The sequence below is a fragment of the Chiloscyllium plagiosum genome, unplaced genomic scaffold, assembly GCF_037043375.1.
Source record: "Chiloscyllium plagiosum isolate Xiang-an unplaced genomic scaffold, Cpla_swu_hap1 HiC_scaffold_13, whole genome shotgun sequence".
NCBI lineage: Eukaryota > Metazoa > Chordata > Chondrichthyes > Orectolobiformes > Hemiscylliidae > Chiloscyllium > Chiloscyllium plagiosum.
The window spans coordinates 56,394,004-56,538,182 of record NW_028270151.1 but is presented as its reverse complement, the minus strand read 5'-3'; positions in this window follow the sequence as shown (position 1 = coordinate 56,538,182).

Genomic DNA, 144,179 nt, shown 5'->3' with positions numbered 1-144,179 from the left:
TCTTGCAGGTAACAAATTCCTTGTTATGGGAATGCAGACAAGATAGAAACAGGGATAGAAGGGAGGTGTGGGTTGAGTTGACGCTATATTGATCAAAGAATCAGGTATGGTCATGAGGAAGGATAATATCATGGAAGGGTCATTAAATGAGGTGATACAGAAACTATCAAAGACACAAAAGGGGCAGTTATGCTATTGGGTATACACTACAGGCCATCGAAGAATTAGGGAGATGTAGAATCATAGAGTCATAGAGATGTACAGCAGGAAACAGACCCTTCAGTCCAACTCGTCCACACTGACCAGATATCTCAAACTGATCTATTCCCACCTGCCAGCACCTGGCCCATATCCGTCCAAACCCTTCCTATTCATATCCCCATCCAGATGCTTTTTAAATGTTGCAATTGTACCAGCCTCCACCACTTCCTCTGGCAGCACATTCCATACATGTACCACCCTCTGCATGAAAAAGTTGTCCCTGAGGTCTCTTTTATATCTTTCCCCTTTGATATCTCTCATCCTAAACCTATGCCCTCTAGTTCTGGACTCCCCCACCCCAAGGAAAAGACTTTGTCTATTTATCCTATTCATGCACCTCATGATTATATATATCTCTATAAGGTCACCCCTCAGCCACCTATGCTCCAGGGAAAACAGCCCCAGCCTATTCAACCTCTCCCCATAGATCATATTCTCCAACCCTGGCAACATCCTTGTAAATCTTTTCTGAACCCTTTCAAGTTTCACAACAACCTTCTGATAGGAAGGAGACCACATAATATTCCAAAAGTGGCCAAGCCAATGTCATGTACAGCCGCAACATGACCTCCCAATTCCTGTACTCAATACTCTGACCAATAAAGGAAAACATACCAAACACCCACTTCACTATCCTAGCTACATACAACTCTACTTTCAAGGAGCTATGAACCTGCACTCCAAGGTCTCTTTGTTCAGCAACAATCCTTAGGACATTACCATTAAGTGTATAAGTCTTGCTGACATTTGCATTCTAAATTAAGCTCGATCTGCCACTTCTCAACCCATTGGCCCATCTGATCAAGATCCCGTTTTAAGCTGAGGTAACCTTTTTTGCTGTCCATTACACCTCCAATTTCCGTGTCATCTGCAAACTTACTAACTATATCTCTTATGCTCACATCCAAATCATTTATATAAATGACGAAAAGTAGTGGACCCAGCACCAATCCTTGTGGTCATAGTAGATCAAATATATAATCAAATTTCAAACAAGTGCAAGAATAACAAATCCATAATGAAAGGGGATTTTAACAATCTAAATATCAACTGGAATTGTTTCAGTGTGCGAGGCAGGGAGGAATGAAATTTCTATAATTTAATTCAAGATGAATTTTTTAAAATTAGTATAGTGAAAACCTAACAAGGGCTACTCACAAATGATTCCAGGCAGATGGGAAGCATATCCGTAGGGTAGCACTTCGGAGATAGTGACGATAGTTTAGTTAGATTTAGGATAGGTGTAGAAAATGATAAGGATGGTCCAGAAATGGAAGTTCTAAACTAAGGAAATCCCAACTTTATTAAGATAAGATATGATTTGGCCCACATGGACTGGAAGCAGATATCTACAGATAAAACGTTGACATAGGGTTATAGGACAAATGTGTCCACATAAGGACAAAGCGTTGTACCAAGACTGAAGAAATCTGGTTGTCAAGGGATGTAACATGATGATTAAGAAAGAAAGAGAAAGTTATGGCACATGCTATGGCTCAATACTGCAGAGTTCCGAGAGGAGTCTTAAAGAAGTTGCTGGGGCAGATTAAGAGGGAATTAGGAAATCCAAGAGAGGGTATGAGGTGCATGGATAGGAAAAACATGGCAATAGAATAATTAAGGCAAGAGTAGGACCAATTAAGGACCATAGATGTAATCTGTGTTTGGGCTGAGAAAACGTAGCTATAATCCTCAATGGAAAAGAATGATGCAGCTATAGATATCAGGGAGGAGAACTGTGAAATAGAAGAAATTAACAGAGACAGGGAGAGAGGAGGTACAAGGAGATTTATTAGCCTTAAAAGTGAAAAAATGCTGGCCTTGATGAGGTGTACTCAAATGTTTTGACGGGGAGGGCAAGGAGATGTTATCAGGGGCCTAACCAGTAATTTTCAAATCCTCTTTTGTTACAGGAGAGGTGTCAGATGGCTGAAGGAATGATAATATTGTCCCATTATTAAAAAAGAGAGGAAAGCTAGACCAGAAAATTACAGGCCAGTCAACCTAACCTTGGTTGTGGAAAAGTTATTAGGAATCATTTTGAGCGATAGAATATATCTACACTTGAGACATTGATTAATCAGAAATAGTCAGCATGGATTTGTTCAGGATAAGATATGCTTTTGATCATGTCTGTCATGGCAGACTGGTCAAGAAAGTATCTATAGATCCAAGACAAAGAGGCGCATTGGATCCCAAAATTGGCTGAGGGGCAGGAAGCAGTGGATGTTAGTCAAGGGTTTTTTTTTGTGACAGGAAATCTGTTTCCAATTTTATTCCATGGGGCTTAGTGTAGGTTCCCTGGCTATTGCCAGTACACATTAATGATGGGGACTTAAATGTAAGGAATATGATCAAAAAGATAGTGGATGACACAAAAATTGATGAAGTGGTAAATGGCAAAGGAGATAGCTGTAAACTGCAGGAGGATATCAAGGGATTAGTCAGGTGGGCAAGACAGTGGCAAATGGAAATCAATCTGAAAAGGTATCACATAATGTACCTGGGGAAGGCCAACAAGGCAGGAGATTGAATAATGAATAATCAGACCCTAGAAAGTACTGAGATCAGAGTACTGAGTAGATCCACAAACCTCTGCAGATAGCAGGGCAGGTAAGATAAGGCAAGTAGAATATCTATCCTGATTAGCCAAAGGAAAGTATACAAGAGTAGGGAAGTTATGTTGGAAATGTATAAAACACTGGTTAGGCCACCACTGGAGTACTGAATGTAGTTCTGGTCACCACATTCTGATTAGATAGATAGAATTTCAAGGGAGAGGGTGGAGAGAATATTTGTCAGGATACTGCCTAGACTGGAAGTTTTGAGCTTTGAGGAAAAATTACATCGGCCTGGGTTGTCTTCTTAAGGATCACAAATTTTGAGCGGGAACCTGATAGAACTAAGGAGGTTTTGTAGGGCATAGATAGCGTGGAAAGGAAAACACTTTTCCATTAGTAAAAGGGTCAATAACCAGGGGTTATGAATTTAATGTAAAACGCTGAATGTTGTTATGAATGTATAGAGGTACTGTACCTTTAAGAGAATTGAAAAACTAGCAAAGACTGCCTGACACAGCACAAAGTGTTCTGAACAAGGTAACAATGTAACACTTGGTCGAAACCAATAGTGCAGCTGCATTGCTATGGAACAAAAACATTCAAATTCAGCCAATCAGGGGCATAAATTATGCCCCAAGATAACAGAATCCAATCAAATTTGAACTTAGTATTTTGATAATTTTAAAACTAATGAAACGATCCAATGTTTTGGGGTATAAAACCAGCCATTTTGAACAGTTAGGGGAGAACTGCCAAAAGACCAACAAATGTGGGCTGCTAACTCAAAATCTCTCAGAAAGGTACCTGTCTGTGGAAGGGGTTTGCACAGCAGGACATCAACATCAACCTGGAGAGAATCTGCAGAGAAAAATCTACAAAGGAGAGTCGGCAAAGCTGACTGATTTTGAAACATGATTTTATTTTTTGTAAATCTTAATCGGGATTTTTAATTGGACTAGTATTGTATAGTGGGAGGTAAAAGATAGGTTTAAGAGAAAGGAGTTGTAAATAGTTGTTTTTAATAGTCTCTGTTGGAATTAAAGAATAAAGTTGTTAACTTTTTACTTTAAATGGTGACCTCTGGGATAGCGATTGACCTCTCGAATTTTAACAGATTATAACACGGGGTGAAACTTTTCTGTGTTGCTGGTTTAAATTAGCAGAGGGATTTACTCTGTTATATAACAATGTTATAAGGAGACTTGAGGAAACATTATTTCACCCAGAGAGTAATGGGCATGTAGAACTCTCTGCCTGCAAGAATAGCTGAACCAGAAACTCTTAGAACATTGAGGCAATACTTAGATATTCACTTGTGTTGCCATAGCCTTCAGGGCTACTGGCTGCAAACTAAAAAATGGGATTAGTATAATTAGATCTTTTTTGACTGGCAAAGACACGATGGGCCTCATGTTTCTGAGTCTACAGTAGAAGAGAGGAGAACAGAGCTGGCAGGTGATGAGAATGCTTGTGTTTCCTAAGCCATGCAGAGAAGCTGGTTCATTGCATCTTGCAGGTAACAGTGACAGCATGTCACTGTAAGTATGGGGGTTGATGGCATCTTCCTGGCTTATATTAAATTTATGACAGTAGACACTGAAAGTCCTAAAGTCAGTACCTTCACTGTTGTATTAACTGATCTCTGACAGGGCAGTAATAAGGAAATTAACAAGTGAATTCAGACAGAAATGTTAGCCATGGTTCTCTCTCCTTACTTCAATACCAGGATGCTGGGAGTGTAAATGTGCATATCCCAGATAAGGACCAGAGCAGGTTATTGCTGCCTGCAGCTGAGTAATCAGCTGGCACATGCTTTTGAGACTTTGTATTTGGCATCAGAACACAATAGATGCTGCACAGGTGTACACAGCGAGCAGTCTATAAGTGTAGTATTTAAGTTCAGCAATGGCAGCTAATTACCAGTGGCAGATTGGACACTTGGTATGTATAATACGTGTTGTTCTTTTCTGCTGAAGGGAAATTTAATGGGATGTGGAACAAGCAGCCAAGTGTATTGCACCAAGCTAAACTGGCAGATTCTGAGGGATTGATAGTGCAATAACGTGAGATGTTTGCAATTTTAACTGTGCAGGCCCAGTGAATGTGCAGTGGAATGTACATTCAGTTTATAACCGAACCCTCCCCCCACCCCACACTCATGACCCCATGCCTCCTCACTCTTGGCAGCATAAAGGGACGCTCATTCAAATTACAGATTTTTAAAAACATATTTCTGCTTTTGCAAAGCTTGTGGAAATATTATGGAGTGGTCTTGTTGAATTGGTACATTAATTCAGTGTTGGCAGAGGTTTTTGTTCACTTGCACATCACCAGTCGACAACAGGAGATTATTATAGCTGTAGTATCTCTGATCTGAAATGCAAATGAGAAGTAAAACAGTACCTACGGAAGAGGACGTTCCTTGCAGAGGGAAAAGGAAAATGAAGTCAACATCCAGCATAGGTTTTCAGAGAGTATTTTTCCTACATCTAACTATCCAAGGTGCAATGCTTGAGGTGCCTCAAATTCAACAAGGAGGTAATCACAATATTGTGCTACCTCCTTCCATAGATCATTGCAAGCTTCAGATGTGCTGAGAATCTCCATAAAGTTATATTAAAATCTGCACCCACACCTTTCCCCTCACCTCCATCCAAGTCCCCAAAGGATCCTTCCACATCTGACAGAGATTTTCTTGCCCTTCCAAACACCTCATCTACTGTGTCCGTTGTTCTCGATGTGGGTTCCTCTACATTAGGGAGTCAGGACATCAGCTCACGGAACATTTCAGGAAACATCTCTGGGACACACATACCAAACAACCCCACCACCTTTGGCCGACCACTTCAACTCCCCTTGGGACTGTCCAACCACATGGTATCAATGTTGACTTCACCAGTTTCCTCATCTACCCTCTCCCATCTCAACCCAGATCCCAACTCTCCACTGCCCTCTTGAACTGTCCCACCAGTCCATCTTCCTTCCAACCTATCTGCTCCACCCTCTCCTCTGACATATCACCATCACCACACCCCCACCTGCATCTATTGCCTTCCCAAGTACCTCATACCCACATCCCTGACATTTATGCCCAAAACATTGATTCTCCTGCTCCTCAGATACTGCCTGATCTGCTGCGCTTTTCCAGCACCAAACCTTTCAATATGAGTCTCTGTGGGCCTCCATGTCAATGCAGGGAGATACAAGAACCTAGGGAAGAATCATAGGGACTGCAATCCATTGATGTGTAGTTAGTGTGCAACCATGAAGAGATCCCAGTGTTGGTGAATGCCTTCTATCATGGTGGTAACCTTCATTGTATCATCTTGGGTCTGTCAGCCATTTTCATTACCATTAGGCCAACCAGAGCATGATTTCCCTCATCTGTCCAACATGGATCTATGTGAGGAAAACAAAAATATAATGCAAGATGTGCAGATACAAGAAATATCATGGCTCAGGTAATCAACATGTTGAAACAATGGGCTGAATCTTATGTTTTTTTTTGACTAAGTTTGGGTTGGGTTGCATTTGGGGAGAGATGCTCACTATGAGGCTAAGCAGGTTTTCTTCCCATATCAGACCAATCTCATCAAGTTAGTTGGTGTTTCAGCCCTTATAGCGGATATCATATCCCGGGTTCTGCCCATCCTACCACATGCTATTCCTGCAGCTCTTACCAGAGATCTTAGAATTGACCAGCATCCTTGGTACTAGTACCATATTTAGAAGGTAGTTGTGCACTCAGACAAACACTTTCAGTCTGGAACTGCCCTGTGCAATTACTGACATTTCACCCAGACATGGCAGACAAGAGGAAATCTGTGGCTCGCTTTGAGGGCATGGTCCTCCCAGGATTAGGTGTGGAGGTCATAACATCAGTCTATGCCACTCTGGACCAAGGTTGCCACCCAGGTTACAGCAGTCTCATTTGGAGGAATGCTCAGCAATGTAGGAAAAAGGTCAATATTCTTCTCCACTCCAGCAGAGTAAGTGCCACTATCTTCTCTCTGATACCTCACACTTACTGTCTGTGCTACTAGATCTACCTCACACCAAGCTAGATGCTCTACCAATTTCAGAAATGAATACAATAAATTCCCGACTCATCCTCATCCAATCCAGCCTGGACACCAGTAACCCTGTAAGCCCTCTGTGCAGCCTACCAATTGCTCCAGAAGCCATCCCACCTGCACAAACAGAAATAGCTGTTTCACCCAATTTTGTCTCCTGTAACATCTTCCTCTTTGTCTCATTCCATGAGTAAAACAGCCCAGAATAAGGCAGAAAGAGTCAAGATGGGTCAACTACACAATATTCAGCTCCTTATCATTTGTCCGAAGAGGATCCTGAGCAGGAACTAAGAGGTATAAGAGGCTGCTAATGACTTATTTTGCCAAGATATCTTGGGTGAGCTATCCCTATTGATTTGATTGAAGCCTGTTGACAACCATGACAAACTCCTTGGCTTTGCGTCTGTGCTAACTGACATAGCAAACTGACATAGCAATATGAAACAAATGCAGAGAATGATGGAGAAACTCAACAGGTCTGGCAGCATCTGTGGAGGGAGGGAAAGAGTTAGTTTTTCAAATGTTGTGTGACTCTTCTTCAGAATGGAAAGGTGTGTCAATATTTTTTAATAATTTTGACAGAAGCAGAGGAGGAGTAAGAGGACAGATGGTGTAGAGACCCAATGCAAGAGACAAAGGGAATGCTAATAGTGAAGAAAGAAAAACAAAGAGACGTAAGATGGGTGTCAATTAAGGTGTGAAAGAGAGAGGATTGGCCCTCTCTACTAAGTGTGAAGTAAACCAGATATTGTATAAACTCATCAAGACTGTGGGTGGAGGGGGTGGGTAGACACAATGAAACAAATGGAAAACTCATCGAACGTGGGCAGTTTCTGAAGTAATTGAATTCAACATTGGGACCTTAGGTTAGGTCCTCCTAATGGACCATTTTTTAGGCAGTGGGGCTGTTTCTGAGTAGATGGAAACCTAATGTGGAACTTAGGTTTAAGGTTAAAAGAAGTAGTAAATAAGTAGAAGTCAGACAAAGCATTCAATTGGATTGGAGGAGAGAGCAATACAAATGAAAGGCACTATCTAAATACACATGGCACTCATAAAAGAAGTTGATGACTTGGAAGTAAAAATTAAGATAAATGGGTATGATTTAATTACTGTCATGGAGACATGGCTACAATGTGACCAAGATTGAAAATCAAAGATATTTAGTGTTTAGGAGGAATAGGCATAAAAAAAAGTGAGGCTGCCCTCATTTATAATGGATGAAATCTGTAAATTAGTAAGAAAGGGAAGACGTAGAATTAGGTGAATTCGTTTAGATAGAGTTACGAAACAGTAAGGGGTAACCAATATTGATGGGGCTATTTCTAGCCAGCAAACTGTACTAGTAATCTTTGGCCTGGTATCAATCAGAACTGCATGTAACATGGATAATGGGTGACTTCAATTTACATTGAGTTTGGATTAAGCAAGTCAGAAGTAATGTTGTGGAAAATAAATTCCTGAAATTGTACAAGATGAGCTTCTGGAGCTTTACATTGAAGAACCAATTAAGGATCAAGTTGCTTTGGATCTAGCATTGAACTTTGGGAATAGACAATAGACAATAAGTGTAGGAGTAGGCCATTCTGCCCTTCGCACCAGCACCACCATTCATTATGATCATGGCTGATCATCCTCAATTAGGACAGAACTCCACTGGTCCTCACCTACCACCCCACCAACCTCCATATACATCGTATCATCCGTCGTCATTTCCGCCACCTCCAAACGGACCGCACCACCAGGGATATATTTCCCTCCCCTCCCCTATCAGCATTCCGAAAAGACCACTCCCTCTGTGACTCCCTCGTCAGGTCCACACCCCCCACCAACCCAACCTCCACTCCCGGCACCTTCCCCTGCAACCGCAAGAAATGCAAAACTTGCGCCCACACCTCTCCCCTTACTTCCCTCCAAGGCCCCAAGGGATCCTTCCCTATCCACCACAAATTCACCTGCACCTCCACGCACATCATTTATTACATCCGCTGCACCCGATGTGGCCTCCTCTATTTTGGCGAGACAGGCTGCCTACTTGCGGAACATTTCAGAGAACACCTCTGGGACACCCGGACCAACCAACCCAACCACCCTGTGGCTCAACACTTTAACTCCCCCTCCCACTCCACCAAGGACATGCAGGTCCTTGGACTCCTCCATCGCCAGACCATAGCATCACGACGGCTGGAGGAAGTGCTCCTCATCTTCCGCCTAAAAACCCTCCAACCACAAGGGATGAACTCAGATTTCTCCAGTTTCCTCATTTCCCCTTCCCCCACCTTGTCTCAGTCCCAACCCTCGAACTCAGCACCACCTTCCTAACCTGCAATCTTCTTCCTGACCTCTCCGCTCCCACCCCACTCCAGCCTATCACCCTCACCTTTATCTCCTTCCATCTATTGCATTTCCAACGCCCCTCCCCCAAGTCCCTCCTCCTACCTTTTATCTTAGCCTGCTTGGCACACTTTCCTCATTCCTGAAGAAGGGCTCATGCCCGAAACATCAATTCTCCTGCTCCTTGGATGCTGCCTGACCTGCTGCGCTTTTCCAGCAACACATTTTCAGCATCCTCAATCAGTTTCCTGTTCCTGCCTTATCCCCATAACCCTTGATTCCACTATCCTTAAGAGCTCTATCTAACTCTTTCTTGAAAGTATCCAGAGACTTGGCCTCCACAGCCTTCCGGGGCAGAGCATTCCATACACCCACCACTCTCTGGGTGAAGAAGTTTCTGCTCAACTCTGTTCTAAGTGGCCTACCCCTTATTTTTAAACTGTGTCCTCTGATTTGGGACTCACCCATCAGCTATTTAATAACCTTGCTGTTAAGGAGACTTTGGGAATTAAGTATGTTATGTGTTAAAAATTAACATTAAGTTTGAATGTGATATAGTTCATTCTAAAATTAGAGTCTTAAATCTGAAGAAAGGAAATTTATGTAAGTATAACAGACTAGTTGATTATGGTGAATTGGAAAAAAAAATTAAAGTATTTGACAGTAGACAGGTGATGGCTAATATTTAAAGAAATAATACAAGGTCTACATCAGAAATACAATTCTCAAAGGCACAAACTCTCATACGAAAAAGTAAACCAAATGTACTGAATGAAAGATGTTAAAGATTGCATTAGATCAATGGGAATGGCTTATAAGAAAGTCAGAAAAAAAAGATTAACCTAAAGATTGGGCAATTTAGGACTTAGCAATGTAGGGACAACAAAATGACTAAGGAAATGCAGGCAATAAAATACCTAGAGAAAGAGAATGCAAATTTTCAAGGAACATAAAGATAGACTGTAAAACCTTCACGTTCCATTTGAGCATAAGTTTGCTCACTGAGATCATAAAAACCCATTTGATTTAGACCATAGAATCTTGAAGCTTTAATCCTTCAGTGAATAACAGGGTTTTATGTTTCTTCAATTTTTAAAAAGAGGTACTGGTCTCAGCCACAATCATAATGAAGCTGGGGGCTTATCTGGGATTTGAAATCCACAAATTTATTTGGCTACTGGGTTTGCTTCTTTCGGCTAACAGGATTTCATGGTGAATTTTACGATTCTTTTTGGGAAACAGAAATATTTTGTCAGTTGCAGAGGCTTTTCTTGCGAGTGAAGATTTATAGCTGTGTGATTTGCATCAATTAACAGAAGTTAAGTTAATAGCATAACAGAAAAGCTGGAGATAGAATTAAAAGCAAGAGCAACAAGTGCAGAAATAATTCATGATAATATTCAGCCAACTTCATTGCCTCGTATCACCTGACTGCTCATTAGATATGCTTGTTTTCTGTTACCAGCATGCTGCTCCTTTTTTTTAGAAAATAAAAGTTTTCCTCCAACAGTCTATTTGTTCAAATACAGCCACTGGATCAGAGACATAGTCAGCTGTCAAATAAAATTCACATTACATTAGCAGTAAGTCAATAAGCAGGTTAAGCAGAAGGCGTATGACTTGTTGGACTGAAAAAAAAAGGAAGCAATTGAATTGGGTTTCTTCAGCTGAAATAATAGAGGACTGAATAATACAGGTCAAATGTTCACAGTAGGAAACATTTCTCGAAACAGTGTTAAAAACAATGGCTGTAGCAAAGTGGTTTTCCTGTGCTGTCATGTCATGCAGGCTCATTGTGTACACCAGCAGTGAGATAAAATGTACCATTTTGATGTAACTCAATGAAACTGCATGGTTTTCTCAAAAAGGTTTCAGTTTGATTTATAGACCTTATTTTATCTTTTAGTTTTGTATTGACGAAAATTTATCCACTTTTGATTAATCTTCCTGTGGGGTGTCAATTAAAAGTTCTAGTTTTTTTAAAATGTGTAAATTAAAACTTTCCCTCTCTGTGATGCTTGATGTGGAGGTTATGAAATTAGCTTATTTTAATGTCCCCATTCTTAACAGAATTAAAATATTTCAAAATATGCAGATAGTTCGGAACTCAGAGCTTTCAAGAAGGGCGAAAAACCATTGTCAGAGGACATAGGCCAGTGAAATGGGCAGACCAATACAGATTAACTGAATGCAGGGTTGTGTGAACTGGTACATTTTGGTTGAAAAAATGAAGAGAAGCAATATGAAGTAATGGCAGAAATCCAGGTGCCAGAGAGGGTCCAGGCCAGAAAGATCTGTGCTTTCCTGCACACATACTTTTGACAGTGGGAGAATAAGTTTACAAACCCTTCCAAAATGAAATAGAATCCTTAGCTTTTCAAATTGTACACCAGTAAGTGAGCTGTGCTAAATATTTGCACAGGCCGCAGGTGCAATATAGTATTCAATCCTGGTCACCCTACTTTTGGAAGAATGCCAAAGCTTTGGAGATCATGCAGAAGAAAGATATTAGAATGGTCGAAATAAGGAGGGCCAAGGACAAACTAGATACTGAATTCTACTGCTTAAACAGAGGATATTAAGAGACTTAATGGAAGCTTTCAAATTCATAAATGGTAAAAGTGGTAACATTTGATAAAGCAACTATGTAGAATTTTAATTCAATATTTTTAAGAAATAACAATGTAGAAAAATGCTCTGCACTTTTTTACTACAGAGCTCTTTTATATTTCTGCTCGTTTCTCTCCCTCAGAAATTTTGATTGACAAGCTCAAGAATTGTTCAGCTGGAATCCTGCAATACAAGGTTTCAGCTCAGGAAAACAAGTTTCCAACTAATCAACTTTTCCTTGTAAGACAGTGCCTTCATGCATGGTCTCAGTCTAGTGAACCTTCTCTGGGCTGCCTGAAATCCTTGTGTGCCTTTCCTTAAATGAGAAACCCAAAACTGGTCACAGTATTCTAGCTGTGGTCTGACTATTGTCTTGTATAGTTTTAACAAAATCTTACAAGTTTTATACTCCATTCCCTTTGAAATAAAGTTGAACATTTCATTTGCCTTGTGTTTCACCTGCTGAACGTGGATGCTAGATTTTTATGATTCATAGATGAGTGTTCAAATTCCTCCTTTCTCTTTTGAAATAATATTCGCCTCCACTATTCTTCCTACCAAAGCGCATAACCTCACATTTCTTCACATTATATTCCACCAGCTATCTTTTTTTTTGCCCACTTAATCTGTCGATATCCCTGTGTAGACTCATTGTGTCATTTGCACCATTTGCCGTCCCACAAATATTTGTGCCAGCTAATGTGAGAAACTTGAGTAATGGCTGAAAAGACTGGAAACAAAACATTCTCGCAAAGGTTAGACAGAGCAACTGGGATACTCCTACCATGGAACTATCAAAGGAAAATGATGGTGTAAGATTATGTGTGGATTATAAACAACCATAAATCAGATACAAGAATGTAATCCACCTGATAATTTACCAAACACCAGGGATTTGTTCACTCTGTTGTAAGGAGGTCAGATCTATTTTCAAAATTAGGACTGGCTAATAACTATCTGCAATTTGATGAGTTGACTATGAGCCAAAATCATATTTGGTGATTATAACCACATGGATCTATTTTAGTTTCCTCAACAGCCATTTAGTTGTTCTTCAACCCATGGAATTTTTCAAGAGGTAATGGACTGAATGTTTGAGAAATTCAGGAAGTAATGTATTATTTGTATGATATATCCAAATGATGACAAGCTGAAGAAGTTGCACCAACATTTGGAAAGGCATGGAGTTTGGGCCTGTGCAGTAGAATTGGAAATGTTTCAAACTTCTGTAGTATGTTTAGGCCACAACATAGATAAAGATAGATTACATCTTATTCAGAGTAAGGTTCAAACAATATGGACTCCACACAGTCAGAATATATCTGAGCTCAGATCTTGTTTGGGTCTAATGAATTATTATCATGAATCCATACCAAAGCAAATGACTTTGGCACAACAACTCCTAGGGATTTCCATATTGTCAAGCATGTATGACTATATTTACCCGATGATATGACTAAATTGGTGGTCAAACAGGTCCTGGATTTGGACATCAGGCCATTTTTAATCAGTAAAAATATGTTATCAGCTGATAAATTTTGAATCGTGTGGAGAGCTGGAGTTGAAATTCTGGAAAGATACAGTTACTATGATCAATTCTTGTCGATGAGTTTGGTACCCAGGGTTAGATAAGGACATAGACAGAATTAAACAGTGTAGAGTATGCCAAGCTTTGGAAAATAAACCACCATCTGTACCCTTGCAACCATGGAAATGGCCAACTGGAGAGTTACAAAAGCTGTACATTGATTGTACAGAATTTTAAGGGCAATTGTTATTGATTTTAAAGATATCAATACGAAATAAGTTGCACTGTTTCTGGTGACTCAGACAATAGAATACTGTATGCTCCAGCTCTACAGTTTTCAGATCGTAAAATTCGGCTACCATATTTCGTGTTTTTATCCATACTCTTGAAAAATGTCAATATTTCTGTAACAATCCTGGAAATCACGGGTGTATTCCCTCCTTTTGATTCGGTAGGCATCAAACGAGTTGGATCACAGGACTGCCCAAGCCATTACACAGGTAACAACCAGGTTTTCAGATGAGAAGAGTCCAAATACTCAACCATAATCTACAATATCTTACCAGTGTAGGGGTAACATATTTGCATGTATGGAAGATTGGCTAGCTAACAGCAAGCAGGAAATAAGCATAAATGGATCATTTTTTTGGTTGGCAATCTGACAAGTGGTGTCTGACAAGGGTCATACAATTTATACAAATAACTAAATGAAGGGAAGCAAGGTTTGATTGCTGTTGATGCAGATGAAACAAAGAAAGTGTGTTGTGAAAAAAACCAAAAGTAGGTTACAGAGGAATATGGATCGCTCATGTAACTGGACAAAGCTCGAGCAATTTCAGTGTAATGTGGGGAAATATGAAATTGCCAACATTGACATGAACAATAAAAATGAAATGTGTTCTCTCATGAGAAATTGCAGATTTTTAAGATGAAGAGGGACCTGGGTGTCCTAGTACATGAATCACAAATGTACAGTAAATCGTTAGTAAAGTTAATAAGATGTTATTGTTTATATGAAGGAAATTGAATGCAAAGGTAAAAAGGTTTTTCTTTAGTTTTGCAGGGCATTAGTGAGACCAAGGGGAAGTAGTGTCTTTGAATATTTTTAAGGCAGAGGTAAATAGGTTTCTGATGAATAGAAGGATCAATGGTTAACAGGAGTAGACAGGAATGTTGAGTAATTAGATCAGCTATGACATTCCTGATGAAGGGCTTATGCCCAAAACGTCGAATCTCCTGCTCCCCGGATGCCGCTTTTCCAGCACCACACTCTCGACAATGACATGCTCCTGCCCAGAATTCACCTCTACAGTCATGGTCCAAATGATAAGGGCCACAATGACTTTGACAGCCATAGGCAATGCTGTCCAAGTCCTGTGGTTCCTGTGGCTTTACTGAATGTGTTAGAGCTCATTACAATCTTGCTATCGAAATGAAGGCACATTGGTTAGGTTGAAATGGTTAACAATGTTCTCTGAAGACCTGTAAAAGTCCCTCCTCCACCACTTTCTCACTGTTGTTCCTGTGGTCTTCTGGCTTCTTTGCTGTTCTGCCTCCACCATTAAAGTTGGATCTAACAGATGTCAATAAAATAAACAGTCGCAAAGTTGAAAACTTACCAAATATTCGAAAAGCTTGATAATGTACATGCTGGAACTCTGAAATATAAACATTCAATGTTAGAAGTACTCAGTAGATCAGGCAGAATCTGCAGAGAGAGAAACAGAGTGAATATTTCAAGTCAATGCTACATCACCACAGCAAATATGTTCCTTAAGGTCTCCAGTCAGTGGTAGAAATTATAAGAAAGGACAAAGAAGTTGACTAGCAACCTAAAAAGACATACCTGCAACTCAACAGTGGAGGGCATCAATATTTGAATCAACACTCCTTCAAAGTCTTTCCTGACTGTTCATGCCATGATTGCTGGGCAGTTTTATCATATCATGATACAATTGGTGCAACCAGTACAGAATTGTGACTGTTAATCTGATAATTAGATTTTAGAATATGATTTAATGCCCTGAATGCTAAGGGGGCATCTAATTTGGAAGCAGTGCACTTCCAGCTTGGAATGGTGACTAGATATTGTCCATCATTATTGAGCCCTGAAATACTCCTTTCATACCCAAAATATAGGTCTAGTACAATCCCACTTTATGACTCATGAGGAAGATATGAACTATTATGAATACAATGTTCTATTAAAAAGGTTATTTATTAAACTATCTCTTTACTCAAAGTAAAATAGATCAAAAGAAAGGGTTATGTGATCTCTCACTACTAATGATCAAATGTATACTCAAGTGATTTAGTTGCCATGCGATAAGGATGCAGTTCATGACTTATTGAAATTCAAGTGTTAGCTTTCAACCTGGGTACAAGGGAAGGAGAAGCTGGCCTTGATCGGGACAAACCTACATTCAGTCAATAAATCATATTCAGAAACCTAGACCAGAGAGAGAAAGTGTGAAGGAGAGCAGTTGTTATGAACACCAAGGGAAAATGTTGTTTTCTGTTCGCCACCATATGCAACATGGGTGAAACCTACTTCTCTGGATGAAGAGATGGGACCCGTGCAAATTTAAAGACACTAGCAGATTTACCTAAAAGTGGCTTTAGTGATATTTGCTGCAAAATGATAGTTCAAGATTCTTAAAAAACTGAGGCAAATAGTTGTTGACATATCTTAAGATGTTAAAGCTCAGCAAAGTGGATTGAAGTGAGCCTCTAGGAAGCTGGGTAACTTTGGGTCTGGTTTCCGTAAAGATTACAATTCTGTGTTGTGATATATAAATGCTGTTTGGGGCTTTGGCCACTTTGAGAAATTTAGAGGTGCTTTTTTTTCTGTAGTTTAATGTGTTTCTTGCCTACCAACTCATGATTAGCTGATGTTGATTTTAGTTGTTTGTTACAGTAAAGGTCATAAAATGAGGAATTTTGCTATCCAGTCCTCTGAGTCCATCATTGTGAATTCAAATCTCTCTTTAAAAATTGCCTGTTTCTATAGGGATTGTAACAGCAGACGTGGTTTGACTCCTTGGCAGCAGTCTCTGCCACAGGCCATGACCTCCTCAGTCCATTTTTGTTCTTCCTTGATCTTATTTAAGAAAGCATATGAACTGTGCTTGTCACGGCCTGCAGTACTGCCTGCTATCAGGGAATTGAGATAAGTTGGATTACATATAAATTTCTCCCTCCTCTTAAATTAAATTTTATGCATTGAAAAGTGAAGAGAAAGAAACACTAGAATAATTCCAGAGCTTAGCACCCAGCTTTAAGAAGAATGTCTCAGAGTATTGAACTTGTTTTGGCTGAAATCAAGGAGATTGAGAAATGTGTGATCCAGGTGCTTAAAATGATTACTCTTGAGGATAATAATGTAGATGTAAGCGGCTTATCTAATTTAGACTGTGATTGTTATATTGGAAACCACTGGAAAAGAATATGCTGAGTCTTGGGCTAGAAATTTAGAATTCTCCCTTCCTTTATCTAAAAAGTACTGAATATTATAAAAATTATACTGCTGTGAGCAGCTCCTGCTTTGTCAACCATAAATTAAAAAGTTCAATCAATACTTGTTCATGAATGAAATTGAAGGTTATAAGTAGTGATGATGGAAATCTTTATAAAACTTTGCATCTTTTGTGCAATAGGTATCATGGATAAATCATCTGTGCAAATCAACTGGATAACAGGCAAGAGTCTAGGTTTCTAAATTGGCCTAATCTTCTCGAATATTTCATAACCTTCAGTGGTTGTGGAGAATTTGCTGAGAGCTAAATACTTCTCCAAAATTGTATTAGTTTCAAGATAAAGCCAAGCTAAGCTGTTAAAAAAGATTGAACTGATTGATTGATTGTTAGGTCAGATTGTTTTCTCTTGTTCCATAGTTTTATGTAATCCAAACAAAAAGCTTACCAGTAAGATTTTCATTAAAACCTTTCCTATATAAAATAAAATCCAGCCTTTTCAATAAATGTAGGAAATACTCAAAGGATGAATAGTTATATCACTATGGTGTTGAACCTTAGAAAACATAGAGTGGCTTTGAACTGGAGATTCACCAGAGCTAAAGGATCAAATTGTGAGAAAAGGTTGCATGGTGGAAGTTCCCTGCAAGTCCAGAAAGTTGTGGTGTGATCAAATTGAAGAGGTTTTTGCATTTCTAATAGGATTCAATAAGATACTCACAGACAGAATAGTCTAGAAATTAGTATGATTCCTCATTAGAAAAACTAAGCATAAGGCCCATCCAATATTCAAGATCCTGCATCATTTACATCACGGTAAGTTGCACATGTTCATGGATCATCTCTGGGTACACCACAACCCCTTGAATCTCAACCTATTGCTTTGACAACAGTGGCCTTCAGTTAGGTTGTGGAAATAGATTAGAAATGATTGAGTTGAAGGCTCGTGACCTGGGGAAGGCTATAAGAAGAGAAAGGTAAATAAATGGGTAGGAGGCAAATAGCTGGAAGAAAGGAGATGATAAATTAAGAGTTAAAGAAGTGACATTGCATGCAAGTAAAACATTTCGGACCTACAAGAAGGAGTAGAGGAAGTGATCAAGTAATTGCGAGAATGATAGTTAATAGCTGTTTAGTATCTCATGGTTTTAATATGCATCCAAGAGATCCAGTGATGCATCTTCCAGCTCCACATTCATATCTGTACTTTTTAACACATTACCATTTTGGTAGTGACCTGGGTTTTTTGCTGTGGGTTCTGTAAGGACTACTGGTTTGTTCTCCTCAGAAGGAAGAACGAGTGAAACTTGTGAATAATGCAAACTGATCTGACTTATCTTGTATTCCCCAAAACATGCTCCTGTATCAGTAATACACTCATTTCTAAGTATTATTGGTTATTTACTCTGGTCCTGCAAACTTAATTTTCTTGAAAGTAACGAACCTGTCATGGTTGCTTTAAGAGTTGGTCTATTTTGCAAATAGGCTTTGCATGTGCCTGTTTCAGGTCTGGTCACTGGTTGCCTCTTTTGATGCTTTTATTTCTGTGCTGAGTGCTGCATTTGCAGTGCATATACACACACAGATGGCTTGCCTGCCACATTTGATACTTTGGTTAATTGAATTTCTAGACCAGTCAAAGAATCAAGAATAATCTTAGAATTGGAACTAAACAATTTAGGAGTGAATTTAGAAAAACCTGCACACTAATTCCATGGTTGAGTTATTTTATTCAATTCTTTACATAAGCTTGTCATTTTTTGGGTTTGGCACTTTCATCTCTGATGTCAATGATTTGTTTTAATGAGGTAATGCCAACATCCTATAAATCACTTAATCTATAAATCCACAGAATGGATATTAGTTCCAAAGTGCTAACATTCCAACATGAAACATTCAAATCCCCCCAAAAATGTCAAGATTTTTAGTCTTAGTTTTTGAAATACTGTGCAGTAAATTGATATTCTGTAAGCTGTAGGCTGAAGATCATTAAAGTGCTAAATTCTGCAAATACCATAACTACAAGGAACTTGCAAATTGTAGCAGTTCTGAAACCCAATCATTGGTATGCTTTTCCAGGGACTCTTAAAATGTCAGGACAACCTATGCTTGTTTCTTCCCTTTTCTGGAATATCCTCATGTGCTCACTTTACTACTATCACAATCTGTATGAATAGAAAACTAACAAAACAGATCATCCACATCTATTGTATGAATTGAAAGCCAATATAATACACAATTTATGTGTATTGGACACCTGTATCCAGAACGTTGAATGTCTCCTCTCATTATCAAATTAAAATGGCACAGGTTATATTACAGTTGGCCATGGAGATTTTGCAGGCATTTGAACAGAGATTTACTGTCTGAGGATGTCTGTTTCAGTGTGGCATCCTTGCCAGGAGACCTGCAGCATCTATGAGCTGGGTATGCACAAAACAGTGAGGCTCCTTAACTAGTTGGATTGAAGAATCCCCATGATACATATGAGGAAAATTCTCTCTGTATGCTGCTTAAGAGCATCCAAAGTGACTGAGACAGGCTTTTAAGCTGAAACGGCATTTTACTTTGTGTTCGAAGAAAGATATCAGCTTGGTAGAAGAGTTGCAAGTTGAACTAGAAATAACCTCGAGAGGATCGTTCAGCAGTTGATATCATAAAAATTGGTAGTGCTCAGTATTGACACTGCAAGATATTTTGTTAAGATTTCAATCAAGCGCAGCCTGTCATTCACGACTGAACCAGCATAGGGAATTACTACAGGGAATGAACAAAACTGCAAGTAATGTGTTTCAACTTCATCATTTCCTTCCCATCTCAGACAAGATGTTTTACAATTCAGTTCAGAGCAGACAGGCAGAGAACAGGAGAATAACACTCAGATCTTCACAAGCATGTCACCTCACCTGTGCAACTTTTGGCCAGTGTATCAATGTGAGATATTTATTTCAGACACATGGAACTATGGGACGCAGACCTTCAATCACACGGCATCAACATTGACTTCAATAGTTTCCCCTCCCTCCATTTCATCCCAGATCCAACCCACCAACTTGACACTGTCCTCTTGACCTGTCCTTCCTGTCCATTTGCTTTCCCATCTATCTGCTTCACCTCCCTCATCAACCTATCGCTATTACCACCTATCACCTTCCCAGCTACCGCTCCCCTCAGGCCCGCCCCACCTCCCTATTTATTTCTCAGTCCTTTTCCTCCTCCTGATGAAGGGCTTATGCCCGAGAGGTCCACTCCACTACTCCTGAGAAGCTGCCTGACCTACTGTGCTTTTCAGACCAGTCCAGCAAACTGACATGCACTTGCTTCACCACTAATGCACAATGGCAACAGTATACCGTTGACAAGATTCTCTGTAGCATGCACCAAGGATCCTTCTAGAGTGTCATCCAAACCCTCAGCGTCTACACCAAAAATAGAAGGGCAGATTCATGGGAACACTGTGACCTCTGAGTTCCCTCTAAGCCATGTATCAATGTGGAATTGTATTACTGTTCCTGTATTATCAGTGGATCAAAACCATTGAATTTCCTTTTTTTTAATGGAAACCATACAATGTGGAATCAGGCCATTCAGCCCATTGAGTCTACACCAGCCCTCTGAAGGAAATCCCACCCAACTCCACCCTCCTACTCTATCCCTGTAACCCTGCACTTCCCATGGCTAATCCAATGGTGATTCCTGAAGAAGGGCTCATGCCCGAAACGTCGATTCTCCTGCTCCTTGGATGCTGCCTGACCTGCTGCGCTTTTCGAGCAACACATTTTCAGCCCATGGCTAATCCACCCAACTTACACATTGCTGGACACTATGGGTAATTTAGCATGGCCAATCTACCAAGCCTGCACATCTTTGTATGTGGGAGGAAACTAGAGCACCCAGCAGAAATCCACACAGATACGGGGAGAATGTGCAAACTCTACACAGACAGTTGGGCGAGGGTAGAATCAAACGCAGGTCCCTGGTGCGTGAGGCAGCAGTGATAACCATGTAGGCGCTGTGCCACCCTAACTGCAATTGTGGATGTATCTACATCAGATGGAAACCCTCTGCTGATGACCATATACTATTCTCCCTCAGCTGATGAACCAGTACTCCTCCATGCTGAACAACACTTGGAGAAAGTACTGAGGGTGACAAAGGTGCAAAATATATTCTTGATGGGGGAATTTAATGTCCACCAACAAGACTGGCTTGGCAGCAGCCCTACAGATTGAGCTAGTTAGGTCCTAAAGAACACAGCTGCAAGATCAGTTTTGTGGAAGGTGGAGAGAGAACCAACAAGAGGAAAAAACACACAACCTTATCCTTACCAATGTGCCAGCTGCATATGCTTCTACCTATGAGAATATCAATAAAAGTGACCACCTTACAGTGCATGTGGAGTGAAGTCCCTCCTTCACATTGAGAATACCCTCCATCGTGTTGTGTAGCACTATCACCATGCTAAATGGGTCAGTCTTTGAACAGATCTAACAACTCAAGACTGAGCATCCATGAGGCACTCTTGGCCATTAACAGAAGCAGAATTGTACTCCAGCACAATCTGTAACTTCATGGCTTGGTTCATCCTCCAATCAACCATCCAGCCAGGGGATCAACCCTGGTTCTTATCCCTCACCTTCTGCCCTATTACACTTTCTCTCTGTTTGTTGTTTCTTCTTGCTGTATTTTACTCATGCTATATTTGGTCAAAATCCACTGTATCTGTAAATTCTTCCAGTACTGATGAAAGGTCATTAGTCTGAAATGATATCTCTTTATCTCTCTTTACACTTGCAGCTTGACCTACTGAATATTCTCAGTGTGTTCTGTTTTGAATACTTGTTTGCATATTTGTAACAAAGTTCCTAATAGAAGTTATTTTATGGAAAATGTTTGTGCTTTATGAATGTTACTTTAAAAAGTTTGTAAATGTGAGAAGTTGTTTGCTTGATATTTTAGTTAATAGGTCAAAACTGAACAGACATCTAAAGGACACATAAAAGGAAATTTCAGAGATTGTGATCTGCAGATACATTATACATGTTGAAATATTTTCTATCCATTCAGCATACTCCATTTTACCAAAACATAGGCAGACTGCACATGTTGTCTGTCTTGGAAACAGAAACAATCATATTCCTCAGGATATATTTTCTCCAGTATTTCCAATGTCACTGATAATGGCATCAATTCTCAGCACATAAACAGCAATGATGGCTATTGTCATGCGGCAAAATAAGAATGGCATATTTGCCTCTGCTCAATTTTACAGAGGCAAAAAAGGGAAACTAATAATGCATGTGATTCTGACTTAACATGATATCCTTGGCAAAGTCTATTCAGGAATGATGAAGATTTGATCTACTATGAATTTTATGTTTCAGCACATGTGATAAATATCTGTGGTCTTGTTTATTTTCTTATAAACCTCTAGATTCCTTTAGTTGTAACAAATAGACCTAAAAAAAAATCAAGTTCTGTTTAAATGTGAAGTATATATCTTTACTGAAATTCTGGTTAATAAGTTATTAAAGCAAGGTTTCTCCTCAGTTTTGCTCCATTTGGCATTATGACTTTATAGGATCTAGACTTATTGGAAAACTTGGATACCTCTGCAGATAATAAAGTTCTTTGGGCCTCAAACCTGCAGGCCTATCAAGCATTATCTTCATTCTCGCTTGTGTTTCAAGATATTTGTCCTGTATGTTGGAGAACTTGGCAGGATTGTCCTAACCTGTGTTCTAACATGATCTCTGCTGGTGACTATAAGCCAGTGTCTAGGCATATAGCCTTTAGATTTAACATAACAATAGGAAAATAAAAGCAAAATACTGTAGATGCTAGAAATCTGAAACAAATACAGAAAATGATTGACAAAGTCAGCAGATCTAGAAGAATCAGTGGAGAGAGAAACAGTGTCAATGGTTCAAGTCCAGTATGACTTCTCTTCAGAACTGTATACTCATCTTCAGAATAATCTTATTTCATCACCATATGCTTTATGATATGTGCTTCAGGAGTGTGTACCACATATTTGGTGGGACTATTAAATCTGGGATAACATTTTGAAACTGTCATGTAGTTTATACTTTATTTGGTAAATATGTCTCTAAAAGGTCTTTCTGAATAGTGCAGTCCATTGTCAGATATGGTCCCTTCGTGTATACTGAACATTACTTTCATTGTGTGGTTAATGAGGAGGAGAAAATAATCAACATGTGTGGCAAATAAATATCTAATAATTTTAGACCAAAGGACAGATGGAACTTTGTGAGATTGTAGAAATTCTTGTGTTCACAATGTGGAATGTTTGTGTCCACCTTCTGGATGGAGGTTCTTCCACTCTAAATTTTCACCTGATCAGCCTTACTATTAAGCTTGTTAGTGTGCTTGAGCTTATTTAGATCTTTGGCAGACACTCTGTTGTTGCCTGCATGCTGTACATGCTGCCCTAATGTAGCCTCTGTTTATATTTTTGGTACAAAATTTCTTGCATAGGTAAGCCCAGTGTCCTTTTGCACCAAATGATTTGCAATGTTCTTGGAAACCAGGACAGCTTTGCACCGAATGCAACAGAACACACTTCCCACAGAGACTGCTTGCTTTCTGTGTATGGCTACTGCATGTTACAATGGCTTCTTTTTTTAGTTGCTTTCTTTCAGCATAGTACCAATATAGTGACCTTTCTTTTTTTCCACAAAAAGCTTCAATAGACCTTGAAACCGTCATTATCCATTCACACAGTTCAGCTTCTGAAAAGTCATAGGACTTGCAATTTTCACAGCTCCTACAACTTATTCAATTGATTTTTTTTATGGCTAATGCTTATAGGCCACCAGCTATAGAAAGTCAATCACACAAATTTGATCTTTCAAAAATTTCCATGGCTTACTTGTCCTCTTAAAACAGGCTAAAAGTGTTGAGTTGGTGTGACCTCTTGATTTCAGTGCCGATAATCATGACTTTATTCTTCAGTTGAAAAGCCTAAATTTGAAATGGATTGGAATTCCAATTCATGCTAGGGAATTTGCTGTTCATCTTTCTGATGTTGTCTGTCTTTTACAACTATTTTAATGTGAGAATTCAGAGTAGTCTTTCTGCTCAACTTACACAAATCAAGTACTCACTTTTTCCATACTTTCTTATCAGGGGTCTCATTACAGAATTAATATCTACTGATTCATCTCTTGTCTCAGGTTTTCTCCTGTAGTTTTCAACTTTACAGCACTGCCTGTGTTTCTTACAAAAAATTTCAGACTACAACTTGCATTTAGAGATAACAATGTACACATCCTGACTCTAGTATCTTTCTGCTGGACTGCACTTGGCCATTGCTCGTGTAATTTTATCCATGTCTTATTAGCAAGTCCAGGTCTTAGAACAACACAGCTTTGAGTTTTTCAAATGTTCGAGCTGCAGTCATTCAAGCATGTGGAGAGTATTCCAACAAATGCTGGCATGTGCCTTGTAGGTGATGAAAGAGCTTTTAGGAGTTATGAGCTGAATTACTCACTGATGAATCCAAGTTGCTAATCTGGTCTTGGAATCACAATATTTATATGGCTGGTCCAGTTCAATTTCTGGTCAATGATAATACCCAGGATGTTGATATTGGGGATTCAGCTATATTGATGCCTTTGAATACAAAGGGGTGATAGTTTGATTATCACTTTTGGAGATAGTCAGATTTCACACATGTCTGTCATGCTTGATGCTTGTCACTTATCAGCCCAAGGTTGAATGTTTTCCAGGTCTTGTTGGATTTGGACATTAGATGCTTTAGTATTGGAAGAGTCACAAATGGTGAAGGGTGATATTGGCTGGTTATGCCATAAAGCAGGTATTGCTAGTGAGGAGAAGAAGGAAAAAGTTATTTTGGAGTTGCAGGATATGAAATGTCTGGTAGAGAATAGCAAAGTAATCAAGTAGTTGTGGTCAGGTTGGAGCAATGATATGAACAGCAAAGAAAAAGTGAGCTTGAAAATGCACTAAAAGCATTTCATTGCCAGATTAAAGGATAATGCAAATGTCTTGAAATAAATAGGCTTCCAATCATGATAGTAATGATGATACAAAAGACTCTTACAGTTTAATCATGCTTGTGAAATTTATATGTGAATTTGAATGGATAATTGAAAAATGTATGCTAGCTTGAAAAGAAGCAGTGTGACAGATATCAGTCCTACTATATTTTAGGTGTTATTAAGAGTAAAACAATGTTAGTGAAAACCACTGGAAAACAGTAAATAAAAAATAATAATAAATTAAGAGAATAACACAGAAAATCAAGTTTAAATCACTGAATATTAAGAGGCAATTATATATTCATATGTTTTGCTGGTGGGATTGTGTAAGAACCTGGACTTTATATTATTCATTTATGGGATGTGTGCATCAAAGGCTTTTATCATTAGCCTTTATTGCCCATCCCTAGTTACCCTTGAGAAAGCAGTGGTGAGCTATCTTCTTGAACTGCTGCAGTTCATTTTGTGGGTGTACATCCACAATGGTGTTAGAGAGGGAGTTCAAGGATTATGTGGCACTGGATGAATGGTGATATATGTTCTAGTCAGGAAGGCGAGTGGCTTGGAGGGGAACATGCAGGTGGTGTTCCCATATATCTGCTGTGATTGTCATTGTAAAGGGTAGTGATGTGGGTTTGAATGGTGTTGCCATAGAAGCCGTGGTGAATATCTGCAGTATATTTTGTAAGTGGCATATACAGCTGCTACTGAGCATCAGTGAAAGAATGGGTGAATGTTTGTGAATGTGATACCAATCAAGCAGGCTGCTTTGTCTTGGATGGTGTTGAGTGTTGTTGGGGCTGCAATCATCCAGATAAATGGCGAGTATTCCATCACACTCCTAATCTGTGTCTTGCAGATAGTTATAAGGCTCTGAAAAATCTGAAGCTGATTTCTTGCTGTAGAATTCCTAGTCTCTGACCTATTCTTATAGCCACAATACTAATATGGCTAGTTCAGTTCAGTTTCTGTTTGTTACCTCCACCTCCATCCACATATCACAAGCTCAGCTACATCCCCCCAGGCCCACTCCTGTCATTTATCTTTCCAGCCCCTTGGCTCACAAACCTCATTCCTGATGAAGGGTTTTTGCTCAAAACATCGATTCTCCTGCTCCTTGGATGCTGCCTGAACTGCTGTGCTTTTCCAGCACCACACTCTTGACTTTGATCTCCAGCATCTGCAGTCCTCACTTTCTCCCAGTTCAGTTTCTGGTCAAAGGCCCCCTCAGGATTTTGATAATGAACCTTCAGTTTCATTAGAACTTTGGTTTACTCATCTTTGCACCTCCTTTTTGCAGGATGCAGGCCAGAAGCATCCAATTAATACTGTTATGGACTAGATCAAACACCCTCAAGATATTTTGAGAAGGTAGCCTATACTCTAACTTAGTCTTATTTTAAAGGTAGATATGAAGCTCCAGATGTGATGTAATTGATCAAATTACTCAATGTTAAGCAAAACACAACTTATTTAAACACTATAGTTAAAATGCAAACAAAAGAAAGAGGAATTTAGAATGACAACTATTGGAAATCTTAACTGAATAACAACTACAGTACCTATTATTAATTAACTGTGCCAATATAGTAACATCCCATAAACACACCCCTCAGATGCAGATTCTTACATGCAGTTCTCCAATCCAGGAGGAAACAACATCAAATAGATTTCAGAGAAAGTAACAGCTAGGAATCATTTACTAAAGCTTCCAACTCTTCTGGGATCCCCAAACAGCTCCTGATTGATACAACCTAAAAAAAGAGCTAGAAAGCCTGAACTGTAAGAACTGGCTGCTCCCATTCAAGTCACTTTCATTGTTACAACTTCTTTTAAACAAAAAACCTAAAGGCTTCCGAAGTTGTTTACTTAGGCCATCTCCAGTGGTCAGTTTTCCACTTTCACCTCCACCATTACAACATAGGACAAAATTATCTTTTTAAAGTGACAGTGTCATCACAATAGTGTTCAATTACTTAGGCTAATAACAATCACTCTTGAAACAGAGGAAACAAAGAGGAAGAAAAACTTCAAAGAAGGACTTTTTGAGCTGTTTTTGGGCTGTGAAGGTGCAGGACTAAGACCTCAGGCATCTAGGATTAATATGTGCATGGAAACAGAGTAACAAACTCATACCAAGACACTTGAAAGATTTATTTGAGGTCAGATTAAATGATGGTGACCACACAATGCATCAATAAAATAAAAGCACTTCTAAAAATCTTTTGGATATATATTTTCCTTAGGGTAATAAAACATCTTTATGTATTTCATGAGTATTACCAAACAAAATTTGGCAATAACCCACAAAAGGAATTTTAGGACAGATGACCAAAAGCTTATTTAAAGAAATAGATCTCAAGCAACATTTTATATGGCAGAAAGCAAGGTATAGAGATTTAAGGAGGAAATTTTAAAGCTTTGGGCCTCAACAGCTGAAGGTACAGAGATAAAAATCAGGGGTGTATTGCAAGTTAGAATCAGAAAAGCTTAACTATCTCAGAAGGTTGTAAGACAGAAGGAATTTAAAAACAGAGAGAGATCCAAGATCATGCAGGATAGGAGCATGGATAGGAACAGTACCATTTTTATGATGTTCATTGAGGATGAAAATGGAAGGCTGGTCAAAAATGCTTAGAATAGCCAAGACTAAAGACCACGAAGTATAGATTAGTGTGCCATTAGCAGATACATTGAGGTGAGATGGAGTCAGGTGACTTTACAGGGATGGAATTGGATGTATTAACATTAATATTGATTAGTCTTTAGAACTTTCTTGCATGAAATATAACATAAAGATTACAAATACTTTGGTTCAATCAGGAACAGTAATGAAATCATATTTAAACAATAGATTTTGTGGAGGAGACAAAGACAGTTATTTTTCTCAGAAATTCAGTTCTATGTCAAAGAAGTAATTTAATGAATCAGATATAGTGGAAACATTGAGAGTGATAGTGATGGCGCTGAGCTCAGTGTCATCAGTGCACATTGTGTTTTCAGATGATGTTACCAAGGAACAGAATTTCAGTCAGAAACAGGGAAAATCAAAGAATCAGAGTCACCACAGAATCTTGTGCTCTCTATAGTAACAAGCTTGGAGGCAGGAAGCATTGGGTTTCAGCTTAACTGAAAGGAAAGTCAATTCAAATTTCTACTGCCAATAACTACTGCTGGAAAATGTTTTCTAGTACAATAAAGAAAATGATTGAAAAACTAATCTTTGGTTCAGAAACAGCTATATAGAAAGGTGTTTTCATCAAAACACAAAGTAAAGTGACTAACTGAATTGTTAAATAGAACCAAACATACTACTCTGAATAAGTTTTAGTTAATCTGATATTGTCTGCTATAATCTTTGTGTATGTCCACACATTTTCACTCTGCTGGTAGGCAGGCAATCACTTATGGAATTCACTGATATCAGTGCTGCACTATAACTTGTTCAAAATCAACAATCTCCCTACAGCAAATGCTCATAACAGTAATCACTATTTAAAACAACTAACTGATGAATTCAATTTAGAAGCAGGAAAGTATATTGGCTACTAGATCGTTGTGTCAGCAACATAGCACTCCAACCCATTTCACGAAGAACCTAAAGGTTGCCTCCTTCACTGCTGGGAATTTTCCATTAATACATTCTCACAATGCATATTATAGTATACATTGGTGCCTGGAAATGCAATGGTGATTACAGTTAATGTTGGAGAGAACTTATTTTACATAATATTTTTATCTATTTGGTACAAATAGAGTCATAGAGATGTACAGCGCGGAAACTTGTCCATGTTGACCAGATGTCCCAACCTAATCTCTCCCATTTGCCAGCACTTGACCCATATCCCTCTAAACCCTTCCTATTCATATACCCATCCAGATGCCTTTTAAGTGCTGTAATTGTATCAGTCTCCATCATTTCCTCTGGCAGCTTATTCCATACATGCACCACCCTCTGTGTGAAAACGTCACCCCTTAGGTCCCTTTTATATCTTTCCCCTCTCACATTTTTAACCTATGCTCCTTTGGTTCAGGACTCCCCACCCCAGGGAAAAGACCTTATCTATTTATTCTATCCATGCCCCTCACGATTTTATAAACCTCTACAAGGTCTTCCCCTCAGCCTCTGACTCTCCAGGTAAAATAGCCCCAGCCTATTCAGCCTCTCCAGGTAGCTCAAATCCTCCAACTCTAGCAACATCCTTCTGAATCTTTTCTGAATGCTTTCAAGTTTCACAACATCCTTCTGATAAGAAGGAGACCAGGACTGCACGCAATATTCCAAAAGTTGCCTAACCAATGTCCTGTACAACCGCAACATGACCTCCCAACTCTGATACTCAATGCTCTGACCAATAAAGGAAAGCCTACAAAACGCTTTCTTCATTATCCAATCCACCTGTGACTCCACTTTCAAGGAACTTGCTGGTTATGGTAGGGGATTTTAACTTTCCAAACATGGACTAGGACAGCCATAGTGTTAAGGGTTCATATGGACAGGAATTCGTTAAGTGTGCACAAGAACATCTTTCTGATTCAGTATGTGAATGTACCTACTAGGCAAGGTGCAAAACTTGACTGACTCTTAGGAAATAACACAGGGCAGGTGACTGAGGTTTCAGTGCGGGAGCACTTTGGGGCCAGCAACCATTATTTTATTGGTTTTAAAACTGTGATGGAAAAGGATAGATCGGATCTAAAAGTTGAAGTCCTAAATTGGAGGAAGGCTAATTTTGACAGTATTAGGCAAGAACTTTCAAAAGCTAATCAGGGATGCTTGATGTTCGCAAGCAAAGGGATGGCTAGAAAATGGGAAGCCTTCAGAAATGAGATAACGAGAGGCCAGAGACAGTATATTCCTGTTAGGGTGAAAGGAAAGGCTGGTGGGTATAGGGAATGCTGGATGATAGAGAAATTAAGGGTTTGGTTAAGAACAAGAAGGAAGCATATGTCAGATATAGATAAGAGAAAACAAATGAATCCTTAGAAGTGTATAAAAGCAGTCAGAGTATATTTAAGACTGAAGTCAGGAGGGCAAAAATGAGATAGCTTTGGTAGATAGGGTTAAGGAAAATCCCAAGGGACTTTGTAAATATGTTAAGGACAAAAGGGTAACTAGGGAGAGAATAGGGCCCCTCAAAGATCAGCAAGGCAACCTTTGTGTGGAGCCGCAGAAGATGGGGGAGATACTAAACAAGTATTTTGCATCAGTGTTTACTGTGGAAAAGGACATGGAAGATATAGAATGTAGGGAAATAGATGGTCACATCTTGAAAAATGTCCATATTGCAGAGAAGGAAGTGATTAATGTCTTGAAACACATAAAAGTGGTTAAATCCCCAGGACCTGATCAGGTGCGCCCCAGAATTATGTGGGAAGCTAGGGAAATTATTGCTGGACCCTTTGCTGAGATATTTGTATCATGGATAGTCATAGGTGAGCTGCCGGAAGACTGGATAAATGTAATTTATATGGACTTCAATAAGGAATTTGATGAAGTTCCTCCTGGGAGACTTCATGGGAGACTGGTTAGCAAGGTTGGATCTCATAGAATACAGGGAAAACTAGCCATTTGGATACAGAACTAGCTTAAATGGAGAAGACAGAGGGTGGTGTTGGAGGGTTGCTTTTCAGACTGGAGGCCTGTGACGAGTGAAGTGCCACAGGATTGTTGTTGGGTCCACAGCTTTTCATCATTTATATAAATGATTTGGATGTGAACATAGGAGGTATAGTTAGTAAGCTTGCAGATGACACCAAAATTGGAAGTGTAGTGGACGGCGAAGAATGTTACCTCAGATTACAACAGGATCTTGATCAAATGGGCCAATTGGCTGAAGAGTGGCTGATGGAGTTTAATTTAGATAAATGCAAGGCGCTGCCGTTTGGAAAGGCAAATCAGAGCAGGATGTATATACTTAATGATAAGGTCCTAGGGAGTGTTGCTGAACAAATAAATAATTATGTTTTCTTTAACCTTTCTCTAATCCCTGAAGTGATTGGAAAATAATCAATATTTAACTTCAGAAATGTGGCATTATAGTTGGATATTTTAAATATAGCATTAATTGATTTACATTGTTGGGTCTTTTTCAAACTGTAAATAATGCTTCATTCATCAAAATAATGAAATACCATTTTTCCAGCTATAAATATTAATTTGAAATAGCTGTTACCTAGCCGGTCCCAACTCTAACTCCCATTGCATTCACAATAGATCTTGGTGGCAGTGCTAATATCATTAGATTTGAAATCCAGAGTCCCATGTCAATTCTTTGGGAACAAGTGGTCAAAATTTGAATTCAGTAAAGATGATCAGGAACTTTTTTTTTGTCATTATTCATTCATGGATTGTGAGCATCACTGGCTAAGTACAACAGTATTTTTTATTGCCCATCACTTTAACCATATTGCTCTGGGTCTGGAGTGTCATATAGGCCAGACCCAGTTATGATGCCAATTTCCTTCTTCAAGGACATTAGACATTAAACAGTTGGAATTTTCAGATAATTGACAATAATTTCGTAACCATCATTAGACTCTTAATTCCAAATTTTTATTGAACTCAAATTCTAGTATCTGCCATGGCAAGATGTGCCCCTGAACATGACCTGTGTTTCTAGATTAGTAATTTAATGATAATACTATGGCAATCGTGTAATCATTGTTGATTTTCACGGAAGCCCATCTTGCTACATGTTACTTCTGACTCATAACAATGTGGTTGAATCTTAATGCTCTCTGATATGACTGAGTGAGTCACTCTGTTGCATCAAACCATTCCAGTCCAAACCAATAAAGAGTAAAGATTACTTACAGTGTGGAAACGGGCCCTTTGGCCCAACAAGTCCACACTGCCCCTTCGAAGTGCAACCCACCCATACCCCTACATTTACCCCTTACCTAACACTACGGGCAATTTAGCATGGCCAATTCACCTGACCTGCACATCTTTGGACTGTGGGAGGAAACCGGAGCATCCGAAGGAAACCCACGCAGACACTGGGAGAACGTGCAAACTCCACACAGTCAGTCGCCTGAGGCGGGAACTGAACCTGGGTCTCTGGCGCTGTGAGGCAGCAGTGCTAACCACTGTGCCACCGTGCCGCCCGTAAAGAAAGCAAAGAAAATAGGTTAACCATCTGACATTGACCTAAATACTTCAAACAATGATAGCAAATCCAGATCTATTGACTCTGCAAAGTCCACTTGATTAGTATCTGCCTGATTAATATCTGGTCAAGAAAAGAAGGAGACATAGATCAGATATAGACTGTTTTGATCTAGTGAATCCCGAGAGGAGTATAAGGGTATTGGGATATATTTAACAGGAAATGAGGAGGGCAAAAAAGGGACATGAAATAGCTTTGGCAAATAGGGTAAAGGGGTATAGACATGAAGTATGTCTGCACAAAGAGTGTCTACAAATACATTAAGGGCAAACAGGTGATTAGAGAGAGAATAGAGTCCCATAAACAGCAATGAGACTGTCTATGTGTGGAACCACAGGAGATACGTGAGATACTAAGTGAATACTTTGCTTTAGTACTTACTGTGGAGAAGAACATAAAAGCTAAAGAATTTGAGGAGATAAGTAGTGATGTCTTAAAAAGTGTTTATATTACAGAAGAGGAGGTGCTAGAGGTCTTAAAATGCATAAAGGTGGATAAATCCCCATTGTCTAATCTGTTGTATCCCAGAACATTGTGGTAATCTCATGAAGAGATTGTTGGGCTCCTTGCTGAGATATTTGTGTCAGCAATAGCCATGGGTGAGGTGCCAGAAGACTGGAGGGTGGCTAATGTGGTGCCATTATTGAAGAGAGGTAGTAAAGAAGGGAACTATAGACCAGTCAGCCTGTCATCAGTGCTGGGCAAGTTGTTGGATGGGATTCTGACGGATAGGATTTAAATGCATTTGGAAAGGCAAGGACTAGTTAAGGATAATCAACATAGTTTTGCACATGGGAAATTGTGACTCACTAACTTGATTGAGTTTTTTGAAGTGATGAGAAGGAAGATTGATGAAGGCAGAGCAGTAAGCGCTGTCAATATGGACTTCAGCAAAGCATTTGATAAGGTTTTGTGTGCAGACTGGTTTGCAAGGTTAGATCACATGGGATCAAGGGGGAGCTAGCCAATTAGATATAGATTGTTTTGAAGGTAGGAGACAGGGGTGGAGGTGGAGGGTTGCCTTTCAGACTCAAGGCTTGTGACCAGCAGTGCAAGGATCAGTGATGGGTCCACTAATTTTTGTCATTCATATAAATAATTCAGTTATGAATATAAGAGTTATGGTTAGTAAGTTTGCAGATGACACCAAAATTGGAGGTGTAGTGGACAGTGAAGAAAGTTATCTCAGAGTAGAACAGGACCTTGATCAGATGGATCAATGGGCCAAGAAGTGGCAGATGGAGTTTAATTCAGATAAATGCGAGATGCTCCATTTTGGTAAGACAAATCAGGGCAGGACTTCGACACTTAATGGTTGGTCCCTGGAGACTGTTGGCAAATGAAGAGAGTTAGGGGTACAGGTGTATATTTCCTTGAACGTAGAATCCCAGGTAGACAGGGTGGTGAGGAACTCATTTGGCATGTGTTCCTTCATTGGTCAGTGCATTGAGTATAGGAGTTCAGATGTCATATGTGGCTACAGGACATTGGCGAGGCCACTTTTGGAATACTATGTTCACTTCCGGTCTCCTCTCCATAGGAAATATTTTGTTAAACTTGAAAGGGTTCAGAAAAGGTTTATGAAGATATTAGCAGGATTTGAACGTTAGCCAGCCAGCCTAGTGAATTGCCTAGCCAACAACGTCCTCATCCCATGAATGAATAATGAAAAAAAAAGAACTTTAGGGAGAGACTGAATGGGCTGGAGCTATTTCCCCTGGAGGGTCAAATACTGAGGAGTGATCTTATAGAGGTTTACAAAATCATGAGGAGCATGGACAGGGTGAATAGCCAAGGTCTTTTTCACAGGGTAGGGGAGTCCAAAATGAGAGGGTGAAAGAGAAAAGATTTATAAAGGACCTAAGGGGCTACATCTTCATGCAGAGGGTGGTGTGTGTATGGAACAAGCTGTCAGAGAAAGTGGAGGAGGCAGGCACACTTGCAACATTGAAAAGGCATCTCGCTTTTTTACATAAATAGGAAGGGTATAGAGTGATATAGACCAAATGCAGGTCATTCTGTTATAATGCATGTTTCATCAATGCAAATTCACTGTAATGTGACTGACGAACTGGGGACACTTTAAAAATGTATGTTAGCTGTAACGCGATGACATCACCAACACTTTAAGCCTGTTTCTAAAGTGCAGCTTTTGTATATAATGGGGTTCCACAAGAACATAACCATTACATTATCAAAGAACTGACTGTACTGACAACTGGAAAGAAACATGAGTAGATATGTAAGATAGTGGATTAAGGGAAAGGAGAAAAAAAAGAGTCAAAAGTTCAATTATTGTGATGAAGTCTCACAATACATTACTAACATTTAGAAACAGATTCTAAAGTTGGGAAAGTTTATTTTTATTTTCAGTTCTGTGACTTGTTTTTGTAAAGTCAGAAAGCAGTTTTTAACAGTGAGCTGAAAACATTTCCAAGAAACAATGGGATTTTAGCTAAATGATTAGCAGGCTTCGCTGGAAAATAATTGCTAAGCTGTTTGTTGGTTTGGGTTTCTGGTCCAGTGAGAGAAGGAAGGATTCAGAAATAAGTTCATTCAGTGTGAAGAAAACTGAAATAGCAGAGGTTTAACATAGCAGTTGTCAAAACAATTAGGACAGGGCTGGAGAGAAGTCCTAATTGCTTAGAAGAAAACTCCAGAAAGAGAAGGTGTCAGATCAGGAGACAACCTAAAGGCTAGGATTTTACATCAGGCATCCTGCATATTACCATTTGACCCAGCAAGTGGTCCTTCAAGGGCAATGGAGTCTTCATTCAAAAGTAAGCTAAGTGTGAGTGAAAAATTATTAAAGGAGCTGTCCAATCAGAGACTATTTCTATTCAGTATTTTGTGCTGATGGAATTATGGGAAAGAAACAGTCTGTGATTGGTGGAGCAATAGAGCTAGACTGTTTTCACTCAGCCGGAGGCCTGTTACCACAGCAGAGAGTTAAATGCAACTTTTTTTGTTGGTACTCGTTCAAACTGGGGATTCTTGGTGATCAATACCTGGAGCCTAGTTTTTTTCTTTCTCATCAACTCTGTGCCTCAGTTTGAAGTTCTGGATGTAGGTTTGCTCGCTGAGCTGGAAGGCTCATTTCAGTGGGCCTCAGGCAAAACACTGCTGGTAATTCCTGCTCTCTATTTAATTTTTTGGGTTTCTTTGGGTTGGTGATGTCATTTCCTGTGGTGAAGTCACTTCCTGTTCTTTTTCTCAGGAGGTGGTAGATATGGTCTAACTCGATGTGTTTGTTGATAGAGTTCCGGTTGGAATGCCATGCTTCTAAGAATTCTCGTGCGTGTCTTTGTTTGGCTTGTCCTAGGATGGACGTGTTGTCCCAGTCGAAGTGATGCCCTTCTTTGTCCGTATGTAAGGATACTAATGAGAGAGGGTCATGTCTTTTTGTGGCTAGTTGATGCTCATGTATCTTGGTGGCTTGTCCTAGGATGGATGTGTTGTCCCAATCGAAATGGTGTTCTTCCTTGTCCGCATGTAAGGATACTAGTGAGAGAGGGTCATGTCATTTTGTGGCCAGTTGATGTTCATATATTTTAGTGGATAGTTTTCTGCCTGTTTGTCCAATGTAGTGTTTGTTACAGTTCTTGTACGGTATTTTGTAATTGACATTAGTTTTGCTTGTTGTCTGTATAGGGTCTTTCAAGTTCATTAGCTGCTATTTTAGTGTGCTGTTGGGTTTGTGGGCTAACATGATGCCAAGGATTCTGAACAGTCTGGCAGTCATTTCCGAGAGGTCTTTGATGTAGGGGAGAGTGGCTAGGGTTCCTGGGCATGTTTTGTCTGCTTGTTTGGGTTTGTTGCTGAGACATCGGCAGACTGTGTTCATTGGGTACTCATTTTTTTTGAATACACGGTGTAAGTGATTTTCCTCTGCTCTGCGTAGTTCCTCCGTGCTGCAGTGTGTGTTGGCTCATTGAAATGATGTTCTGATGCAGCTTCGTTTGTGGATGTTGGGATGATTACTTCTGTAGTTCAATATTTGGTCCGTATGTGTTGTTTTCCTGTAGACGCTGGTTTGAAGTTCCCCATTGTCTGTTCGCTCTACTGTGACATCTAGGAATGGCAGTTTGTTGTTGTTTTCCTCCTCTTTTGTGAATTTTATGCCAGTAAGGGTATCATTGATGCTCTTGAAGGTTTCCTCTGATTTGTTTCGTTTAGTGATGACAAAGGCGTCATCCACATAGTGGACCCAAAGTTTGGGTTGGATGGTTGGCAGAGCTGTTTGTTCAAGTGTCTGCATTACTAATTCTGCTAAGAACCCTGATTTTGGAGATCCCATGGGTGTTCCGTTGATTTGTCTATAGGTTTTGTTGAAGCTGAAGTGTATGGTAAGGCATAGGACTATAACAAACACCACATTGACAAACAGGCAGAAAACTAGCCACCAGGATACATGAAAACCAACTAGCCAAAAAAAGACATGACTCTCTATCACTCATATCCTTCCATTCAGATGAGGAAGGACACCACTTCGACCGGGACAACACATCCATCCTAGGACAAGCCAAACAAAGACACGCACGAGAATTCCTAGACGCATGGCATTCCAACTGGAACTCTATCAACGAACACATCGAGTTAGACCCATCTACCACCCCTTGAGAAAAATAATAGGAAGTGACTTCACCACAGGAAATGACTTCATTAAAGGAAATGATATCACCAACTCAGAGAAACCCCAAAAATATAAATAGAAAGCAGGAATTATCAGCAGTGCTTCGCCTGAGGCCTACTGAAGATGTTACCTAGTAGGGTGATGAAATGTCTGGCAATGAACCTTCCAGCTCAACAAGCAAACCTACATTCAGAACTCATGCCCATGTCAGCAGGATATTTTCCTGGGTCTATGGCTTATAAGTCTAGTGACAATAACAGAAGACAGTCATCTCTCCTTGACAATCACCACCCCTGAAGTGAAACCAAATTGAAATGTGACACTTGCTATATAATAAAGTTAGACACCATTGTACAAGCTGTTGAAGACATGAGATAAGGAACTCATGTACAGGTCTAATGATGACTTCAGTTAGCAGTTTCTTTCAAGGTCTCAGGAGAGACATTAATGAAGAAATTTAGAATCAAGTGAATGCTCAAAAATATGCTAAAAAGGAGACCAAATACAGATGTGTCAGTTTAACAAGAAGCTTTAGTGTAAAGATAAAGGTAGCCCTTCACTGAGATTGCGTCTTTAAGAATATTGTTGGGGTAAAAGGGTTAAATATTTCTTTGTTAATTGTAATGAGTGTGTTTCAAATAGTTCTGTGTAATATAGTTCATGTTATTCTTTTTGTGTATTATATTTTTATGTTCTTTTGTTTATAAATACATTGGAGACATTTGAATATATTCATAATTTCTGACCTCCACAGAAAACCAAAACAAAATGGTTTATCAAACCAGATTTCTGGGATATGACTTGTCCAGTATTACCATCAGTTGAGAATGAAGTGTAGGCTTTTTGTGCAATCAGAGTCCTTGAATTTATGAGGGATCTGTACATGGAGATACTGAGTACAGAAACAGGACAGTTGTTGTGAAGTAAATTATAAGGGCTGGAATCTTTAAATGGCTTTTATTGAAGCAAAAACTTTTCTTGAAATTGAAGATGTAATGAGTCAATTATTTCGAAGTTTTGACCAAGGTGAGACTCAGAGTTAACAGATTGGTTGAGGGTAAAAATTGTACAAAATTGATTTGCTGTGTCACTGCTTGATTTAGATAAGCTTCAGGTAGGAATTAAAGAAAACTTGAATTAAAGGATATTGAAGATAAAAGCGAAATGTATAAACAATTGAATTAGAGGAGAAATATAAGAAAAGGTGATTTTGACTGCGCCAATGAATGGTATGGCTCAGTTATTTCCTCTAATGATAAAAAAGGCTGACATTATTCATTTTTATATGACTCTGAAAGTGTTAATATGTGGAACAGTATATTGTCCATGCTTTGGAGACTGATTAATTTATGTACTAAAACACCTTACGGAAGCGCTATTGCCAATGAGCATGACAAAGGGACATAAAGTTCAGTTTGCAATTAAACTCAATTTTATTAACAAAATATTCCTTCTTTCAAAACATCGTGAGCATTTTCCAAATTCCCATAAGGTAACTTCCTATCTAACTGTTTTTCTGAGACAGGGTATTACCCATAATGATCCATGCATTTGAGCTGTGCCATTTGCAAGCTCCTTCTTTTACAATGTAGGACTTGCTCTCTTCCACAAAAGATAGGTCCTGTCAGCCAGGGTAGATCTTCTCCCACTCTCTTGCTCTCCCGCTCTTTCCAGGTGGTCAGAGCCCCACTGCCAGGCCAGGCTGATTCTTCACTGTGAGTCTATACTGAGGGGATGACTTCCGGGTTTGCATTTATATCCCCCCTTCCTCACCTTCCTGAATATTCTTTGGCCAATGAGGGGGCAGCTGGGCTCAAAGCATTGGATAAGATTGTGCCAGCAGTCTTTCACTGTTGCCATGCCAGTGAGGTGTAAAGTGAATGTCCTCAGGTGCTCACTGGAAGTGAAGGTGCCCGAAAATCTGATCGATACTTCTTCATACACAACTCTCGGCGTGGTTGTAGTTGGTTCCACCTGAAATTTTGTGACCGCATTGATCTTGGTTTCCACTGTGCTCTGCAGAAGGGCTTTTGCTCGAAATGTCAATTCTCCTGCTCCTTGGATGCTGCCTGACCTGCTGTGCTTTTCCAGCACCACACTCTCGAGCAAATGGCTGCAGTTTAATTTAGTTTGGCAAATTTTATGTCAGGCCTGATTTCTCTGGCTGTCAGTCAATTTAGAATATCCAATTTGGGCCTGTGATCACTTGGCCACAAGTATAATGTACACCACCCTCTGCAATGAACTCGGATGGACTAAAATTCAGATGGAGATCGTCAGTGGAGAAACATTGACAGCTTATAGCATAAACAACAGCACTAATGGAAGTATTCATGTGAACTGTTTATAGTTTAAAGTAAGCAATAAATTTCTGTTTACTATACCCAGCTCTTGAGATCTCAATTAGTTAGACAAAAGAGATCACCATCCACAAAAGCTCAAAACTCATTCCTGCCTTGTCTTTCCCTCTCCAACAAGCTCAACTGTAGAGAAAGAAATTTGCATAGGGAATTTGAGTATTTAATCAGATGATTCTGAAGAGACGTTGTATTCAGTTCTACTTTAGTTGCAGGAATGGAGCAAACCTGGGAGAAGAGAGCTTCATTTTCATTACCTAGAAAAGGTAATGTCAGTTCACTCATAGGTGGATATGCATCTTGACACTTCCAAATCCCAGGGTGAGTCTTCACCCAAAAAATGTCAAGACCTTCCTCCTCCCTTGAGGTTAAACAGCAAAAGGAATACTCCAACTGTACTGTTTCTTGAAGTTGAGTTTATTTCCTCTGTCAAGCAAGAAGGTTAGAATCTGGTTTCTCTCCCTCACCTGTAGCTGTCTGTGAAAAGCATACTCTGCTGTTCAACCACCACCTCCTGGAGAACCTCAAGAAAGCCATCTGAACGTCATAGGCTGCCCCGCATCACACTGGCTTTTGTAATCTACTCCTCTGTTCCCACCCGTAAACGTTACTAACTTTGCTTTCCAAACTATATCAGCTGCAAACCCTTTAAATCAGACTGCTGGATCAATCTTGTGCCTCTTCACTGTGTTTGCCAATGGCAAATGCATAATTTAGCCATTGAATGAGCATCCCACTGAAAAGAACATCATTAATCATGTGTCAATTTTCCTGGGTCAAGATCTGGAATCATTCCAAACATTGCTGTTCCTATTCCAAAACAAACCTTTTGCTGAAACATAATTAATCAGACACTGAATCTCAAATTTTATTGTAGTTTGAAGTAAATCTATTTAATTTTGATTTTTGAGAAACAAAACAACACAACAGTGTTGAAAATTATTTCCTTGGAGTGTGTATCAATGGCATATTCAGCATGGAAATACTGCCAAGACAAATCAAACATTTTTTTAAAATCTAGAAACAACTGTCTATCTACTGGAGCAAGTCTCATAGATTCATATCAGAATCATAAGCCACATCAATTATACAGTTCTTACAACATGAATTAGCAACCCTAAAATGATGAAGCTTAACTTCCATTTACAATGGAAATCAAGTAGTGTTATAGAGTCATAGATGTGTACAGTACAAAAACAGACCCTTTGGTCCAACTTGTCCAATTACATTATGGGCAGTTACTTTCAGTAGCAAGACTCAACATCATTACAGGATGGTAATTTTTTTGGGGTTTTGTCAGCTAACAGCTGATTGATATAATATTGCAGATTGATAATGGCGTACTCCATGAATTTGAAATTGTTTATATCCCAGTTACTTACCTTTTTATTAAATATCTAATATATCCAAGAAATGCAGTGTACCTTGCTTTATACTTTGACAAGGACTCATGGAATGTATGCTTAGCTAATGTTTGTAACTCCTTACAGATGTCACCTGAACTGAATTTGCAGGTTCCCTTGATTGGATACAATTTCTTTGGTAAGGTTGCTCTTTTATTCTTCTTTCAACTGGTTCATGTAAAGAGCTTGATATTTAGCCAGATGTGCTCAGCATTTTTATTGAGCCTGATGAGGAACTTAGCCTCATGCAGCATACAATTACTTTAACTTCTAATAGGACTCAGTGCCACACCTTCAGGTCAGGGGGAACTTCAAATTGGAGTTTCTGGCCCAGTGGTTTGGTCTCTATCACTGCACCATAAGACTAAATATAAAATGATCAGAAGCAAGGATCCAAGCCAATTTACCTTAAACATGAGCTAAAAAAATTGATAAGATCCAATAAAGAACTGGAGACTGGTAATGTGTTATTAACACATGCTTGCTGAAAGTAACAGTTAAAATGCCATGCTGCTTGCACATTTCGATATTGCTAAGTATGCTGCTTATTCGTTTGATCAACAAGGGTATCCAATTTAATGTGAGGTCAGCACCAATTAAAGTTAGATTGTACAGTCCAATATGAATCACAAGCTAATGATGAGGTAACCATGCACCTCTTCCAACCATATGCATTATACTTTCAGATACTGAAGAAAAGACTTAGCATGTGGCTTGCCAATGGTAGCTGAGGATCTTTGAGTATGAAAAGCTGTCATTAACATCAGATAACCTCAGACAACTCACAAACTCTGATGTTGGCACTACATAAACTTTAGAGGATAGTAGTGAAGGGATATGTAGACATGATGATCACTCAGAAAAGTGGACAATAATCCTGTCATGGGAAAAGAAAATGCAGGTGCCAGCTTATAGGAAAGCGAGATTGTGGATGAATTCCATTGCAGAGGACTCAAAGGAGGGCTTTGATGGGCTATATATAGGAAAAAGCAGGTGGACTTACATTATGAAATGCTTGGTACATTGACAGACCCACCAGAGACGAGAGTGTGGTGCTGGAAAAGCACAGCAGGTCAGGCAGCATCAAAAGAGCAGGAGAATCAATGTTTTGGGCATAAGCCCTTCATCAGGAATGAGCCTGTTTTCACTCTCAAGGAGGATGGAATAGTCTGATTCCAACCTGTAACCAGATTTCACACAGGTCTTGGGCTTATCCTTTCTAGTATGCAAGAAATTAGTAATTATTGTCATCAATGTCACAGCAATCTTTGCAGTACAAACAGAAATAGTCAGGGTGAACTATATATACTGACTAATGAAGTAGGAAGTGAAATAAAAAATGTGAAAGATTTGCGAATGAATCAAAAACTAAAAGTTCCCATGTGAGTTCTTTAGTGACTTGGGGAAATTGAAAAGTGAAACTGCTTCTTAAAGATACCTTTTTTTTATTTTTCTCTAAAGAGAACTGTGATGAAGAGTCATGATTCAGATAGCCCTCAGATAACTTGATATCCCCTATATTGGTATATACAGCCTCTTCTACCTCTCAAGTATAGCAATGGGTAATGAACCATGATGCATTGACAACGCCAGTTGTTTTAGCTTGGAAGGATCAATTTGTGAAATAATTCAGGGCTGTGGTCATCTTAACAGCCACTGGCAATGGGCTATCCTTGCCCAGATCTGTGCCTATAGTCCGAGTGACTGGTGGCATAGTGCTACAATCATCTATTTGATAAAGCATAACTGCCAAACGTGGTCAAGGTGGATGTGGGAGAAGAGTTCACTGAAGATCTTCAGTGGGCGGGGAAATGATTTTGCCCTCTATAAGCATCACCTTGCCTGCTGCCCTTGCTCCTTTTCTTTGTGATGCTGCAGCCAGAGGGGAACTGTTGTAAGTTATGTACTCAACTGGCTTGCAAAATCATTCAATTCCTTCCACATATCCAGACTGATTCCATTCTGATTTAAATGGCTTCTTACAATTCCACTGTATATCTTGTTCCTTCCTTTCTAAAGTTGGTGTACTTGTGTTTCAGCTCTGACAAATGCAAGACAGAAATTTTTGAGATCATGTCTATTTTTAGCAGTGCTTTTAGCAGTTGGACAATTTCATTATGCAGTTAAAAGGAATCATATCCAACTAATTCATGAGTTCCAGTGTGATACAGAAAGTTTTGTCGTCGCATTCCTACTACTTAGCTGAAAGCTGTACATTCAAACCTCGCTCCATGACATAATGACCAAGGAAGGTCATAACACAACCAAAGAAGTTTAATATCATCTTGTAACAGTAGGAGCAAGTTCTGATCAGCTGTGCAATGGAAACAAAACAAATCCTTTGCCATCACTATCCATAGTTCCAGGCTACAACATGAATGTAAAAGTAAATGTCACGCAGAAACTTGGCCTAATTGGTGATCTGGTTAGCTCAGTTGACTGGGTAGCTGCTGTGGATCAGATTGGTGCAAATGGCCCAGGGCATTCTGACTATTGGATTCAGAGCTTGCTTACTTGCCCCACCCAAGGTGGAGACCATGTGTGTTGGATCTATCATCGGGCACGTAACTCAGGAAAGGATGTGTTTGTGTATGTATATAATTGTTTTATATATATGTTTCATATATTGTGAGTCTATGAGGCAGGTTTCTGTGCAAAAAAGAATTCTGTACATACACCATTATGTATGTGATTGCACGCGAATCTTATCAAATAATGAAGTTATGCTTTAAAAGGAATTTACAAAAGACTTACAGCACAGAAAGTGGCCATTTGGCTTACTGTGTCCATTGTGCATATTGCATTGTCTTGTAGTAGTGCTGGGATTTTGTGATTTTGTTGTGGTGTTATACCAGAAGACAAATAACGAAACGAGGAAAGATCATAGACTATAAATTCAGACATGACTGTATGAAAACATTTCTCAACAAGATCACCAATATGAAGTGGTAATGGAGAGTGCTGAGTTAAAAAACTTCAAAAAAAATTTCTATTTGAAATTCATTGAAATTAATTGGAATTGGATAGACCCAGAAGTGGAAAGGCAATATATTGTACAAAAGTCCCACCCAAATGGTGAAGTTCATAACTATGGCCATTATATTCTTAGCTTTACTTAAATTCTGATCTATTAATTACTTAGAATCATAAAATCCCTCAAGTGTGGAAAAAGGCCATTTGATCAATCATGTTTGCACCAATGCTCTGAAGAATATCCCACCCAGACACAACCCCAGCCCCCCATCCTATCCTCATAACCTCACATTTATCATGGCCAATCCACCTAACGTGCACATCTTTGGACTGTGGGAGGCAGCTGAAGCACCCAATAGAAACACATGTAGACATAGGGAGAACATGCAAACTCTACATAGATAGTCACCTAATGTTGGAATCGAACCCTGGTCCCTAGCACTGTGAGATGGCAGTGCTAACCACTGTGCCTCCAACAGCTTCTTTTCGAAAAGCTTATTTTTGAAATGAGAAATTAATTTGTTAAAATCACAATTGTGGGATAAAAATATGATAAAAATATTAAGTAATTGCTATAGTCAGATCTAAGAAGTCTCAATCCTTTTTCTGATTTATATTATTTCTATAATCGATCCTACAGTATTGCACTATTGAGTTGCTGATATTTGCAGCAGGGTAACGGGATTTCTGCAGGTTCAGCTATTTTTGCATGTATATTAGAATCAATATAGTTTAAGGTCTGATTCTTTATGTACAGTATGAATCTACATGACCTTAAGCAGCTTAAACACTATTCTCTAATGGGACAAGTGAAAGCTTTTACCGAAAGGGAAGCTTAAAACAAACTGTGTTTGGTATTGGGGATTGCAAGAATGCTCTTCTCTAATCAGTAGGAGTCCTAAAGGCTGTCTTTGCCCTTCTTTGGATTCTGCTGTTCACCTTTTCCTCCTCTGCAAAAATTGTGCTGAAGGCTGCTGATAATGCCTGGAAATTTCAATGATTTAGCAGCCAATTTGTGTGGCCATCTGGTTTCACTATTTTATTGCTAATTTAATGATGGAAGGAAAATGTTGCTATTTAAATCAAACTTGAAATAATGAATGACTTGAATGGGAATGCAAGTGAGTGGATTCCTATGATCTTACTGTTCTTGTCATTCATGCTGGTAGAAATTTCAAAGCTGAAAGGTGCTGGCAAAATTGCCATGGTGATCTGCTGCACTGCCTCCTCTAAATATCACATTCTGCAAACATGATGTCCTGAAGGTGAATGGGGTAAAAATTTAGTCTAGTGGCTCTGTTACTGTTTAAGCAAATTGCCCTTTCCAGACAATTATTGAGCTGCTTTAGTTTTTTCTGTCACTTCAGTCAGAAGTGACTGAATGTTGTTGCAGTCCAGGTATGTGTGTTGAAATCATGAAGTGACATAGAGGTCAGGAAATTAAACATTTTCCACAAGCCATCCAACATCTAATCTCTTTATCTTGTCTCCATAATCGTATGACATTTGATCAGAGGTTTTTTCCAAGATGTCAATGATAGTGACTTCTCTTTTGTGGTAATTTTGAAGGTCAGGGAAATGGTTTCAGATTATCACTGGCTGATACGTAAGCTCCAAATGGATATTAGGCTATTCTTTTGTAGGGTGATGTGGAGTGCAACACAATATGATTTTAAAAATTTGTCATGCTTTTGACATTACAATGGAGGAAAAGTTATTGAAGGAATGTATATGAGGTGGTTGGAAGTGTTGCTTTGCGCACCTTCTGCAGCCATGTTCTGCAAACTGCTCTGAGTGGCCTTCAACAACTATGATTATTACTTTTTGGAGCCTGTAGGATCTTTGACAGTGAAAAGAGTTCCACTTGTCCTCTTTTACACTAAAGTTTTGATACAGTTCCTGGTACTGTGCTCAATCAAACATTGCCTTGATGTTAAAGACAGTACTCACCTTCACTCTGGTGTTCAGCTTTTGTGACCATGTCCAGATCTAGGCTATGAAGATGTTGACTCCAGTGGTTCAGGTAGGATCCAAAATGACTGTTGATAAGCAGATTATTGACCTATGGATTATGTTTGTGGCTCAGATCATTAATTGTTTCATGACTTTCAGTTAATCAGCAGCTGCTGGAATTTTATTAGTCATCCTAACAAGATTCTCAGAATCATTCACAGCGCACACGGAGGCCATTCAGCCCATGTTGTCGATGCCAGTTGTTTAAATTACAGTTATCTAAGTGGTCCCAGTTCAGTGTTTTTCTCCATGGCTATGTGATATTTTCTTCTTCCAGTATTTATCCAATTCCCTTTTGAAAGTTCTTATTGAACCTACTTCCATCACTCTTTCAGGAAGCTACCCATCAAGATGCAGCACCATTCCCTTGAAAATCTAGAAACCTTTTAGAATTCATCCAATGACACAGAATGTTGTACTTATACTTTTGCTCATGCAGTTAAAGTGTATTAAAAGAACCACCTCTGAAAATGAATGATTTTCCCTTTAAATAACATTACCACACAGGGAATTTTATCATGCAGCTAACTGCATTATCAGATGGGAGTAACTAAGGGATGGTATAAAAATGGTAGTTCACATGTCAAATCAATGTTAGAAATTGTTTGATGTCAAAAACAATCACCATACACATGCAGCACTTGGTGCCTTCTCAGGATCTGATATTGAAGCTGTACTGAGAGTCACTTAAAGCATTCTGGCTACCATTTTTTGAGTTCTGAAATTCTGTAGCATCAATGACAGCAGTGCTATCAAGTCCAACTCCAAGGCTTGTATGACTATTCCTCTGATTTACTTGATTTCAGGCTTACATTAGTTTCTAATCCCATGTGGCTACTTGTGTGCGCTACTCACTAACCTTTTTATTCACACCATGAGCATTTACACATGTGCACACTGAACACTTCTGAATCTGCTTTCCATTTCTTCTCTCTTCTTAGGTAAAGCTATAATTGTGGTACCAAATCACAGCTAGAACATAATGCATGACTTGGCAGCATGACAATATGAGGATATAACATTGATAAATGAAATCAGTAATTTGCATCTATAATCTTAAAATAACTATGATGTGGAGGTGCCGATGTGGACTGGGGTGGACAAAGTCCAGCACCACTAATCCAGAATCTGGTTTCCAGCATCTGCAGTCATTGTTTTTACCAAAGTTAAAAATCACACAACACCAGGTTGTAGTCCAACAGGTTTATTTAGAAGTACTAGCTTTCGGAGCACTGCTCCTTCATCGGGTAGCTGTGTAGTAGGATAATTAAACACACAAAATTTATAGCAAAAGATCTCAGTGTCATGCAACTTGCATATTTTAGAATGGGTTGCAGGTTTCAGTTAATTAATATATAAATCCCAGAACTTCTCTCTAGTCACATGATCAAGATAACTTAAAGTTTTATTAAAAAAAAGTGACATCTCAGTTCAGACAATGCAGTAATGATGTGAGGTTAGAGTCTGTCTCCAGGTTAGAGTGAATTAGCAGTGAATTAAAATACTAAATTCAGGCTTCCCGCATGTGGGAGTCACTGACTCCTCTTCCACTTCACAAATTATGAAAATGAGTCCTCTTCAATTATGGATTTCTGGATCCAGGGTGCTTCTGATATTTTGGTTGCACCAGAGTCTTCACAAACTCACAAAAGTACTGTCGAATATTTTCCTACAGGCAGAATTCTCTGCAGAACATGACTGAATTGAAGAAACTGTAATAATATAATTGTGGCTTGCTTTTGACTGAAGAAGGATTGCAATTAAGTCATTTTTTTTAAGGAAGCATAAATTAAAGCCAAATATCTTGTAGAATAAGCATAGAAATTCAGACCTGATATATAAAAAATTAATCAAAACATTTGAACAGAGAAGAAAAATATCACTCAAAAACGTGAGTTTGAAATCTGCTCTAAGTCTTTCAAGTTCAACTCTTGTCTAGACAAGAATCATTTTTATCATTTTCCTGTAGCATTGACATTAACAGTCCAGTAAATGTTTTATTTTTTTCTTTGGTTCTTTTCTGGTGATACATGTATTACTGCTTTGAAATGTATATTTTAATATTTATGATGTACAATATCTCAATGACAAAAGTTCTAAAACAATAATCAAAAAAATTATTTTCAAAATAACACAGATTTAGCTGCTAATGGAGTCAAATGAAAATAATCAATGAAGGAAGAATAAAACATTGCAAGTTATGGGCTATTTCCATCTAACTACTATTGCTGTAGTGATGGAATTTAGAAATGTAACCACAGGTTGGGATGGTGGTAAGGGAAAGAGAAGTTAGCCAGATGGACTCAATCAATCTGTGTGATAATTCACTATTAATAGCTTGTTTATGTGAATTCTATTTTGTAAATCTCTAGCTTCCAGCCTCTGACCTGCTCGTCTCACTTTCTCTTCTCATTTTTCTCTTTTAACAAATGTTAAAAGTGAATTTGAAGACTGAGGTAAGATTTCATGCCAATGATATGTATTCTTAATTGAATTCAGCAACTTGTGCCATCTATGACAAGATATTATGCCAGTAAATTGGGAATTAAGTGTCATCAGTTAACTTGTTATATGAGAGCCAGGAGTAACAATTTATCATTCATTCAAGGAAGCATGTGTTAAAAGATGCTACTAAAGAAAAGTAGCTATATGGTTAGCAGTATGCGATTGAACTATTCAGTCTGAAGGCTTTTTTTTTCTTTTATTGATTGTCAGAAGCTGAATAAACTATTTAGAATGCTTTGCTTAAAGATTGTTTTGCTCCCATACTGAAACAAATACTGTGTTATAATCCAAATATTGAGCATAGTTCTCAAATGTAAATTTAGTAACTGCATTTCCTTTAATAGCACCAATTCACATAAGAGGTAATTCACATTATAAAGGATTTTATATATTTGACATGAGGTGCTATATGAATCCTATTATTAAATTTGTGAAGATAGCTTGATCAAAATTTGAAGCAATTTTACTGGTGCAAGCACAGCCTTCTCTCTGCATAAACTAGTAACAGAAAAAGGAGAGGGGCAGGTGTCATTGAGGAGCCCGGGAGGCTGCAGAAGGATTTGGACAGATTAGGAGAGCGGACAAAGAAGTGGCAGATGAAGTACAGTGTGGGAACGTGTGAGGTCATGCACCTTGGCAGGAAGAATAGAGGTGTGGACTATTTTCTAAATGGGGAGAAAATTCAGGAGTCTGAAGTGCAAAGAGACTTGAGAGTTTGAGTCCAGGATTCTCTCAAGGCAAACTTGCAGGTTGAGTCAGTAGTTAGGAAGGTAAATGCAACAATAGCATTTATTTTGTGACAACTGAAATATAAAAGCAGGGATATACTTCTGAGGCTCTATAAGGCTCGGGTCAGACAACACTTGGAGTATTGTGTGCACGTTTGGGCCCCATTTCTCCGGAAGGATGTACTGGCCCTGGAGCATGTTCAGAGGAAGTTCATGAGAATGGTATCGGGAATGAAAAGCTTAACATATAAGGAACGTTTGAGGATTCTGGGTTTATACTCAATGGAGTTGAGAATGATGAGAGGGGATCTAATTGAAACATACAGAATTACTGATTGGTCTGGTTGGCAAGATGTTTCTATTAGTAGGAGAGACTAGGACCCCAGGGCATAGCCTTAGAGTAAACCTTTTAGAACAGAGATAAGGAGAAACGTCTTCAGTCATATAGTGTTGAATCTATGGACTTCATTGCCACAGAAGGCTGTGAAGGCCAGGTCATTGAGTATATTTAAGATGGAGATAGATATGTTCTTGAGTATCAAGGGGATCAAGGATTATGGGGAGAAAATGAGAGAATGGGGTTGAGAAACTTATCAGCCATGATTGAATGGTGGAGCAGACCTGATGGGCCGAATGGTCTAATTTCTGCTCCTATATCTTATGTTCTTATAATAATATCATAAGGTTACTTACAATTCCTTAGTGACTGCTCACTGCTCTGGAGGTCATAGGTAAAACATTACAGAGCAAACTCTCTGTTATTTATTTCGACTGTGCATCCTAATTGAAAAGATAGTGACAACACTTTTATATGGCAGTTAACCTGCACAAAGTTTGCCTTATTTGAAATAAGGCAGTATTCACCAATTGAGTAATACCTATATATCTCCTTGGGAAAGGCCACAGCTACCTTGACTACATTCCTCATAACCCTGCTTTCTGCAAGGACTTAATTCCCTCCTCTCACTCCCTTCATCTCCATTACATCTGTTTGAATCATGTTGCTTTCTATATTAATGTTTCTGATAAATTTTCCTTTTCCTCCAAACAAAGATTACCCCTCAAATTAATATAGATCACAACTGAATTCATTCCTTTCCCAAACCTCTCCTCTTGTCCTTTCTCATTTCCTCTCAGAACTAACAATTATCCTTGTCTTCACTTTGCCCTTCTAAAGTCTTCCAATTCAATACATCATCCTCTGCAACTTCCACTACTTCCAGCACCAAACATATCCTCCCTTGCCCCTCTTCTTTCAACTTGCCAGAGATCATTCTGCTTTTTAATTATCGCTGGCAATTGCTTTTCCTTTATAATTCACCTACCCCTACATCATCCTTCTTCCTCTCTAATTATCTAGAACCCAAACCATTACTTCCAGTGATAAAGATTTGCTTGTTATTTTTCCAACTTTGTATATTGTATTTACTACTCTTGATACAGTCATGTCAACATGGGGGTGTCCAGATACGGTGACAGTTCTGTAGATTATTTCTGTTCACTCTGAATATGAGCTTCCAGTTTCTTGTCCTTTTACAGCCTAGTCCCGTTTGATCACTTGGTTTCCTATGCTGTCTTAATGAAGATCAATGGAACTTGAGGAACAGCAGCTCATCTTTCAAATAAACACTTCATGGCCCTTAAGACTCAAAGTAAGTTCAACAATTTCAGATCATAACTGCTGCTGCCAGTTCTTTCAGACAGCAGCTTCTGGCTATAATCCTGCTTTTACCATTTACAGACCCATCTGTTATTTCTCTGATCATCCCATTACCAACCCCCTTTGTTTTGCACTGCTAACCCTGTTGCCATTTAATTTCCTCTCTCTGTCACAGGCTTTCATTTGCCTTTGTCTTCCTCTGCCTCATAACTTGTGTAAAACCAAGTTGCTATGACTTTGATGATACATCAAAATTGAAAGGAAATTATACACCTGAAACATTTATTTTGTCTCGGTCTCCACAGATGTTCCAAACCTATTGAATTAGTTTTTATTTTCTGTTTTATGTTTGAGATTTCCAGCATCTGCAGTTTTTAAAAATTTACTACTTGGCACACTGAACCTAATTTTCCTCCAGCGTTAAATATCACTTTTCCTGACAATGCTAATTTTCTTCCTGTTTCTAGTCTGTGTCCTCTGCCACAGCATTTCTCATCCAACAAGGAACCAAACTAGGTTGGCTTCCAGGTGAGAACTAAGAAATATATGAATGCACAAATGGTCAGGGAAATATGGACTTCATGTCCAGAATTCCTCCCTGACTCAGAAGCCTTGTCTATATCAATAACAACATTGCCTGTCCCAGAAAGAATCCTTAAGCTTGATTGGTAGAGGAGACAGACCATGGCTTACCCCATTCACAAAGGTCCCAGATACCCTGTAGATAGTGTAATGCTGTATTGACTCTAGTGTCTGAAGTTCCAATGCAAAAGCTCTCAAAACATTGGCAGCGGTGTGTACATGTAATTAATAGTTGGCGGCAGTCATTCATCACTGACTGCAAAATCTTGGCAAATTAGTCTTAAGAAATACTGTTATGTGGTTGAATTTAATTAACTGTGCCCACAACATTTGGATCCTGAATATTTTTATTAATACTCTGCAGGTGAACTTCTGTCTCTAAAATTACATCTACAGCATGAATCAGGTGCTATTTCTGTCAGGTTTTATGCACAGTGAATGCCTGCTGGAAGAACACAGAGCAGACAGACTGTGAAGTCAATACGTATATTGGAGTTTAACAGACCTAACAAAGCAACATGCATTTGGGAAACAAAAGCAGAAATTGTTAACAAAACTCAGCAAGTCTGGTAGCATCTGCAGGGAGAAAACAGAGATAAAGCTCATTGTCTGAAGACTAGGTCCTAACAGATTTCAACTGGCTGCTGCTGCAATTGTGAAAGCAGTGAATTCTAGAAAACTTTAAAGTTCTCAGTAATAAGGATGCTGTAGGACTTTGACCTGACTGTACTAACCAGTTTCTCCCCAGATGTGGGTGAAATGCAATTGTATGCATTACTTTGGGCTACAATATATTATAAAATAATAAGCAAAGATCACACTGAGCAGGATAACTTGTGTGGAAGAGGGATTGGGGAATAGATGGCAGTTTGGGGCGGGTTGAAAGAACAAGACTGGATGTTGATAAAAGGAGAAAGTGAGGACTGCAAATACTGGAAATCAGAGTTGAGAGTACGTGCTAGAAAAGCACAGCAGGTCAGGCAGCATCCAAGGAGCAGGAGAATCGATGTTTCGGGCATAACCCCTGCATCAGAAATGAGGAATGAGGAAAGGGTGTTGATAAAAGAGTGCAATATTAACCCATCAAATGCAGGCCTGAAATTTTAAATCCAGTGGTGGAGATCTTCGAGAAATACTAATTCAGTGTCACAAAGCTCATCCCTTTTTTTTCTAAAAGCTGTTTCTTGGCACAAGGATATTCTGTCCTTGATTTTTTTTTAGGGGGATAATAAACCAAGCTGGGCTCCAATCAGACTGGTTTGGTACAGAAATGAAAAAGGATATTAAGAGGTCTTTTGTTTATGTGTAAACAGATGAGACTTCAGGCCAAAGTGGTCATGTTTTGGAAGTGACCTGTAGAATGAAAGTGGAGTGGTCAGCTCTAGCTGAGCTGAGCAGTTTAATTCAGTCTTGAACTGGTGAAGAATTCAGCAGTGAGCTATTTGGAAACTCACTCTCTCTCTTTCTGCCCTTCAACTTCAACCTGTAAGCATGTGTTCCATTTATACTAGGCTCTAAAGGGAGTTTGCATATTGGGACTGTTGTGGATATTCCGAACAGCAGAATTAAGTCTAGTTGGATAGGTTGAGTTCTGTTGGGGTTCTTTATTCTGTTCTTTGTGTTTCATTGTGTAATTTTGTGAATACATTTTTGTCTGTTTTAAAATCTAGCAGTTAACCTCGCTAGCTTACCCTGGGTAATTTTCACTGTACACTTACCAAAACAAATTGCAAAGTTGGTCTGGGGCTGTCTGATTAAGGATGTTTTGAGTGGTCTGGCTTGGTATTTGGATAAATAGCGGTTACTTAAGGAAAACCAGCACAGATTTCTTTTTTAATGGGCAAATCTAACTTGCCAACTTTCAGATCCTCCTCCACAGTACTGTTAGATCAAAGGACACCCTTGCAACGAAAATGACTCCCAGAATCCTTACTACAGTACTGCCAAACTGCCAAATTATCCATCCCTTCCTCACTTACTGTTAGCCTCACATAGTGACCACCCCAGAGCAATCTGAACCACAGATCAAATTCAGTGCAGTCAAATTCAAAGAATAGGGATACCTTCCAGTGAAGTTAAATCCAATCCTGTAACCCCAATGCTAGCAAATAACAAATACATCACCAGCTACATGTCACATACTATCTAGCTGCACACTCTGTTTCATTAAATTGTCAGTAATTAATGTTAAATATATCGATAAAATAATGTATATAAAATAAAGGTCACTGATTTGTAGTTTACACAAAATAATGGGCAGAATCATTTCACTTTCTAAAGCACCAGTTAAAATAAACTCATGGTTCCATGCAATAAAAATGGCATTTGATTTATTGGAAAGACATAATACAGTTGCCCTGAGTTTCTCCACACCATGATTTTAAAGATCCCTCTGTTATTGTAAGCAGTGTTTAGTTTACCTTGAACAACACTGGAAAAGGCTGATTAGTATGAAGGTAGAATTATAGATAATAGAATTTATAATTAGAATTGGCTTTATTGTCACGCCAAAGATAGAAGTTATGAAAAGATACAGGAAACATTCTAAAATTCAAAATCGGTAATAATGGGATATTTTTCAATTGTACTAATATGAACTAAGTTGTTTGAAATATGATTCAATTGTGCACCAGACCCTTCATGCTTTGGCACTACATCAATCGTATTGGGGTGGATCAATAAGGAAGTTGTAATCTCATGGTCGTATGCAGCATTAAAATATTTAACACAGCATGTCACCCAAGTACTTGACTGGTGTGAACCTCTTCAAAACAGGATTAAATTAAAGGGATGTTATGACTGTACTTTGGTAGTTTGATTGACAACAGCTTTTGTTTAAACAACAGCAGTAACAGCCCATTTTGAAATGGATCTGCAGTTGCAATTTAATGAGAGAGGATATAATCATGCATGTAATCCCAATTAATCCATTTTTAATTTTCATGTGTTGTGCTCTAACATCATCCAGGGAATAACAGTGTTGGAAACATTTCCATAATACATTCCTAAAATATGAGCTGTTAACCACGTTTTGATCCACTGGGAATTCAATTTGAGCACATATCCTACATTATGAAATTAGTATTTTCCTTCATACTGTGTGTGCAATCCTAAAAATCAAGAACAGTTGCAGCTGTGAATTCAATGGCCTCCAAAAGACCATATGATACAAGAGCAGAATTAGGCTGTTTGGCCCATCGATTCTGCTCTACCATTATACCATGACTGATATGTTTCTCAACCCCATTCTCCTGAATTCCCTCTGTAACCCTTGGTCCCCTTAATAATCAAGAACCTTACATACCCTCAATGAATTGTTGCTACAGAAGGGTGTGGAGGACAAGTTCCACAGCTTCATCACCCCCTGACTCAAGACATTTCTGCTCATCTCAGTTCTAAAGAGTTGTCCCTTCACTCTGAGGCTGTGCTGTCAGATCTTCTCCACATCCACTCTAATCAGATCTTTCAGTATTGTGTAAGTTTCAATGAAATCCCCCCCTCATCTTTCTAAACTGCATTGACTACAGGCCCAGAGTCTTCAACAGCTCATCATTACACATCACTAAATCTCGAACTGCCTATTCCTTCGTGGGTTCCACCACAAACTGCACCAAAAGAAAATCTTGCAGACTGTTATGGACTAAGCTAGACCCCTCCAAAATATTTTTAAGAGGTAGCCCCGACCATAACTTTGCTATTTGTTTAGCTAGGTGTATAGTGGATATTCCTGGAGTAAATTAGCTGGTTCAACTGCCAAGTTTTAAAGAAACAAAATTGATTTACAAAATTATGGAATGAAACACAAAGAACAGAAAACAGAATACCTGATAACTTATTCTATCCAAAGCCGACTTAATGATGCCATTTTGAAAATACTTGGAACTGTCCCAATGCACACATCCCTTAACACAAACAGTAAACAATGGCACGGCAACTTACAGTTTGAAATTATATGGGCAGAAAGACAGAGGTAAAGCTTCCATTTTCCCATGTGACTCTTACTCAACTAACTCCCGAACTGAATTGAACTGCACAGCTAGAGAGCTGGCCATGCTCCCTTGACTTCTCAAACGTTTAGCCTGAAGCACTGTTAGAGTGAACAACAAGGCCCCATTGAACCATTCAAACCAGATACAATGGAGTCTGGCCAATTATCCCCTCTCTGAAAAAAAACTCTTAAGAGCAAAGTAACTTGTACCAGATCAGCATTGTGACACAGACATTCCATGATTCCTTTACTTGGGCTGGGCTACCAACCTGACTTTTTCCAGTCCATTGCATATTGAAGTCTCCCATGATTATTGTAATAGTGCTTTCCTGACAGGCCTTTTCTATCTTCTGATTTATTTTCTGCCCCACATTTAACTAATGCTCGGAGGCCTGTACATATCTTCCATTAGAGTCCTTTTACTTTTGTGTTTCCTCAACTCCACAGATTCTCAAACTTCCAACTCATTAAAACTTCTTGCTATTGGTTTTATTTCATTTCTTACAAACAAGGCAACCCTGACCATTCTGCCCATTTGCCTGTCCTATCCATAGAGTGTGTATCCTTGGACATTTAGTTCCCAGCCCTGATCCCCTATAGCTACATCTATCTGAAAGCCACAACATCATACCTGCTCATTTCAATCTGTGTTCCAAGTTTAATTGCCTTATTTTGTCTGCTTCATGCCTGTAAATACAACACCCTCAGCCCTACATTCACTGCCCCTTTATCATAATTGGCCCCTTATCTGCTGTCCTGGAAATTTAGATATCTGACCCTTTCCATACTCACTGTTGTGTTCTTTGTTTTTTTTTTCCTCTGATGAACCCTCCCCACCCTTTGAAGTATTTTTTCCCAACTTTTTTTCCATACACCTGAACCCACCCCCTTGCCCCTATTTAGTTTAAAGCCTTATCTGCAAACCAAGCCATGCAACTCACCAGGGGCTCTGTAACTCTGGTCCCAGTGTGATTCAGATGCAGCCTGCCCCATCAGAATAGCTTTCTCCTTAACCAGTAGCGGAGCCAAAGTCCCATGAATTCATGCCCATCTCTGAGCCATATGTTTACCTCTTTAATCTTGTTGATCCTATTCCAATTAGCACGTAGCTCTTATAATCTGTGGATTATTACCTTTCTGGTTCCACATTTTAATTTAGCTCCTAGCTGCTCATATTCCCTTAGCAGAACCTTTTTCCTCTTTCTACCCATATCTTGATATCTATGTAGATTACAATAATTGGATCTTTCCCCTGTAGCCCAGGAGAGCTATCTGAACCTGGGCATCAGATAGGCCTCACAGCCTCTCTATCTTGGCCACAGAGAACAGTGTCAATTCCCCTGACTGTAGTATCCTTGATTACAACTACATTTCTATTTACCCCTTCCTCCCCCCCACTCCTTAATGGCCGCCTGTACCATGATGCTATGGTCAACTTGCTCACCTTCCTTACAGTCCCCACGCTCATCCACACAGGAAGTAAGAACCTCAAACCTGTTAGTTAAGCTCAAAGACTAATTCAGCACAATCTCCTGGATTCCTCGACCTGCCTCATTCATAGTCACACCCTCCTGTCCCTGACCTCTGATGAAATTCGAGGTAGTTAATCTAAAGGGTGTGACTGCCTGCTGAAACACAGCATCCAGGTAACTCTTGCCCCTCCTGATGTGTCACAGTGTTCAAACCTCAGATTCAAGCTCATCAATTCTGAGCAATAGCTTCTCAAGCAACTAACACTGTGGTCACTGTGAACCACAGTGGCGTCCAACAGCTCCCAAATCATGCAGGTACAAAACATCACCTGGCCCTGTAATTCTATTTTGTTTACTTAGTTCTTATCTTGAATTTTAGAAATTTCTTACTGATCTTGTAACCTGTAAACATTTCTCCTATTTACTTTCAATCTGAATGTAACCTAAGTGGTCAAATCAGTGCATATTACCAACCAATGAACTTATCGGGTTTTTCTGTGATGTCACTCTCTGTGCTGGGACCCCAGTGCTGGACTTCAATTTATCCTGTTTAAAAAAAATCTTACAAACTATGAATAAAAAATCAAGCAAAAAGCAGCACCTTCTCTCTGCAACAAATTCCCACACTGCCTCCAAATTCCTTTAATATATACTGGCTCAGTCTGTGCCTCATTCTTGATGTGATCTTCCTGACAATGCACAGCTTACATTTTAGATTGATTACTTTAGTGTGTAGTTATCACCACAAAATGCTAGAAAAGATATATAAAACATCATTGCCCTGAATACATTAACAAAATCTGCTCATTATTAGTATTTTATGCTTGATAGTATTTTTTAAAAATGATTTTTGCAATAAATCCACCTGAGTAGGTTTTATCAGCTTTCATTATTTCCTTCTTATTGTTTTTGCTTTTTATTTGATGCTATAAATACATACCAAGGAGCAAAAAAAAACAAATCTTTGTGCAGCAATTACTGGCCATTGTTTATAGCCTAAGTTGTCATGGCAATCTCTGAGTTTTATAGTGCTATCATTATTGTGAACAGTCAATGTTTTGAAACAAGGTACCTTTGCTTTGTAATGTGAATGTATAGCTTCAGAAAATGAATCTGAAAATGTACTTTTGTCAGATTTTCCCTTCATCTGTCACTTCTTTTGATTTCTTAATAGACTTTTTTTGAACTGCTGTCAGTCCATTTCTAATTCCTCATTTAACCTTTCAAGAATGAACCTTGACCGTGAATGTCAGCAAGTTAATGGTTATGCAGGGGGTTACAGCCTAGATTAATATCTACAAATACCAGTTCTAGCAAGAGCCATTTAATTTTGACCATGGAAGTAAACTCTGGGCAATTTTATCTTCCTTAATTTACGTGCAGTGGAGCTATTTCTGGTATTATACCTCCTTGGCTAAGACCAAATCATGGAATAACTCTAACATTGAATTCTGGCCTCTCTAAGTAGACTTTAGGCAATGTTTCTGCTGTTACTTCAAATAAGTATCAATATGGGTAGGATTTGAAGTTCTTCTGGCATTCCTTTTCATACAATAGGATCACAATTGAGCTTCTGCATTTCTTGACTTCCCATCCAGTATGGAATTCAATTAAGACTGCGGAGCAGCCAGTTCATTTCTAACTGATATTGTGACCAAACACCCATCCAAAACTTGACCAAAGTTAATATTATACAAATCCAAAAGCTGATCCTAGCTGTTATCTCTATAACTTAGTTGGGTTGTGAATGACTTTGCTGAATGATAGATTGGTGGGTTTTAGAGAGCTTGTATGGTTTCTCAGGAAAAAGTAAAATAGCATCATAAGCTCTGTCACCATTTTTTCTGGAAGAAACACTTGGTGATGATCCCGATTTTTGTGGTTTGGGCTAAGTGTTCCCAGCTGCGATTCTGCCACTAGGGCCATAAAAATTACAAACAGAGCCCATGATGGATGTTTGATGGCAGCAATCAATTAACATGTTTCTGTTGGGCCACCATCCAATTTTTTTTATTTAATTCATGATTGTCACATGTACCTAGGTACAGTGAAAAGTTTGTTTTGCATGTAATACAACAGATCATAACATTACAAAGATCACAGGGTGTTAAAGCAGAGTGAAGAATACAAAATTACAGCTGCAAAGAAGGTGCACAAAAAGCAAGGTCAGCATCAGATTTGAAATTTGACAGGGCCATTCGCAAATCTCCTAACAGCAGAAAGAAAATGTTCTTGTTTAGGCCTTTGTATCTTCTGCCTGACAGGAAAGGATTAGAAGAGATTATAATTGGGGTGAGAGATGCTGATGCTGGCTTCTGGCTGCTTTTTTGAGCCAGCAAGAAGTGTAGATAGATGGAAGGTTGACTTGCATGATTGGCATGTGTGCACAACTCTCTGTAGTTTCATACAGTCCTGGGCAAAGCAGTTGCTGGACCAAGTCATGATGCACCCAAATATTTGACATCTTAGCAGCCACAGCAACATAAGTGCTTGAACTGGTGACTACTGATTTTGCAGCTCTTGGGATAAGGTGTTTTTGAGAAAGTAATTGTTCTGAAAGAGTCAAGGTTGGAGTTGCATTAAGTTTCACCTAATCTAAAGACATCATGTAGTAACTGCAGGGGGGTGGCGGGCAGAACCATGTAGTCTTATATAAGATTCTGATGGGAACAGAATGAGTACACTGGCACCTGATAGTCTTAATTAATTATGCCTCACCAGTTAATGTAACTTTTACCTATTGCTATCATTGCAAGAAACTACCTCTTGCAATGTAAGACAAATGTCTCTTCTTGTCAAAATACACCACACTCCCAACAATTACAGGTGCTTCAGTGGTGAGGTGCCCTGTAAAAGCAAGTAGGTTGAGGAAGGAAGCTAGTGGTAGACAGGCCAGTCAGCCTTGACAATGTTTCAGGGTGATCACAGTGCACCAGTGGTGTGCTGTTGGGGACATGCCAAAAGGTGCACTTGGAGGCTTTGCCTCACAGAGTCTACGCCTGTCAACAGGACCTTCTAACATGGGTAGTGGTTCTGACTGGGGCAGAAAGATTCTGGTTTCCCTCACCATATTCCCAGCCCTCGTATCTCTCAGCTAGATCCCAAAGATGTCACAGAGGGAATGGTCCTCTTGGATTTCTTAAATGGGAGGGCAATGGAAGGTATCTTTGTTAGTGGCATTGTGTAGAAGCTGGCAAAAATATGCAAAGATGGTCTGTTCAAACAGAAGCTGGTAGAGTGGAAGGTGAGGACAAAGAAGACCCTTGAAATGTAATCATTTATTGTCCACCCGAACCAAATATGGCCTTGGAGTAATGATTCTTCAATGGAGAAGATCTCCAAAATGCAACCCTCAGTAATACATTGAAACAGCAACCCAGATAATAGTTTCTAGTCTTGGAATGCAATTAAAATCAATAAACTGCTGTCTCAAATATATGGAATATTAAATGAAACTGAATCTCTTATTCAGATAAGATTATTGACCAGTTTTTTATTTTAAATTTAGAATGCAGATGGAAATTGAGGTTTAAATCATTTTGCTTATTTTTGTGCTGAGAGTATTAACACCTAATGGATTAAATTGCATATTTTAATTGTGCTTTATGTCTCATAGTACCATCAAAAGATTAATAAGCATCTTTCACTAAATAATAATGTACTTGTTTCCATTAAAGAAATATCAAGGTCATACTTTTAAAGTTTGTTGATGTGGTGTGGGTATCACTGAGTTGTCAGCATTTATCTCCTGTCCTTAATTGCCCTTTAAAAGGTGGTTAAGTGCCAATGTCTTGAACCACTAAGACATGTGGTGTATGCACAGCCACAGAGTTGTTAGGAAGGGAGTTCCAGAATTTTAACACAACAATCAGGAGGGAGCTAAGATAAGCTTTGAAATTAAAAGGTCTGTGATTTAGAGGGAAACTTTCAGATGGTGGTGTTCTTGTAGATGGTAAAGGTTGTGGATTTTGAAGTTAATATCAATTATTTGGTGCTGCAGTATATCTTTCAAGGAATACACATTACTATCACTACGTCCAAGTAATGAAGGGAATGAATGTTAATGTGCTGAATGGAGCAAAATCTAGAAGGCTGGATTGTCTTGAACTGTGTCTACTTTCAACATGGTTGCCTTGTAAATGGTGAACAGGCTTTTGAAACCAAAGGATGAATTGGTCATCATAAAACACCCAGCCTTTAACCTGCTCTTATAGCAGAGGAATTTATGTAGCTGGTCCAGTTAATTTTCTGGTAAGTTATGTCATTCAGGAATGTGGATCTTGGGACTGCGTGATACTGGTGTTAAATGCAATGGGGAAATGGTTAGGTTCTCGCTTGTTCATGATCATTGCCTGGTACTTCTATGGTGCAAACATTTCTTGTTACTTGTCACAAGCCTTCAATTGTCCAGGTTTTGATGTATGTAGGCATGGGCTGCTCCATTTTCTGAGGAGTTGTGAATGGAACTGAACATTGCAATCAACAACAAATATCATTATAACTGCCATTACAATGAAGGGAAGGTCACTGACAAAGAAGCTGAAGATGATAGGGTTGTTGGATAAGGTTGTTAAGAAAGCATATGGTGCTTTGGCTTTCATTAACAGGGGGATTGAGTTTAAGAGCCACGAGGTTTTTCTATAGCTCTACAAATCCCTGGTGAGATCACACTTGAAATATTGTGTCTAGTTCTGGTCGCCCTACTATAGGAAAGATACAGAGGCTTTGGAGAGAGTGCAAAGAGGGTTTACCAGGATGCTGCCTGGACTGGAGGGCTTGCCTTATGAAGAGAGGTTGACTCTCTGGAGAGAAGGAGGAAGAGAAATGACCTGATTGAGGTATACAAAATTATGAGAGGAATAGATAAAGTCAATAGCCAGAGACTTTTACCCAGGGCAGGATTGACTAGCACGAGGGGTCATAGTTTTAAGATATTAGGAAGAAAGTATAGGGGTACATCAGAGGAAGATTCTTTATGCAGAGAGTTGTGAGTGTATGGAGTATGTTGCCAGCGGTGGTGGTGGAAGCAGAGTCATTAGGGACATTTAAGCGACTACTGGACATGCACATGGATAGCTGTGAATTGAGGGGTGTGTAGGTTAAGTTATTTTATTTTACATTAGGATTAATCCTCGGCACAACATCGTGGGCCAAAGGGCCTGTTCTGTGCTGTGCTTTTCTATATTCTATGTCCTATGATTGGACATAGGACTTCACTCTGAAAAAGTCTTGCAATCATGTTTTGTAACTGAGATGTCTGACAACAATAAAGGACAACAGACTTCCTTTGTGCTTTTCTGATTCCAATCAGTAACTCTTTCTATGATTCACATTGATTCTCATTTTTGTAGAGCTCCTTGATGCCACATTTGATGTCAAGGGCGCTCATTCTCAGCTCGTCTCTGGAATACAGTTTTTTTTAATCCATAATTTGGACCAATGCTGTAATGAGGTCAAGAGGCAGATGGCTGTGGAAGAACTAATTGGGTGTCTGTGAATGTTAATGAGTGGGTAGGTGTTTCTCGATATCACTGTAACAAATTCTACCATTTAGCTGATGTCTGAGAGAAAGCTGATAGGACAGCAATTAATTGGATTTGGTTTCTTCTTCTTGTTGTGAACAGAACATGTCTCAGAACATAATTTCAGGAATATATGAATATTTGGAAATATGGATAGTTATGAAGCGCAAGTTTTCAGTATTAAAGCAACGTGTTTGTAAAGGCCCATTGCCTTTATTATATACTCAGTTCTTTCTTGATACTTCAGGGAGTGAAACAAGTTGGATGAAGTCAGATATCTCTAATGCTGGACACCTTCAAAACGAGACATAAAGCATAGAATCTCTACAGTGTGGAAAGAGGCCATTTGGCCCATTGAGTGTGCACCAACCCTCTGAAGAGCCCCCACCCAGACCCACCCTCTCCCTGCAACCCTACATTTTAAAATGGCCAATCCACCTAACCTGCATATCTTTGGACTGTGGGAGGAAACCAGAGCACCCAGAGGAAACCTATGCAGACACTAGGAGAGCGTGCAAACTCCACACAAAGAGGCACCCATGGGTGGAATCAAATCCGAGTCCCTTGTTCTGTGAGGCAGCAGTGCTAACCATTGAGCCACCGTGCTGCTGCAAATGAGTCACTCATTCCCTACTTTTGGCTGAAAATGGTTGCAAATACTTCCAACTTGTCTTTTCTGCTTGGGTCCTGGTACCTAGCTTCACTAAAGATCAATATTTGTGGAATCTCCTTCCTTCATGACTGGATTAAATGTCCACCACTGTTCACAGCTGGATATGGCTGGATGTGCTTAGGTCTTATCCATTGGTGAGGGTTTAACTCTGTCAACAACATGCTGATCCTGCTATTTAGCAAGTGTGCAGTCCTGTATTATATCTTCTTCAGTCTTGCATTGTATTTTTAATAGCTACAGCCATTGCTGCTTCTATGTGCACTCTATTTCTTCATTGAATGGCCAGACTTTGATTGTTTTTCCAATCAGAGCCAGTTTTGTGTTTTGAGGAGTACTCATCACAGTGAAAAAACTTCTTGATTGATTCCTGGTCAAGTGTTTTATGTTTGGATAGTTCAGCAGAAATATCCAGCCCATGAAGGAGAAATCGGTTCTTCCTCTCTCTCCCATCCTTCTGTGAGTGGAGAATTAAAAGAACATTCCAAGCAGCTAGCTCATTGGAAATTCCCTTCTTGAAAGGAAAAATGGGGGGAAAAAAAGACACATTCAGAAACCAGTGCCAAAAGGGTAAATCCTCAACCGGTGCATGAGAGATTGGGCACATACTGACCCACAACCTCACATCTTCTTCAAAAGGTTGCAAGAAAACAAAAGGGAACTGAAGGAAAACATCTCATTGACACCTCCAATCCTAACTGGTGCTTCACTGATTTTGGTTTTATTCCTTTGTAACTTGTCTATTTGTTTATCTGCTTGCAAATGCATTTTTTCCCCTAAAAAATGGGTTAGAGTTACTTTAAGAAAGATATCAGTTAAGAATTCATATTCATTTTCTGCCAATGTTTAAAACCAGGTTGGAATAAAAAGCTGATTTATTGTGAAGCATAAAAACCTGAAGAGTATTGTCCTTTAACCTATGCTTGCTGATCTGATAAATTGAGGAGTTTTGATAGTTCGCTTTAAATCTTTTCACATTTGTACTAACTCCTGAAATGCTGGGGCTTGATTTCCAGTGCATTATCCCAATGAGTCATGAGAAAATTTAGGGTTCATCTAGAGTTTTGTGTAACAAAGCCAACATAAGAATGACCACAGCAATGATTAAATAAAGTCCACCACCAGAGATCATACCACAAGCAGATGTTAGGGTAGCTGAAACTTTATTTAAAGAAGGGGATAATTTATAGGAAGTATTTGTCATGTCTTCATTAATTGAGCCTCAAAAAGCAAGTCTAGAAGTAATTAAATTACCACAGGCAGCTCATACTAAAGCTGAGGCTGAAGGAAATCTAGTGTTACTGCATTAAGAAAGGAGTTCTGATGGGGAAGAAATTCTCACAGAACTGCAAGCAAAGAATGGACTGTCACTCTTCATAAGAAGATATTATGATCAGCACATGAAATGTCTATGGTGGCAAATGCAAGGATATGGAAATTTCAATCATCATGAAACAGGAATTTTCCATGCCAAAGATTTCATAACAGCGGAGTGCAATTCTGTAAAGCACATGAGTTCGTAGGAAAACCTCAACATGTAATTAAACTGGCATCTTAATACCTATATCAGTTTCTGAATCACAATTCAGACAAGTATTCAATGATTGTACATGACTGTCAACCAAATTTAAAGCAAGACATCAGTGTATCCTTATAATTATGGATGTGGCAACCCAATTTTAAGAATTTCTTATTTTAAGAACAATTACAGCTAAGATGGTTGTGGGAATAAATGACGCCAATGTTTGTACTCACTATGAAATACCGAATGAAATCTGAACAAGCTTCTAACTTTGGAATTAAAATTCCCAGATAAAACAGCAATTTGGTATATAAAACAATTTAAATCTGCCACCTATCTCCTTAAGTACAATGAGCTTTGGAGAGATACCATCAGACTCAAAACAATAAGTAAAACCTATTGTCAAGAATATCCACAGGTCTGGGACAAAAAATTATATTTCTTACTACTTGCTATAAGAGAGTCCCCAACTGTACTTTTTGGGTTCAGTCCATTTGAACTGATCTATAGCCATGAGATAAGATATCCATTAAAATTGATTAAGGAAACATTCTTATGATAACATAATGAATCATTACTGTTGGATTGCATGTCCCTATGCCTAAAAAAGATGCCTATGAACATGTAAAGTAGTGAAGGATGATATTTGTGTTTTATTTTGTCTCCTTGCCTGTCTGTCTGCATGTATATGAGTTTGTTTTAAGAGGGGTCAAATTAACTTATAGAATTATAAGTTGGTAATTCTTTTCTATCATTGTTTTCAAATTGATCTGTTTGTAATAAATATTGTTTTGCTTGTTCAATACAAAATCCTAACACATTGGGTTTGTTAGTTGAGTGAGTTGGGACTTTGGACAGCATGATGTAAACATTTTGAGCTTGTGATGACTCCAAGAACATCGGAGCATAAATGCAAGCGTGCTCCCTCCCACCACTCACCACCTCCTGAGTAAGTCATATCTCTAAAAAGTGAGTTTCCTTGACCTCATCAAACCAAACAGGCCCTGTAATTTCCAATCCCTAAAGTGGATGTTGGCAGTAAGCTTCATTATGAGCAGCAGCTCATGGCTTTTAGTGAGTTGTCATTCTCAAACAAATTTGACTGCACACACAATGCTTCGTGAACAATGGCATGAGATGTAAAGATTCAGCTTCAAGTTCTTGCTCATGCAACATTGTCGCCAATGACGAAAATCTGAAAATGTGAAAATACTGATTAGGAATCCCTTTTTGCAGTTCTTAACAAGGAAGAATATGTCAGTGAATGATAGAAATATTTCATACCTGTAATCGCTGTAACAGGGAAGCTATCAACTCCCTGATGAAGGAGAATTAGCAACTCCAAAATCCAGGCTGCATCACGAGGCAGTGGTCTGTGGGAATGGTCCTATATCACAGTTTAGTGAGTGAACAGATGTTGGAGGTTCTATGTTTAAGCTTAAAATCTCTGGTGGGCTAGAGAAAATTTAGAGCGGCACAATAAACCAATTGGAAAAGAGAGGTGTTTATAAATTATTTGCAGTTCAGATCAAGTGTCACGACCATAGTGAATGGGTACCATGAGGCATAGCTGCAGAAAATGGAAGTAAACACCCAAAAGGGTTTCCTCACCTAAAATCACAGATGTTAGACATCAAACCTGGTCTAAGGGGAATAAAAGGTTTGGGAGACTTTATTCAGGCCATGGAAAATGTGGGGGTTCCTTCATAAGAACTAAAATTAAGTCGGGAATTGTTTATTTAAAATTGTGATTAATGAGGGATTTGCTTAATTATGTTGTGAACAATGAAATTCATACAATTAAACCAGGAAAAAAAATGAGAATCCTCAATTTTAGCAATGAAAGGCAAAAATCCTGCATTATAGCAGCAAAACACGGGAACCCTTTCAGTACAACAGAAAAGAACAGCAGAACTTATGAAGAGGAACTAAACGTCTTTGACAATACTTCACTCTCAGAACTAATTAAAATGCTACAAGTGCAAAATTTAATAGAAGAATTCAGCTTCTAGTTGAAACCAGCGATGATTTATATCATGAGCACTATAAATTTAGTGAAGAAGAGTGACAATAGTGACTTCAAAACAGAGATCACCAGAGACAGAATTGTAAGAATTGCTGGTGATTCTTTGTCAGATTTATAACAGTCCAAGGGAGATCTGATTCAGGAGAAAGCACAAAAGCAACCTAAAGAGGACACAATCAACTTTGACAGAGGAGATTAGCAGAGTCTGTTTAGTTTTAAGATACAAAACCACTAACAACAGAGAGAAACAAGGGGACAATGTTTCAGAAAACATGTTTCAATGCTCTGCAGTGTCATCTAGTGCACTTGAGAAAAATCTAGAAGTCCCACTTTTTAAAAACTGTTATTTCTTGATACTCATTAAAAACTTGTTAGAACAGAAGTGGAGAAAGCTTGACTTTAGTGGAAGAAGGAAAACAGGCATTGCGCTGCTCTACTGATGAACTGAAATACATTTTTAAATCTTGCCATAATTTATTCCTCAGTAAAACCAATTATATGTCATCTTAAATTAAACAGATGTCTATGTTCAGAAACAAAAGTATTGCAAAGCTTGACCTTGCTGGTGCATAATCTTAGAATAATACAGCACTGACAGAGACCCAGCATGTCCATAGTGCTTTTGATAAAGCAATCTAACTAGTCCTATAATCCTATTCTATCACCGTTAGAGATTTGGTGTAAACTTTTAACTAATTATTGGTCTCTTTTGAACTCAGATTATGTCAAACTGTAGTTTCTTTAGTTGACACCGAGACAGTAAAATATTATTACTGATATCTGTATGTTTATGCTAGTAACAGTTCATGGTAATACTGTATCAAGGTGTCCTGATTTTCCATGTTTTATTCCCATTTTATGAATTTCTAAAAATACTAAAGACCTACTTCAAAACAAAATTCAAAGCAGGGAGTAACAGTGCTGGATGATCAGACCTAGATGGATGCTTAGCTTTTGGAATCCATTTTATAATGACAAATTCAACTCCAACTGAGAATGCTGTCAATTTAAGTATTTCACTATGTTGCAAACAGTGTGAAAGCACAAACTGTCTAGGTTATTCTAAGCTGACTGTGATGGGAAATAAAAATAAATAACAGGAGTGATATGTGTTTTAATGATTTATTTTGTCAATTGTTATTCTGAATTGTAGAATGATTGCTTTAACACTTCATGATTCATGTAACTATTTTGATAATCATTAGCATATAGTTCACCAGTTCATGTTACAACACAGGTTGTGATTTTCATTTTCATTTCATATAGACATAATCTACAGCCTCAACTAGCAATTACCACTTGAAATTTCTCTCAAGGCTGAATTCAAGAAGGGAGCATTTGATGTCACTTTGACATGTCTGCTTGTTTTTCAAGCTTGTATGTTTTTGTTGTTTACCAGTTTTGAACTGCAGGATATTGCTATACAGAACAAATTACTCATCATTAGTTAAGGTGGAGATTAACAATTCATCTTAATTGTAATTTGCATGACAGATCCGGTGCCTTCTGCAATACTATGCTTAAAGGTCACTCCAAATGTTTGTGGTTTGTTGGACACTGAACATTCTTGGTCTGTAATGGGGACAACATAGGAGGTTAAATTGGGTTGCTTTGTTTTTGAGTGTGCGAGTAATAACTTGTGTTGTGTTGTTCAGGGAAATCCTGAAGTGGTTTCCTGACCAAGTGGTACCACCAGCCTGCTGCCCTTAAAGGGAAGATGCATAATAGTATTACCGCAATGTAGATAATTATAAAGTGAACATCAGGATACAAAGAAGGTTCTAAAGTGATGCTTAATGGAAATTCAACCCTTAATGTGGACAGGGCATCCAGCCCTCTGACCAAACATTCAGAACTTATACCACAGCAGACCCAAACTCCCACTCTTTCAAACCTTTCGCAAATCCAGATGATCGCCATATCGTCTCAAAAAACACTTCGGAATACGTTCTGACACTTTTTCTTGGGGGAGGGATCTTAGTTTATTTCAATATTTTCCCAGCAATTTAGGTACCTCATGATTTTAAATAATGCTAGTACAGAGCCAACCTTATAATTTCAAGCTCTGTGTTTGCAGTGAGACTGGAATGTAATCTCTAAATTAACAATTCTGATGTCACATCAGTTAGTAATGCTGATGAGGAAGGTGATCAACATTTCCTTTCTCACTTGTATGTAACCTATTTATTTAAATGAGCACTACCTTTAAATTTCCTTACCGCACAAGGATTTCAGCATCTGCCTGTAACTAGACCTCTTCAGCAGTGGATTGTTGAAGAGTGTCTCATGTGAACAATCACTGATGTTCTGAAAAAAGAACAGATATGTTGAGCATCCCTCACAGCTCTTCCAGGCTCTCAAAATCTACATCTGTGCAAAGACCAACATTGAACTTCTTGACATTTAATGCAATTCCAATTCCTTTTGTAAAATAGTGAAAGTTGAGAAATTGCTGTGGTTCTGATAAGGATTTTTGATATATTTCAGATCAGTGAACTCTAAAGGTTCGTAGCTCAGAAGGCACAGCTGCAAAATATCTAGAGACCAGTTGGCTTTCTAGAAGCATGTCAGGTAATGGTTGTGGAGTGGGCAATGGTCTAGATATTATATCTTACTGAAAGAAGGCAGCATAATCCAATACCATTGTACTATATCCTTCTATTAGCCTATGATTCACCATTCAAAACATACTGTCAGAAATCAATAATCCAATTGAATTATAATTCTTTTGGTCTCCTTGCCTATCTAAGTTGGAGGTGTTGCCGGAACCTAAAGTTTAAAAGTCATCAGTATGGACATGTCTGAGAGCTACTGTTACTGGTGTTACAATTTTTTTAAATAGCAAGGCAGTTACATTGATTTATTTCTCTGAGGACTTACAGATTTGAAAGGGAAACAGCCAGTACCTGAGCAGAGGAAACAATTTGTAATCTCAGTTATCAGTTGGAAAATAAGATATTTAATGGAGTATAGTATGTGTAATATTTTTAGTTGAGATTTGTTGTACTTCAACAATTTTGAGGAGTCACAGATGAGATATTGTCAGCTTTCCAAAAGAATTTCAAGGCTGTGACTGCCTGAGGGTCAGACGAGATTTTACTTCATAAATAAACCAAGCATTCACATCCTTCACTGTTCTCCAGAGGAACTATCTTGATGAAGGAAAACTTGTCAGTTAGTAGAAAGACCTGTAGAAAGGTATGCAGTTTTAAATTCCCAAGGATGAAAAGCAGCATTTATTAATTCCTCATTTTGTTTAAACACAGTTTAAAACAAAATACAATGGCCCAAATTGAAACAAAGCTAGAGCCAGGACTCTATTCTAATTTATTTATGTAACAATATTAATTTGACCATTTTTATGTCATCAAATGTTAGTTGTAGAACAGTCAATGTTGCATGAAACCAAAGATGCAACCCTTTGCATTAAATAATTTAGATTAAATGGAATAAGAACATTCAATTTCCAATCTCAGGATTTGTTCCAACGTTGACTGTCACTTGAAGCTGCTTTCTGCTGTTACTAACAAGTTCTTACCAAAATGAATTCAATGCCTTAGTATAAAGTTCATATGATAAACTTTCCAAATTGTTCAATCTAACCTCATACCAGCATATAATTACGCCCTGAAGAGCTTGGCTATGTACTGAACAGTGAATAGATTCAAACATTCCAAAAGCCAATTCTTTTGTAAAGTATTGGCAGATTTACTGTGTTACAATACTAGAAGCTTAAAAAGAATTACTTTTAAAAATTACTTCCAAGTTTGATTATTCTTTTTAAGTTTTGTAACTCTTTCCAATTTTTAAGTAACACCCAATTAGTCACTCAAATTATTGCAGGGGATAAGCTAATAAAATCTAGTGGTCAGGTCTACCAGAATGAAAGGATAAATGAATAATTAAATCAGGATTGCTGGGATGCAGGTATGAAAGAAGAAAAGATGTAGAGGAAAGAGCAGAATCTGAGAGATGGAAGATAGGAAGGAGAAATAAAAGCAGAGTAAAGAATAGGGAAAGAATAGGAGTAATGAATAGTAAAGTAAGAAAGTGGAGAGTAAGAGGAGGTGTGATCTGAATGTGAAGGGTATATACTATTTGAGGAGGCAAGTTAGTAAGCAAGATGTTGGTGAGTAAGTTACTCTTCCCTTTAATGGGTTCTTATCACAGAAATAGCAAGGAATTGGATGAATTCATTAAGATGCTTATCCTTTTTCCCAGCTCCTGGTTGTCAATTCACAAAGTCTTTTAACATTCAGGTTAATTTGAATTGTGGGAAGAATTATCTGTCAGACCTGCAAAGCTGAGAAGGGCCCAAGAGAAGAAAAGTGTTTGATGAATGCTGGAAATCCCAGGAGTAAGAATTGCATGGTAGAACATGTTCACAAAACTGTCTGCCAGCTCAATCATAAAAGAACAGTGATAAAGTGGCAAATACCCAAAAATGAACAAATTTCTGAAATTTAGAAATGACCAGAAACTTATGAGGAAAAAACTTAATTTTGCTTAATTTGCTTCTTAACATATTTGAACATGGACATTTTGCATGTCTTCCACACTGATGAATTTAGCATTGATTGTGTTGGAGTGCAGCATTCATGTGTAGGATGAATTTGACTACTCAAAATAAGATCTTTTCAACAGGAAACTGATTCATGTGCAGCATCTCAAGATCATGTTGTAATAGATTGCAGTAGGTTGAAGAAAAAGAATAATTTCAGTTTCACGTAGAAGGCAGTAATTTAGGATCTGATGTCCTCTCTTCTGTCCATCAGAGTTTTACCCCTTGGATAAAATGAAGAATGAAGTCATAAACTAATAATGAATACTTAATTTACTTATTGATTCAATCTATTTCCACTCTTATCATCTACTTAGCATAATTATGTAAAAATTAGACATTATTTTGTTGATTATAACTATGTTTAATGTAACCAGCCATGTAAATGTTTACATTATGTCTGCTTTTACTTCTCATTGAAATTAGTGGAAAATAGAATAGCTGGTGTATTTAATATGTAGTTGATCAAAATTCTTTGAGCATTACCTTCCCATGGTGTTGAAAGGAAAATAGGGAAAATCCTGTGAAATCAGCAATGAAGAGATTCCTAATGTTAAGTGGAAAATGTTACATTTTCCAACCAACTGTTGAACGGTGAGACAGGATTCTCACTTGTGAGTGGTAAGAAGCTATTTTGCATATATTAGCATGTCTTAACATCTCATTATTAGTTAATGGCCTTATTGATATTCAGTTTACCATTCTCCTACCACCTGCCAGACAAAATTAGATAGCCACAATTCCTGACATGAAAGAGAGAATGGTTACCTGGCAACTGTAACCCAGTGCTTGTACCTTTGTTCCTCTATCTCAGAAAGCAGTCACCTAAGTCAAAGGGCAAACTATGGACAGCATAACACCCCCCCCCCACCCCCCACTACTCCGACCCAACCCGACTCAACTCAACTCACACATGTTGACATCTGAAGCAGTCCATATTCAAATGCAACAAGAGCTGAACAATATCTAGGCTTGGGTTGAAAAGTGACAGGTAACATTCATACCACACAAATGCCAGGCTATGATCATCTCCAATAAGAGATAATATAACCATGTCCCCTTGACATTCAGTGGTGTTGCTATCACTGAATCCTCCATTATCAACAATCTGAAAACTACTATTGATCAGAAACTTAACTAGAATAACCACAATGGCTACAAAATCAGGTCAGAGGCTAGGATTACTGCAGCAAGTAACCACCTCCTCACTCCCAAAGCCTGTTCATTATCTACAAGGCACAAGTCAGGAGTGTGATGGAATACTCCATACTTGCCTGGATGGGGGCAGCTCCAACAACATCAAAAAGCTTGACACCATTCAGGACAAAGCAGCCTGCTTGATTTGCATCACATCCACAAGCATCCACTCCCTCCACCACAGATTCTCAGTAGCAGCAGTGTGTACTATCTCCAGGATGCACAAGAGAAATACACCAAAGATCCCCAGACAGCAACTTCCAAACCCACAACCACTTACATCTAGAAGGAAAAGGGTAACAGATACATGGAAAAATACCACTTGCAAGTTCCCCTCCAAGCCACTCACCATCCTGACCAGGAAATTCATGACTCAAGAAGTTCCATGCTGCAGACTTAGAATATCCAATATTAAACACTGCCTAGCTCATAGAATCAGGAGGGGTGAATAATTAAAATTCCCTTCAGGTGCTTAATAGGTGTGTTCTCTTCCATTCCTATTTATGAGCCAGGTTTCAGACAGCATTGTTGCTGCTCACTGAAAGTAGATTTGAAACTCATCAATACTTCAATGTCAGGGTTTGATGTTATCTTTTGAACCCCATTATAACCTTCACAGCCAATAATGTTTATACTGGAACCAATCAAATCTAGTGGCAAACACAGAATCAAAGCACAAAACACCATAAAATTAATCTTGACATTTTAAAATTTATTTTTAAAAACTTTTTTTTCTGAAGGGCTTCTAGGTGTAGATCTGTTGTTCAAGGACCAGTTTACAATGTTTAAAGATTTTCTGTTGGAGACTGCCTCCCTTTTCCAAACTCGAGCTGGCGGGATGACCATAGGAATAAAGTTTTCTTTTTCTCCTTTGCTGTACACAGTGCATTTATTGCATGTGCCTGGCTCTTTAAGATTGCCATGTGGTTCAAAGCTGCACAGTCTGTTTGTCCCATATGATGTACATTTTAGTCTGAGCCACAATTGCGTTGCTGCACAGCTGAGAGGAAATGTTGCCAGCAGCTGAGGCCGTCATTCACCTGCTGTTGGCAGGCAGTGCCTGGCTCGCTCAGTTTTTTGACACTTCCCATCTGGTGTTATTATGATGTAGACTGAAGACATTTAAATGGAGTTAAAACATTTAGATGTTCTATTTACTCCTCAAGTAAGTAATTTACTACACATTCAGATTACCATTCCACAGTCCAATAAGCATAAAATGCTGTACCATGTCATAATTTTCAACATTTAACTACAGCTGTGGCAAGGCAAGTTGAGGACTCAAGTGCATTGCTGTGATGAACTTCACATATTGGTGGATCAAAACTTCAGCAAATCTAACAGTTTTTATATATTCTCTCTTCCTCATGACAACTCATTCCTATATTTTATGATTATACAAAAGTTAAAATACAGCTCCATACCAGGAGAATTTAATTGAATGTATTAGTTTTTTATTGTTAACTTTAGATAATTGTTTTTTTAATGAACTCTTTTTCGTTTTTTAAGGAGATCTGTATAATTTCATTACTTTGTTGTGTTATTCATACTTTCTCTTGTTATTTTCAATGAGTCTTCTTCCAAATAAAACCATTAACAAGTCTGTCTCTGATTCTGTTCACCAATAAACTCTTGCTTCGACAGAATAAAATTGAAACAACAGATACTGAGACATTTTTCTTGCTGAGGACTGTTTCCTTAAAACCTACACTCAGTATGCAATGACACATTTTTAATAAAGTTATTGAGGCCAATACATCATCCTGAATCCCTATCAGAAACTGTTGACATCATCATGTGCTAAACAGCATTTGTTTGCACTCATTTGCAATAATCTACATTCCAAATTGTTAATCCAGTCATTGTATGACATCTAATAGTGACCTATAAAAATCATTGAACCTGAAATGAAAGCTCACAGTATTTGAACCCAAATGAATTAACCACATTGACTTGCCTTTAAAGCGGTCAGCAGTGTTCAACTGCAATAATTAGAAATCAACTGGCAAGGAAAAAAGCTGAAACAAAAAAAATCAAAGCACCATAACGGATTCCTCAGACTAGAAGCAATCAAGGAAGTAACCATTTAAGCTACACATCATAAAGTCAGACATTTTTTGAAGGCCCAGCTGTAGTGCCACGAAGTGTGTGATTGTTTAGCATAGACAAATCACTGCAGTGATCATTTTATCAGTTACTTTAATTGTTTTTTTAAATGTAATTCAGCTTTTTCATTATAGTATATATAATCAAAGTCCACCACCTTTCTGCTCCCTTACCCCTACTCTCTTTACCCCACTTTGACCAGCAATTCCACTTTGCTCCTCCTGTGGGGTTTCCTCTTCTTTTCTCCTTTTCTCCCACTCCACCTCCCTCTTCTCTGTGCCGAGCACCTATTCCAGTCAGCCCTCACCGTGGACTTGTTCCAGCCCAGTTTGGCATGGGACTCATGCCTGTATTGAGCCATCCATTCTGCAGCAGTTCAATGGGTTCTAGACATCTGCTTCAAGAGGCTGAGTGTTTTCAGATGGAATAATGAGTGTTCTTGAGGGGAGGAAAGGGATGAGTGATAAGTGTGATCTGGTTACATTGCTATCAAACCCAATGTTTCGGATTTGGTTGTGAGAGGAATTTGAGGCTTGGGGATGTGTAGCAGGGAGACGCTCTTGAGCTTAGCAGGAGGGACAGGAGGCTCATGATCCGGTGGTGGGTGGAAGTAGCTGCAAGTAAGGGGAAGGGTTAGTGATTGCAATGCTGAGGCGTGGGGAAGGACTGGAGATTTGTAATCCTAAGGTGAGGAATAGTTTGGAGCGGGAGTGGATTTGTTCACCAGGGGCAGGGGAAGCACATAGCATCTTTCGAGTCCGACGATATGGAGAGATGGGGTGTTGCCCCAACAGAAGTGTGCATACACCTGAGATGGGAGCATGGGATGTAGTTTCAAGACATGGCAAGGGTTGTAGTCCTGAGTCGGGAGGGACTGGCATGTGATTTTGTCCTGAGATTAAGAGGTGCGAAGGTGCAATTCAGGCAAACAGGCCTGCACCAGAATGTTTTTAACAGGCCTGAAAGTGCTAATCTGATGATTCAGTTGTCTCAACTCTTGACAGGGAATGTATGTTTAGTGATTGTGGTAGGGATCACACATTAGATAGTAGAGTTGTTCTTTAAAAAATATTCTTGCGAGGCAACCAATCAATGTCAAAAGATCTTCTTTTAAATTGACTTATATCTCTGTGTTTAACAAATAAAAGGATACAGTTAATATTGTGACAAGATGAAGACAAATCAGTGAAAACCTATTTTCGTAGACTTCAGAAAAGTCTATTAAATTGCTCCTTATTTTTGTCATGTTTTAGGAAAACCACACTTAGGTAATGTTAATTCGTAAAATGTGGAGAAAGAAAAACAAGGTAGTAAAAAATTCTTATGATATTTGCTGCCATAGATATTTAGTGTTATTCTATTATATCTATTACAGAGACTGTTTTGTTATTATCCAAGCTTCTAGGAATTTCAGCTGGAACAAAAAGGAAATACTTTCAATTTCATCTAGTTTTATTTTTGTGAAGTGTAATTTTGTGAATTGCTAGATATATTTAATTCCATCAGCAATCATCAGTGGATGAAAACAAAGCTTCTCTTGAATTCAAGCTACATTATAAAGATTGAAGCATGCCAAATAATTAAGCAGTTGATTTCACTCAAATATTTTTATTCCATAGTTGTATGTATATAATCCTTTCAGATGGAGTGTAATGATTTGATGACAGTGTGGCAAAATGTATGAAAGAAAACAAAATAGTTATGTTATTTTTAATATGTTCCTATAATAACAGTTCAAAATGTTCATCTTTTTCCTGACAGAAATATGTTTTGTATAATGAGCGATGATGATAAATTTATATTATGCAGTTTTATAAAATAATGTTCAGCTGTAGAAGTCTAAGGCATTTCCTTTAACATTTTTGGTTAAAGGAAAATGTTTTGGCAAACCTTTTGTAGGAATGTTTTGGAATGGCACAGTTGCTCAGTGGTTAGCACTGTTGCCTCACAGCGCCAGAGACGTGGGTTCAATTCCATCCTTGGGTGACTGTCTGTGTGCAGTTTGCACATTGCACATTCTTCGAGGAGAAAGTGAGGTCTGCAGACGCTGGAGATCAAAGCTGAAACTTTATTGCTGGAACAGCACAGCAGGTCAGGCAGCATCTAGGGAACATGCCCTTCTTCAGGAATGAGCAGAGAGTGTTCAGCAGGAGAAGATAAAAGGTAGGGAGGAGGGAACTCCCCACCTACGTCCGTGACACCACCCACGCCCTCCACCTCCTCCAGGATTTCCGCTTCCCCGGTCCCCAACGCCTCATCTTCACCATGGACATCCAGTCCCTGTACACCTCCATCCCCCATCACGAAGGACTCAAAGCACTCCGCTTCTTCCTTTCCCGCCGTACCACCCAGTACCCTTCCACCGACACCCTCCTTCGACTGACTGAACTGGTCCTCACCCTGAACAACTTTTCTTTCCAATCCTCCCACTTTCTCCAAACAAAAGGAGTAGCCATGGGCACCCGCATGGGCCCCAGCTATGCCTGCCTCTTCGTAGGGTATGTGGAACAATCCATCTTCCGCAACTACACTGGCCCCACCCCCCATCTTTTCCTCCGCTACATTGATGACTGTATCGGCGCTACCTCGTGCTCCCACGAGGAGGTTGAACAGTTCATCCTCTACACTAACACCTTCCACCCCGACCTCAAATTCACCTGGACAGTCTCGGACTCCTCCCTCCCCTTCCTAGACCTTTCTGTTTCTATCTCAGACGACCGAATCAACACGGACATCTACTACAAACCGACCGACTCCCACAGCTACCTGGACTACACCTCCTCCCACCCCTGTAAAAACGCCATCCCATTCTCCCAATTCCTTCGTCTCCGCCGCATCTGCTCCCAGGAGGACCAGTTCAAAATACGCACAACACAGACGGCCTCCTTCTTCAAGGACCGCAATTTCCCCCCCCGACGTGATCGACGATGCCCTCCACCGCATCTCCTCCACTTCCCGCTCCTCCGCCCTTGAGCCCCGCCCCTCCAACCGCCACCAGGACAGAACCCCACTGGTCCTCACCTACCACCCCACCAATCTCCATGTACAGCGCATCATCCGCCGTCACTTCCGCCACCTCCAAACGGACCCCACCACCAAGGATATATTTCCCTCCCCTCCTCTATCAGCTTTCCGTAGAGACCACTCCCTCCGCGACTCCCTTGTCAGATCCATACCCCCCACCAACCCAACCTCCACTCCCGGCACCTTCCCTTGCAACCGCAGGAGGTGCAACACTTGCGCCCACACCTCCCCCCTCACTTCTCTCCAAGGCCCCAAAGGAAACTTCCATATCCGCCACAGATTCACCTGCACCTCCACCCACATTATCTACTGCATCCGCTGCAGCCGGTGTGGCCTCCTCTATATTGGGGAGACAGGCCGCCTACTTGCGGAGCGATTCAGAGAGCACCTCTGGGCCACCCGGACGAACCAACCCAATCACCCTGTAGCACAGCATTTCAACTCCCCCTCCCACTCCACCGAGGATATGCAGGTCATTGGACTCATCCACCGCCAAACCACAACAACGCGACGGTCGGAGGAGGAGCGTCTTATCTTCCGACTGGGAACCCTCCAACCACAGGGGATGAACTTGGACTTCACCAGTTTCTTCATCCCCCCTCCCCCCACCTTGTCTCAGCCGAATCCCTCCAGCACGGCACCGCCTTCCTGACCTGCAGTCTTCTTCTTGACCTCTCCGCCTCCACCCTACTCCGACCTATCACCCTCACCTTGACCTCTTTCCACCTATCACATTTCCAACGCCCCTCCTCCAAGTCCCTCCTCCCTACCTTTTATCTTCTCCTGCTGAACACTCTCTGCTCATTCCTGAAGAAGGGCATGTGCCCGAAATGTCGAATCTTCTGTTCCCTAGATGCTGCCTGACCTGCTGTGCTGTTCCAGCAATAAAGTTTCAACATTGCACATTCTCCCCATGTCTGCGTGGGTTTCCTTGCACAATCCAAAGATGTGCAGGTTAGGTGAGTTGGTCCATGTTAAATTGCCCATTGTGTTCAGGGATGTGTAGGTTAGGTGCATTAGTCAGGAGTAAATGTAGGGGGATGGTTTACTCTTGTCAGTGTGGACTTGCTAGGCCGAAGGGCCTGTTTCTATACTGTAGGAATTCTAATTCTAACATCAGAAGGAGGTTTTAAGAATATTTTTGGAACTTAGAACAAGGGGAGTAATAATCCTGGCAGCCAATCAGCAAGGCATAAAGATGACTTCACATAACCATAATTAAAGCTTACCTTATTAAATACTTCAACAAAAATTTAAAAAATACAATACCTCTGAAAAGACAAGTTCTAAGATTTCAGCATATGAGAAATTGACTAGTGTATGCCAACAAGTCTAGTAAATGATTTTGTATGTGCTATCAAACCAGTCTTTTAGAATTAGATTAATCACATATAAAACTTGTCACTCTTGTTAGATATGTATTTTTGTGATAAATGCATTTACAGCTTTAATAATAAAAATGCACCAGGTTACTATTCCTAAACACATTAAGAGCTAAAGCTTATGTTTCTTTTGGGCTAAGTGTTTATTGAGTACCACAGAGGATTTCTGTCTGGAAGACCTAGCAACATCTCTCACTATATCTCAACAAACTCCCCTCATTACCTATCTACCCTGATCCTTTGGTGCTCTTCTTGCTCAACTCTAGATCCATCCTACTTTTCCCCTAACAACTCAGCACTCACTGAAAATCTGCCGAAAGATCAACATCCTTGCCAATCGTACAATCTTTAAAAGGCCTCTATCCACCTAGGCAAGTATTGGTAATCAAATTATACCTCAGTCACAATGTAATGGTACAGAAACCACAAAGCTGGCTGCTAACACCTAGCCAGCATGGCTGACATTCCCATACCCATACAACCCCATTCCTTTACCCTAGTCACACAATGTATCTATCCTTAGCTACATCCTGTCTACATCACTGCTACTTAAACACAGTTTCCATTGCAGACCTGCAACTAGTCATTGTCCAGTGGAGGACATCACATAAAGGCAAGCAGTTGTATTGGTCCAAGAAGATGAGCTTTCATGTATATCCAGTGAAATGCAAATAAAAGGAAAATAAATACAGGCTGCATTCCCAACTCCCATGACCCGAACCCCTCCTCCTCCACCCTCTCTCCCATTGCAATTCCCCCTTCTGATTCTGACTTCAACATAACTCTAGACGTGAGTGACTAGATGCTGGACTTCTGTTTTTGGAGTTGCCTGACTGATACACGATTCCCATGACGACTTTTGATGGTCCTACGGAACTGACTGTTGCTCACTCCTCGGACAATCCTGTCCTAATTGAACATATCCAGTGACTGTGACCAGCTCAAGTGGATGTAAATCATGGTCAAGCCTTTGGACTGTGTGTGGACATTACCTGTGACTGATGGTACTGGGCTACCCTGACTAAAAGATATTTCCTAGTGACTTGACTGAGGATTTGCACCCTCCCACCCCACCCACATTTTGACATGGCCATTTGGTAAAACAAACATGGAGAGTGTTTAGCGGATTGACAGCTGGCACAAGCTGACAGTGTTAAATTGATGTTTCAATGTGTTGTATAGCAGAATGTACGCACCTGACCCATAACAGGTTCCTACTGACAAGCATAATAAACAGTCTGACTGTGTGTCTGCACAGAAGAGCATATCAATACACCATAGCCTTGATAGCCTTTAGGCTCTGGCTGAAGCACCAGTGTGCTGATATGCAAAAACAGGAAAGACTTGGATGTTGTGAGCATGAAGTATAACAGAGTTAAATTTAAAAGCGTATAATGAAGGAATCAAAACTAGCAACTCTCTAACTCACCCATGCTCTCTTGAGAGCACCTTCCAACCCCATGACCTCTCCATCTAGATTGATAAGGGCAGCCAGTGAATGGCAACAGCATGAGATTACAAGCCCCTCTGTAATCCACACAATCAGGACTTGGAACCATATCGCCTTTCCTTCACTTTCACTCGGTCAAAGTCTTGGAATTTCCTACTCATGGCCCCATCTACTTGGCTGCTTGTCTTCAGTACCTGACCATTGAGACCCTGGAACTGGGAGAATACAATGACCCACGGTGATAAAGGAGACCTGCATCATCCTTTCCCCACAGTTTGCTACCCACAACAATAGAGAAATCAATAGGCTGCTGGCAGGAGTCACCATAGCCAAGAATAAGGTCCTGTCCAACATCTAGTCTGGGTTACTGCTGAAGAAAACCAAACATTCCAGCAAGATTTAGACCTAAAGAGGCAAGATTAAAAAAACACAAAATGTAACAAAATAAAAAATGTTTGAAGAAAATCTCTACCACCCAATGAATATCTCAGAACAATAAGCTTGTGGTTCACCCCCAATTCTTTCAATTCTCCAGGAACTTCAATCCTCCACAACGAAGAAGCTGAGAAGAGGGGCAAGAGGGAAGTGGAGTGAAAGTGGTGGAAAAATGATGTAATAGGAACTGTTAGAGAAGATTAGGAGGAGGAACACAGAGGATACAGTGAGAGGAGAGAGCAGAGTATAATGGGGAACGAGGGAAAGAAGTGGGACCACGTGGGGAGGAGAAAAATGAAGAGAAGAGGTTTGGGAAGAGGTAGGATAAAATAAGAGAGGGGTGGAGAGGAGTATAATAATATTTAACTATAAAATACTATGTCATATTATAATAAATAGAGTAATTGCAATAAATTATATATTAAAGTAATATTATAGTGATGGTTGTAGTGATGTGTCTACTTAAAAAAAATCACATTTGCAACTGGAATTAGAACAATATTTGAGCTTTGTCTGTATTTGACCTTTTACTGTTAAACAATCACAGCTTGCAGCTGACACTGGAAAATACTAACTTATCTTTGAGATTTTCCCTCTTTTAATTGCCGTCAGGTTGGTCAAGCTTTTGTTTCAGTTTACTTTCCTTTCAGTTGATTTCTAATGATTTCTGTTGAACATTGTTGAGTGCTTTAAAGGAAAATAATGTTTGCAATTGATGTGCTTGGACTGTTGTATGATTTTATTTCTTGGACATTAATTTTAAATATGTCACTACTTGAAGTCAAGTGATTAGTGAATTAGTGCTCTGGAATGCAGATAATCAAAAATATGATCAAACTCTGTTGAGTACAAAATGATAACATGTTTTTCCAATCAGGAAGAGTTCCTTTCTGAAGGAAATATAGGAAATTGAAGGTCCTACACGAGGGAATGTTCAATGACCAGAACGACCAGGGATATATTCGATGAAAGTATCCAAAAGATAAATATCATCCAACAGAGAACTGACTTACTGCAGCTCAGAAATAAGGTAAACAATCCTCAAGTAAAATACTTACCATTCAAGTCTAAATAGACTGTGTCTGGAAAATTGTGAAATTCCTGGATCATCTACATTTGCAAAATCAGTCTTGAATATCTAATAATTAACAATGGGGATTAAAAATTGTGGGGAGATGTTATATAAGGTAATGTTTCTGAAGAAGCTAATGTCAAGGTTGCATTATTTTTCAACCAATTGGTTGCTGTTATGCAGCTTTTCAGTAGAGGCACTTGAGGTAGGTATGAATCCCTCAGAGGAGCAGATATGTTCAACACAGCAAATGATAGTCCTAAACAACTATGCCATGCAAATTAATGCAAACAGTGTCTATAGCTATCATGCATCAAACTATGTTGTTGTGTAAGACAAGTACCTCTTCTCGTATAGTTATAGAGATGTACAGCATGGAAACAGACATGTCAGTCCAATCCGTCCATGCCAACCCAATCTTGTCCCACCTGCCAGCACCAGGCCCATATCCCTCCAAACCCTTCCTATTCATATACCCATCCAAATGCCTCTTAAATGTTGCAATTGTACCAGCCTCCACTACTTCCTCTAGCAGCTCATTCCATACACATACCATCCTCTGCGTGAAAAAGTTGCTCCGTAGGTCTCTTTTATATCTTTCCCCTCTAATCCTAAATCTATGCCCTCTAGTTCTGGACTCTCCAGCCCCAGGGAAAAGACAGTCCCTATTTACCCTATCCATGTACCTCATAATTTTGTAAACCTCTATAAGGTCACTCCTAAACATCCGACACTCCAGAGAAAACTGCCCCAGCCTGTTCAGCCTCTCCCGATAGCTCAAATCCTCCAACCCTGGCAACATCCTTGTAAATCTTTTCTGAACCCTTTCAAGTTTCACAACATCTTTCTGATAGGAAGGAGACCAGAATTACACACAATATTCCAACAGTGGCCAAACCAATATCCTGTACAGCCACAACATGACCTCCCAACTCCTGTACTCAATACTCTGACCAATAAAGGAAAGCATACCAAACGCCTTCTTCACTATCCTATCTACCTGCGACTCCACTTTCAAGGAGCTATGAACCTGCACTCCAAGGCCTCTTTGTTCAGCAACATTCCCGAGGACCTTATCGTTAAGTGTTTAAGTCCTGCTAAGGTTTGCTTTCCCAAAATGCAGCACCTCGCATTTATCTGAATTAAACTCCATCTGCCACTTCTCAGCCCATTCGCCCATCTGGTCAAGATCCTGTTGTAATCTGAGGTAACTCTCTTCGTTGTCCACTACACCTCCAATTTTGGTATCATCTGCAAACTTACTAACTGTACCTCTTATGCTCACATCCAAATAATTTATGTAAATGACAAAAAGTAGAGGACCCAGCACCGATCCTTGTGGCACTCCACTGGTCACAGGCCTCCAGTCTGAAAACCAACCCTCCACCATCACCCTCTGTCTTCTACCTTTGAGCCAGTTCTGTATCCAAATGGCTAGCTCTCCCTGTATTCCATGAGATCTAACCTTGCCAATATGTCTCCCATAGGGAACCTTGTTGAACGCCTTACTGAAGTCCATATAGATCACATCTACTGCTCTGTCCTCATCAATTCTCTTTGTTACTTCCTCAAAAAACTCAATCATGTTTATGAGACATGATTTCCCGTGCACAAAGCCAGGGTGACTATCCCTAATCAGTCCTTGCCTCTGCAAACACATGTGCATCTTGTCCCTCAGGATTCCCTCCAACAACTCTGATTAAGAGAAATTGAGGACTGTAGATTCTGGAGATCAGAGTCGAGAGAGTTTGCTAGAAAAGCACAGCAGGTCAGGTAGCATCCGAGGAGCAGGATAATCGACTTTTCAGGCAAAACACTTTATCAGGAATGAGGCTTGTGGGCAAGGGGACTGAAAGATAAATGGGAGGGGGGCAGATCCAGACCTCCATCAGCCCTCTCCCCACTCCTGGTACCTTCCCCTGCACCACAGGACGTGCAAAACCTGTGCCCACTCCTCCCCCCTCACCTCCATCCAAGGCCCCAAAGGATCCTTCTACAGCCAGCAGAGATTTTCCTGCTCATCCAAACAGGGCATCTACTGTGTACATTGCTCTCCATGTGGTCTCCTTTCCAACGGGCAGGCAGGAGGCCAACTTGCGGATTGTTTGAGAGAACATCTCTGAGACACCCACACCAATCAACTCCACCATCCTGTGGCTTCAACTTCAACTCCCCCTCCCATTCCACTAAAGACATGCACGTCCTGGGCTTCCTACATCGCCAGACCCTAACCACCCGACGCCTGGAGGAGGAACACCTCATCTTCCACCTTAGGACCCTGCAACCACACAGGATTAACGTGGATTTCACCAGTTTCCTCATTCCTCTCCCCCCAACTTACCCCAGTCCCAAGCCACCAACTCAGCACCGCCCTCTTGACTGGTCCATCATCTTTCTCACCTATCTGCTCACCCTCCTCTCTGACCTATCACCTTTTCCCTCACCTTCACCTACCTATTGCTTTCGCAGCTATCTTCACCCTGCCCCAAGCCTCACCGCCCCCCCCCCCTTCTAATTAGACTCTCCAGCGACCTATCAGCTGTCACTGATATCTAGAGAAGCTCAAGACTAAGCATAAAGAAAGGAAGATTTGGGGCAGTGAACTACATAAATCAAGATATGACATTTGGGTATGGACAAAATATTCTTGCTTTTCCGACAAAGCTCATATCCCAGAACAACAAAAAAATAGAAAAATAGACAGGATTGATGTTTTAGCTCTGTAGGATTTCTTTTTGTCTTCAAATTGCATAGCTTAGCACCCTGTCTTAAACCACTTTAATTTGACAATATGTGAAGTATTCTTAAATCAATATTTTGAGATCACTGAGATTGATTTAGTCCTCAGATTTCAATGTCAATCACAGCACCAAAAAGTCAGTCTGCACTTGACCTTGTTGAAAAGATGAAAATAATGCATAATGTGCTGTTCTTTTTCTGCTGATTCAATTAGAATGAATTCAACGTCTTAAGGCCCTAAGTTACAAGGAGGGAATTAGACCCAGTTTAATTTATTTAGAGAAAAAAGATGACAGAGGTAAAGATAAAATGTTAAATTTGCAAATAGATAGGCTTAAGAAAACATATAATTCAATAAAACCATAAGATATTGGAACAGAAGTAAGCCATTCAACACATCGAATCTGCTCCATCATTCAATGAAATCACAGCTGATCTGATAATCCTCAAAGATATTTTCCTGCATTTTCCCCATAACCTGTCATTCCCTTGCTGATTAAATATGTCTATCTCAGCCTTGAATACACTGAACAACTCAGCCTTGACAATTCTCTGCAGGCTGAAGAATTCCAGAGACTCATTACCATCTAGGACTGAAAGAAATTCTCGTTATCTGTCTCAGATGGACGACCCTTTCCTTTGAAGCTTTCCAACAAGGGGAAACACCCCCTCTACATGTATCCCTAGAAGCTTATCTGTTTCAATGAGGTATCCGCTCATTCTTCCAAATGCAATAATATCTTACCTCATTTATTGGTACAGTTCACAAAGTGCATCAAGGGATATGTTCATAAAATTCAAATCTCATTTGATATTTAGATTCCTGTTTACAGTTTTGAAAATCGTATTACAGTCTTTCTTTGTTTACAGTTATCATACCAATTTACAGAAGAAACAGTGGGTATAATTTTAAAGATTTTGTGATGTGTAAATTGGGCTTTATTGAATTAGTTGTCCAATATATAAAAGGGGCTGATTCTTAAGTATTTTTGGCTCATCCAAGATGTGTGGAAATGTTTTGAAGGGCTTAAGACCTGGAGGGTTCTTTTGCTGTACCTTACCAACTCATTTCATTAATTATCTCTTACATCGAATTTCCATCCCATTTTATCACATGCCATTCCCAGAATAACTTGTCATTCAGTGGATATCCAGCAATTCATCAGCACCCTTTGCACATGTGCTAACTCAAAAAGCCTGTTTTACACCTGGACAAGCACAATAATACAGACCTGCCCTACATAGTTGCTGATGTTTGCCTCAGACATGACAGACAGGGGAATCTCTGCACTGCCACCTCCTCGCCCCCCCCCCCCCCCCCCGCCCCCCGCCACTCCCATTGCCGAATCGAGAGGCTCTACAGAATGGGGTGCCGTCAACATGGATGTCCTCCTTCCTCATGACCAGCATTGAATGTGCCAACTTTGTCTGAGGTTGCTAGCTGTGTTAAGGCAGTCTCAGCCATCCAGGGGAAGGCTTAACATTGTAGTATGAAAGTCAATTGCCTTTTCTACTCCAGCAGCCACTTTCTTCTCCCTGATACCTCACATCCATGCTATCACTTCTACTCTATCCATTTCTGACGAACATTCATGCTCTACATCCTGAAACATCTCATCCATGCCTTCTTATCCTTACCAACTCCAAACACCACAAACCCTGCATGTGCCCTGAATGACCCGCTCACTGAGGGAAGAAACTACCCCACCTGCATCAACAGTAATAGCTATGCCACCCACTTTTTTCTCCAGTAATTCCATGAAACTGCAGTAATGTGAGACTGTATCACTAACCAAAAGGTCATAGTGCAAAAAAGCAAGGCAATGCTTTGCAAAGCAAAGATGCTGTGAGCATTCAGCTATGCTCAGAGTGAGTAAGCAATCTGAGAGCAAGTGAAGAGCCCAGAGATGCAGCCTAGTCCAGTTCATGAGCTGGGTGCAAGTCCTGCCTGTGGTATTACAATGCTACTTGACTGTGCAACCCAAAGTGCAGCATTGAAGTATAGAAACACCCTGTAAGTGGATAAAAGATGCACCATGATTGTTCTTAGAGGCTGGTATATGTTGGATGCCATGAAGCATGCCCTGAGATGTTGGTACGTTGTTATTACCATGGAGGTTGATCAGAGCAAGTGGCAAGCTGAATTCACCAGGTGCTCAATGTTAGAGTAGAGGAGAGAGTAGAGTAGGTTTTTTTTATTTGCCATTTCTACCATATACAACTGATACAGTAAAAACAAGACAGCATTCCTCCAGGACCAAGAGTACTACATGGACAGCACAAACTACTCACTCGTACACAGCATAAAGTGCATAAGAAGTGCAAACACACATGTTACGGTGTAATAGAAGAATGATAAATAATAGACATTTTTTTTGCAGCAATTCAAAGTTGTGCAAAGAATTTCAGATGGGAAAGAATCTGATCATACTATGTTCAGGAGCCTGATGACCTGGGGGAAGAAACTGTTGCACAGTCTGGCTGTGAGAGACCAATGCTCCGATATCTTCTGCCAGATAACAGGAGGGAGAAGGGTTTGAATGAGGTGTGTGTGGGGTTTTCCACAATGCTTTTAACCTTACAAATGCAGTATGTGGTGTAAATGTCTGGAATGGAGGGGATAGAGACCCCATTGATCTTCTCAGCTGTCCTCACTATCCAATGTAGAGTCTTACAATCCGAGACGGTGCAATTCCCAAACCAGGCATAATGCAGCAGCTTGGGGTACTCTCAATGAATCCTCTGTAGAATATGGTGAGGATGGGTGGTGGGAGGTGGGCTTTCATCAGCTTGCGCAGAACATAGAGATGTGGCTGGGCTTTCTTGGCTATGGAGCTGATTTTGAGGGTCCAGGTGAGATTCTCCGCCAGGTGTATGCCAAGAAATTTGGTGCTCTTCACGATCTCCACAGGGGAGCTGTCAATGTCTAGCAGAGAGTGGTCACTCCATGCCCTCCTGATGTCAACAACCATCTCTTTCGCTCTGTCCATGTTCAGAGACGGTTTGTTGGCTCTGCACCAGTCTGTGAGCTGCTGCACCTCCTCTCTGTATTCTGACTCACTGTTCTGCTGATGAGATCCACTACAGTCATATCATCAGTGAACTTGATGAGATTCGACCTGTGCATCACTGCACAGTCGCGGTCAGCAGAGTGAACAGCAGTGGACTGAGCACACAGCCTTGCAGATGGGGGACCCCCCTGCTCAGTGTGATGGTGTTGGAGATGTTGCTCCCAACCCGGACTGACTGATGTCTCCCAGTCGGAAAGTGCAAGATCCAGTTACAAAGGAAGGTATTTAGGCCCAGCAAATTCAGCTTTCCAATCAGGTGCTGAGGAATGATGGTGTTAAATGCAGAACTAAAGTCAATGAACAGTAGGGAAAAACAAGGACTGCAGATGCTGGAAACCAGAGTCTAGATTAGAGTGGTGCTGGAAAAGCAGAGCAGGTCAGGCAGCATCTGAGGAGCCAGATGGAGGGTGGTGCAAATGGCATCATTTGTTGAGCAGTTGGGCTGACATACAAACTGCAGGGTGTCCAGTGGCGGGGGGGGGGGGGGGGGGGGGGTTGGGGGGGTGGTGATGGGTGTACATGCAACTGGTCAGTATTTATTAAGACAGGACGCTGAAGACTTCTTTGGCATGGGGACGATGGTAGCAGCCTTGAAGCACGTTGGAACTATGGCACAGCTCATGCAGATGTTGTTGAAGATGTCCTTGCTGTTCCCTTGTCTGGCTTTCCTGACATTTAAGTTTCTTGGTGAGGTTGGTTAGATGGGAGATTGCATATTGATGAAGTGAGTTGAGCTGTCAATAAGGCCATGAACAAGCAATAATCCCCTTTAATTGACAACTCATTATTGCCTAGGTGAGAGTCTCAGCCTACCACTTTCGACAAGCATGGAAGATGGCACAAGTTACTCAAGATGTTGAGTTGGGCTTCCCCATACTTGTTGCCGGAGTCTGCCACACATCTTGGCATCATCTACATTGCTCAGACCCCAATAAGGTTTCACCTGACAACGTTGCAGTTTTCTGTTGGTGTCAGAGTGACAAAATCAGTTTGAGTGTAAAATTAGCAACAAATTCTAACATTTCATATTTTTGCTCAAAATTATGATCAACAGTGTTTTTGAACACAAAAGCAGAATAGTTCTGTGCATGTTTCTGTTCAAGATGTGATTGTAAAAAATTTCAGGGACATGCAGGCCCTGCTACTGAGTGAGAAATGCTGATTGCTTGGAACTACCAGTGGGAGTACAAATTGCTCCAAAATCATATCCATTCACCTACATTTAAATTGACAAGCAACTTGAATGTACTCTCTTTAACACACGCTAGATTTTCAAAACTAGGAATAAATAAGCTAAAATCAATATAAACAATAGAGCACCAAACTCTCACATGCATTCCTTTTTAAATGCATAAATGGAAATTTCAAATTTCATTCATGGACATGAAGCTTAGTATATTTAAATACACAACTTTTCAATTGTTAGGTGACTTATACTGAATCTATCAAAGAACTCTTAAAAAATCAAATACTGCAGTAAATGATTCAGTGGGAATACATTTAAGCAAATGTTCATCAAATAGCAACAAAGCAACAGAAAAATTATTCTATTATTTGATACAATTAAAATTTTGGGCTTAATTTTCCATTTGATTTGAACGGATGTATTTATAGGAAATCCACAGGCTAAAGGTTTCTTGCTTCTGCTTCACCACCTACCTACTCTTTCATCCACTTGTGTCATACTCAAGCAAAGCCAGGCAGCTTTGTTAGAGGAGCTCGGTAAACTGAAAAGAAGAAGTGAGAAATCAATCAATGTTATCAGTGTTGTTCATGTGCCAGCCTGTCTCCACAGATTTACACTCACCTTTTGAGGGGAGAGTACAGAATCGGTGATGATTTCGTCTCTGTGGGAAAAGGTTCATTTTATGTATTGACTTGTTTTTAAGAAAGCATACTGCCATTCAGGGCTGAGAGATGTGAAATGGCTAGCTCCGATAGTTCTCTTTCTCATAGCACTGTGGTCTGCCAAGAAAAGATGCACAAAGTGTGATCGCTCATTGATTCAATGCCATTCTAGAAGCAAAGAAACTTAGTTTACATGCATTCTGAAGGGTTATTGATGATGGACAGGTCAAAAAGAAGATTACTCAGGATTCTTCACAACATACTGACTATCATGCGAAGCTTCACTACACAATACTCAAGTTTCACATTGTGCTGGATGCTTTAACAGCTACTTAACTTTATCACCAAGTAAATTATCTCAACGATTACGGTTGTTCTCTAACAGCAACGTAGGACCATTAATGTGTCAAAACTTGAAAGGTGGTTCACCCAAAGATATCAAACGTACAATTATATGGATAATGACATGCTTATTCAGCATACAAAAGATAAAAGAATGTAAAAATATCAACGCCCACAAACATGGCAGAATTCACACATCCTTTGCACTGAAGAGGATTAAATTAGATTAGATTCCCTACAGTGTGGAAACAGGCCCTTCAGCCCAACAAATCCACACCGATCCTCCGAAAAGTAACCCACCCAGACCCATTCCCCTACATTTACCCCTGCACCTAACACTACTAGCAATTTAGCATGGCCAATTCACCTAACCTGCACATCTTTGGATTGTGGGAGGAAACCGGAGCACCCGGAGGAAACCCACGCAGACACAGGGAGAATGTGCAAACTCCACACAGACAATTGCCCAAGGCAAGAATTGAAACTGGGTCTCTGGCTAACCACTGAGCCATCGTGCCGCCCAAACGTAGCAAGGGTTAGATTCGATTATTGGATTCCCCACAGTGCGGAAACAGGCCCTTCAGCCCAACAACTTCACACCGACACTCCAAAGAGTAACCCACCCAGTCCCATTTCCCTCTGACTAATGCACCTAACACTATGGGCAACTTAACATAGCCAGTTCACCTGAACTGCACATCTTTGGACTGTGAGAAGAAACCCACACAGACACGGGGAGAATGTGCAAACTCTACACAGACAGTCACCCAAGGATGGAATTGAACCTGGGACCCTGGTGCTGTGAGGCATCAGTGCTAACCACTGAGCCATCCTGTCGCCCATAAGGAGTTGCTTGGCAGATCAGAAACAGAATCTGAAACAATTAAACAAAGTACAAATCCAGCACAATCATCTTAGAAGCAAGCTGTAGTGATGTTCTCTCTGGTATCTCAGGCTCTGTGATATATTACTTTGTCAGGGCGTCTTGTATAGCCATCTTGTTCAATACCTTAATTCTTAGCCACTTCTTCATCCTCACTCCCCCATTTCTTCTGTGACCACCACCCATCACCAACTTAGCGCACCCCTTCCTCGCCACCCCTTGAAGACACACACATCAACTCCAGTTGCAAAAGTTACAGCTTGTCCCAGTGCATGATCCTGAGTCTAGGCTATATGACAAGGCCTTGGTGCAGTGGTCCAGACAGTGAAATTTCACCTTAAGAAGGTCTACATTCTGTTCCACCGCGAATAACTTTGTTTGTTCATTCTGTGTCAGTCGAAGGATTTTGTAAAAATGCCATTATCATGTTTGGAGGTGGTAACCCTTTTCTCCAAGCATCCATTCTTCTATGGCCTGTGAACCTTAGATGTGTGCAGAAATATATGAATTCTCCGGTTTGTTCGAGTCATGGAAACTCAGGAGCTCCAGAGTTTGACATTGACGATTAGAAATAGTTTGAACATTCGGAGAGCAGAAGCCTTTACTGTTGACTAACATTGCAGGTTGATAATAGTGTGATCTCAAATTAACGTGTGCAGTTAGTGAAGTCATGTAGTTGGAAGCCAGCAATAATGGGAGAATCTCATTGTCGAATTGCTTGAGATATGAAGTACCGTGCTTTGGCGAATATAATTTCAGTAACATCCGGGATGCAATTATGGGTCAAGGATAGGGAGATGCCACACAGATCTCATGTAGCTCCTTGAAAAAAGCCACTACCATAAACATTCAGGCCAGTTGTACACTTGTACGCTTGAAAATCAGAAAGATGAGATTACTACCCAGTCTTCCTGAACGCAAGTCTTACTCCTGCAGATGACACAGTTCAGAGATGTTAGGCTGGGACATCCTCAATCAGTGCCTGCAGTGTTGAAACAAATGACAGAAATGCTCGTAAATTTAGAGTCTTCTACGTCTTTGATAGATATTCACTTGCTCCTTCCAGCTCTGCAGGCTATGTGGCAGTACTGAAGGTTGCTGTTCTTGCTGGACTTGCAGGTGAAGTTGTAATCATTGTCTACTTCTTTGTTATCTTTGGAGTAGGATCCTCAGGTGAACCCTCTGAGGAAATGTCAGGAAGATAGCACAGTTTTATTGAAGGAAGTCATGAGTCCTCACATCCAATAACAATGAAGCTCATCTGTGACTTGGAGGCTTTCCAAAACATCATTGCCATGTCCCTAGAAAGGGCTCTGAGGCATGTTACTTTTGGTTTTTGCACAACCAAAATCAATACGCAAATAGGGAAATAAAATAGTTAAGCGTGTGGCTGGAAAGATGGTGCAAGAAGTAGGGCTTTAGATTCCTGGGACACTGGGACTAGCTCTGAGACAGATGATATTTTTACAGACAGGTTGCATCTGAACCATTCCAGAACTGAGTTCTTGCAGGGTGTTTTGTTTGTGTCTTTGGTGAGGGTTTAATTTAACTCAGAAAAGGTTTGAGGACCCAAGGAGAATATAAGATACTAATACCAGGATGGACAAAATACCAGGAAAGGCAGATGACATGAGAATAGAGAATATAGGTGGAGTCAGATTAAGGAAGAAGGTAATTCAAGTTATTGTACATATTATGTGAATGCACACAATATCATCAATAAAATAAAACAAGGAGTTAAAGCCACAGATTGTCATGCTGGACTACAATGTTTTGGAAATGACACAGACCTGTTTCAAGGAAGGCTAGGTCTGGCTATTACATATTCCTGGCTCTAAGGTGTTTAGAAACTATCAGAAAGGAAAAATAGTCATGGGATGAAATTTTGGTTAAGAAGAGCATTGCAGAATTGGAGAAAGAGATTTTACATTATAATTTATATAATTTGGTCATTGCTGCTTTAAGATAAATGGGTTATTGGACCAATGGCAGGACAGAAATATCATTAATTATAAATATTACTTATGATGGTCATTTAAATAAGTGCTAAAACTTTGTTGAGAAAGCAGTACCAGTGTACTGCTTTTTTATCATCCTGTTGTTTCCAGATGGTAAAAGTGTTAGTCAAACCAATACTATTCTGATGAAATTATTTCTCATTTTGCTGCATCAAACTAGTTGAATTAAAAATATTGAGCATCATTAGAAATGTTGGAGGAATGTGAAGGAAAGTTAATATTTTTCACATTGGATAGAAATATTATAACAATAAGCACACCTCTCGGCAACAGAATGAGAAAATCATACACTTTGTTCCAAAAACTATCAAAGAAGTAAGACACTTATAAGAAACATACAAGTTTTTTTTCCAAGTAAGACCACCTTTGACCTGTCAGTAGTACAGGTAGAAATAATTCTAATTTTTAAAAAAATCCTTTGGTATGCAGAAGAGGATTTAAGGATGTTTTAAAAATAACTTATGTGTTAACATCAATTGAAATGTTTTTAAATAATAAAATAAATTTTCTATGTGATCTGGTGCCCTTTGAGCTGCTAGAAGATTAACAAACATGACTAGACCAGGGAAAAGAGTTTTTTAAATCATTTTGGCAGATTTTTGGCTTTACCTGTTTGAAGTTATTTTAAATATCTGTTGTGGCCTTCCTACAAGAATTTTATAAAGTTATACCTCTGCATTCAATGACACTGGGAACTTAGTGCAAGTTTGTGATCAGGGAAGCCGCCTGCATTGGAGAGGCAGTGCTGCTCCAGCAATCACAGGCTCTAATTCTGCTACACCCAGCTCCTCTAATCCCCTTTCCTGACCATGTTGTTCCTCCAAAGATGGAATCAGTGATTGGATAAGTAATCAAGGGCATGAGATAGACAGCCAAGGATTGGACGAGCAAGATGAGGTGTATTTCGAGAAGGAGAGAGAATAAAACTAATATTTATAAATATGTTTTGGACACTGCGGGGGAAAAATAGGCATATAAGCAAATAACCAATCTTCCCCTTACGATCATAAATCTGATGCAGAATTTCCCTGGGAATGTTTCATTTATCCTCATATTAGTTTGTGAAGTTGTGAAAAGACTAAGTGTGTGAGGAAATACTTCTTTTTAGGTATCATTAAGTTTACTGTTGCTGCCATGAAGCTCCAAGTCTTCCTTTTGCTATCTGAGAAACCATGGCTGAGAGAAATGCTTCCCCTTCCATTACTGCCTCCAATTGCTAAGATACTTACAACCCTGTTGAAGGTGATCTACGATAATGATGACCAGTGCATGTGGTGAGACTTCCTCATCTCACCCATGGTCACCATAAGACTATAAGACCATAAGACATAGGAGCGGAAGTAAGGCCATTCGGCCCATCGAGTCAACTCCGCCATTTAATCATGGCTGATGGGCATTTCAACTCCACTTACCAGCATTCTCCCCGTAGCCCTTAATTTCTTGCGACATCAAGAATTTATCAATCTCGGCCTTGAAGCCATTTAGCGTCCCAGCCTCCACTGCTCTCCGCGGCAATGAATTCCACAGGCCCACCACTCTCTGGCTGAAGAAATGTCTCCACATTTCTGTTCTGAATTTACCACCTCTAATTCTAAGGCTGTGCCCACCGGTCCTAGTCTCCTCGTCTAATGGAAACAATTTTTTAGCGTCCACCCTTTCCAAGCCATGTATTATCTTGTAAGTTTCTATTAGATCTCCCCTTAACCTTCTAAACTCCAATGAATACAATCTCAGGATCCTCAGCTGTTCCTCATTTATTAGACCTGCCAATCCAGGGATCATCCGTGTGAATCTCCGCTGGACACGCTCCGGTGCCAGTATGTCCCTCCTGAGGTGTGGGGCCCAAAACTGGACACAGTACTCCAAATGGGGCCTAACCAGTGCTTTATAAAGTCTCAGTAGCACATCACTGCTTTTATATTCCAATCCTCTTGAGATAAATGACAACATTGCATTCACTTGCTTAATCACAGATTCAACCTGCATGTTTACCTTTAGAGAATCCTCGAATAGCACTCCCAGATCCCTTTGTACTTTGGCTTTATGAATTTTCTCACTGTTTAGAAAGTAGTCCATGCTTGTATTCTTTTTTCCAAAGTGCAAGACCTCACATTTGCTCACATTGAATTACATCAGCCATTTTCTGGACCACCCTCCCAAACTGTCCAGATCCTTCTGCAGCCTCTCCACTTCCTCAGTACTACCTGCCTGTCCACCTAACTTTGTATCATCAGCAAACTTCGCTAGAATGCCCCCAGTCCCTTCATCCAGATCATTAATATATAACGTGAACAGCTGCAGCCCCAACATTGAACCCTGTGGGACACCGCTTGTCACCGGCTGCCATTCCACAAAAGAACCTTTTATCCCAACTCTCTGCCTTCTGTCAGACAGCCAATCCTCAATCCATACCAGTAGCTCACCTCGAACACCATTGGCTCTCACCTTGCTCAGCAACCTCCTGTGTGGCACCTTATCAAAGGCCTTTTGGAAGTCTATGTAGACCACATCCACTGGGTTTCCCTGGTCTAACCTACTTGTCACCTCTTCAAAGAATTCTAACAGGTTTGTCAGGCACGACCTCCCCTTACTAAATCCATGTTGACTTGTTCTAATCCGACCTTGCGCTTCCAAGAATTTAGAAACCTCATTTTTAACGATGGATTCTAGAATTTTACCAACAACCGAGGTTAGGCTAATTGGCCTATAATTTTCCATCTTTTGTCTTGATCCTTTCTTGAACAAGGGGGTTACAACAGCGATCTTCCAATCATCCGGAACTTTCCCTGACTCCAGTGACTTTTGAAAGATCTCAACCTACGCCTCCACTATTTCCTCAGCCACCTCCCTCAGAACTCTAGGATGTAGCCCATCGGGGCCAGGAGATTTGTCAATTTTAAGACCTTTTAGCTTTTCTAGCACTATCTCTTTTGTAATGGCAACCATACTCAACTCAGCCCCTGACTCCCTTTAATTGTTGGGATATTACTCATGTCTTCCACTGTGAAGACTGGTGCAAAGTACTTATTAAGTTCTCCAGCCATTTCCTTATCTCCCATCACTAGCCTTCCAGCATCAGTTTGAAGTGGCCCAATGTCTATTTTTGCCTGTTTCTTATGTATTGAAAGAAACTTTTACTATCATTTCTAATATTAGTGGCTAGCCTACCTTCATATTTGATCCTCTTCTTCCTTATTTCTCTCTTTGTTATCCTCTGTTTGTTTATGTAGCCTTCCCAATCTTCTGATTTCCCAATGTTCTTGGCCACTTTATAGGATCTCTCTTTTTCTTTGATACATTTCCTGACTTCCTTTGTCAGCCATGGCTGTCTAATCCCTCCCCGGATAATCTTTCTTTTCTTGGGGATGAACCTCTGTACAGTGTCCTCAATTATATCTACAAACCTCTGCCATTTTTGCTCTACTGTCTTCCCGCTAGGCTCTGCTTCCAGTCGATTTTCATCAGTTCCTCTCTCATGCCCTCGTAATTACCTTTATAGTATTCACCTTCCATAGTAGCTCCTTCTTCATTCTCTGGTAGCAGACCATCCATTATGTCTGGTCTATCTGTTTCTACTACAATTCTAGAACAAGTAAAGTTGGTGGGAGTAAAGTGGGGAATGTTCTTCACTTCTAATGTATCTTTTAAAATTGTGCACTTCACTAACTGAATTTTGTTTCAAATTTTGCTGGAAGTCTTCCTTTGTCTCACTTTTTCCCCCTTTTTCACACTACCCCATCAGCTACTGCACACTCTCTCATCCCCCCTCTCTCCCCCTCTCCAATATCAGTGATACTTTAGTAGGGTTCATAATCTGTTCCTTTATGATAAAGTAACTGGACAATCAGCATTCTGACCTTACTACATTCACCTCTCAGTAATTTTACAATTCCACTCATTTGAAGTGGCCTGGAAGTGTATTTATGTCATTGTAGATCATAAAAAGTGCTGTAATTTTCTGACCATGGCCTAGCAGTGACTTTGCAATCTCATGCTATAATGTAGAAAACAGTCATTTAAGAAATCACTCCCCATTTAACTATAATTTTGAAGTTCCCAGCAGATCACAATCAGAAGCTATTACTCAGTTGTTACCCTTGTTTATGGATACAATTTAAAGAAGAAAAAGTATCAGCTCTTACTTTGTGAAGTATGAATATACAAACACCTGAAAATATTCAACGTGTTAATAACTGATAAACTGAGTGTTATGTTAAGAATCTGTTGTATTGTGGCACAGATTCCAGACCAGATAGACATACCAGAGGTACATGGCATCAAAACCATCATGATCTGCCTGTGGCAAGTGAGAGAATCAAGTTAATATTGGATGAGTGGAATTCCATGAGTTATGGTAAGTAGTTGATAAGGCTTGTTTGGGACAATAGCATGAGAAACCTCACTAGCCTACTGTGAGAGAAACTTTCCATGAAACTGGATAAAAATAACATATAGTCAACTTGTGGTAAGAATCAGCCCAAAGTAGTCTTACCATCAACAAACAACACCTTTAACAATTTTCTCATTGTTCCCCATCAATTTATGCCCTCATATTCATTCAAATAAAATAACTTACAAGGCTCCTTGGTACTCAGCACCTCAGAAAAAAAACAAGGGGAAAGATAGAAAAGGCAACATATCCTGCAAGCTTGAGGGAGCCAGCTCCAGCCTCTCTGCAATGATACAGAGTGTATTTTGAGAGTTTGTGAATCCTGCACAAGAAGGCAGGAAAATAAAAATACATTCGATTTAACTGATGATGGTTAGGTAAACTCTTAAAATCCAGGCTGCCTCTACCTGCACATTTCTGGCTTTAACTGAGGTAGGAAGATGAATGGGCAGGCGATCTGTTTCAACAAGTTGTGTTGGCACTTCATATATATATAAAAAAAAGTTTTGTGAGATTCATTATTATTCAACTTTTCAATTTTTATTATGGATCTCCACATTTCCTGTGCTTCAGGAAACCAGGCAGCTACATCTATGTCAAGGTTGGACTGTTGATTGTAGGAGTTAAGTGCCTTTACACTTATCATCTGGATCCAATGTGACTTCTTTTTTAATTCATTCAAGGATGTGTCATTGGCGAGGCCAGCATTTATTGTCTATCTCTAATTGTCCTGAGGGCAGTTCAGAGTCAATTACATTGCTGTGGGTCTGGAGTGACATATAAGTTAGATTAGGTAAGGACATTAGTAAACCTACTGTGTTTTTCTGACAATGATTAATATTTTTATGGTCATCATTAGGTTCTTAATTCCTGTGTAAAGGCACTGAACTCCTGAAACTAGGCATCATACACCTGACCATCTAGATAGCTCCAGACTTCTAACCTCCTCTAAACATCAGAGGGCCCTCTGCAGGCTTCACAGTCTCCAATTTCCCTTTTCCCTGTATATAACTTCCCATTCCCTGATTGGAAGTGCATAGTGCAAACTTATGTCAGTCCTGTTCTAAATATTTTCATCAACTTGTTCAGTGATGTTATGATGCACCTCTGGAGTAGGAGGGACTTGAACTCAGGCCTCCTGATTCAGAAGTAGAGACACTACCACTGTGCCATAAGAGCCATCCTTCAGTTCTGTTCTAAAATGACAATCTTAATCCACATTATAGGAGTCCAATTTGCATACTAAAACATGCCTGAATCAGGCAGCATCATTAGGTGCCTCGTGATAATCCTCTTTTTAAAAAAAGACAGTAAAGCATCAACATTAACAAGGTGCTGAGTCACTGATTTTTTATTGAGGATGATATCACCTTCATTTGCACTGATTTTGATGAGTTAAAATTGTCCCTATGGAATTTATTAAAATTGAATTTATAATTTCACTACACACTGTAGCTAAGAAGAACTCTCTTTGACCATCTTTTTGGTAAAGTACTGGCGGGCTTATCTTTTAGCTGGAAGTTCCATTAAACAAGCAAAGTTTTTTTTTACAAGATTATCTATCAGATGTGAAACTTCCTGAGATGGAAATCCAGTATCATTAATATTTTAACGAGAATTTTGTTTCAAATTATTCTGACTAATGGAAAGATAAAAGCTCATCTAATTGTGAGAAAGTGAGGAGTACAGATGCTGATGAAGGGCTTATCCCCAAAACGTCGATTCTCCTGCTCCTCGGATGCTCCCTGACCTAATGTAATTGACTCAGCTTGGACTGAACACTTAAAATTCAACTTTATGTCATTGATTAAAATATAAAACAAACAATCCAGGTCATCTGAAGGTAATTGTATCTGTTTCAATCTATTTTCAAAATTCACATTGGCTTTCCAGATAGCAGAACGATGAAATGGCAGTGTCAGTAGGAGAATGAAAAGAACTTTATAATGATCAGCAGTTCAACCTAATGAAGGTCAGCCAAATGCTGACTCTGCTCCTCAAGTACATGATGCACTTTCCTGTTGAACAGTCTTGAACACATTCATGTGTCTGACAAAAAAAAAATGCCCTTTGCTTTTGCACCATCTAGTTGGCAAATTCAATTTGAGGAAATGACTACTGGTATAATTTTTGAACAAATATTTTAGTAATTGTCCGCAACACAGTGAGAGTATCAATTTTCATGGCGCAAACATTCACTAATCGAACTAGTTCAGAACTAGCAGTTAAATAATGCTACTGTCACATGAAAACCTTGGCATCTTAGCAAATGGATTGGCTGAAGTCTGCATTCTTACTTTTATGATCTCATACTTTGCTCAAAACTTGAAATTGGTATTATTGTCAGAATAGCAGCAAGCTGTAAGAAGATATGGACCATTTGACCTATCAGACCTGCTCCATAGCTGAGTGAGGTCATGGCTGGTCTTTTGCCTCCACTACATCTCACACTATCCTCATATTCCTTAATTCCCTTAACACCTTAGAATCTATTGTTTTTGCTCTTGAATTCGTTCAATGACTAAGTATCTACGTTCTCCGGTTAATTCTTTCCACTCTTTACACAGTGCAAATCATTGTCAGAGATTCTGTCTTCAATGAGATAGATGAAACAAAATTCCTGTTTTCCAATAACATTGAGTGGGAATGTTAAAATGGGAAGATGATACCTTGAGAGGACAAAATTAAAGTGTCTTCTTTACCTAAATGTTTCTATGGAGAAAATGTTAGGCTCATATTTAAATGAATACGCATGATTTTGCAAAATTCTGTAAGTTGATAAATTATAAATTATATTTCATAAATTTAGATTATTGGCATCATATTTTGTGTAACATATAATTACAATATTAAAACAAAGGCATATTTGTTTCTCTTCTTTAAATCACTTTTCTGATTTTACCTTCAAAAAGCAACTAATGGTACAAAGGATCTTTATGATTGTGTTATATGGATGAGAATAACTTAAATACATTGTACAAAAGTAGTAACTGGATAGTCAATGAAATAATAGAGCTGGAATTTTATGAAATGGAAAGTGGCCATTAAGCAATTTTAATGGACGAGAAAGCACGTGGAATACAAACAAATTCCAATTCAGTGATTCTTTAGTCCATTAGCATATAAAATACAAATACACTACTCAACCAGATTATCCTAAAAAATAAACACACTTCTTATAGTGGGCAGATCTGGTTCCATAATCCAAAACATTAAAATAATTGAGAATGTCATGTCTTGAATCAGCAGTGTTGCCGACTTGTTGGTTAAACTATTGGGGCAGGAATGCTTTGCATTCAGAGACAACCTGAGACTTCCTCTTATATTTCCTATCCCTCCTCTTTGAAAAATGGACTTGGACTTAAAACCTTAACTTCAACCACAGTACTTAAATAAAATTGAGACTGATACTTGGACCAATTGCTCCTCCCTCTTCTGACCCCTCCTCAGTCCATGTTTGAGGCTTTGGACTCCACCTCCATGAGTTTGTGAAGGACACCATTCACAGCTTCAAAGGGATCTATCGGAGACATAAAAATCTTCAACAATGAACTCTCTCCTTTCATCAGCACCTTCTGGTGGGGACACACCTGACAGATACACAGCAACTTTGGGGTCTGGAACAACTTTGGGAGCTAATACAACTTAATTGTTACACAATTATCAGAGTGACAATATTTAATTACTTTTGCAAACCATGCAGTTCTTGATTTGATCTTGTAATTTTCTGAAATAATTTGAGCAATGAATTGTTTTTGTAACATTATAAAGAAATGTACTCGACTTGATAGTGATTATGTTCCTACACCAGCTGAGGTTGCCATGAAAGTCTTTTCTTCTCAACGTCTTCCCTTACCTGAGGCATGGTGACCCTCAGGTTAAACCAGCACCAGCCATCCCTCTGTTATGATCTGGTAAATCATGGCAGCTTTACTTTACAATTACATTGAAGAAATATAAGGATTAGATAGGAACTTAGTTATGGTACAGCCACATGTTTTGTAAATTCAAAATAAAAGATTTTCAATTTTGGATACGAAAGTTCAAATGTTTAAAAAATACATTGTATGAAAAGGCCTATTCTGATTTGCCAATCAATTTGAAAAGCTAACAAATTGCTATGAATTTTAATTAAAATACTAATATTGTATGTGGAAATGTGAAAATACTAATGCAATTAAATGTCCATTTAAAATATAATTTTAATATTTTAAAATATTCAGATAAATTTCTACTGTCACATTGTAACAGGGATATAAAGGGAAATGCATAACATGTAACAGTCATAAGATAGACAACTGACATATAAATAAATGAATACAATTAATATAAATTTAATACAGTTATCAAATTATTTTCACATTAATTCATAGATAATTAATTTACTTTAAATATACAACACAAAAATATTTAGATTCTGAAATTAATATAATTCTGGCAAATAAAATCAACGAATTAAATGTTTGATGTTAATTAGTATGCAGAAAATCTATCACAGAATATTCAATGAGAACCTACCCTTTGTTTACTCAAGCAGAATAGATTATTATTCCTGACTCCAGGATCAAAGGAGAGACACCAAAGACATTCTATCTTAATAATTGTTCTTGTCCTCTGCCTTGACATATTAGTTTTCATCTAGGATTGTTAATTCCAGGGCCGAGTTTCTTACGTAACCGAAATATTAATGAAAGCAGAAGAGCTGACCATACTTGTTGGTAATTGAAACTTTTATAGTCAATCATATTTTAGTGTTCATTTAAACATGTTTTGAAATGAAACAATTATTCAAGGGCTAGCTATACCACATTCTAAAATTCAATATTATTTACATTGACATCAATGATAAGTTCATCTTTATACTGTAGAATTGTTTAACACAAAATTGCACTGGAATGATCTTATGAAGACTAATTTTGAGGGAATTCTTTGAGGTTTATTACCATCCTGATTAATAAAACAAACCGTTGAAACATTTACCTGAAAATTACATTGAATTTGATTGATGGTATGGTGTTATTGAGTCTGTGAGATTTCTTTCCCAAGAATTGGATTGTGGCTGATAGAATTGTTTGCATTTACAATGTTAACCAGGCATTACTGAGGGCAGAATTTTGAGGTTTGGGTTGGAATGAAGTGGTAGTGGGCCCCACAAACAGAAGCAACTTGTAGTTCTATTGAGAAGGAGAGAAGGTCCTCAAAATGGAAGCATACTCTCCTCAATCTGTTAGCTTTTTAAAAATTGTAAGACTGTCGGCACAGTATAAACCAAACAGATAGGGGTGAGTATTCCTGAAGCACTGTTACTATTCTGTCCTAGTTCAGCATGACACCAGAAGTGTGCCTCCTGCGAGCTAGTCTGGACAATTCCAGTTGGTCTCTTATCATAGGCCATTATTTTCCATTGTTTGATTACCTGCTACTTGTAAATTTTCATGCCCACTTTCCTCTGGTCTTGCCACCACTTCAGGGTGAACATTTAGTCTTTTAACTGCTCTCCAAATTATTTGGATTCATGCTTCTAAAGACAAAGATGAGAAACTTGCTTCTTTAGCAATGTACACAACTTAACTCGAGCATCTACTTTAATACTCAGTTGCTATTTTCAGTATAGTTCTTTACTCTTGCAACAAATGTCGGGAATGCTGAAGAAACTTAGCCGATCTGTGGAGAGTGAAACAGAGTCAAGGTCTCAAGTCCAATATGATCTACTTCAGAACTTAGATCTGCTGAATTTCTCCTCCATTTCCTGTGTTTATTTCAGATTTTCAGCATTTACAGCATTTTACCTTTATTCTTTTCTCTTGCAGATTAGATAATTATTACATTTTTAAAAATTATTATAATGCTTCAACATCATTTAAATGCAGAGAACATTAGAAAAAAAGTACGATTTTGTTTGCCTTTTTTTACATGTAGCATCTCTAGTAATGAAAAATTCACTCTCTTTCATGTTTGAGTGTTGCCTGGCATCCTGGCAGGTTTACTCTAAGTGCAATGAGTCAACTGGAATATTGTAAAAAATAATTGAAATGGGATGGTCCTTGTTCTCTTCATTATATTTCTAGTTTAATTTACTTCTCCTTTTGTGATCCATCCATCCATTTCAATGCACTCATTCACATTTCACACTTCCATTACACCCCTGAGTTTCTAACTTTACATATTTTACTAGTTAATTATTGTATCTTCTCAAACCTTGCCTCCCCTAACCCACTCACTTTGATGCTAATTATTGCTCTGATAACAAAAGACAGACTCAGAGGAGGTGAAAATAATGGGATAATAGACTTGTATACAAATATGGTGACTGCTTTATTTTGAGTAAGAGAGATTTTAACTCCCCATGAAATTAAATCTTGACCCTTGCTCAACATGCTGGAGAAATAACAGAATAAACTCAACTAAACAACTAAATTTGCATAATATGGCACACTTTTGTGGAAGTCATATTCACAATTGACCTGGGTTTTGCATGCTCAAAATATTAAGATTATTTTAACAATCCAATAATCCAATGCATTACAGGTATTTAAAGGAAGAATTTTAACTCAAAAAATTTCCATTTAATATTTTATGTATTTCATTTCACTAAAAATAATTGGTGGAATCCTAATGATTCCTGTGTTGATCTTACAGAGGAACCTAGATAATAGTACAGATTCACTTCTTTTACAATTACCTTCAGTGAGCGGTTTAGATTGTCTATAAAACAATTTCACACTCTGTTACCTTAATCATCAACATCTGCTAAAATGATACAATAAAACTGTTCTGCAAAATAGTGGAAGCCATGGAACATTTAAAAAGAAGCCCACAGCTTTCTAATTCTAATAGAAATGTGGCAAAATGACTTTTTCTCTTGATTTAACAATATTTCTGAAAGAGTCTTGCCTGATTTATTTTGCTGTTTTAAAATCCAAAATACATGTCAATTTGCAAGCTTATAATTTATAAAGATGACCATGTTCAAATATTCGGCTAAAAATTGGACAAGGCACAAAGTGCAGTTAGCTTGTACCCCATCAAGGTAATGCATGTACTCACTAACCTCTCCATGCCTCCTCACCTTCTGTGATCTGGTATGCAGCCTTGCACTAAACATTTTGCTGACTCACAGCACTATCAGCACATGGGTGTGTGTTGCTGGCATAAGTTAAATTTAATCTTTACTTTCTAAAGTAATCCACACTCTTAAAGGATAGGCACATTGAGTTTGCCACAGCTTGAGGTGATCCTATAGTCAAATACAAGGAATAAGACATTAAATGAAGCAGCTGGCAAGAATGAGGGCTCTTGAAGAGCCTTAGTCTGGGAGGTAGAAAGGAGGAGAGTGCCTATATTATCACTTGAGACTCTGCAGATACACACTAATAAAAAGAATAGCAGTATGTAACCAGGGAGTTCAGTTCAAGTTTAGCCCTGAGGTTCTGGTTGCAGTGCAGGATGAAGTTTGATGACGCAACAAGGATTGTCACAGTGAGAGAATGCATTTTACTGGCATCATATCCTTGCTAATTATTTATTAATTGCCTTTAATTGTATGAAGGTGGTAGGCATTAATTGAGAATTTACATTTGCCCTCATAAATAAACTCAGGCTAAAATCAAAGTTGTTGGGTTTGGGAGGTGCATGTTTGCAAACTGTAAGTGTCAATAAATGCTGCCTTAAAAAAGTAAACATTTGCTCCAATTAAATCTTTCACCACCTGCTTTTCATAAATAAAACAATACCAAAGACTGGTTGCCTGAGGATGAGTTTGAAATGAAAGCTGAAACAAAATTGGGCAGAAGAGAGCCTGTTTGAGTCTCTCGGGCATAAAGGTGGATAAATAACCTGGACCAGATGGACTACACCCTCAAGTTCTGAGGCAGATAGCTGAAGAGATAGTGGCAGCATTTGTGGTAATCTTTTTGGAATCTCTAGTCAGGCAGGGTCCCAGAGGACTGGAAAATCGCTAACATGACACCCCTGTTTAAAAAGGGAGTAAGGCAGAAGACAAAATCTTAAAGACCCCCAATTAGCCTAACTTCTGTCATGGGTATGACCCTGGTATCCATCATGAAGGATGGGATTTCTGAATACTTGGAAGTGGATGGTAAACTTTGGCAGAGTCAGTATGGTTTAATCAAGGGTAGGTCATGCCTGACCAATTAGCTAGAATTCTTTGAGGAAGTAATGAGCAGATTAGACCAAGGAGAACCAATAGATGTTATCTACCTGGACTTCAGGAAGGCCTTTGACAAGGAGCCACTCAGGATGCAAGTGAGTAAAATAAGGGCCCATGGTGTTAGAGGCAAGGTGCTAACATGGATACAAGCTTGGCTGTCTGGCAGAAAGCAGATAGTGGGGATAAAAAGGTTCTTCTCTGGATGATAGCCGGTGACAAGTGGTGTTCCACAAGGGTCAGTGTTGGGACCACAAATTTTCACTTTATACATTAACAATCTAGATGAAGGAACTGAGGACATTCTGGCTAAGTTTGCAGATGGTACAAAGATAGGTAGAGGGACAGGTAGCATTGAGGAGATGGAGAGGCTGCAGAAGGATTAGGAGAGTGGGCAAAGTAGTGGCAGATGGAGTACAAAATGGGAAAGTGTGAGGTCATGCAGCTTGGTAGGAAGAATAGAGGCATTTTCGAAAAGGGGAGAAAAGACAGAAGGCTGAAGTGCAAAGAGACTTAGAGTTCTAGTCCAGGATTCTCTCAAGGTAAACTTGCAGTTCAAGTCAGTAGTTAGGAAGGCAAATGCAATGATGGCATTTATTTTGAGAGGACTTGAGTATAAAAGCAGGGATATACTTCTGAGACTGTAAGGCTGTGGTCAGAGCATAGTTGGCGTTTTGTGCAGTTTTGGTCCCCATAACTCAGGAAGGATGTACTGACCCTGGAACTTGCTCAGAGGGGATTTACGAGAATGGTCACAGGAATAAACAGCTTAACATTTAAGGAACGTTTGAGGACTCTGGGTCCATATTCGATGGAGTTGAGAAGGATGAGGGGGATCTAATTGAAACTTACAGAATACTGAATGGCCTGGACAGAGTGGATGTTGGGAAGATGTTTCCATTGGTAGGAGAGGCTAGTACCTGAGAGCACAGCCTCAGAGGAAGACAAGAGAAACTTCTTCAGCCAGACAGTGGTGAATCTATGGAAATCCCTGCCACAGATGGCTGTGGAGGCCAGGTCACTGAACATATTTAAGACCAAGATCGAGCATTTCTTGATTGTAAAGGGGATCAAGGGTTACAAGGAGAAAGTGGGAGAATGGGTTTAAGAAACCTATCAACCATGATGGAGTGGCAGTGGGTTGAATGGCCTAATTTCTGTTCCTATGTCTTATAATCTTAAAATTAAAATCCTAAGGCTAATGTGGAAAATGACAGAAGCCCAATGTAAAATGTTGAGGCATGATTATCATCCAATTTTTTCAGAATTTGAACCATATGACCAGTACAAGAATAAAGTAGACATATTGCATTTTTGCCAAAATAAAATAATGATGTGTGGCTTTAGCATTGTCACTTTCAATAAGAGGTGAAAACAGAAGTAAATTATTTTATGAGATGCTTGCTATTAGTTAGATATGAAGCTTTGTCAGTTGAGGTCAGCCATCACTTAGAGGGTGAGACAGATCTCTGTATTCTCTGTTTGAAGGAGGGAGTGGAAGATCCACCTGAAATAATCCAGTCACTTGTTTCTGAACCTGTCTGGCAGGTAAATGTTTGAGGATAAGGCTAAGACTGTCAGGGACATGCTGATAGCATCCAGCACCTGTTCAATCTTGTGGACTACTTGAATAAAATAAGCCCATGTGCTGGGCTTCTGGACAGTGGCAGGTGAATGGAAGGTCTCCTTTCCTATCTCTGAATTTTGACCCTGGGTATGAAAGATTTTCTCTGGCTCACAGCACAGCATGGTACCTGATGTGGAATGAAATCACAATCTGGTGTTGTGACCCGCTGGAGTGGTTTCCTGTTGCTCATGGGAGTGGCATGCTTTTTGAAGGAGGGATAGTTGGTGCATCTAGACTGCCCATAGCACCCAGTATGCTGAGCATGATGGTTTCTACTAGTGACAACCTGCAGAAGGATGGTGCTTGATGGAGCTCCCTGGCTTTGATTTGGTGCTCATTGCCAATGAGTTGTATGCTCTCATGTCCACTACTAAACTTCTCCTGATCCCACTTGTGGAACTGCAATATTTCCTCACCAATAGCTTGCATTATCATGACAAGGTTCAGATGACCTTTGACTGATTGTCAAAGCTAGCGAAATTCCTCAGGTCTGTCTGCACTGGTGTACCAACTGTATACAGGAACTAAGGTGTGAACCAATGTGAACTCAGCCAGTTCAAATGTTCCTTACTGACATTCTGAGAAAGTGAGGGACAATGAGTAACTCTGCTCTCTCCCCATAGCAGTCTGTGGGTGGTGGTTACACCAAGCTATTGCAATGAAAATAAGCAACGTCAGACAGCACAGAGGCATATCATAGGTTTCTCAACTTCGTGCATTTTAAGGATGGAGAGGATATGGTGTGTTTCCTTCAGGAAATTCACATGGTTCCAGGAGTCAAGACTCCTGAAGTGGCATCAACATGAACAACCTTGTCTCCATTGCAGGTGTGGCTATCTTGTTAGATTTACATTTTCAGCCAGAAATCTTGGCAATGAATGAGCCTGTGCCAAGCCACCGTTTTCATCCACCATCTATCTGGGGGATGTGTTGTTTCATGTGGTGGCATTACACTGTTAAGGCTGGCAAGCAGTAAGCGGGTTTCATTCATGAAGTGTCCACTTTTTTTTGGTTTTATTGATGCTTGCTGGTAGCTCATCTTTGATTGGGGGGGGAGGAGTGGTTCATTTCACTGGACTCTCATGGTGAGAACTGCTCCTTTCCCTTCACCATTGGACAAGGGTCCTGATAAAGTTATATAACTTGGTGAATTTCTGATTAAATCTGTGCCTTTTGTTTTAGGAAATCTAGAGGAGGTGTAAAGGGGCCTTTACATTTTTTAGGTGCACATCTCCTGTGTTCCTATAACTTCTGCCTGATTTTGTTTTTAAACTACTGTCTGGTGTGTGCAGAGGGGAGGTCTACATACTGGAAGTTTAACAACTTGATGCTATAGAACAACCAGGATTTGTCTCATTAACTCGGGGCTGATTGCAGAAGCAAGCAGTTGCTTTCCCTCCTTCAGTCAATGTGGGCTGTGGGAAAATCTCATGTTTGCTTCAACCTGGCAAAGTGTTGACCAGGAGATAGAAAGCCAGATCTCGCAGTTGTAGTAGAATACGCCAGACCCAAATGCCCATCTTGGTCAAATCTGTTGAAGACCTGAAGGCACACAAAGCGGATCAGTAGGTTTGTGTGCTGCAAGATGCGTTTGTGAGGTTGTGGATCCAGATGCTCCAGGAGCTGAACTGCTGCTCCCCTTCTTCTACTTACCGGGAGTCAATAGCAGCTTGTTGGCCTACTGAATGATAATACATCCATTCTCTCTGATCTGGAGAGCATCAGTGTCCAAGTCTGATCCACTTAGTGTTTTCCTCTCTCTGGATCTGTCCAGCAATTGTGTTCAGAGTTCTATGAGAAAACATGCTACCAATCAACTCAGAGGGTGCCAAGTGTCTCAATGATCCAGTTAACCTCGATAAGCTGATTGGCATCCAATGGCTGCTTAAGAATGATTGCCCTGTCTTTTACAGACTAAAAACTTTTCCCAGGATAATGTCTGCTCACTTTGATACCAAGCTGATCCAAATGGCTATGTGTTTCTACCTAATATCCAGCTTCTTAAATCTTACTTCCCTTATTGAGGTTATAAATTTCATGAGCCTGGCAAAGCCACATGCTTCATCTTCCTGCTTCTCCTTGCTTTGAAAGAAAACTGTGAAACTCTTCTCTTTCTTTCTAATGCACGATATATAAATTATACAGAAATGCTTGTAATATCATTCACTCTAGCTGGAAGGCATAGACTAAGGATATTAGTAGAATGTTACGCCACGTGGACCACACCAAGAAATAGCAAGAAGAAGATTGTTTGCCATTTTCAAGTCTCCAGCTATCTGCAGTGCCAGTACTTGTGGAATTGCTGAGCTGATTTTTGCAGGCCTTTTGGTTTTATGACTGAATTCTAAATAAGGGATGCTAACGTTGACATATCCACATTTTGCCTCCTTGTCATAGGGTGAAAACTGGAAATGTTGCATTAAATAATAGGAGAATAGCAAATTCATATTTTCTTAGATAAGTATGGTTGCCAGTTGAATTTTGCTAATAGCTGGATAAGCAGTCTAACTATCAATCAAAAGAAGCATCCTGATCTACACCAGATGCTAAGTTGCTAACCTTGTATAATCTTGATCTCACATTTGTGCAGTAACAACTATAATGGGAATAAAGTGTGCAGTGTTCCAAACTCCATTTCATGTTATAAACTGCCACACTTCAAGTCACTTACAATCTTTTCTGCGGTTTGTCTGTGCTGGAATTAAATTCGGATCACTAGAGATTGCAAGGTAGTAAGTAAGATTTACTCAGATTTACTTATCAATTTTTGTTTGCTATTTATCACCAGCATTGAATTCTGAGTTGCTCAATTGCTTTATATGTAGTAATTAAGAAGCAGTTTGTTTCAAAATAGAAGTTACATACAAAAAGAAGATTCTAATGTACATTTTACAACATATGATTTGAGAGGAAATCATATGTCATGTAAGCATGACTGTAGACTGGACTGAATACAATTAAAAGTTGAGCAGTTGATGTGGCTGTTGGATGGGAAAAGGCACTCCCTTTTTGATATAATGTATTGCCATTGAGCTGGCGCAGCACCCTCACCAAGTTGGTGTGTATACTGTGTCCAGGGCTATGTTGGGGGGTTGCTCTGTAGTATAGTCTGGACAGAGTGTGCCACATTATTCTGGCATGCTGTGCTCTGTGTAAGTGGAGCAGACGACAAGGTGATGTGATGGATGTTGAGAAACCAGGATATGGGGAGCAGTCTTCCAGGTAAGAGGACAAAGACATGGGAGGAGGACGAAGGACAGAGTTCAGCTGTTACAGGTGCTAGAAGTCAGATAGAAACTCATTGATACCCAGTCCGAGAAAATGAAAGCTGGGAACATAAGAATACGTTGAACTGTGGAATTTGCGTTGGTCATGATGCCAGCATTTCATTTACAAGGTAGAGGTGAACATTGGCTTCTCTTCACTTTGTTTGTGTTTGCTTTTGCTGGCTGTAAAATCAAATCTCTTCTTTAGGATTGCCCAATTGCTTTCCTGTATGTGATGCTTGTCTATTGGGCAATGGCAAGCTGTGGGAGAGGCACCTAAAACTTGTGAGAAATGCTCACTGCTGGCAATTATTTCCGATTATCATTTCCATTCTCTCCCCATCCTGGGACTACCTGAGGGCCCTGTTGGCAAGGCAGGAATCGAAATGTTAGCCCCAGGAGATGTGACAAGTTGCAGCAGCTCACCAAAATCAGGCATGTTTTGGACTTTCTGATTCGAATTAGATTCTGACCTTCACCCGAAACAACGTTACTCTTTTAAACTGCAGGCTTCAGGAATCATAGTGGTTTTTAAATATATAGTAAACTTTATTTTCTGATATTGTGCAAGGTAATTATTCCACAGTTGGTAAAAGCTGGGGTTCAGTACTCCAGGAAGTATGATAAATTAACAAAGGAACGTTCATAAAACATAAAGCAGTTGACAGGGGAACAGGCTTATTATGCCTATGACCATGATGCCATTCTAATCCCATCTGCCTGCACATGGTCCATATTTCTCTATTCCCTCCATGTTCATGTGTCTTTTAAATGCCTCTTAAAAGTTGCTATCTTTCTGCTTCTACCACTTCCCTAGCAGCGCATTCCAGACACCTACCATCTGTGTAAAAATACACTTGCCATTCACATTTCCTATAAACTTGTAGAGAGAGAACAAAATGAATCTGACAGGGTTACTGATGAGGCAAATCAAATTACGAGTTTTGACCTTGAAGCTACTTATTGTTAGAAATGAGCTGCAACAAATATACGAAAAAGCTGCTACACAAATCACTAGAAGCGGCTATAGCAGTACAATAAAGAAAAACTTCAAACAAAACCCAAACGGCCTATGGATTAGTAACAGTCTAAATAAAAGTATCCAAATAACAAGATATTTCTGATAAATTGTATTGAACTAAGGCACAAAGAGAAATCATAGGACATGAAATTGAATTCTGACAATTGTCAAACGTCAATGAACAAATATGTAGCTGTTGTTTGCTTGGACTTTGTGCAATTGCTAACATGAAACAGCTGTGCAGCAAACTTTTAGAAGGAAGCCGAGCATTCAGCATGCTATTTATGTGCGCAAATTATTTCCCCAGGCCATTTGCAAAATACCAAGAAATGACCAAACTATATAGGAGATACACCAGACATGCAGAAGGCAAAATCTTGAAAGTGATTGTTGGAGATTTCCTTTTTTTCTATCTCTGGCATGCAGTTCCCACCTTCTGTCATGCCTGTATCAAGCCTAAACCTGCTTCTCGGATGCTGCCTGACCTGCTGTGCTTTTCCAACACCACACCTTTTGACTCTGATCTCCAGCATCTGCAGTCTTCACTTTCTCCTAAACCTGCCAGTTGCTAACCTAACAAAGGGGACGCATGATCTGAACTAAGGCACCATTTTGTTGCTCATAGCTTGACAAAAACATGTTGCTGAGTCACAAACCTGAAAGTGATTCTGTCTTGCTGACACTGCTAGATTGCACATGAGCAACGGGTATCACAATGATATTGTGTTTATTAATACCCAACAAGAAAGTCTCGACAAATGGTTCTGAGCCTACCATACTAGACTCAGTTAAGCAAAATACTGATGGCGATGCTACAAATCATAATTGCATACAATCCTCTGTACCTAAGACAATGTAAACAACCCAAAGTGTGAAACCAGTTCACTGACAATATAACAGTCATTGGAACTTTGAGCGTGCAGGAGAGCCAGCAACAATGCACAAATGTCGGAAGAAACATGCTTCAAAACAATGGCAACAGTCAATGCCACATCACACTTGATATAAGCAATAGTTGAGTAAGTACATTGAATAAAATCAATATTTCATTGAAGTAATAATTAAATAAAACTAATAAATAAATTGTAAATACTGTCATTCAGCTCATTTTGAAATTCTAGCAGGACCAGTTGCTGAATGTAACATTTCACATAGCAAACATTGTATATTCTATTCTATGTTTTTAAAAAAAGTCATTGAGAAAGATAAGCCTTGTTGAATTAAATGTAATCGAGTTTTTAGTGGTGTACTAAGTCATAATTATGAATAAACAAAAATCCTTAAAGTTTTGAAATGATAATTAAATAATATTTTTCTTTAAACTTAATCTGTGATATTTCAACTTTTACTGAGTATAGCCAATTGTTACTTCACTCTTTTTAGCATGAATAAAAAGTGGATGATAACTCTACTTTTTTCCATCTTTTGGATGAGACATTAAATCAAGTCCCCATCTGACCTCTCAGATGGCAGAAAAATCTCATGACATTCCTTCAAAAAAGAGCAGGTGAGTTATTCCTTGTGCCCTGGATGATATTTTCCCTCAGCCAAACAGTATTATGCTGCTGCTTGAAGGTTGCTTACTGCCTACAAACTGGCTGCTATATTTCCTATATAAGAACAGTGATTACACTTTGAAAATGATTTCATATGGCTTTAGAGCACTTTGAAATATTTGCTGGTTGTGAAAGATGCTATATTTATGCATGCATTTCTTTATTTCTTTCTTTGATTCCTACTTTGCTGTATTTGCGAATCTTCAAGCTGATTGATTGCTCAATGTCTTTGATGACCTCACAGTTCTTGGAGATCAGGCATCCTGATGGATGGTGTCAAAATGAAACTGACATCAAAATCAGAAAAAAATCACCTCCACAAACCCAATAAAATCTCGGAGCAGCTCTCTACCAGGTCAGCAGTAACTGTCATTCCTTTACTGCTTATCACAAAATCTAGGCCAAACAAAAATGAAAAGATGCCTTCAGCCTACTTCATAATTCCATTTATATCACTTTGTGTTGAATCCGACATTAATTTAATTTCCTATTGAATACTTCACTTACATTGATAGCTAATGTGGCAAGTAATATTGTGTTCTATAAGTCAATAAACTTAATAAAAAATAAGTCATTTGTCAGCTTACGCTTAGTTTATAGATGCTATCAAGATTGGAATGCTATATATGTTGTTCCGTCTCCTAATATGACACCAGTTTCTAATGTATTGTGGAATATTTATTTCCGACCTCAATTTCTTCAGTATTCTGGAATGCAGCATATATTATCTGTGACCTTGTGAATCCAAGCATTTCAGATTCTTTACTACCATTGGTTACTTGTTTGTTTCTTTTATAAATAGATGTAAGTAATGCAATGGGACTGACAAGATAGAATATTCTCACATCACTTTTGTCAACCTTGATGCAAGATAGTTTGGTTGTCATATATTTATGTTTTTAGAAATTAATGAACCACCAAGGACATTGTTGGTACTGTGTACATTGTAAAAATTGTAACTCCAAAAGGCAGAATTCATAGTAATACCAAACGAATACAATACTGAGTTTGTTCATTATATCTCCCATATACTTTTATTTGGGAAATATCTAATCTGTAACTGATATTGTAAATTAGCCAGCTACTGTAAATATTTGGGCGGCACAGTGGCACAGTGGTTAGCAGTGCTGCCTCACAGCACCAGAGACCTGGGTTCAATTCCCGCCTCAGGCAACTGTCTGTGTGGAGTTTGCACATTCTCCCTGTGTCTGCATGGGTTTCCTCTGGGTGCTCCGGTTTCCTCCCACAGTCCAAAAATGTGCAGGTTAGGTCAATTGGCCATGCTAAATTGCCTGTAGTGTTAGGTGAAGGGGTAAATATAGGGGAATGGGTCTGGGTGGGTTACTCTTCAGAGGGTCGGTGTGGACTTGTTGGGCTGAAGGGCCTGTTTCCACACTGTAAGTAATCTAAAAAAAATCTAATCTGCAAGTAATCTAATCTAATTCAATGATGTTGAAATGGGGTTCCTTTGAGTCTCTTTTTACATGTGCATTGTAGATTAATTATAATCAATTAAAGACTTTTACTTTAAAACGCAACTATTTCAATGCAGGAAATATTCACAGTAATGTACAATATCAGAATACAGCTTAGGAATAAAGCATTGCAGCTGACATAGCACATACACTCTAGTGATAAATGTCAGTTTGTAAACATATGACTCAGTGCTTCTGATCAGAGATTCCCTATATCTTCATTCTCTTTGGTTTCATATTCTATTGTGTGTGTCAGCTATGAAAAACTAAGCTGCAATAACCAAGGAATGGAAATTTTAAAAAATCTGGAATATAATTGAATTTAAAAAGAAAATAAAGGTGGCACACATTTTCAGTACTGTGAGTTGGTGTTAAAGCTAATATTTCTGGAAAGTGCATGTGAAGTTGGAATTACGTTGTAAGACAAACACTACTTCAGTCAGAGAACCACTGATAGCAAGGACACAGCTTTTGGCAGGCAGCCAAGATTATCCTGTCCACTGAGCCTACTGTAATCACTATACTGAATGTTCTTACTGCTTATACCAAAATAATGGAATACTTGGTGAAGTCAATAAGAATGCTGACTGAAACCAGATACTGAAGATTTGAAACTAGGATTCAAGCTGGAGGCAATAGTACAATACTGACTCACAAAGAAATGAAATAGTACTTTGCAAGAGAGCACAAACACAGTTATTGTTGCTGGTACAATGGATTTAATGCCATGGCAACGAATTATTGGCTTTTAGGAATGGTAAATCATAACTAATGACTCACTAATTTTTGTCTGAGGTTCGCAGTTCCAGGTACAGTTATCTCACCCAACTTTATTTATGCCTATTAAATTGTTGTTCTTTAGCAACTTTTGTACGTGTGTTCGGAAAATACTAAATCCTGGAGATGTCACAATGTTTCAAGATTATTGAAAACTCTTATGATGTTTGGAATGCTTGCCTTTATTGCTCAGACCTTTGAGTATAGGCGTTTGGATGTTATATTGCAGTTGTACAGGTCAACAGTGAAGTCACTTTTGGAATGCTGTCGATAGTTCTGGTTGCCTTGCTGGAGGAAGGATGTTATGAAATTGGAGGGGCTGCAGAAAAGAATTACAAGGATGTTACCGGGACTCATTTGTTTGGGTGAAAAGGAGAGGCTGGATAGACTGGGACATTTTTCCACTGGAGCATAGGAGGTCGAATGATAATTTTATAGAGGTTTATAAAATCTTGAGGGGCATAGATAAAAAACAGCAAAGGTCTTTTCCTTAGGATGGAGGAGTTCAAAACTAGATGGCATAATTTTAAGGTGAGAGGAGAAAGATTTAAAAGGAACCCAAGGGGGCAACATTTTCACACAGATGGTAGTTCCTGTGTGGAATGAACTGTTGGAGGAAGTGATAGATGTGGGTACAGTTACAACATCTGTTTGTTTTTGTAGTCTTCCCAATCTTCTGATTTCCAAGATTTCTTGGCCATTTTATAGACACTCTCTTTTTCTGTAGCTTCTTCATCTTTCATTCCCTAACTGGGCATCACTGGCTAAGGAGCATTTATTTCCCACCCCTAACTACCCCTGAAAAAGTGATAGTGAAGTTGCCTTCTTCAAACACTGCAGATCATGTGGTGTAGGTACAGCCACAGGATTGTTAGAGAGCCAATCCTAGGATTTTGACTTAATTTAGTGGAAGAATAGCAATATAATTCTAAGTCAGGATGATATGTAACTTGGAGGGGAATTTCCAAATTTCGCACACATCTGCTATACTTGTCCTCCCAGGAGGCTAAGACCATAAAACCATAAGACATAGAAGTGGAAGCAAGGCTATTCAGCCCATTGAATCCTCTCCACCATTTAATCATGGCTGGTAGGCATTTCAATTCCATTTACCCCCACTCTCCCTGTAGCCCTTAATTCCTTGCAAGATCAAGAATTTATCAATCTCTACCTTTAAGACACTCAACATCCCGGCTTCCACTGCATTCTGTGGCAATGAATTCCACAGGCCAATCACTCTCTGGTTGAAGAAATGTCTCCTCATTTCCGTTCTAAATTGCTCCCCTCTAATTTTAAGGTGGTGCCCACGGGTCCTTGTCTCCCCAACTAACGGAAACAACCTCCCAGCGTCCATCCTTTCTAAGCCATGCATTATCTTGTAAGTTTCTATTAGATCTCCCCTCAGTCTTCTAAACTCTAATGAATACAATCCCAAGATCCTCAGCCGATCATCATACGTTAGGCCTACCATTCCAGGGATCATCGTGTGAATCTCCGCTAGATGTGCTCCAGTGCTAGTATGTCCTTCCTGACGTGTGGGGCCCAAATTTGGACACAGTATTCTAAATGGGGCCTAACTAGAGCTTTATAAAGTCTCAGAAGCATGTCGCTGCTTTTATATTCCAACCCTCTTGAGATTAATGACAACATTATATTTGTTTTTTTAATCACGATTCAACCTGCAAAACAACCTTTAGAGAATCCTGGGCTAGCACTCCCAGATCCTTTTGTACTTTGGCTTTATGAAGTTTCTCACTGTTTAGAAAATAGTCCGTGCCTGTATTAGTTTTTCCAAAGTGCAAGACCTCACACTTACTCACATTGAATTTCATTAGCCATTTCCTGGACCACTTCCCTAAACTGTCTAAATCTTTCTGCAGCCTTCCCACCTCCTCAGTACTACCTGCCTGTCCGCCTAACTTGGTTTCATCGGCAAACTTTGCCAGAATGCCCCCACTCCCTTCATCCAGATCATTAATATATAACGTGAACAGCTGCGACCCCAACACTGAACCCTGCAGGATGCCACTTGTCACCAGCTGCCATTCTGAAAAAGAACCTTTTATCCCAACTCTCTGCCTTCTGTCAGACAGCCAATCCTCAATCCATGGCAGTAGCTCACCTCAAACAACATGGGCTCTCACCTTACTGAGCAGCATCTGTGAGGCACCTTATCAAAGGCCTTTTGGAAGTCCAGATAGATAACATCCACAAGGTTTCCCTGGTCTTACCTACTTGTTACCTCTTCAAATAATTCTAACAGGTTAGTCAGGCATGACGTCCCCTTACTAAATCTGTGCTGATTTGTTCTAATCTGACCCTGCACTTCCAGGAATTTCAAAATCTCATCCTTAACAATGGATTCTAGAATTTTATCTACAACCGTCGGCATGGATGGGTTGGACCGAAGGGTCTGTTTCCATGCTGTACATCTCTATGACTCTATGACTCTATAACTGAGATTAGGCTAATCGGCCTAAATCTTTCCATCTTTTGTCTTGATCCTTTCTTGAACAATGGGGTTACAACAGCGATTTTCCAATCATCTCGGATTTTCCTTGACTCCAGTGATTTTGAAAGATCATAGTCAGCGCCTCAACGATTTCATTAGCTAACTCTCTCAGAACTCTAGGATATAGCCCATCAGGGCAAGGAGATTTATCAAGTTTTAGACCTTTTAGCTTTTCTAGCACTTTCTCTTTTGTAATGGCTACCATACTCAACTCTTCCCCCTGACTCTCCTTAATTGTTGGGATACTACTCATGTTTTCCACTGTGAAGCCTGACACAAAGTACTTATTAAGTTCTTCAGCTATTTCCTTATCTCCCATCACTAGTCTTCCAGCATCAATTTGGAGCAGTCCAATGTTTACTTTTGCCTCTCGTTTGTTTCTTATGTATTGAAAGAAACGTTTACTGTCATTTCTAATATTACTGGCTAGTTTTCCTCCATATTTGATCCTCTCCTTCTGTATTTCTCTCTTTGTTATCATCTGTTTGTTTTTGTAGTCTTCCCAATCTTCTGATTTCCAAGATTTCTCAGCCATTTTATAGGCACTTTCTTTTTCTTTGATACATTTCCTGACTTCCTTTGTCAGCCATATCTGTCTAACCACTCCCTGGATAATCTTTCTTTTCTTTGGGATGAACCTCTGTACTGTGTCCTCGATTACACCCAGAAACCCCTGCCATTGTTGCTCTACTGTCTTCCCCACTAGGCTCTGCTTCCAGTCGATTTTCGTCAATTCCTCTCTCATGCCCCTGTAATTACATTTATTTAACTGTAACACTATTACATCTGATTTTGCCTTCTCTCTTTCAAACTGCAAGGGCTTATGCTTGAAATGTCAATTTTCCTGCTCCTTGGATTCTGCCTGACCAGTTGTGCTTTTCCAGTACTACACTCTTGATTCTGGTCTCCAGCATCTGCAGTCCTCACTTTCTCCAAGTCAGGGGGACATCCAATCTCTGACCTAATCTAATAGTCACATAGCTATATGGCTAGTTCAATCTAATTTTGAGTCCATGGTAAGACCAAAGATAACTCCAGGAGGGGAGGCAAGACTGAGAGGTATTATCACTGGCCTATTAATTCAGAGACCCAGGTAATATTTTGCAGACCCATGTTCAAACCCCACAACAGAAATTGAATTCAATAAAAAATCTGGAATTACAAGTTTAATGATGACATTGTTGATTTTCAGAAAATCCCATTTGGTACACTTCTGTTCTTTTGGGAAGGATATATGCTGTCCTTACCTGGTCTTTTCTACATATGACTCTAGATTCACTGCACTGTGGTTGCCCTCTGGGCAATTAGGGATAGGCAGTTGATGCTGGCCCCGGCAGCAACGTCCACATCCTGTGACTAAATTTTTTTTTTAAATTGTGCAGGATCCAGTGACAGTTACGTTCTTGAACATTGAGGCAAGATAGTTAGGTTCTGCTTGTTTGTGATGGCCATTATCTGGCACTTGTACAGTATGAATATTACTTGTCACTATCAGTCTGAATTGGAATGTTACCCAGGTGTTGCTGCACTTGGACATGGATTGCTTCAATATTTGAAACATATGAGGGTGAATTTTATGAACGACTGTTGGCTAGAATCAGGGTACATGAAATAAGACAGGTGATTGGACCACTTTGTTTCCACCTGCTCCTAACCCATTCCCCATGATAAGATAAATAGGTAAGCCATCAGCTAGCTAATCAACTCTTAAGCTCATTGAAGCCCTTAACTGCCCGATTTACAGGCATTTAAGGATCTAATTCCACCTCTGCTGCCTTAATACAGCAAGGGAAGGAGGACCATAGTAGACAGGTCACTTTTTCACCAACTTAGGTGAAAAGGCAAAGAGAAAGGGCACCCTGTGATCACTGGGCTCCACTCTATCCCTAACCATGCCTATTCTTTGCCTCCAAATACAGCTCTCTGAACTCCTTCCACTGCTCCCTATGGTGCCTGATCCCTTGATTCCAAAGGTATCATGTTGTCTTCTTTGTGGGATAGCTTTTAGTCTCAACAATATCTGATACTGGGTACTGCAACTTCAAGAATTACCAGCCAATCAGATTGGCAAGCAGTTCTCAAGGGTGTGATTTTTCTATCAAGAGACAGAGGTCCCATGTTAAGGTTGCTGACAATGTAGTATTTCTGGAGTCTGGCATTTTTGGAGCCAGTCAGCATTGGTGAAGAGAGGGTACAGCTGAGCAATATGCATTGCCTTCAGCAAATTGAATTGTTAAGAGGATTTATAGAATAGATGCTTAAAGTCTGTTTCCCTTGTGTTGCTTTCTCCAAACATATTGCAGGAACTGCTGATTATTTCCAGCATTTTCAGTTTTCATTTCAGATTTACAGCAGTGTTTTGCTTTTGCTCTCAAGCTGATGGCCACAGATTCAGCAGAAGGGATCCGCGATTGTATTAGGGACTCTCTAGTCTGAGGTACAGACAAACATTTCTGTGGCCAGGAGCAAAAAATCAGAATGGTGTGTTGTTTCCCTGGTGCCAGAATCAAGGATGTCACAGAGAGGATGCAGAAAGTTCTCAAGTGGGAGAGGGGCCGGCAGGAGGTCATTGTATACATTGGAACCAACGACATAGGAAGGGAAAAGGTTGAGATTCTGAAGGGAGATTAGAGTTAAGCAGGAATTTTAAAAAGAGGTCCTCAAGAGTAATAATATCTGGATTACTCCCTGTGCTATGAGCTAGTGAGGGCAGGAATAGGAGGATAGAGCAGATGAACTAGTGTAGATTAGATTCCCTACAGTGCGGAAGCAGGCCCTTTGGGCCAACAAGCCCACACCAACCCTCCGAAGAGTAACCCACCCAGTCCCATTTCCCTCTGGCTAATGCACCTAACACTATGGGCAATGTTAGCATAGCCAATTCACCTGACCTGCACATGTTTGGACTTGTGGGAGGAAACCCAAGCAGACACAGAGAGAATATACAAACTCCACGCAGTCACCCAAGGCTGGAATCGAACCTGGGATCCTGGTGCTGTGAGGCAGCAGTGCTACCCACTGAGCCACCATGCCGTGTATGGAATTGCACCTAAATTGGAAGGGGACGAATATTCTGAAAGCTGAATGGGGGCAGATGTTCGCAGCTAAAGGGACGGCTGGAAAATGGGAAGCCCTCAGAAATGAGATAACGAGTGTCCAGAGTCAGTATATTTCTGTTAGGGTGAAAGGAAAGGTTGGTAGTATAGGGAATGCTGAATGGCTAAAGAAATTGAGGGTTTGGTTAAGAAAAAGAAGGAAGCAGATGTCAAGTATAGACAGGATAGATTGAGTGAATCCTTAGAAGAGTATAAAGGCAGTAGGAGTATACTTAAGAGGGAAATCAGGAGGGCAAAAAGGGGAAATGAGATAACTTTGGCAAATAGAATTAAGGAGAGTCCAAAGAGTTTTTACAAATACATTGTGGACAAAAGGGTAACTAGGGAGAGAATAGGGCCCCTCAAAGATCAGCAAGGTGGCCTTTGTGTGAAGCCGCAGAAAATGGGGGAGATACTATAAATGAGTATTTTGCATCAGTATTTAGTGTGGAAAAGCATATGGAAGATTTAGACTGTAGGGAAACAGATGGTGACATCTTGCAAAATGTCCAGACTACAGAGGAGGAAGTGCTGGATGTCTTGAAATGCATAAAGTGGATAAATCCCCAAGACCAGATCTGGTTAACCCTGGAACTCCGTGGAAGGCTTGGGAAGTGATTGCTGGGTCACTTACTGAGATTCTGGATTTAGTGCAGGAAGCACAGCTGTTCGCGGGTGGTGCACTGTCGGATGGCATTCTTTTCCCATTTTCGGGCCAGTTATAGTGTATTGCACCCATAGATGTTAGCAAGTTTTGAGACGATTTGTAGCACAGGTTGAGGTTCTGGATGTAGTACAAATCTTCTCAAAATTTGCTCTTACTGAGATATTTGAATTATCGATAGTCACAGGTGAGGTGCCAGAAGACTGAAGGTTGGCTAACGTGTTGCCACTGATGAAGAAAAGGTGGAAAGGACAAGCCAGGGAACTATAGACCAGCGAGCCTGATGTCGGTGGTGGGCAAGTTGTTGGAGGGAATCCTGAGGGACAGGATGTACATGTATTTGGAAAGGCAAGATCTAATTCAGGATAGTCAGCATGGCTTTGTGCGTGGGAAATCATGTCTCAGAAATTTGATTGAGTTTTTTGAAGAAGTAGCAAAGAGGATTGATGAGGGCAGAGTGGTTGATGTGATCTATGTGGACTTCACTAAGTTAGACAAGGTTCCCTATGGGAGACTGGTTAGCAAACGTAGATCTCATGGAATACAGGGAGAACTAGCCATTTGGATACAGAACTGTCTCAAAGGGTGGGGGTGGAAGGTTGTTTTCAGTCTGGAGGCCCGTGACCAGTAGAGTGCCACAAGGATCGGTGCTGGGTCCACTACTTTTCATAATTTATATCAATGATTTGGATGTGAACATAAGAGGTACAGTTAGTAAGTTTGCAGATGACACCAAATTTGGAGGTGTAGTGGACAGTGAAGAGGGTTACCTCAGATTACAACAGGATCTGGACCAAATGGGCCAATGGAGTTTAATTCAGATAAATGCGAGCTGCTGCATTTTGCGAAAGCAAGTAGGACTTGTACATTTAATGGTCAGGTCCAAGGAAATGTTGCTGAACAAAGATACCTTGGAGTGCAGGTTCATAGCTCCTTGAAAGTGGAGTCGCAGGTAGATAAGATAGAAAAGAAGGTGTTTGGTATGCTTTCCTTTATTGATCAGAGTATGAGTACAGGAGTTGGGAGGTCATGTTGCGGCTGTAGAAGACATTGGTTAGGCCACTGTTGGAATATTGTGTGCAATTTTGTTATCCTTCCTATTGGAAAGATGTTGTGAAACTTGTAAATCTTTTCTGAACCATTTCAAGTTTCATGCCAGGGTTGGAGGATTTGACCTATAGGGAGAGGTTGAACAGGCTGGGGCTGTTTTCCCTGTAATGTTGGAAGCTGAGGGGTGACTTATAGAGGTTTATAAGATCATGAGGGGCATGAATAGGATAAATAGACCAAGTCTTTCCCTGGGGTGGAGGAGTCCATAACTAGAGGGCATAAGTTTAGGGTGAGAGGGGAAAGATATAAAAGAAACCTATTTTTTTCATGCAGAGGGTGGTACGTGTATGGAATGAGCTGCCAGAGGATGTGGTGGAGGCTGGTACAATTGCGACATTTAAAGGATAGGTATATGAATAGGAAGGGTTTGGAGGATATGGGCCGGGTCCTGGCAGGTGGGACTAGATTGGGTTGGGAAATCTGGTCAGCATGGACAAGTTGGACCACAGGGTCTGTTTCTGTGCTGTACATCTCTATGACTCTATGACTATGACTAAGGAGAAATCCCTTTATTCATTTTGTAAATTTCGGAATTCTTTATCATAGAGTTGTGGACACTCAGCCATTGAATACATTAAAAAAAATGATTGTTGGATTGTGGATTATTGATTGATTGATAGGACACAGAGCAGAAGCATGAAGGTAGAGTTGAGGTAGAGGATCAGCCATGACCTTATAAATTTTATTAAATTTTAAGGGACACTCGTTCAAGCACAGCAGTGAGGGAGAAAGCTTAGGAAAGATATGTGAGCCATGTTTTTCACATAAAGGGTGGTAAGTGCCTGGAACTTGCTGCCAGAGGAGATTTTGGAAGCAGACACAATAGCAGCATTCAAGAAACACCTGGATGAATACATGAATAGGAAGGGAATAGAGGGCTTCGGATCCTACAAGTGAAGACAGTTTTAGTATGGAAGAGCAAAATTTGTTAGCACAGGCTTGGGGGGCCACAGGACTGGTTCCTGATCTGTATTGTTCTTTGATCTTTAAATGAATGAGCAGACTTGAAAGCATTCCTCCTGCTCTTATTTTCTTATGTAGAAGATTTGAATATGTGAGATAGATGCTTTTATCTGTGACCGGCCTCCGATCACTGTCCATCCTAAACACTCCTCAATCTTTGACTCTTTGCTGACTACTGTGCATCAGATCTTCGATCAACCACTTCCGATAGCTTCCTGACCCAGAATAATTTTTCTTGACCTATCCTCATGTTGTCCTCTCTGCTATCCTTCCAGTTATCACAAAGACCCCAAACCTTTTTCTAGAATTAAAAACAGAAATTGCTGGAGAAACTGATCAGGTCTGACAGCATCTGTGGTGAAAAAACAGAGTTAATGTTTCGAGTCCAGTCACCCTTCTTCAGAATCTGAATGTTTCTGGAACGTGTCTGCTGTCAATCAAACTTCAAGGTAACCAGTCTCTTTAAGAAATAACACATAGGTTGTGGAGTTATTTATGCACACGCTTGACCATAATTACCATCACCCACTGGCACACCTCCTCGCAATACAGAGGAAGTCCATTCCAGAAAATAGTGGCTTCTTCTAAACTTGACTTCTAATGCTTAAAATCATTCCACTTCAGGTATCTAATCCAAGGCTGCTTTAGTTACCTAAAGCCTTTTTGGAATTACTGTGCATGGCCATATAGCCATGTATTTGTCAGTTTGCAGTACCTTATGCAAGATGACCTGCTAGACTACTAAAGGTCACAAACACTGAATAACTGAATGAACAATGCTCTTCATGACAACATTGTCTGATTCCTACTGCTTATTCAATGCCAAGGTCACTTAATCCAGAATTTTTTTGTCACGTTGACAACAGCTATTTCTTGAGTGAACTGACATTTGACTTAAATGCCAAAACCACATCAAGGAATATAGCTCTATGCTGGAATAAACTGTTTAATAGTCTTTAATTGCTAACAGCTCTCATATATTGTAGATTATTTTAGTTGATATTACACTCATAAAGCTGATACAGTACAATTCTAATTGCTTTATTTTGACAATGTTTTTGTATTCATTGTGGAGCAAGTTGCATTTCAGAACTCTCCTGCTAACTTCCTCCTTCATCCAGTGTTCCTCCTCTTCTTCTTAAACATTAACTTGTGCATTTTCCTTACACAAAGAAGTAGTGAAACAATCTGAAGTCTGTGTCTTTTGCAGTGCTCCAGCTGTTCCTCTTCATTCCCCACAGGGAGATCATTTCTTTAAATTTCAGTTCATTTGCATTTGCTTGTGCTGATGTATATTAAATTTGTACAATTGAAAATAATCCATGCACTTCTTTTATTGCAAATGGTCATAATTCTAATGGTTTGCTCATGTAAATACTCTGTGTTAGGACTAATAACTGCCACCAGATGGTTTTACTTCCTTTTCCCAAATAAAAAGTTGAGTTTCTTGCATTTCTTTACCCAAATATGGCCATTATTACATAATGCCTTTATCAAGACAGTCAACTCCTTTCCTTAATAGGAATAATTTAATTTGGGCTTTATTTGCACAATCAAGGCTGCTCTCTTCTCTGAGAATTGTGATTCAGTTGTTGATTTTCCAACTATAAAGTATGTCTTGTAAATCATGCAGAAGCACAATGGTCTTCTTCTCCCAGCCAATATTCATCCCTCACCCATTATGAAAATCAAATTAATTGGATATTTCTATTGTTGTTTGCAGGATATCATGAGCTACAAATTAGTTGTAGTATTTATTTACATAGTAACAGTGACTACAGTCTGGGACTTTCTGATAGTGAGCATAAACTTCAGTTCTATTCTGTAATTGTCTTTGCTTAAAGTAGGCAGTGAATCATGACATTGTTTGAACTTGTTTATTATTTTAATACACATATATAGTACCTTTTAGGTTGTGTTTATTTTAAGATATGTGGAATTTGACTTTTCTTTTATAGCTTAACATTTGGTTTAAAGTAGAAATAATTCTGAAAACCAGGGAGGGCATTGGGATTGAAAGCAAAAGTGCGGAATCTGGGGTTCAACGTAAGTTTTAATTTTGCATTGTCTAATTCAGAGTAATACTGAGTTATTTAATCCTGCACATTAGAGGAGCAGTCTAATAACACAGAGACATTGCAGGAATCAAAATAAATATTGATGCGGTGAAACTAGATGTTATTAGCATAGATATAGAAACTGACCTCACAGTTCTGTGAATAAGATCATGGATTCAGCACGTAGATAAGGAAGAGGGAAGACCTGAAGAACTCCAGAGATCATCCTACAGGGTCTGGAGGCAAGTCACTTTTGAAGGTGTTCTGTTCAATGATTAGGGCATTTCTATTGAGTTGCACATCAAAAGAGAAGTGTTAATAAAGGATAGTGTGGTCAACCATAAAGCAATAAGAATCACTGTGAATTAGAAAAGTTCATGTCATCTTAAAATCCTAATAACCATTTTCTCACATAAAACATGCATTCACGAGAGTAAAGCATTTGTAGGATGCTACATACAAGTCAATATCTGGGTTTGGTGTTTTGGAGAATTTACTCAACAACAGTTAGTGGAAAGAATTAAGAAATATACTGGACATAAGGGCAGATGGTTAACAGCTAATACAGAAATACCAAGACTGATGTCTTCTTTAAAATTAATTTACAAAATGTTGTTTTGTGGACTCAGCCAGGATTCCTTGGTTACTCTAAATGCCCATGAAAGGTTGGTTGGTGAACTAGTGCATCCATGAAGTGGAGCTACATTCACAGTGCTGTTAAGGCATTCCAGGATTTTGATCCAGCAATAAAGAAGAAATGGTGATTCAAGTCAAGCTGGTGTGTGGTTTGGAGAGGAACCTTAAGAAAGTACTGTTCCCATGCAACTGCAGCCCTTTACTCAAGTGATAAATAAGCAAAGACCATGACTGATAGCCACGCTTTCTCATCTAACGTGAATGATGTGCAAAATATATTACACAAATGCAATAAGGAGAGCGATAAGGAACATTACTTAATACAATAAGAGATAAATGTACTGAAATATTAGTTGAAAGTAGAAAGGATGCATTGATATAATATTATCATAATTTGAGAATAAAAGGTTAAAAAATGCAGTTATGCAGTGCATTTCATTGACTGTTGCATTGACATTTTACAGCCAATTAAGGCTTTTTAAAGTGGAGTCAGTGCCATAAATTAGTATCTTTATTCATCAAGTCAGTCAGATTTCTTAGTATATCTGAGCTCTCATACTTGTAGTAAGGAGAAAAATATATGTCAATATCCTATCAAAACCTTACAGGAACAGTGTACTGTGGTTGCATCGAAATTTTGTTTGTGATTTTGATTAGGGGAAGTATTGTACGATAGTGATATATTTCCAAGTTTAAATGATGAGTTCCCTTGAAGAAGAAATTAAACCTGGTGGTGTTTCCATGTAATCTTCTGCCCTCATATTTCTGAGATGACAGTAGTTCTGGGCCTAGAAGGTGCTGTCTACAGAGCTTTGCTGAATTTCTGCAATGTGTCTGATATATGGTACATATTGCTGCGACTAAGCATTGGTGATGGAGGGAGTGAATATTTGTGGAAGTGGTGCCAATCAAGCCCCTGCTTTGTCTTTGATAATGTCAATCTTTTTGAGAATTATTGGAGCTGCACTCCAGGCAAGTGAGAAATATTCCATCAGAAAGCCATGAACCCAACTTATTCATATCGCCCTTGAATTCAGGGAGTCAAAGAGGTAGGACCTTTGACTTTGCTGCCATAGCAAGTTTCCCACAATACAAGATGCGGTCCATTACACGTACATTGCTGTCAGAATGCTCCATTTAGTAACCAGATGTATTCATTGAGAGGAAAAGTTTCCATACCTTTAATATGGTGTGAATTAATGATATAATTAATGATGTTGATGGGGGGATTCAGTGATGATAAAGCCATTGAAAGGCAAAAGGTGATGGTCAGATTCTCTTTTGTTTCATATGGACATTATCTGGCAATTATGTGGCACAAAGGTAACTTGCCTCTTTTAGCCCAAACCTGAAAAATGTTTAAATTTTGTTGCAACTGGATATGATCTTCTTTAGTACATGAGGAGTTGCAAATGGTACAGAACATAGTGCAAATATCCACTAACATCTCACTTCTAATCTTATGATGGAGGGAAGGTCATTAATATAGCAGCTCAAGATATTAGGGCCTAGGACATCAGCCTAAGAATATCCTGCAGAGATAAAACCATAAGACATGCATTCAGCCCATCGAGTCTGCTCCACCTCTCAATCATGGCTGATACGTTTCTTAACCCCATCCTCCTGCTTTCTCCCCGTAACTCTTAATCCCCTTGATACTCAAGAACATAACTATCTGAGTGTTAAATATTGTCAATGACCTGGCCTCCACAGCCCTTTGTGGCAATGAATTCCACAGATTCACCACTCTCTGGTTGAAGAAGTTTCTCCATTCTAAAAGGTCTTCCCTTTGGATGTCCTGGAGCTGGCATGATTGAAATGAAGCCTCCAGAACCATTTTCCTATGTGCCAGGTATGGATCCAATTAGCAAAGAGTTTTTCATGAATTCCCTTTACCTCTAGTTTTGCCAGGGTTCCTTGATGCCACACCCATTTGAACATAGCCTTGATATCAAGGGCAGTCACTCTTACCTCACCTCTGGAATTCAGCTCTTTTGTTCATATTTGAGACATGGCTCCTCCTCCCTTTTGGCACCAATTGGCATCATCCTGTCTTGTTGAGATGCAGGAGCTGGGGTGAAGTCTATGTATCTCGTCTTGTTCTCACTTTGCCACTGATGCTGAGCCCTTTTAAGTAGAGCAAAAGAGTGCAGATCTGAGCTTGTATCTAGCAGTCAATAAACTTTCTGCTAGACTTGGCTGTCCAAGGTAGCCACCACCCTTTCTATTGGGACAGCGAAGTACTCGCATACAGAAGCCATTACAGTAGTAAGAAGCTGGACAGACTGCTCCATTTCCACTCCAATCTAGTGAGAACCTCTGGTATCACTGTCTGTTGTTCTCCTGCCTGTCTCTGCAGTTTCAACTTATCAAAGATACCCTGAATCAATGGTATCACTGTACGGGGTTGAGCAGATGCATAGCCTCAAGCAATCTTCCAATTGTCAGGGACCTTAGGCGCGGATTCCTCCACCACCTCTGGTCTGTGTTATTAATGAGCTGACCAGATTGTGACCCTGAGCGTTTTCAAGATGATGGGCCAACTGAGGGTGAATGTCTCTGTCTCCGTGCTCAGAAGTGCCAGTGCTACCTCTGAGATGTCAGACACATCATCCTGAGACATAGTGGTGGTGGTGGTGCTGCTGGGAGCAGACTGTGGTACCTTGTTTTTCTTCCTCTTGTGGAGGCCACCAGTATCTGGAGAAGCAAAAGAGTTAGAGTTGACAATCACTTGTGGAGACTGATGTGTGACACTGCCTGCAAATCCGAGAAGAATAAACTAGACTGTTTTTCACTGGTTAGTGTCATTCCCACTCACTATCGTTCCAGGAACGGTGGCCTTCATTACACACCTGCTGTTCGGTCTGCTTTTTGTAAGGGGTGAGGACTTGCCTCCTGTGCCAGCTTGGATCTTGTCCCTTTTGTTTAAGGCTATCTTGCTCTACAAGCAGGAAATAGTAGGATTGTGTGTGATGGCAATGTGTGCCCGAATGTTTTACGAGCATGAAACTATGATAGCCTAGGGCTGCTGTGGGTCATTCGGGCCAATTATGCACTCAATACTGAAGCCTGCCGGTGATCACCATGGTCAAGTCAGATCTCAGAGGGAAAGCTGATTTGGTAGGCCCTGATTTTGTTTTCTTTCTACTATTGAGGCCAGTTACTGTACCCATTCACAAGACTTTTAAAACAACTAATAAAATGTGTATTAAACAAGGAAAACTAAACATGAACTCTATTCCACTAGATATAAAGGTTAGAAATGTTATTCATTTTATCCCAGATGTGTTCTTACAAACACATAAGCCACAGGAAGGAGTCACCACTATCTCCACATGAAGGCTGCTTGCTCAAGCTGCCATAGCTGTAATTGGTTTCTTTTTGGTAAATTTCTGTGTATTCACTAGATGCTATTTTTTCTTCTGCTGGTATTGCTCTCCAAGACACACAAATTAAATTGCAAACTAAATTCATTATTACTTTAACTTCAAAGCAAACATTAGTTCTAGAAGTTTTCTTGCCAGATTTCTTACCAGACAGTTTAACATTCCAGCCCCCGCTCTATCAGATCCATGCGTGCAAGCTGACTGTTTTGTTATTGTTCTATCTCTCTCTGTGCCACTTGTCACAGTTTCTTGGGGTTAGACCACTGGAAATCAAGCTCCCTGGAGTTGCTACAAATGTGTAAATTTAATGAAACTGTCAAAAGTGATCAAACTTACCATTTTGTCTGACTGACTGCCCCCCAGAACAAAAGCAGACCACATCTAGTTCCTTCAGTAATCATGGAAATAACCATTTATTAAGAATATGATTTCGAGATTAAACGTTTCCCCTTTTAAAGACTGGCCCCCACGCACACATGCACCCACACGTATGAGTTTTGAGAAGATTTGTAGCTCAGATTGGGGTTCTGGATGTAGGTTTGCTCTCTGAGCTAGAAGGTTCGTTGTCAGACATTTTGTCACCATACTAGGTAACATCTTCAGTGAGCCTCCGAATGAAGCACTGGTGGTGTAGCCTGCTTTTTATTTATATGTTTGAATTTCCTTGGGTTGTTGATGTCATTTCCTCTGGTGATGTTATTTCCTGTTCTTTTTCTCAGAGGGTAGTAAATGAGATCCAAGTCAATGTGTTTGTCGGTAGAGTTGCGGTTGAAATGCCATGTTTCTAGGAATTCTCGTGCTTATCTCTGTTTGGCTTGTCCTAGGATAGATGTGTTTTGCCAGTCAAAGTGGTGTCCTTCCCCATCCATATGTAAGGATACTTGTGAGAGTGGGTTATGTCGTTTTGTGGCTAGTTGATGTTCATGTATCCTGGTGGCTAGTTTTCTGCCTGTTTGTTCAATGTAGTGTTTGTTACAGTTTTTCCAAGGTATTTTGTAGATGATATTAGTTTTGCCTGTTGTCTTATAGCGTCTTTCAAGTTCGCAAGTTGCTGTTTATGTGTGTTGGTGGGTTTGTGGGCTAGAAATGATGCCAAGGGGTCTGAGTAGTCTGGTAGTCATTTCCAAGATGTCTTTGATGTAGAGGAGAGTGGCTAGGGTTTCTGGACATGTTTTGTCTGCTTGTTTGGGTTTGTTGCTCAGCAGTCAGCAGACTGTGCTTATTGGGTACCCATTCTTTCTCAATACACTGTATAGATGATTTTCCTCTGCTCTGCAGAGTTCCTCTGTGCTGCAGTGTGTGGTGCCTCATTGAAATAATGTTTTAATGCAGATTTGTTTGTGATGTTGAGATGATTTCTTCTGTAGTTCAATATTTGGTCTGTATGTGTTGTTTTCCTGTGGACGCTGGTTTGAAGTTCCCCATTGGCTGTTCGTTCTACTGCAACATCTGGGAATGGCAGCTTGTTATTATTTTCTTCCTCTTTAATGAATTTTTGCCAGTAATGGTATTATTGATGGTCTTGAAGGTTTTCTCTAATTTTTTTTCATTTAGTGATGACAAAGGTGTCATCCACGTAGTGGACCCAAAGTTTGGGTTGGATGGTTGGCAGAGCTGTTTGTTTGGGTCTCTGCATTACTACCTCTGCAAAGAACCCTGATATCGGAGATCCTATGTGTTTGTCTGTAGGTCGTGTTATTTTCAACAAACACATTGACTTGGATCCCATTTACCACCCCCGAGAAAAGAACAGGAAATGACATCACCATAGGAAATGGTTTCACCACAGGAAGTGACATCATCAACCTAAAGAAACTCAAACATATAAATAGAAATCAGTCTACACCATCAGTACATCATTCAGAGGCTCATTGAAGATGTCATCTACAATGGTGACGAAACATCTGAAAATGAACCTTCCAGCTCAGCGAGCAAACCTACATTCACCCACACATACATTGTGAGTGGAGGAGAAAAAGTAAGTAATGAGGGGAATACAGAGTAATTGAGAGGAATTACAGGGAGGTAGTTATGGCTCAGGTACAAGAAAAAGGCAGATGGGTTGTAGTAAGGGGACGGAAAGGGAACAGGCAGACTCTGCAGGGAACCCCTGAGGCTGTTTCCCTCAATAACAAGTATAAGGTTTTGGATAATGTTGCGGAGAGGGGTCGACTTACCAGGGGTAAGCAATGGTGTACAGGTCTGTGGCACAGAGTCTGTCCCTATTGCTCACAAGGGAAGGGGTGAGATGAGCATAGCATTAGTGACTGGGGACTCCATAGTTAGGGGGACAGATGGAAAGTTCTGTGGAAATGAGAGAGACTCACGGTTGGTGTGTTGCCTTCCAGGTGCCAGGGTTCGTGATGTCTCCAATTGTGTTTTGGGGATACTTGAGGAGGAGGGGGAGCAGCCCCAAATCATTGTGAACACAAGCACTAACAACATAGGTAGGAAAAGGGATAGGGATTTAAGGCAGAAATTCAGGGAGCTAGGGTGGAAGCTTATTGCTAGAACAGAGTTGTTATTTCTGGTTTTGTTGCCAAGTGCTAGCGAAGTGAGGAATAGGGAGGGAGAGGAGTTAAACACGTGGCTACAGGGACGGTGAAGGAGGGAGAGTTTTGGATACCTGGATAGTTGGGGCTCATTCTGAGGTAGATGGGACCTCTACAAATAGGATGGTCTACACCTGAACTAAAGGTGTACCAATATCCTGGGGAGGAGATTTGCTCATGCACTTTGGGAGGGTTAAAGTAATTAGGCAGGGGGATGGGAACCTAAATTGTAGTTCCAGTGTGCAGGAGGTTAAGAGCAGTGAGGTCAGAAATGAGGTTTCTAGGTCACAAGAGTTCACTGGCAAGCAGGTGGTTTTAAGTGTGTGGACTTCAATGCTAGGAGCATCCGGAATAAGGTGGGTGAATTTGCAGCATGAGTTAGCACCTAGGACTTCGATATTGTGGCCATTTTGGAGACATGGATAGAGCAGGGACAGGAATGGTTGTTGCACGTTACAGGATTTAGATGTCTCAGTAAGAACAGAGAAAATGGTAAAAGTGAGGGAGTTGTGGAATTGTTCGTCAAGGACAGTATTATGGTGGCAGAAATGGTGTTTGAGGACTCGTCTATTGAGGTAGTATGGGCTGACATGAGAAACCAGAAAGTAGAGGTCACCCTGTTGTGCATTTTCTACAGGCCTCCGAATAGTTCCAGAGATGTAGAGGAAAGGATAGCAAAGATGATTCTGGATAGGAGCAAGAGTATCAGGGGATTTGTTATGGGGGACTTTAACATTCCAAACATTGACTGGAAATACTTTAGGTTGGGTACTTTAGATGGATTAATTTTTGTCCAATGTGTGCAGGAGAGCTTCCTGACACAGTATGTGGCCAAGTCAAAAAGTGGCAAAGCTGAGGCCACATTAGCTTTGGTACTGGGTAATGAATCAGGCCAGGTGTTAGATTTGGAGGTAGGTGAGCACTTTTGTGATAGTGACCACAATTCAGCTATGTTTACTTTAGCGATGGAAAGGGACAAGTATATATCACATGGCAAGAGTTATAGCTGGGGGAAAGGCAATTATGATGTGATGAGACAAGATTTAGGATGCATAGGATGGGGAAGGAAACTGCAGGTGATGGGCACAGCTGAAATGTGGAGCTTCTTCAAGGAACAGCTACTGCGTCTCCTTGATAAGTATGTAGTATGTATCTGTCAGGCAGTGAAGAAGTGGTCGAGTGAGGGAGCCATGGTTTACTAAAGAAATTGAATCTCTTGTCAAGAGGAAGAAGAAGCTTTATGTTAGGATGAGACATGAAGGCTCAGTTAGGGTGCTTGGGCGTTCCAAGTTAGCCAGGAAGGACCTAAAGGGAAAGCTAAGAAGACCAGGAGGGGACATGAGAAGCTGTAGATAGATAGGGTCAAGGAAACCCCTAAAGCTTTGTATAGGTATATCAGGAATAAAAGAATCACAAGAGTAAGAATAGAGCCAATCAAGGACAGTAATGGGAAATTGTACGTAGAGTCTGAGGAGATAGGGGAAGCGCTAAATAAATATTTTTCATCAGTATTCACACTGGAAAAAGACAATGTTGTTGAGGAAAATACTGAGATACAGGCTACTGGACTAGATGGGGTTGAGATTCACAAGGTGTTAGCAATTCTGAAAAGTGTGAAAATAGGTAGGTCCCCTGGACCAGATGGGATTTATCCTAGTATTCTCTGCAAAATCAGAGAGGAGATTGCAGAACCTTTGGCTTTGATCTTCATGTCATCATTGTCTACAGGAATAGAGCCAGACAATTGGAGATAGCAAAATTGTCCCCTTGTTCAAGAAAGGGAGGAGAGATTACCCTGGTAATTATAGACCAATGAGCCTTACTTCAGTTGTTGGTAAAGTGTTGGAAAAGGTTATAAAAGATAGGATTTATAATCATCCAAAGAGGAATAAGTTGATTAGAGATAGTCAACATGATACTGCAACGGGTAGGTCATGCCTCACAAACCTTATTGAGTTATTTGAGATGGTGACCAAACAGGTCAATGAGGGTAAAGAAATTGATGTGGTGTATATGGATTTCAGTAAGGATTTGATAAGGTTCCCCATGTTTGGCTATGGCACAAAATACGGAGGCATTGGATTGAAGGTGATTTATTGGCTGGGATCAGAAACTGGCTAACTGAAAGAAGACAGAGCGTGGTGGTTGATGGGAAATGTTCACCCTGGATTTCGGTTACTAGTGGTGTACCACAAGGATTTGTTTTGGGTGCACTGCTGTTTGTCATTTTTATAAATGACCTAGATGAGGGTGTAGAAGGATGGGTTAATAAATTTGTAGTTGACACTAAGGTCAGTGGAGTTGTGGATAGTGCTGAAGGATGTTGCAGGTTACAGAGGGACATAGGTAAGCTGCAGAGCTGGGCTGAGAGGTGGCAAATTGAGTTTGATGAGGCAAAGTGTGAGGTGATTCACTTTGGAAAGAGCAACAGGAATAAAGAGCACTGGGCTAATGGTAAGATTCTTGGTAGTGTAATGAGCAGAGAGATCTTGGTATCCATGTTCATAGATCCCTGAACCTTGCCAGCCAGGTTGTTAAGAAGCCATATGATGTGTCAGCTTTTGTTGGTAGAGAGATAGAGGTTCGGAGCCACAAGGTCATGCTGCAGCTGTACAAAACCCTGTTGCAGCTGCACTTGGAGTATTGCGTAAGGTTCTCGTCACTGCATTTTAGGAAGGTGTGGAAGCTTTGGAAAGTCTGCAGAGGAGATTTACTAGGATGTTGCCTGATATGGAGGGAAGGTCTTATGTGGAAAGGCTGAGGAACTTAAGGCTGTTTTTGTTAGAAACTTAATTGAGACATACAAGATAATCAGAGGGTGGACAGTGAGAGCCTTTTTCCTTGGATGGCAACAGCTAGCACAAGGGGGCAGAGCTTTAAATTGAGGGGTGATATAGGACAGATGTCAGAGGTAGTTTCTTTATTCAGAGAGTACTAGGGGTGTGGAATGCACTGCCTGCAACAGTAGTAGACTCGAAAATTTTAAGGGCATTTAAATGGTCATTGGATAAACATATGGATGAAAATGGAATAGTGTAGGATAGATAGGCTTCAGGTTGGTTCCAGGGGTCGGTGCATCATCGAGAGCCGAAGGGTCTGTACTGTGCTGTAATGTTCTATGTTCTATGTTCTACAGTTCAGTATCTCCAGTCCAAATCACAAATTGGATAGGTTGGTTTCACAATTCTTTTGCTTTTTTGATGATGTCATGAATCACCTGCACAATGGTGACCAGTCTTTAGTTCACGAGACTCAGCCAACTTCTTGAGTTTACTTGCTTCCTTGTTTTTGTTTTCCCTCACAGAATTTGTGTTAAGCTGCAGTGTAACTGTGGAACATTCGGTGCATAGCGCTGCTGTGAGCCATTCATGCCAACTACTCACTAAGTACTGACAGTGTTAGTATGCTGAAACCTCCTGAATCCACAATAAATTATATCAGTTTATCTGGACTCAATGTGTCCAACTATTTACATTGTCTTATGTGTTGTTAGTTGTAAGCTCACAATTGAAACTCTCCTAATGGCAAATGCCCTTGTCTTTCCTTCTTAACAAAGTACAAAAATATACACTTTGAGTTACACATTACTCATAACAATTGTTTGTCCTTTTGGTAAAATTAGACGATTATTATTTTAAATAATCCAACAAACAAAACATAAACTGTCTGATTGTAAAGTAATCAATCACCTCTTCTGCTGCAAAGAAAACTTAGAAAGATTTAACAATTTCAAACAAATTAAACATTCCACTTTAATGGAGATGAATCTGAGTGTTAGGTCTTGAACTCCATTTTTCCTTTAATCAAAGTCTAATCTGAGCCTTGACTTGGCTGATGACTCAAAGATTTTGCAATGTATGCAGATGGATATGGAACATTGCTTCTGTTTCACATTTTACAGTTGTTGGAATATCCGGCCAGAGTTATATTAAACTCATCCCGCAAGAAGAAGATGAAGCATCAGAAGATTTAATTCTAGAAACTAAAGTAACACCGGTTTCTGTTTTGTTTTTAAATTCCATATTTAAACCAGAAACTTAATTCTGACTGAGAATAACAGTGCTCTATCTGTTTGAGTTGATGAAGAGCTCTTGCCCATGAATCCTTTTTATATTAACTCTTGGTACATTATCTCTTGCTAGAAGAATGGAAACCTATTAATGAGACAGTTAATGTGATATAGAATCGAAAACCTTCCAATGAATCTCTTCTACTGTTTCACCTGAGGTTAAAATGTAAACAACAAATCTGCAGGAATAGTCAATCTTTTTTTAAAATAATCATCTCGGACCTGTAAGTGTTAGTAAATTCCAGTTATCTGACATAGAAGATATAATAGACATTTTTGAGTTTTTTAGTGGCATGGTCAATGGTGAGCAATTTGAGAGAATATGGCAATAACGAAAAAATTGGATTCTGGAAGTCAAAAAACAAAAATTTTCCTTACTTTCTTGAGGTTTCAACAGGTAAATGAGAAACTCAGACTTGCATCTAAGGGCTTTTAGCTTGATTTCATGGCAGTTCACTTACTTTATGATTGCTTGAATGCTCACAGCATTATTGCTTTACTTTGTTTTAAAGCATGCTGCCCTTTCATTCAGACCTTACAGGCTCATTGCAACTCTGTCTTGTCTTGTCTTTTAACACAGACAGAGAGCTAAGCAGCTTGTCACATTTGCCAGCAATGAGCATCAAACTGGTGGACGTGCCATACAGCATCATCCTATGCCAATGCCAACAGCTCATACGGCAAACACACTTCAATCCAATGGGATTCAGCATGGTCACAGGCAGGGGGGAGCAGTTGAAGTGAAATGGCTGAGGAGGAAGATCCAGAGGCAGAAGAAGAAAGAGAGATTTCAGAACCAGGGAAGTGTGGAAAATGCTGTCAATGGAAGACGTGGGTGTGGGTCCAGAGTGGAGTTAGGAGATGGAGAATGTCTGGAATGGGGAATGGAGTTCCAATGGTTCCTGAGCCATGAAAGTTGGATTGAGTCTGGATTGTAGTTGTGGATAGAGGATCTGGCAGTGAGTTTGGGTTAGGCAGGTGCAATCTGATCCAGAGCAGGGCATCAGTGAAAATGGAGGGAGCAGGTCCAAAACAGGGGATGGGAAAAGCAGAGAAGGTCTGGACTTGGGGAAGGGGTGTGTGTCTGGGTCAGATGGTATAATTGATCTGTAGTTGGATGTTCGTGAAGTAAGTATGAATAGCTGAATAGGAATTCCACTGTGTGCTTTAATAACGCAACTTTTCCTGAGTAACCATTTATATTCCAAATTCTCTGATTTCCATGGAGACTTTTGAAGAATAACAGGCATAGGGGAATTACCCAGGGAATCTTCGATTGCCCAATCAATTTCAGTTCCCTCCAGTCTATTTAGAAGGATGAATAAACACGAAACATAGAAAGTTAATTATATATAAATAAATAAATAGCCAAAACAGTTTTACATTGCTTTTGTGTACCTGAACAGAATAAAAGATTTGTAGGTAACCCTTCCAGGAAGACTATCCAATATTTGTGTGACCTTGCATATTAAACTGTCAAGGTAGAAGTCTATATATTGAATTATTACATTATTTCAGGAAGAAATCCATGCTTAAGACACTAAAGTATAAATTAATTTATGGGAGATACCCTGTTGTATTGTTAGAGTTTTGTGACTGGCACTAAGGCATTTAGATTTCGCCAACCTTTTAAGCACATTATAATGGAATTGTGTTCTCTCAACTTGTCAAGTATTGTCCTCAGTCGAACTACGTTTAAGGGAAGATTTTAGTTTATTTTTTATTCATGTCAGTTGGCAGCTAACACATTCCTATCTATTACTTTGTTTTTCTTTCAAAAGACACTTCTGTAACCACAATTTTTTTTATTGTAATGAATTGTCATTTGCTATAGGGACCCACATAAACCTTTCTGGACGTGCATTTTTGACCCAGTCTATGTATCTCTGCTGTCTTCCTCCTGCTTTCCCATTTAACAACAAGCATCTTCTCCAGCTCAGCAGTTCCTACATCTAAATTGATAGAACTGAAACTGCGCTCAAATGAATAATGCTACTGTCTTTAAATGGGCCACAGTACTTATGGTCTTGATTCAAAAAGTTATAAATCATACAACACCAGGTTATAGTCCAACAGGTTTATTTGGAACCACAGATTTTCGGAGCATTGCTCCTTCATCAGGTGGTTATTGAACTTCCAAATAAACCTATTGGACTATAACCTGGTGTTATGTGATTTTTAACATTGTCCATCCCAGTCCAACACTGGCATTGACACATCATTGACACATCATTGACACATCAGTCCACATCATTGACACAAAAGTATCACCCTAGAATAGTAAAAAAAAACACATGCATACACATTTAAAATAATTTAAAGAGGCAAGTGGTGTGGTAGTAATTGACAGAGAAAACAAGTATTCAATTATCTGTGAATTTCTTAGATTATTGACACTTTCAGATTGTAATTTGTACACTAGAAATATAGGTCAAAATCCAGGCTAATTTTGCTGACAGCATTTTTACTGCAGCAATCACAAAGCAATATACTTCAACAGGTTTAAACTACCAGTCACAGCACTCTTAATCTATTCATATCAAGTATGTGTAAATCCTGTTACTGAACCTCTGAAAATCACAGAATGAAATTTACATTTGAACTGAAACATGAAAGGACCTTATGGTTTGAAAATAGAATTTCGAAAAAGTGAGTTAAGAAAACATTGCTAATTTGCTGATATTCATGTAAATATTAAACAAGTTAATTTTAATCATAAATTAATCTCAGGTAACAAAGATCGCTGCCTTTTAATTCTAAGAATCACTGTTCTAAGTTGATCTATTTTCAAGTTTGTAAAAAATTAATCCCTATTTCTCTTATTTTTAAAATGACTTACAGACTGAGGAATTTCAGGAAAATCAACGTTTTGGGCAAAAGCCCTTCATCAGGAATGGAGGCAAGGAGCCTCTAGGGTGGAGCATTAAGCGGGGGTGGGGGAGGGGTGTGTGGGGCTGGGGAGAAGGTAGCAAAGAGTACCATAGGTGAATGGGGGTGGGGATGGAGGTGATAGGTCAGAGAGAAGGGTGGAGCGGATAAGTGGGAAGGGAGATTGGCAGGTAGGACAGGTCATGAGGACAGTGCTGAGTCCTACCTGCCAATCTTCCTTCCCACCTATCTGCTCCACCCTCCTCTCTGACTTGTCACCTCCATCCCCACCCCCATTCACCTATTGTACTCGTTGCTACCTTCTCCCCAGCACCGCCCACCCCGACTTATCTCTCCATCCTGGAGGCTCCCTGTCTCCATTCCTGATGAAGGGCTTTTGCCTAAAAAGGCGATTTTCCTGCTCCTCGGATGCTGCCTGACCTGCTGTGCTTTTCCAGCACCATTCTAATCTAAACTCTGGTTTCCAGCATCTGCAGTCCTCACTTTTGCCTGAGGAATTTCAGGTTAGGTGCTAAAATCTTAAGACCTCATTTCCCAATTTTGCTGTGATAATTATTTTCTTTTGTCGAAATGAAGATTTATGAAATTCACTATATTCAATCTGACATTTAGAAATTATTTCCATTGTTTGTTTCATGCTATGAATGTGATGTAATGCTCTATGAGATGTTGAAAAAAGTGGTGAGTGTGATAATTTAATCAAGCAAGTGTTCAGAAGTCAGATTTTCGCCGAGATAAATTTTAGCAATTAATTCTTCTATTTTCAGAAAGCAAGTCGACTTCCTCACCATCAGAAGACACAAAGCCTATCTGCATGCATTTGTATCTCATTAATTACACAACTGACTGGAATTAACTTCACCTTTCCAATTAACTTCTGCCCAAGTGAGATGTGCAACGCTTCAGACAGTGACTGCATATAACAAGCATGTACCTGTCAGTTCCTCCTTCGACCTCCATTCCGGATGGGTTCTTTGATTGACTTTCTCAAGTGTAACATTGTCAATTTTTTTTTGTCTTCAATACCAGCATTGGTGCATTTATCTGCAGTGAACACAGCAGACACACAACAGATCATTCTGCTATAATGTGCATTTTGTTAATGCAAATTCACTGTAACATGATTGACAAATTTAGGTCACTGTTCCTAAAGGATTAATTTTTAAAATGTGTGTTGGAATGTGATTACATCGCCAATACTTTAAGCACTGTTGCGAAAGCGCAATTTTTCTGTAATGCAGAGTCGCACAAGAATTCAGCCATTGTGTTATAGAAGAACTACCTGTACACATGCATGAAGAACATAGTAGTTGATAAGGTAAGCATGTTTAATGGGGTGAGGGTAGACTCCAGTCGGTCGGACTGCAGGGACCTGACCACTTCTATTCTCGAGGCTAGCCACAGATAGTCAGGTAATTGGGAGGTCACTGGCACTCTCTTCACCAGAGTCCATGAACTTTCCTCTTTCCCCTTGATGCAGGGAGTCCGGTAGCTCCAGCATTAGGATTTGTGGATGTACATTTGCTCGCTAAACAACAGGTTTGCTTTCAGATGTTTCATCTATCTATACTAGGTAACATCAACAGTGAGATTCTGGATGAAGCACTGGTGGCATGTCCTGCTTTCTATTTATGTGTTTTGGTTTCCTTGTGTTGGTGGTGCTATTTCCTGTGGTGATGTCATTTCCTGTGGTGATGTCATTTCCAGTTATTTTTCTCAGGTGGTGGTAAATGGGATCCATATCAATGTGTTTGTTGATGGAGTTCTGATTGGAATGCCATGCTTCTAGGAATTCTCATGCATGTCTCTGTTTGGCTTGTCCTAGGGTGGATGTGTTGTCCCAGTTGAAGTGGTGTCCATCCTTATCTGTATGTAAGGATACCAGTGAGAGTAAGTCATGGCCTTTTTGTGGCTAGTTGATGTTCATGTGTCTTGGTGGCTAGCCTATAAAACTAGCCACCAGGACTCATTCCTAGAAGCATTGCATTCCAACCTGAACTCTATCAACAAACACATTGACTTGGATCCGATTTCACTCCCTGAGAAAAATAACAGGAAATGACACCACTACAGGAGATGACATCACCACAGGAAATGTCATCACCAACTCAAGGAAACCTAAACACATAAATAGAAAGCGGGCCATGCCACCAGTGCTTCATCCGGAGGCTCACTGCTGATGTTACCTAGTATGGTGACAAAATGTCTGAAAATGAACTTTCTAGCTCAACAAGCAAACCTACATCCAGAACCTCAACTTAGGCTACAAATCTTCTCAAAACTCGTTAATTAGGATTTGTGATCAAGATGGATTCCTACAGGTTCATGCTTCAATTGATTTCACCCCCAGAGAAATCGGAAAGCCTATCATGGACCAGCAGTCTTCTTAAACAAAGGACAATTCCTCCCTACCCTCCCCCTCACTGTTTTGATCACACAGCACTGCCCTTTGATGTGAAGGGCAGTGTTTGTCACTGGCCACCCTGGTGTTTTCCTATCTTCCTGGTGGTGGAATTTGAATAAAGATTTGTGCACTTTGTGTCTTTCACTGTGTCTCACACCTGCACACACACACCATGGGTGCTGGGGATAAAATAAGCACTACCGCACTTAGGTGGTAGTGTGGGGGTTAAATTAAAAAAAAAAGAAAAACAGGTGTGAGAGATGGGCGCCGCAGGGAGTGGAGTGCAAAGAAAACAAAAAAGAAAAAAAAAGGACAATTCCTCCCTACCCTCCCCCTCACTGTTTTGATCACACAGCACTGCCCTTTGATGTGAAGGGCAGTGTTTGTCACTGGCCACCCGGGTGTTTTCCTATCTTCCTGGTGGTGGAATTTGAATAAAGATTCATGCACTTTGTGTCTTTCACTGTGTCTCACACCTGCACACACACACCATGGGTGCTGGGGGGACAAAATAAGCACTACCGCACTTAGGTGGTAGTGTGGGGGTTAAATTATATTTAAAAAAAGCAAAAAGAAAAAGAAGAAAAAAAAGAATAAAAAAAACAAAGGACAATTCCATTCCTTAATGTGTGATCACTACAGCCACATAATGCAAGCCTGCACTACATATTCCAAAAAGCTGCCATGCCACCACTCACAGGTGTCAGTCTCTTTCAAAGGTCTTCAATGCACACAAGGATGGTTTGCTAGGTGACAAATTGTGTCATGCCAGCTTTACTTGTAATAATATAAAGAGAAGGATTGAGTGTTATGGTTACAGGTGCTAGGTGCATAAAAACATGCCAGGTGTTGTGATATCCCTAGTCAGTGAGTAGGAAGCACAGTGCTCAGGAAGGGTTAGTAGTTTGAGAACATGAGCTATGTGTGAGCCCTTAAGCATACAGCATTATGTATTGCATGCTATAATCCTTGTGAGATGTCTGTGCAGTAATAGAGTTAGACAGAGTGATGCTTCTGTCGGTATGAGTTAGCACAGAGAAGATGATGCCACTAATGCTTGTCAAGCACAGGAATTCCTTCATTTTCTTGCAGCACTGATGCTGGGTACATCTGTGAGTTGCAGTGGTGTTAGCTCATGCTGCTATGTTGGTCCAAGCCAAATGAGTTTGATGGGATGGCTGCCTGGGGTCTCCCTTGTGACCCTTACTTAATCCAGTAGCGTCTGCAATAATGCATCACGAAAAGGAAGAGAGTGTCTATTTCATTGGTGGTGTGTTTAACACTATTGGGGGTGACCCTCACAGAGTGAATGGAAACTTCTGGCTTGCTGTGAGTGAAGTGGTGTCCAATGCCCTTAAAAATGGCATCAGAACCTATGACCCTCAGAATGCCCTGCATGTCGAGAATTTCTTGCTCATTTGCCTGACATGATTCACCAACTAATTCAGACACCTTGTTTGCATAGATAATGAAGATGAGAAACATAAAATCTCTAATTGTATAACTGGTGCATATCATCTCAGATACCCACTGCCATAGTTTAACTTTAACTTTAAAATTTCAGCTTGTGTCATAAGATTAAAAGGATAGCTTCTTTTTACAGTAATATTTTGCTAAAATATAATGAGAAAATACTACTTTTGACAAGGGTGTGGAAACAAATGCACCCATTTCTTTGTCTGTTTTAATACAGACATTAACCTATTTGCAATAAAATGTGTTGTTATTGATATTTATATGGTGAATTGAAGTATGAGATACAAAAAAGTTAAGCATTAATTCACTAGTCTCCATAATTGTATTTCAACATTGAGTTGGTATTTGTGAATAAACAAAAAGCAACAATGTTATTTGCTTAGCTGATGTGGTGAATGAGAAAACTTTAAAGGTTTAAGACATTTTCACACTAGATTTTTGAAATCATTGTACAATGACAGATGCATCAAGTTTGAAAGGCGATAGATATTCCGTACTTTATGGTCATTCTTGATATTTTACACTGATGGAATATGATTTTACTTTAATCTTTGTCTTGGAAATTAAAGTGTCAGGAGACCTGATTTTAAGCACTGTTATCACTAGCAAGGAAATGCAAAAGATTTATCTTAGTTGACTCTCTCAATTTCAATACGTACCTTCCCAATGGGGATGACCTCACCCACTGCTCTACTTTGTATTTGTGTCACATCTGTCAAAACATCATGATCCTCCAACAAAGTGTAACCATGCTTGTAATTTAGAAAGTCATCTGCCAGTTTGTGCGCACAAAAGTCCAACCAAAACAGTCATTAGGTCACAACCAAATTATTGCTCTAATTACTGAAAGTTTACAGCTTAACACTGGATCTGTGTAGTGTTGAGTTTAAGAATGATATCTTCAAAACGGACCATTAAGAGTTAATTTCTCGTGACAATTTGACTGGGAAGTAACCATGTGACATTGAGAACTGTCCTGTTACGCAGTTACATAGAGCCATCTTGATTTGTTTCTCAGCCTGTGTCGAAGGTGGAAATGTATTGCTAAACATTACAAAATGGAGATTCAGCACATAATCTTAGATTCAGGATTGTATTACTATCAGGGACTTTGCTTCCACTCATCAAAACTTTCACCATTGGGCCAGAGTTCACAAGACTGATGCCATGGAATCTGAGAGAGAGCTCTGAGTGCCAAAATCTCCAATAGATGGATGGCATTGTGAGACTCACTTGTTTGTACATATGTACATTATGTCATTTAAGCTAATAGATTCACTCATGAGTTTGCATAGGTCTCTAATATATATTAAGTAGATAAAGCTAATAAATTTGCTTCATATTAAAGTGCACGTGTCTTCTTGTATGATTTTGATCAGACCTGAAAGAAACAATTAGGTGCTTTCAGCCTGATAATATAATCAGGACTCTGGGGATAGCTTTCTTGCTCGCTTGTGAATCTTTTATGTTTGCCTGACAGAGCTGATGGGGACTTAGGTTAAGCCCTAATGTAAAGGATGGCACACCAAATTATTCAGCATCTCTTCAGCATTGTGCAAGAACATTGACCTCAACTTTGAATGCAAATCTGTGGAATGGGATGTAAACCTCAAATATTCTGACTTAGAAGGGAGTTTACTAACTTTGAAGCATGACTGGAAATCATGGTCCGGGGAATTCTGTGAACAAATAGATCATCAGGTATTTCAGTTCTGACAGAAATAAATTCCAATGCGAATATAATTATGATTAGTGAATGTTACAATTTTCACTTTGAACTATGTCCAAAACAAAATTGATAAAAATAAATAGCACTTATGGTTACTCACTCTGCTGCAATCCAAATACAAATCTTCTAGTGACTGCTTC